The following is a 112,177-nucleotide window of genomic DNA, read 5'->3' on the forward strand; positions in this document are numbered from 1 at the left end:
ATTAGGGATTAATTAACTTCCTGAATTAACAGAGGCCAAGTCACGTGTAAAACATGAAGGCATGAGCTTCAAATTTAATAATTTTCCCCCAATCCATTTTTTCCCTAGTGTACGATTTCCTACCCAAAAAATTGCACAATAGGGGGAAAAAAGAATAAGAAAATACAGGATGGAATATCTGAACTGAACAAAATAGGCAATTTCATGTGTAACTCATAAATCCATGGGTAAATGATTGTGCAACAATCAGTAAATATCCAATTGTCTGTTATGCATATTTGGCAGGAATAAAAACAGGCATTTACTGGAATGAAAATGCCTGATTTATTTTAGTCCTTATTAAATGTTATGTATTTTATACATACGTATTTTATATTTAGGGCACCATGCTAAAAGAGTTTGGTTTGTCAAGTATGGCAGAAGAGCTCAGTCCTATAAAATGCTATGTGAGAAGGAATATGGGGGGTTTTACCTTGCATAGAGACAATTATACCAAGTCCTGTCATGAAACTCAAGAATTTGGGGAATATTAATATTGAAATGTGCTCCTGTGAGCAGCATAACTAAGAATTTTGTTTATCAGCTGGGAAGCAGGAGGCTGTTTCTGGAGGCAACACCACAGAATCTCACAACCAAAAAGGGTAATAAAGCTCAAAACAGCTTTTCTTTCTGACACAACTGAACTGAGGTGTGGCTTTTCCTCAAAATGTGCCTTAGCAGCTTGATCTTCATTCAGTGAAGAGTCTGGATTCTTCTGAGAGTCTGTTCACAGGCTCTCTGAGCCAACTGAATCGTGTTCAGATGCTGGGCATATCTCTATTTATAAATAATGATGTTTGGGGCTTTCATGAAATTCAGAACTTCATGCTTGTTCTTCTCTCTATGAAAGTTACTTTTAAAGACATTTTAAAAGCAATTTGGTATTGAAATGAGGAAGAGAGTGCATTTGGCTTCATTATCAAATTTATGAGTATAAGCCACAAAGCAGCATTTGTTCTTTTTTGCTTTCTGGTACAAAAAGAAGTTTCCACACTCTCTGAAGTCTGTGGAAGGGAAGTCCCTTTGTGCTTCAGTGGAGTTTGGAGAGCAGAAGGAAGCAGAGAAGGACAAATCTGGCATAACATTTAAAACCACAGGGCTTGATTTTACTTTTTTTTTTTTTTTTTTTTTTTAAGGAGAGGAATGTTTATTTGCAAAGAACTTTAAAGAGGTTTTCTCATCCTCTAGCAAGTTCTGAAAAGAACCAATCAATTTGACCAAATCAATTAAATCAAAAGAAATATTTTTTGAAAAAATCTTTCCTTGAAGAAACTATTATAAAAAACGTTACCACATCCAGTTGTGGCTGTCAGGATTGTGGCTTACTGAGCAGATGAAATAATACCCCTGGTTTGCCATCTCACCTGTGACCCTCAGTGGCAGTGAAGGGAGAGTAAAGGAGAAACAACCTGGGACACAGCACATGGTTACACGGCCATCATGGTTGTGCAGTTCTGGCAAAGATGAATGAAGAAAAACTAACTACAAAATGAGATTTGTTAGGGTGCATATGGTTTTTTTTAACAAGAAACTGGTGATACTACGTAAGAAAATACTGGGGAGGAATAAAACAAAGATGGTCAGTGATTTGCAGCTCATCATTCTGCAGAAAAGTTGTTGTCATGCAGTGTTGCAACCAGTTTCCAGGAAGTTTTCTGCCATTATGAATTAAAGAAATACCCACAGGAAGATAGGATACCTGCTTTGAAGTCCTTGCTCTCTATTTTATGGCATAACAGTGAATAGCACAAACACAGAAACTGAGGGAAAGGAACATGACAATACAAAGCAAATTCTTTTTAATAATTCTTTTTTAACACTAATAACTTATAAGCACCTCTTGAAATAAAATGTGTTGAAAAACTGACTGAAACTATTTGGGAAACCTGTGCCTGTCTTATGAAAGTTAGAAAATTGAAACGTTTTCACACTTTGCATGAAAATCTGTCCAGTGTTTATTTATTTGTTTTAGTGGAAGAAGAAAGGGAAGCTCACACCCAGCAGCTGCTGAGCTCAGGCAAAGTTTGGAAGTCCCAAGTTCAAGCCTCTGCTAAAACCAGTGTTTGTTTATGCAAAGTATAAACAGAGGAGACTTGGTGGTTACAGGAGCTTGGTGGTTTTTATCCGTGGTGAAAGATGGAAGATCAAAACTCACACTGAATCAGGAAAAACAGAGACTTGGCTGTGACTCACCCCCAGTCAGGCTCTGTGCTGCAGCCACTGGCAGGAACACTTCACTCCTCCAGTGTCACCCTCCCCTCCCAGGGAAACTGCATCTGTGCTGAAACCTTCCTGCAAGCGAGCAGATATTCCACAGTGAAGAGTGCTGGCTTCAAAACACTGACCTTTCCAATTGAAGACACATTTTGTTAAAACACTACTAAATAATTACAGGGCTGTATCACCACTTTGTAGGAAATTAGTTATTTGTAATGACTTAAAAGTTTTATTCTTTTCCTTTTCAGAAAGGAAATCCAGGAAAATATAAAAACAATTTAAGGTGGGAAAGTCACTCTAAATTGAGTAATATCTTTATACCCTGGAACTTTAAATTCCAAAAAGCAATTAAAATTCTGAAGCCCTTCTATTACAAAAAGACAAAAAACTTTCCCGCTGAAATTTTTCACTCTATTAAAACTGCCCATATAATACTGATTTATATCAGCTAGATCTGCCTTTGCATTTACTTAATGCAAAGTCACCCATACATCTTGGCAGCACATTTGCAGTGTTGTCTGCTGGCTCTGTTAAAAGTAAATAGGGTTGAATGAAATAAGATGCAATGGATTTATCATGATTCCTCCAGAAAGTGCTCACATTTGGACCACAGACAGAAAAAGAAAACAGAGATTATGTAATACTTGTCCTCTCTCGGGTTGCTTGCAGTGGATTTCTCTAGAATATGCTAATGAAATAATTACCCTGATTAAAAAACAGATTAAATAAAAATTACTGTCTTTAATTTCTTTCAAAAATGTTATTTTAGTGACATAATCCTGTTATGGATCTTGAAAACTTATTGCAGCAATGTGCTTACACACATGTATATAAATGGCTCCTTTCAGCAGAAATATCTCAGAGATTTATGATGAATCTGTAATTAGGATATATAATTTCACCATTGAAATGTGACTACTTATTGAGTGGAGAATGGCTTCCACTCACAACTGCATTTTGCAAATCACTTCAATTCATGTTTACATATGCAAGTACTTCCCTTAAATCTGTGGGAGTAATACTAAAACCAATCTATTTACAGGCCCTGGGAGTTAAAATCACCATGTGCAGCAGCTGAATTCAGCTCACCTCATACCACAAAACAAGGGTGAAGAAATCTCATCAACAACCTAGAATAAATCGTATTTCACATAGAAGCACAAGAAATACCATGTTTAAAACCATAGCAGACAGAATTTGTGTTTTGAGGGGTTTATCTAAGGTGAACCTCCCAACAGCCTGAAACTTGATCACACTGTATTGCCTGCCCAGACTAGAGCACTGAAAATCTCCACATACTAATCCTTTTATAGCTACATGTTAATATGCTCTCTTAATCTTTCTAGGAGCAATAAGTAAAATTATTTTAGAGGCCTTTCACATTAAACAACCCTTCCTCACACGGAAATGTGTGCATTGAGAGCTTTTTCACAATGAGAAGTGATGGGCAGTCTAAATAGAGGAGTCAGTACTGCTGGCTGTGTGTACAATTAAAAACAACTACAACAGCCATTGTGCTTTCTTCAGGTGTCTTTAGACATACAGTTTCCCAGGATGTAATTTGGAAATTAAATACATTCAGTATTGAGTTTTATTAGGAAAATAAACTAGCATGGTCTCTTTCTGAACAGTTTTTTGAAAAGTATAAATACCATGAAGGTCCTGCCAGAAAATGGGGTATATTTTAAGAGGATATTCCTGTGAGTCCTCCTGCCTGGTCTGAGGAAGCATGACCCAAGGCATTCACTCTGGACCCAGGAAAGTTCTGTCCTTCCTCTGGTCTCTGCCAAAATCTTTGTTCTGGAAGTGTGCTTAATCACCTCACCCTGCCTTGTTTTTCTCCACCATTTCTGTCATAACTACATTACAAACTCTGTGTTTGGTAAAACATCTGGCACGAAGGGTCACTCATCTCAATTGACCCACTAAGTGCTGCCAAAACGCAAATCACACCGATGCCTCCTGAAGTGACAGAATTTCACCTGAGTGTTACACAACAGACCAACACTGCATGGGGCACTTTAATTCAGCACTGAGAGGGTGCAAAATGGGAATCTGAGGGGGAACAGCAGGAAACAGCACTAAGCAGTGGGTTAAAAGTAAAGGAAAATAAGTTAAATTTCTGCTAAAAGCAAGTGGGGACTCCAGATCTGGAAGGTGGCAGCAGCTCTGCTTGGCCCCCATTTACACACCCTGCCATGGCATGTGCCCACACCCCACAACATCTGAGGGGGAGAAAAGGAACTTTTCAGCCCAAGGGATGCATGAGCTGTAATCTCACCTTTTGACTGCTGGCAAATATGCATGTTTTCCACAACTTCTGTTAATGATTCATCTTTGCAGACTTTCTCTAGAGTGGGATTTAAGGGAGGTGATGGTTACTAGACACAAAGATTCACTTACTGATTTTCTTATGTGCCAAGTTACTCTATTTAAATCCTAAGATTCCCGTTGCAGACTCTTCAGTTACAACTAGAAACGCACTCCTGATTTTCACTAAGAGTGACTGAATTCTGCCCTGTGAAAGAATGGTCACCTTTCACTTCCCAGTAGCAACAGTGTCTCCAATCACTCAACTGCTCGGCTCACAAGACCAAACATTCTGTGTTCTGTTTGTGTTTCTCACGAATGACAAATGTTTACTGTGTTTTCTTCTAAGTAGTGGGCAACATAAAAGCAGCCTGGTCCCCCTGCAAGAATCCTGCTCACTAAATGGAGTAAGCACTGGCTGTGGATGTAAAGTTGTTTCCTAAAAGGGCTGGTGTGAAAAAGACTCCAAATAAACAAAAACTGCTGAGACATCTGAAAATAGAGTGCAGTGCTGAACAGGTTCATGAAATAGCTCTGAGAGAACCAGTACTACCAAAGGCAGTATGGCCCTGTCAGGGCAGTTTTTCTCTGCAGGATGAATTATCCAGGGCTCTGAGCCTCACTAATGCAGTTGTATCGATTTTGAGACCTTGCTAGCCTGGGTATCCTTACACAGCACAATGCTGTGTGTTTATTCTTAGTGCTCATTCACAAGAGAAGCAATTAAGGTGTCACTGGGTCTTAATTGTCTCCATAGAGGATGTTTTCTTTAAAGCCCTGTTTGTTTGAAAAACAAAGCAAAACACATTGCTTAAGTTTTATTTTCAGACCTCCACGGGGAATTTTGCAGTACTGTGCATGTAATTTACAAATTATCACACCATGTATTTTTAGAAGCAACTACTTCAGTGATGTAGAGAAATTCACCTGGTTCAAAAGGAAACAGATGTGACCAACAGGTCTGCGAACTGCTGGGTGGTGAATATTTGTGGAGGGAGCAGAAGATTCGTGGTCAGGGGCTGTGGACTGAAGATATTGAAGTGTCTGTGCCAGCCTGGAGCAGATCTGTGGGCAGGGTGAGAAGCTGAGAGCCCAACACCAGCCCTGTACATGGGGGAACCGTCACTGAGGACTGGCTCTTCTCCAGCCCCATTACTGGGAGCAGACAGAGCTTGCGAGTGACAATTTCAGGTCAATTTCAGGTCAGTATCATCTGAAAAACAAAGCAAAACAAAAATAAGTAAATAAGGAGTCCTCAGAGGAGCCCTGCTGACCTTTTGGAGCAGAGGTCCAGAGGAGGGCAATGAGGATAAATTGAGGGACTGGAACATTTATGAGGAAAGGCTGAGGGAGCTGGGCCTGGCCTGTTAAGCCTTGAGAAGAGAGAGCTGGGAAGGAACCTCATTAATGTGTATAAATACCTAAAGGGGTGCCAAGAATATGATGCCAGGTGGTGCCAAGTAGGAGAACCATGGAATGGTTTGGGTTAGAAGGTGACCTGGATTATCATCTTGTTCCACCCCCTGTCATGGCAGGGACACCTTGGTGGCTGCAAGCCCTGTCCAGCCTGGCCTTGGACACCTGTAGGGATGGGGCAGCCACAGAAACATGTGCCAGGGCCTTACTACCTTCAATATTTATATTTTTTTCTCCTAGTATCTGATCTAAACCCACTCTTTCCATCTGAACCCATTCACCCCGTTCTGTCACTACGTGCTATGTAAATATCCTTGCCTCATCTTCCCAGTAAGTTCCCCTCAAGTCCTGCAAGGCCACAATTGGGTCACTCCAAACTTCTCTTTTCCAGGCTGAACAATCCCTTTGTCCCAGCCCCTCAGGAGAAGCGCCCCATCCTTCTGGACGGGCAAGAGAGGGAACACGAGGCCAGGGGAAGGCACAGGAAGCTCCACGGGAGCACGGCGAAGAGCAGAGCAGAGCTCCCTTCTGGAACAGACTGCGCAGAGAGGGTGAGGAGCAGAGATATTCCAGAACCACCGGGACGCGGTCCTGCGCCATGTGCTGTGCTCTGGGGTAGCTCTGCGAGCCCCGAGGAGCCGCTGAGGTCCCCGGCAGCGTTCACACTGAGCGTTTGGTTCGGTTCGGTTCGGTTTGGTTTGGTTTGGCTCGGTTCGGTTTGGCGGTTTGGTTTGGTTCGGTTTGCTTTGCTTTGCTTTGGTTCGGTTTGGTTTGGCTCGGCTCGGCCCGGCCCACTCGGCTCCCGCCCCGCCCCGCGCGCGTTCCCGGATGGAAGCGGCGCGTCCCGCGGCCGCGTGACCGCTCCCTCCCGGAAGTGCGGCGGGAGCGGGAGCGGGGCCGTGCGGGAGCCGGGAGGTGCCGAGCGCGGGGCGGGCACGGCCGGGAGCAGCGGGACTCGGCGCGGGGGCAGCGATGCGGCTCCGCCGCCGCCCGGGCTCGCCGCCTTCGCCTCCCGCCGGGCGCCGGTGACCGTCACAGCGTCCCCGCCCCGGCGGAATGAGCCCCGCCGCGCCGCCCCGCCAGCGCCGCGATCCGGTACGTGCCGGGCCGGGGGTAAGGGGTGAGGGGGGAAAGGCTTTGTTGTGGCCTCGGGCAGCGCCGGGAGGTGCTGCGGGAGGGCCGGGCCGTGCTCCGGGCCGGGCGGTGTCGGCTGTCCGCGGTCCGAGCGATCCCCGCATCCCGCAGGCCCCGGTGAGCGCTGCCCGCCGCGGAGAGCCCCCGGAGCAGCGCGGTGTTCCCCGCCCGTGCCCTCAATACCCCCGGTGCGGTTTGGCTTGGGAAGTTGACGCCGTGTGAGAAAGCAGAAAGAGGCGGCGGGGGAGGGGGTGGTGGCTGGGAGGTTGTTCTGGTTGTTGGCCGTCTTCGGGCTGCGGCAAAGTTTGTGGCGGGGTTCGGGGGATGGTGTGCGAGCTGTGCTCCCCTCGGCTGCGCGCTCCATCTTAGCCATGGTCAGGAAGTGGAGTTGAGTCAGGCTGGTTTCACCTGATGATGTCGTCTGCTGAAATTCCCGGGAGTCCGGGGAGGATTTGCATCACACTGAGGCTGTTCGAGGGCAGAAGTAGGTGAGAAAGACCGTAAAGAATGGAAAACGGCAAAACAAAGGGAATATCGGTATCGCTCAGGCTGAGGTCTCGGTGTTTTTTAAACTGTAGGATGCTGGAATCAGCAATCCGTTTTAAAACGTAGCTTTGCTTTGTGACTGTATTCTAAATTTCTTTTCTAAATAGGTGTCGAGAGTCATAAAAATAGTATTGGGACAAAAAGGATTGTCTCGAACCTCCTGCCAGGAAGAACAATCTGTGACAGAGTCGAGTAGAGTCCTTCCTTATTCTTATCAGTTCTGCAGAAAGCATTATTTTGATAGATATCCCATATGGTTACAGGAATTTTTACCACAGTGGTTCTGAGCTAAACCATTTGTATGACTGCCAAGGCATTTTGTTTTAACCATTAGAAAAAAAGGTTAACAGAAATGTCTCATTTTCTGTTCTTTACTTGTAGTTGTATTATTTCTGGAAATAAATATCCCTTTTTAGTTACTGTCACTTCTGGAAGTATTTTACCTGGCTTCTCTCTGGGCCTTCTGGGATGTGTGACCAGGATAACCATAAATGTTTGTGAAGGATTTCCAGTGTGTGTCTACTGCATGGTTATTTCCCCCTCACTCTGCAAGGGGATTTTTACTCAGGAAAGGGAAAATAATTTTTAAACAATATGCCTTTTGTGTATAAAGCTGCAAATTCGTCAGCCTTTGGTACATCAGCAGAAACTGTATTTAACTCTCTTCTGGAAATCTGAGATTTTAAATATCCAGAAATATCCTTGGTGTTATATTCCCTTGAAACAGCTTTCTGCCAAACTTTTAACTTTGGTACTTTGCAGCCTGCTTTTAAACTGTCAGTGAAAATAAAGAATTACATTCTGTACTTGCATAGGCGGCGCGAGCTACTTGTTGCTATTAAAAACTTGTATATGCTATAGACAAATATAAAATGAATTTGAAAAGCTACCAAGTTTTCTCTCTGGCCCTAATCACTGATTTCAGCCGTCATGCTGTTTACAGTTTTGCACGTTCAGTTGAAATCACATAAAACTACTTTTTTTTCCCTCTTTTTTTTTTTCTATAGGTTGTGTTTCTCTGTTGTTTTTTGTGCTTTTAAAAGCACCTGAACATAAACAGACAGTAGAGAGAATAAAACCAGTTGTCATTATCAGCATAAGTTGGAGTGGAGAAGAAATAGCTGAGGACAGCAACAGGAAACAGTTGACTTGCCCTTAAATCTCATTAACTTCTCGCTTCATTCATTCTTCCCAGGTTTTCAGCCTGCTTTGGCGGACAGTCTACATTGTTTTTCATATACAATCTCTTCACATCTGTTCACTTTTTTTTCTCTTTGCATCCCATGCAGTTGTAGTGGTGGTGGTAATTAGAAATTTGTCCTGTTGAATGTTTCCAGGTGCTTTGGGTATGCCCAGGCATAGGCTTCTGTGTGTCTTGCCTTACAAAACCACCTCAGCCTGCTTTTTTCTTTTTTTTTTGTTATATTTTCATGTTGATGACAAGTGGATATTTTTGGTGGGTTTTTTTCTCACAGTTTTTGTGACAGGTTCATATGCTCCTTATGGGCATTTCTGTCTCCTTGTCAACAGCAGTCTGCTTCCTGTGTATTTAGCAAAACCTGGTTGAGACTAAGGAAGTCTTAAGTGAGATTGTTACACTTGCCAGAAGCAGGAGCCTGGTACCTGTAGTCATAAAATCCTGGCATCTTCAAAATGCTGTGCTCCCAATCAAAGCATGAAGACTGTGCATTTTGTCCTGGATGTCCTGGCCCTGGATTTTGGGATGAAATAGAGAAGTTACTTGCCTGGGTGCTTGACTAATGGTCTTGCCTGTGGTCTCCAAGAGCCTCTTGTACCTTGGCACTGGCACGGGGTGCCCGGAGAAGCTGTGCCTGCCCCATGCCTGGCAGTGTCCAAGGCCAGGTTGGATTGTGCTTGGAGCAACCTGGGACAGTGGAAGGTGTCCCTGCCCATGGCAGGGGGCTGGAATAAATGATCTTCAAGTTTCCTTCCAGCTCAAACTATTCCACGATTCTCTTTCCCCTCTACAAAATACGTACATTTTCACAAGAGACCTTCCTTCCTTTGATTTCTTGAGAAAATTTCCAGTTCATGTTCCTGTGAGATTCTGTTGTTTCTTGTCCCACTCATATCAAAAGGCTTCCTATTGGAATTGTCCCTTCACATGGAAGTAGGAAATCTCTCATTCAGCTTGTCCTCGGTACCTTGTGGAGATTTGTTGCAGCTCTGTGAGAGGTGGTGGTAATTTTGATGTTGTACCTCTTAACTGAGAGAAGATGGTCGCTTGCCTTAGTTCAGTGGGTTTCTTAAGAAGTGTAACTGTGTTACAGAGTGAGTATTTTGCATAAATGTGGGGTTTTGGTAATGTTTAAGCTATTCAACTTGTGTGGTGGAATTTTGGCAGGAGTGTGTGTTCAGTATTGGAGAGAGCTTAACCTAAAAACCCTCAGCTAGAAACCTCAGCTGTGTTGGTTCCATTTTATCCAAATTTATTAGCTTTCCAATGTGTTTTTTGGTAGCCTGGCTTAAAATTATTCTTTATCAGCTACAAGGTTTTTTATGTTCTGTACAAGGAATCACTTTGCAACCATGCATGTATCTGTCAACGTTGTTGTGATGAGTGTTTGCATATAGCATTTGGGAAATGTAGTGGAAAGTCAGATACTCTTTCAGCTGATTCAGAAAGTCATTGGCATGGAATAATCCAGAGAGCTCACATATCCAAATTCCCTGAATTAGATTACTTATCCTTGACACTGCCTTGCATTTCCCATTTATCACTTCATTTTTGGGTGAAAAATATTACACGTGCTACTTTTAATTGTAACAGTCTGCATTAGTTCATCGTGGTTGATGTGGCATTTGCTCCTTGCACTATATTGTGCCTTAAGAATTCTTAACTAGTTCAAGGGTGAAGTATCATTTGATGTGCAATTTACCTGTGTGCTTTAAGAAGAAGCAATTGTGTGCCAGGGAGAACGCAACAGAGTAGCTCTTGGCATAGGCAGTGCTGCTGTTGGTGGAGTAAATGTCTCCAGCAGTTGGGAAACTTCCAAAGTTCATGGGGTGGGAACCTCTTATTGTTGTGCAGTGGAAAGGATCACTGGGTGAAACCTGGGAGCCAAGCTTTCTCTTGGCCTCCTTCCTGGTAGTTCCTTTCATGTTGGTCCCCTCCCAAGAGCTCACTTACCAGTTGGTCAAGTCTTTTGCAAAATCGATTTGTGAGTAGAGCTGCGAATGGAGATGAAGGAAATGGGGGGTGTGATGACTTGCACTTGATTTCTTCCTAATGCCTTGTTTTCTTGTGTGCTGGATGTTCAGCAAATTAATTAGAGAGCTTTTTTTTTGGGTGTCTCTAAAAGGGTTTGGGGTGGTTGCATCAGCAGTTGCTTCCTGAACAACTGGAATGGAGCTTCTCTGGCCTGAGGAATAGCTGGTATTACTTTCTCCTCTGGTGTTTTACTTTCTAGTTCTCTGTTCCATGCTGACTTTTTCTTTGGAAAAATTCACAAAAGCTTTCATTTTCCTGGCTTTCTTTATTCAGATTCGGTTTCTAATTGATGAATCTGCTTTCTCCATTAGCAAGGCCTGTAGCCTATGAAATACAGATGATTTCAGTACACAGAGTTTAAGTTAAAAACCACTGGGTTAAGTCGAAGAAAAATCTCAACACAAGTTATCTGTTGTTTCAAGCACTTAGTAAATTATTCTAGTGATTCAGATTAGCTAATAATTCCTCTAAATTCTTTAGAGGAGACACATATTTACTGTCTTCACAATAGGGCTCTGAATTACTTCATATGTAGACATTACCTCAGCAACAAAACCATGACTCTTTAGTGGCAGTTGTTCTTAAATTTTAAAGCAGATTCCTTGTTAACTGAGATTAGTTTCAGAATTACTTGTTTGTAATCAAAACTCTTGAAGATAAAACCAGAACTTGTTTGTAATGAATTTATATAATGAGTGGTTAATATAGTTTCTTCAGCTTCAGGGATGGAGCAATATACAATGAAGATATTAAATCTTAGCTCCTTTTTGTAAGTGTCAGATGTACCAGTGGGTACACTGATATTTACATATCGAGTTACTGTTCTTGTAACAGGACAAAATAGTAATTTTAATGTGTCTGTACTGTGTGCAGAGTTACTTGCAGCAATTATTTGTGTACATCTGGATTTATACCTCTTTTTATCTGTTTTTTTTTAATGCATTTGGAAAGTTCCACATAGAGTCTATGTGAACTTATTTAAAGTCATACTTCTCAGCTCTGAAAATGTTATTCTGCAGAAGAAGCTGTTTGAAATCTCTGATTGGTGTGATTGCAGGTCAATGCAATGCATTGCTGTGCTGACTGTCCAGGTGGGCGTGATCTCACTCTTGGATCTGGCACTGCACTTGGGGTATGGTGGTTTCAGAGGAATAAAATGTATGAAATCTATTTGCAGTGGGTTTCTCTGATCTCTGCAGAGTATATGTCAAGGTAGAATTTTTTTTGTTTATTTATGTGCATATACCGAGCAAATTTAAATTAAAATGGCAGCAGAATAATATTTGTGTTGCAATGGTGATATAGTTTCTAAGAAACTGAAACTACTTATACTGAAGAAGTTTGCATAAATACATTTTAGGCAAGTTTTGTAAAATCCACTGGGCAGGTGGTTGATCCAGGGTAAAGAATACAGTAAATAAATCTGAAATATTTGAATTAATACTGTTGCATCTCATGAGAGGCTTGTGACTAGGGGAGGTCCTGTCTTGCTTATGGCAGAAAAGGGCATTTTTAGTAACATTCTGCTGAAGTGGGGGTTTTCCCCTTTAAAAAAAAAGAGGAAGGGAAGAGAGAAGGAAAGCATGATATAACTAGAAGTGAAAGAAAAGCTTCCATAAACTGCTCAAATTTGTGTGTGGCAAACTTTATACCCAGAGCTAGTTTCTATGATTAGTTATATTAATAAGATCAAGAAGCAAAATCCACTTTTATTCTGTAGCCAGTGGTTTTGAATATTGTTTTACAGGCCAGGCATCATTTTTAATGATTAAATAGCAGTTGTGTTTGGAAAGGTGCCATCCCCTCCAACAAGTGTGAGACTCTGCTCACTGAGTGCTGAGGGGAAAGATATATGGCAGTAACATCATCAAGTGTTAGTCTGGGTCACTCATAAATTACAGTGTCTGAGCCTTCAGAGCTTTCCAGAGTCACTTGTAAAGAGGTGCTCAGCACTTGGTGCTGCCTGACTTCTTGATTTCCTGGTAGTAAATCTCTTTTTTTTTTTTTCCCCTGCTGTTTGTTTCTGTGCTCTGGGAGAGCGCTGTGCTGCGTGTGTGGGGTGGGATGATTCACTGTCTCCTGTGTGTGTGCACCAAGGCAGAAAGCAGCACACTCACATCTGCTTCTGGTCTGCCTTGTTTGACAGCACCCAGGATGAAACCAAATCTATTTACTGCACAGCCAGGCCACCCCGACAGGCCTGTGCCAGCCTCTCTGCCTTGCTGCTCACTTGGGAAATATTCTTCTGGCTTGAGCAACTAAGAGTGTGTCAGTGGGGAAACTTACAGGAAACTGCCAAGCTTTGGCTTGTTTTTGTAGTGGAAAAAGGGGTCTCAAACAGATTATATCAGAATGGTTCTTAAATTCTGAAGTATAAGCAAAACAGTACCTGGATGTTTTTTGAATGATAGAAGTTGTCTGCTTGTCTTTGAAATTCGGAAGCCAGTTTCGATGGACTAATTTGTGAGCTGGACTCAGTTGTCCTTCCAACTCAGGATATTCTATGAACTTTTAGGATTTTCTTTGTCTCTGTGAGTCTAAACCAGTTTAGCTGCAGTCCAGTCCTGAGATGTGAAGTTTTGCTGGCCTTGATGGCTTTTAGAGATCACTGCTTCTTATTCACCAAAGCAAGTGTGTGTGCAGCTCTTGGCCTGTCTTTCCTAGGATGTGTCTAATCAGCTGTTGTGGATTAGCTCAATTTCAAGACTGTTGGGACAAATTAACATCAAATGCAGTTTGGTCCTCTGGCATAATTGAATTTTAGACCCTTTTTTCTCAATTTCCTAGCTTTAAAGTATCACTTGTTTTTTGCACTAAGTCTGACACTCGGGCAGAGAGGGGGCATGAAATGAGCGGTGACTCTCAGAATCTCCGAGATGCAGCTGTGTGCTCAGTGTGACCACTGCTTTGCCATGAGAGGTAACAGGGCAACAAATGACTGATCAGCCCCCTCCTGAGAGCATCTGTGAGTGTGAGCTTTTGCCTGCTGACAGCACTTGTACCAATTCAGTGTGAGCTTTGCAGGTGATGCCAGTCTGCAGAAGTTAATGAGGAGAACATTCTGCTGCCCTGTACAGCTCCTTTGCAGCAAATGACAGAACAGCACCTCTCTCCAGAGAGTGCAGGCCAGTGCTTTCCTGATGGATTTTAAAGGAAAAGAAAACCAAAACAACCCATACCACACTAGACTGGCTGTGAATCTGCTAGAAAAAGATATTTCTTTGTTACGATTGCAATCAGCTTTCTGTTGGCTTAAACAAACTCCTGTTCCAAGTGCAAAGAAGAAAGTGAAGATTAGCATTTTTGATTTGGTGAACTCTTCATTGTGTGGAACTGAAGCATTTAGGGAAAAAATGTCTTCATTTAAAATACTTTTCACATGTCAGTGATTTGTTGGAGTAAGAGTAATGGAGTGAAACTAAGGAGGGGAAAAGATCACTTTGGCTCTATACCAGGAAACAAACCCCAACAGCAATAGATTATTTGAATAGAATATTTTCCCAAGAGGAATCGTGGTGGAAATACACCTCTTTTGGGTCCTGTAAAACTAGACTGGGCAATGAAAATGAAAAATGCTGTGAGAAATAATCTTGCATTTCTTCTCCAGGGAAATGCATAGATGACTGCTGTAGGGGATGGTCTGGGATAGCTAATACAGAGCACAGTGGGTTTTCTGTATTACAGAACAATAATGCAAGGCTAATGCTGAGGCATTTTTATCAGTGATGTAAACTAGACAGCTTTAGTTCCAGCTCTGCTGAGCACTTGGGCTTTCTCACAGCTGAGGTAAAATTCAACTTTATTTTTCAAAGCCTTTGGATAGGAAAGAAAATTGAGAGAAAAGCCTGAAAATAGCGTGTAAGCAGCTTTACAGTTTTTACAACTAATAGTATTCCCTTGCTAATTTTGAGCTGCTGACCTCAGAGTCACCAGACATAGGTACACCATCATCCTTCTGAAAAAGTTGGGCATTTCCCACGTGCTGGGTTGTGCCTTGCTGGGGCCTTTTTGCTGGAAGCACCGTGAGGATGTGCTTTTAAATTCTGGAGTCTTAGTTGCAGCTATTTTGAGATGCCTGTGACCCCAGCTGCCTGCCCTCTCTCTGCAGGAGTTTGCTGTCCCCAGGCAGGGGTGACAGGGTGTGTATGGAGTTTCTCAGCTGTCACAGCCCAGTCCATGGCAGGATTTGTTTTCCTCGCTGGAAGAGTGCGGAGAGAGTCATGAGTTGGCTGGTGTGGCTGCTGATTGTGTCTCCTGGCAGGGCACAGGCTTCCAGCAGGGCTGTGGCATGGCAAGGGTGACATGGTGAGCATGAGGCACACAGGAGCAGCCAGAGCTTCTGATTTAAGCCCCAAAGCTGGCTTTGTGTCAACTTAGTTGCTGTTGTGTGGTTCCAGAGCAAACATATACTTAAATAAGCATTTTTAATATCGTATTCCAAAAAAGCCTCAAACCTTTCTAAGTGTTATGGGCTGCCTCCTCAGTAAGAGTTATAGGGGTTTCCTGAGTGTAACCCAACTGCTGTTCCCTTCTTTTGCCACACAAAGGAGAAATTATTCATGTTAGAAGTACTGCAGATAACTCTAGTACCTCCCTGTGGGATCTCAGCACCTCAGGACTGATGTGCAGTCACCGAGACCACCCTTGGGGGGCTCGGAGCTCCTGGAATGTTGCCAGAAGTGTCTGGGGCTGGACTTTGATCCTGCACAGGAGACGACACCTGTATGAGGATGGGAGGATCTTCACTGGGGTGAATGGTGAAGGGATAAGTTAATTAGAGAGTGAAACACAGGGTTTAAGATTTCTGTACAGGGGGGTCTAGAGAAGTAAGATGGAGGAATTGGGGCGTGTCCTGTCCTTCTTCTTCTTCTTCTTGGCCTCCATCTTCTGTGGTGATGGTGGCACTTTGGGATTGGTTATTACTAAAGGTGCACGGGTCAATAAGGGTGAAAGGTATTGGGGAAAATAGGTAAATATTGTATACGTAGTTTTGAGTATAAAGATAGGTGACCGTCCCGGGGGCTCTCAGTGTGCCCATGGCTGGCTGCTGTGCAGACTCTGTCGGGCCGAGAGAAAATCTTGTAGATAAAAACTAACAAACACTGAAGACCGAGAAAAAACCTGAAGCCTCTTTTCATCCTTTGGAGCGCGGCCTGTCCAAAGCCATCCTGAGCCTTTCCAGGCCATAAAAAACAGCCGAGAAAGAGACACCTCCTTAACTTAGAATTTTTCTAGCTTAGGGGATGGATATATGTTATTGCAATTGTGTAAGTGTGAGCAATTCTGCTCACTCAAATGATGCAGTGATGGAAAAAATCCATAAATGCTGAACACAGTATTTAAATTTTCGTAGGTATATCATAAGTGTGTTTTCAGAGGAGATAATAACTGAACAAATTGGAAAATTGCCTGAGCTTAATAGACCTTTCAGGCATCTGTTATTGTGTTGTGGATCATCCAGCAGGAAACTTAGTTTAATAGTTAGCTGTTTAGGAAATACAAGAGCAATTCTTTCAAAAAGATCAATTGTGAAGGGATGCAAATCCTACTAATTAAGAAAACAATCCTATTTCCTGCAAAGTTCATTTTTTTTCTACTTACTAGTAAAAATTGTAGGCATTTATGTAAGCTTAATTAGCTTATAAGACAAAATCTTAAACAAACAAATTGCAAGCCATAGGCATTTCATGCCACCAAATAAGCGTGACCCAGGTGGTGGGTGGCTGTTACACAAATCCTTCTGTGATCAGTGAGAAAGGAACTTGGCTTTTTTCACTCTTCAATGGTTTGGCCTTCATAAGCTGGTGCTGCCTAGAACTGTGTGATCCAGCTGGGTCCAGGTGGGGCAGTGCAGAAATAATTTTATCTTTGGCCTTAGAATGTCTTTCACTTCAGACATAACTATTTTGATTTGGTTTGTTTGTTTCCTTCATTTTTATATTCATACATATATTCTTCCTCAGCCAAGAAGTGGGAAGATGGTGTTTTTCCCAAGAATGTCTTCTTCATAATTTGAAAAATTAAACACATTCCTTGAACAAATATTACTAGTTTTATATAAAACACTTACATATTAATTATATAATACCATGTAATACTTTATTCACTGATCATTTAATGAGAGGAAATTAAGTAAGTGCTCTGTAACTACACCATGTTTATTTTGAATGAGTTTTTGGGAGTTGATGTTACTGAATGAAGAAGAACTTATTTTGGATTTTTTTTTTAAAGCCAGACCCTCAAAACTTCATAAACTATATTTGGTTTCTAAATTATGTATTTACTAATACATAATTAGAAAGAAGTGCTTTCTTAAGCTAGTCACTTTTTCAGTGACAAAGTTGAGATAATTCCAGCACAAGATGTAAGAGACTGGGGATGTGCTCTTGTTTAGCTCTGAGAGGTTAAAAAGTAACCTTGTTTGGAATAATGTTGATAAATACTCAATTTCAGACAGGGGAGACAAGATGATATTTTTGAAATTCATGCTATTGATGTAGGAAGTAACTTTGAATCTTAAGATCTCTTCTTAAAAGTTGAGAAAATGGAGATCTGATACAGCTTTTGATGAAAATATGTGCAAATACATATTTTGGAAGGTAGCCTGTGCTTTCTTTATACTGTGTGTGCAGGTAATTAATTAACAATAATCAATTTCACATGGCTTTAAGTTCAGCATAAGTATTTGTTTGACTAGGAGGGCACTTCAGTTAATTCCTAAATAAAATGTGCTTTGAGAAATCTTCTTTTATGTTATTTCTGCCTACTTGCTCACTGTAGGAGGATCAGCTCCTGGGAGATGCAGATTTAACAGAATCTGGTCTATGTGCAGAGTGATTATCAGGTGAAGCCAATACCTTCCTTAACAGACCTGTAGAAGTGATAAGCCCATCATGTTTGGGGTCTGGAAGTACAAGCAAAGAGCCTTTGACTTTTTCTTTTTTTTTGAACACAAAGTGTTCAGTGAGGACAACGAACACAAACTCTGAATTAAATCAGCACTGGCTGCTGTACAACATTCAGTATATCAGTTCATTGGAAAAAAATCCAAAGAAAGGAACTTGACACCCTTTAAAAATACATCTCATTTTCCTTTTGAAAACCAGAAACTTCCTTTACCCATCCATTGAAGCTTGTTTTCCTGCTCCCAGTGCATGTTTGCCCTGATGGTCAGACATTTCTGCCTGGCCACGCAGACTGGTTTGTTGGGCCGTGTCCAGACAGGCACAGCATTGCCTGAAAATTCTTGGAGCTATTGTCTGATAATGTTCCCTCATTTCTGCTGCTTTGTTCATGATAGCCTGCAGAGTAACAAATGCAGGTTCTAGCATGAAAATTGTCCCTCTAAGTTGTTTCATCCTGCAGATAGCAGACCTGTCTTCCTGCACTTCACTGATTGAATTCCACCCAGTCGTTCCCTGACTGGTTTTGTGAACTGCAGCTCTCTGTTCCCAACCATTTGGCCTAATGGGCTGTGATGAGGGCTTGGTACTTGGAAAACCATTTTGTCAGAGCTGATGACAGTGGCTGATCAATGATTCATAAACAGTTTCTTCAGAGTAGTATTTAGTCTCCTCCCCACGTAGAGCACTGTAGAACAAAGGGTTGCATCTCTGTTCTCACCTTCAGGCTGCCTGTGCAGGGTCTGCTGTGCCCTGGTGGCCACTCAGTGTGGTCTGGCTGTCAGTCTAAAGACTGCAAAAATCCCTCTCCAAACACCTCCAAAATCCTCTTGATTTCAGGACAACATCGTAAAAGCTTGTGTTCTCTCTCTCCTTGTAGCTCTGGTAAATATCCACATCACCCCACCTAAATCCCAGTTAATTGATTTAATAAAGTGAAGGGCAGGTCTGCAGTACTGCTAGACCATTTCCACCCTTCTCCCTATCTTTTGGGACATGTTAACAGAGCATCAGAAGCTCTGTTTATTCATTCTCCCATTATTCAGTTTGCCTTGGTTGGTCCTTTGTTTTGCTTATGTTGTGTGCTCAGACTTACTAAAAAATACAGACAGCTCCTCAATGCAGGCTCCCAGTATCAAGGATTTCAAGTTACTGCATTCTGCCAGTTTTCTCAGTCTAAAAATTTGTTTGGCTTAGTAAATCCATGCAAAAAAAGTGAAGTGTTAATCTGTTCCTCAGAGGTGTATCAGGAGGTCGTGAAAATCACTTGTCTGGTGCTGGTGCCGTAAAGGGGAAACCTTACAAAAGGCTGAGGCTGTTCAGAAGGACCTGAGAAGTGTCCTTAGGTGAAATCAAGCCTTCCTTAAATAAAGGCCATGCAGCAGGTGGGAGCAGCCTCTGAAGCACAGCTGCCATGGGCAGAGCAGGTACAGAGACAAGGCAACAGATGGACCTGAAAATAATTGCAAATAACTACCTTTGCTGAGAGTTAAATTCTCAGTGATTCAAGCTGATTTAGCTGTGAGATGGGAGTGGGCAGATAACTACTGGTAGCTGGCCCAAGGTCACTGAACACTTTCTTAAAAGAGATTGTGTACAGCAGTTATTTTCAGGCTTTTCCAATTTAGAAACCCCTTCAGAGCAAATTTGGCTCAGATCTGCTGCTCCTTCATGGTTACTGGGAGCTGGCTGGTCTGTTGGGCTGGAGAATTGAGGTACAGATGAGAGACCAGACAGTCCTGTGCATCTCATGCAAATGACAGAATTAGGAATGGGCTGAGTTCTTCTTGCCTTTAGCTGTGGAGCATCAAGGAGCAGCAATCAGGGTCAGTCAGGCTGAGGTAAGCTGTTTAACCCTTTCAGGATATGGTTCTGTCTCAAAATCCATTGCATTGGGGGAGCAGCTTCAGTTGTCACCACTGAGGAGGATGTGCTTCCAGAAGCAATGGTAATATGAGTGCTAATATTGGCTTTATGAGAGCAGAAGTTCATATGTATCCTTCCCAGGAATTTTACTCTGGGTGGTTCTGTACAGAGAATCAAAACCAATTGTAAACATGTAAGCAAAAACTGTGTAAGCACAACATGCACAATAGATGTGTTTCCTGCTTAAAAAAACATGAAGCAAACAAGTTTGGTTATCTTAAATTCAGGGATGATGTTGGTTTTTCATTTATAGAAAATACTAATGAAGTACTGAATGTTGCCACAAATATTAGTTTATTTGTGGAGAACTCATTTGTTAAAGACAGCTGAATTGTGTTTATGATTAGTTTTCAGTGTCTCAGGGATCCATATCTTACAGGAGACCTATTCAGTATTTGGTTTTCACTCTGTCATAGCAGATCTGTTGGTAGAGATTCATTAATGCTTATTATTATAAAGCATCTGCTTCCTCATCTGGTGAAAACTGAGAATTAGCTTTCTTTTCAAGCTCTTATACTGCTGTGATTCAGAGCAATCACCTGTCAGCAGGCTTTGATGTGGAAGGGCTGCTTCATACCACGAGTGAGAAGCAGTTCCAGAAAGGCAGAGGGGAAAACATCCAGTGAGGATCACAGCATTTCACAGAGCAGAATTCTTCCTGTAGGAATAATGAACCTGTTACATCATGACTGAATTGTACATGCTCTTGCAGTGGCTTTTTACCAGTGTTTGCATAAAACCTTGTTTCTAAGTGTTGCTCCATCCCTGGAGAGTTCCATCATGATTAGTGATGTGCAGTCACATCTTTTGAGGAAGACAATTAATGCTGTTCTGTCACAGCTAAAAAGAGCTGTACAGTGAAGCAGTCAAATGTTGCAGAAAGATGGCTGCTTCTAAGTGATAGCAGGATATGTTTAAAGAAACTTTCAGCACTAAGAGAAAATGTTTTGTGGCAGAAATAATTGATTTTTTTTCTGGTTTGATCAGGGTTCATTTCACTTTTTTAGCAATTTAATGAGGCGGCTTAAGTGGGAGGCTGTGCCTGTGACAGGAATCTGCCCACAGCTGACAGCAAACCCTCCCTTAAAGGAGAGGCAGCCAGGAACCCAGAGCTGCCCCATCATTGCCCACCTTCTTTCATTGGCCAGGAAAATTGCTGCTGTGTGGCCAGGTGTGAGGATCTGGGCAAGTGCCTCAGTTCCTGGTGGGCAGGAGGAGCTGCAGTGCTCTGTTAGGTGGTGCTAATTCATAACAAAATCCCTTTATTTTTTGTTGGGAGTTCAGTCAAACTGTTTTCTGGCTTTGTGTTATTATAGTTCTTCAGCTCTGTTGGTGTTAAAGATTTGTGAAAGAAAATACTGCTTGAAATGCAGGTCTGATTTCTTACCCTCCATTCAGAAATCTCAGGGTTGTGTGAGCCTGTTCTCCTCCCAGGTGACTGAGTGTTCCTGTGAATTATGTCTGGGTGAAAACCTGAGGCACTGTGCTAATGATGCTCTGGGTGCTCTGCAAGGCAAAGGAGCAGAGCCTGAAGAAAGTTATAACACTTCTGGAGTGGCTGGAGTGGTAATTTGCAAGGGAATGTTGAAATATTGCCATTAGTGGTGGTGTGTGATGCGGAGGTGCTTATTTTTATAAATTATTGTGTGAGGGCTCAGCCTGCAGGTTTTGAGCACCAGTGGTTGTTAATGTGTGACACCCAGCAGAGCCATTGTCCTCTTTTCAGGTTTAATTTTCAGATGCATCATTTAGTAAACACAGTAATAAGAGTTTTTGTATTTCCCACGCCTAAAAAGGGTGAACAAAATGTATGAATTCCTTTTTTTAGGAGAATTACTGAAGCTTGGATTGCTCTCCTGATACTATAAACCTGCAATAAGTGGCAATGTCAAGGGTTCCCACCCCACCTCCTCCTGGGGAGATGTCCAGTGGACCTGTGGCTGAAAGCTGGTGTTACACCCAGGTAATTACATCAATCCCAATGCCTTCATTTTCTGTTGTTGTCATAATAATTGTTAAAAAAACTAAAGTTATTGGCATATTGAATAAATATAGCTGACAATCTAAGTAGTTCTCATAGCTAATGCTGGATATGTAAATTAAATTTTCTTAACATTTTCTGATCTTTTGTTCAGGTTAAAGTAGTAAAATTTTCATACATGTGGACCATTAATAACTTCAGCTTTTGCCGTGAAGAAATGGGTGAAGTTTTAAAGAGTTCTACATTTTCATCAGGGCCAAATGACAAAATGAAGTGGTAAGGTCTTTATTTGAGCAAGTGCTTTGGGTTTTGTTTTGGGGTTATTTTACTCAGAAAAATTGTAAAGTTAAATTAAAAAGCAATATTAAAACTTGGACACTTCTTGAAGGGTTACTGTTCTAATTTTAAATTGCAGCAATCACAAAGGAAACATTTATTTCAGTAACATTTATGATTGTGGCTTGTAAAAGTATTTCTGAATTTATTCTGGGTACCATTAAAAAATTACCATTTCTCCTTTTTTTCAGGTGCCTGAGAGTGAACCCAAAGGGATTAGATGATGAAAGCAAAGACTACTTGTCTTTGTATTTGCTTTTAGTCAGTTGTCCAAAAAGTGAAGTCAGAGCAAAATTCAAATTTTCCTTGCTGAATGCTAAAAGAGAAGAAACAAAAGCAATGGGTAAGGGAATATTAATGTGGTTTTGTAAGAACATCAGCAATGTTATTTTTTTCAGTTGAGAGCAGAATTTAATATTGAGATAAACTTTTATAAAATACCTTTTCTAATTTCCTCTTAGAAACATAATTATAAAATCTTGTTCATGTTTCACACGTTTCTGATCACTGAGCAATGTTAATTCTATCCTGAGCAGTATAAATTACAGCACATTTTTAACTGCTGTCACTCCAGGTCCTTGTCAATTAGTTTTTCCAGCAGATTATTCTTGTTTCCTGTTAGCAGAGGTGTATTTGCTTGTTTGTAGCTACATTGGAAGTGTTTGATTTCCATTGTTACATAGGATAAGCAGAGATGGCTGGATCTTTTAGACATCCTTTATAATATTTTGGTCTATTTCAGCTGATTTACACTGTAATCAGTTTAAAAACATGTGCCATGTATCCAAGGAATTAGAAGACTTTGAAATAACTGGTGATTTGATTTTATTGTTTTGTTGGTATGAAAAATGTATGGAAGGCTCTTAGTTTCAAACTTGTGAGCACAACCTTCATTGGAAATGCTGTTTGGGAAAGCTGGCATTCTTGTGGAAATGAATAATTTAATGCTGATCTGCACTGAATTTGTTCTGCTGCAAGTCCTGTATATGAAGAATATCTATTTTTCTTCCCTTCTACTCCAGGATTTAAGAGATGTTTCAAGTCCTGTTTTGTTGAAAATTCTGCATTTCTTGCAGAAAGTCTGTAGTTCTGCATGTTTATACCCAAAGTTCATGCTATTTCTCCTTAAATAACTAGGCCCACTTGAAATCAGCAAATTAAATCCACAGAACTGAGTTCAAATGTAAAAATTAAATTATTGGACTCTTTGGAAGGAAGGTAAATGCGTGTTTCACATGCATGTTTCACTCTACTAATCCTTTTACACTGATGGTGATGGTTTCTTCAGTCCCTGCAAACTTTCTCTTCTGGAGCTTAAGTGAGCACAGCTACACTTGTGTACATTTGGAGGATGTATGTCTGGACTTGACACAGTCCTGGAGTAGATTGCTATTTGTAGTAAAATGTGAAACTGCATCCAGGATCTCCAAACCTATTTGGAGATCATCATGGAAGCACAGAATTGTTGAGTTTGCACAGGAGCTCTGGAGGCTCAGGGTCATCCTGAGCTCTTGGCTTGGGACTTGTGATGCTTTGAGATCTCCAGGGATGGAGACTCCACAGCCTATTTGAGCAATCTCTTTTAGTCTCCAGCCAGGTGCTGCTGGCCCTTTGTTTGCCTTAGGGGTTCATTGTGGGTCGTTGTTGATTTGTTATCCCCCAGTACCCCAATCTCCAGTGACCTGTTTGTTCCTTTCTGTAGCAAACACCCCAACCTGACCCATCATCTCTTTGCTGGTTCATCATCCACTGCAGTGCTAAAAATCCTGAGAGTGGGTGTGTCTGCAGCTTCTGCCACAGTGGCTGTGCTGGGTTTGGCACTACAGGAGTTATAAATATCTTTTCACTTTGGGAAATTACCAACAGAGGTCTTATTTCTTGGACTCTCCAGCCATTTGCCATCTGCTTCTGTGGGTGCTGTGTATTTACTGAGACAGGAAAATGATGCCCCACTTCCAGTGTCCCTTGTAAATTGATAATTCATGCATAGGCTGCTGCTTGAAGGGATGAAGCTGTGGATGAAACAGATAGTGAACTAACATTTTGACTTTATTGGAAGAAAAATACATTTGTACATTTGTGTTGCTCTGTTTTGGCTCTTAATTTATGGGGTTAACACTGGTTGTTGCTGCTAAGAGTAAAATCTAAGTTTGCAGAGTAAAGAATTGGGCTGAATCTAGAGAAGAAATTTGTGAATGCTTTTGGGAATGTAAATTTCTGATTTTTTTTCTTAATTCAAGGTAATGAGGTTAAAAGTTGGTAAAAGTGTGAAAACACTAATCCAGATGCCAAAAAAAATTAGATAATATTATTTTACACATATGTTTCCTCCTTGGTATACAGATTTTTGAATGTGAGCAGTGTTGTGTGTTTGTGCTGTTGCCCACACTGCACTTGAGGGAGTGCATTTCCCTGTGCTGCTGTGCTCTGCTTGGGCTTGTTGGCACAGGAGTGTGAGGAGGTGACAGGGACAGAGATCTCCCAGCCCCTGCCGTGGCAGCTCCTGGGTGGCTCCTCAGTGTGCTCTGAAAATACAGTGAAAATAAACCTCTAGAGGATATTTTGCTTGATATAATCCTAGTGAAGAGCTGTTGTGAGTAGAATTTTTCCAGCTCTTGGAGGTGAGGGCAGTGTGTGACACGTGTGTGCTTTCTGTGCTCCAGCTCCAGTGCGTTCCACTGGTGCTGCCAAGGTCAATAGTGTGGGGAAGTCTGGCCTTGCTGATGGCTTTATTTTGGAGGGGTGTTTAACTGATTCTGTCATGAAAAACACTTTGCTTTTATTACAAACTTCTGACTTGAACTTCTGAAGTGCTCCCTTTAGCTGAAGCATCTCTGTGTACAGCAAATGAAGTGGTGATGTGTTTCTTGCCCAGCTTTTTTGGAATGAAAGAAACAATCTTTAAGAAAGAACTCTTCGTAAGACCCCTCCCCTCTTCCCCCTCTGCTCTTATTTCAGTATTCTTGCTGCCTTCATTTTGAACAATCTTTCTAAATTTAATTCAAAATGTGCTTTATTCTACTTATATTCTCAAAACCATTCCCAAATAACCTCTTTTGCACATTTTACTTTAAGTGTAGGGTGCTCTTTCCTGTGGTTTGATTTGGGCAACAAGTGGCCACTTTTCAGTCAACCAGCCGTGCAAAATGTGTGATCTTAATGGGTTTACATGTGTTTGCACTGACATGACTGTGGGAATTCTTTTTTGGCTATGAATTTTAGAAAAAAAAAGTTGTGCTGTCACAGCAAATCTGATGGATTAAAAAAAATAATTCTTATAACTGGGGCCAGAAGATAAATATAATTAATATCTTTTATGACCGAAAGATAGTTTAGTAGTTGAAAGCTTTCATTTCTATTTTGCTATTTTAATGCTTTTACTGTATTTCAAAATCATTTCAACCTGTGAAACAAGATTTTCCATTTCAGGAAGAAGTCAAACCAGATTGTTATGACAACTGCAGAGCGTTGTCAGGATGGGTTTGTGGTGACAAATTCATTGTAATGGTGCTTCCCTCTGAACAATTCCTGTTTTGACACATTAGCATTCTCACACACTCACTGAAAAACTCCTTGTGCTGGATGGTGCCTGAGAGATCTAATGAGAGGATATGGTTCAAATTACAAATTGTGCTCACCAAGTGTTTTATAAAATAACACTATCACAACATTAAAAAGGCTTTAATCAGTTCTGTTGGCACGTGATCCAAATGTGTGAAACTGATGAGTTTTTTATTACCACTTAGTCTTGGTGTGGAATTTGGTGCTGTTTGTTAATATTTTCCCTTAACTTGCTGTATTTGTGCACAATTTTTTTATCAGAAAGCCAAAGAGCATATCGGTTTGTGCAAGGCAAGGACTGGGGGTTTAAGAAATTTATCCGAAGAGATTTTTTATTAGATGAAGCTAATGGTCTTCTACCAGATGACAAGCTTACATTATTTTGTGAGGTGGGTATTAATTTTTAAATAATAAAGTTTTAAATAAAATGTTTCCTGCTCTAATAAATAGAGATTTTTGTTGATTTAAACAGTAACGTACTCTAAAATTGTCTTCTGAAAACTATGAGCGTGGTAAAATATACATTGCTTTGTCTGCATTGCATTTTATTTTATGTTTTGGTGCTTGTACACTGAGGTGTAGAATATTGAATTGATCACTTTTAACTGCTGGACTTCTTTATGAATTTGCCACATTTGTTACATCAGAATTGACTGTAGAATTATTTGTGCCAGAGGTGGCTGCTGTGTGCTGTCTAGGGAAATGCTGTTATACTGAGGTCACTTTTATTTAAAGATATTGTATTTGGAATTAGAGGATTGGTTTTCACTGGATGGAAATGTTCACATACTGGTTCACATTATAAAAGAAAACCCAACTGATTGTCAAAATCTATATTCCTTTAATATCCTAACTGTTGGCTTTAACCAATGATCAGGTCTTTCCAGGAAATTAAACACATTATTTTTTGACTAATTGTTACGTTTTGTTTTCTGAGAGAATGCAAGTATTTTGTAGGAGGTGTGCTTGATACTGAAAATTAACATTGAGAGTTGTGCTATAAATTCAACTTCATGGTGTATTGTGGATCCCTTCTTCTATAATATCATTTATATCCATAACCTAAATTTTCCTATTAAATTTCAGTAAAAAGCTTATTTGGTGTTAAAAATGGAAAGCAGAGAAAGTAGCAGTGTAAGTGGAGTGTATGTTGAATATACATTGGCTGGTTATCTGGGCTGCCATAAAGTGATTAGTGACTTAGGAGGATGATAGATGCTCTAACTGCTAATAAGTTTGCTTTGATCTGTGTATTTACAGGAAATGTGTAAAATTGTCTTGGCAAGATTACAATTTAATTATATGTCATTATGCTGGGTAGGAAGAATAATTGAAATGTGGCCCTTGAGACTAGATATTGCAAATGTAGTGCATCTTATTTTCACTTAGACAAGTTAAATTAGCTGCATGATAAATTTGTTATGAATACAATTATTTGGGTGATAAAAGCAGATATAACAAGTGTTTTATGCTTCTGTAAAGATACTTTTGAGTATTTTCTCTTCTTAAGTTGTCCTCCTAATGAGCACTTTGATGTAAATGAAAAGCTCTTAAAAGTAGCATTTAGTTTTGGAATAGATCACTCTAAATTTAGAGATTAGGCTTGTTTAAAAAATATAAGTAGAAGAAATACTGGATTTCCACAGAGAAATACTGTTATTTAAATTCTGATGCTAATCACTGAATTCAGCTGTGTTTCCCTATGAAAATATCTTGATGTTTTAATGTGAGTTGTTTTTGTGAAGTGTTGGACCTACCCTGATTATAAATGTGGAAGGAAGTAAAACATTTAGTTGTTCTCAGTGAACAACTCAGTGTTAAAATAACTTCTGGCTTGTTTCAGGGTGAAGGAAAAACTTGAAAATCCAAATATTTTAGGCATTTCTTTCTTTGGATGTGTGATACCAGCTCTTCAGCTGTCCTTAGAAATGACAGGTGTTGTTTGAAGGACCTGTTTCTATAGACAAGCCTGAAGTTTTTGTCCTTTTAGAACTTTACTGCAGAGCTCTGATTTCCACGTTTGCCTTCCTGCTTGTTTCCTGTTTGGAAAACTGATTTACCACTTCCTGACTATTCCACTTTGCTTGATAAAACTTGTCAGATGTAGCAGATATTGAGTGAAGCTCTCTGATTTCTGACTGTTGGTGGGCCCTTCTTCCTGTTGGCTTGCAGGAAAATTATTTGGTTGTCTTTGGCAGCAAAGATATTCATTCTGTGTTACCAAAGATTCTCAAGATCAGCTGGATCTGCCCTTGGATGGCACCTGAGGGGCTGTTAAGTCTAATATTTTGTGAAGTCTGGTGCTGCCAGCAGCAATTTGGGATTAAATACAGCCTCAGTTTTTTGGGCACACTGATCTCTGACTGAATTCTCCCTTTCCATATAATCTGAAAGTACTTCCAGATGTTCCATTTGCTAATAGAATAGAATGTTCCTGCTTTCACAGATCTCTTACCTGCCTTAGTCCAAGGAATCATTTATATCACCCTTACCATTAGATTACCACAGATTCAAAATCCAGAAAATCATGGACATTATCCTTGTTAAGTGCCATCACACAGAACTTGTTCAAGTTGACAAGTTTTCAGTAGTTATATGGGATTAACTTGATTTGATTTATTTAAATAGGTTATAATAATAAGAGGATGCACTTGATTTATGGCATGCCTGTTGGACTGAGATATGAAAGGTCAGACCCCTGTAATCCTTTGTATTTAGAATCTTCAAAGGACAATACACTCCAGGTCACCTGGGTGGGGGAGATTTGAATTAAAACTTTGCTTGGGTTATATGTTAAAAAGATGACCTGTAGCAAATTGTGTTGCCCAGCTCTCAGTATGTATTAGAAACCATTCTAAATCAGAATTTTGGAAGGTCAGAGCTCAGTTGAAGTGCACATTAAGAGTGTGTAGATGACTTTCCCTAGGCATTGTCTGTAGCTAACAGGAGGATGCTGTGTGGACAGCTGGGACCATGAACTTTGAGTCAAGGCTCTGGAAAAGCAGAACTCTCCTCTGGCAACAGAAGATGAGCTTGGCTAAGCTAAAACTTCCTTTGTGTGTATGTATATCTCCTGAAATCACTGTGTGTGTGAAAACTGGGAAATAGCTCTATAGATTTTTTCAATGTTATAAACTGTCTAACTGTGAAAGGGAAATTTTGCTGTGCTTTGGGTTTTTCTCTTTTTTTAAGGTGGAAGAATGAAAAAGAATTTCTTGTATTCACAAGGGGGTATGAGATGATACAGGGAATTAGGCAGTGATTCAAATCCCCAAGCTGCTGTCATAATTGGATCATCCTCTTCCTCTTCTGGTCTGGAATTTGGCTTGCAGTGCTCCCACTTTCTGTGAAGCTGAGCTGTGCTGGTTTTGCTTTATGCCAGATTTATTCCAGATGCCTTTGGAAATCAACCAAAGCCCTGATCCTAACAGTATCAGCATTTTCTCTTAAGATCTAATCCTAATTTTCTGTATTTGGGAGATGGAGTGATCAAGATCTTGTAGTATTGCTTGTTACAAAGGTTTTATTCTCAGGTCTGTGCTCTCAGACCAGAGAAGCAAAACCTGCTGAGTTCTCCTGTTTTCCCAACACACTGATTAAAGAACTTGGTATGTGAAGATAACTGAAAAAGCAGCAAGGAGTGCTGCTGTCCTGTTCAATTCCTAAATGAAAGACTTAAACATGGGGAATAATGGCAGAATATTCACTTCAAATGCACATATTTCAGTTTTCTTAACTAGTTCTGTACAAAGTTACATCTTGTGAGAATGCATTTCATTATTGAAGTTACTTACACCTTGTATTTTGAATTTAATGGCTTTTAATCTTGTTTGGAAAACAATTAGTTGTGGTTCCTGCCTCATCTGGACTAAGTTAAATAAAATAATGAAGGAGCTGTTACTTGCACTTAGTTTGCACTATCACACTGTGGGTTATGTATGAACTTAACTGTCAGTACAATAAGGGATATTGAAAAATTCTACAGATTGTTCTTCTAAACTTTTCTGTGACCATGTGATCCTGATAATCTCTATATAATTTTATATTGTGTATATTTTACTGAGATGGGTGAAGTGTTGAACTGTTAATTTAACTCTGAAATAGCATTAACTTGTTTTTGTTCCCACTGGTTTTCCAAGAACTGTATCTGTCCTTATTTATATTGGCATTTCTGTCAGGTGGCATGTGGTATTGTGCTCTCTTTTTGTTTTGGTTGGATAAGTACACAATATTAGAGTAAGCCCTATTTGTTTTTTGTTACTTTAAAGTAAACTGTAAAGAATTAATTTATGGTTCTGGCCTAATGCCAGAAGCTTCACTGTTTTTTGCTTTGCTTTGGAATTGTTGGAATTCTAGCAATAGGTACTACTGTGATTTAATTCTTGTTGGCATTCAGTTATGAAGGAGTTGTCTTGCTGTGATTTTCTGTTAGGTAAGCGTGGTCCAAGACTCAGTAAATATATCAGGACAGTCTAATACAAACACTTTGAAGGTACCTGAATGTCGACTAGCAGAAGATTTAGGGAATCTCTGGGAAACAACAAGATTTACAGATTGCAGTTTTTATGTAGGAGGACAAGAATTCAAAGCACATAAATCTGTCCTTGCAGGTACTTTCTACTTTTGTATTGCTATTATTTTGTAATTTAAATTGCCATAAATTTAAAATTTTATTATATTTAATATTTACTTTTCTTGATACAGCACGATCTCCAGTTTTTAATGCAATGTTTGAACATGAAATGGAAGAAAGCAAAAAGGTAAGCTTCACTGAAAATGTTACATGCAAATATTTGTACCTTGTGAAAGAGGAAAACATTGCAGAAAACTTGAGGCAGAGCAGATTGAGGAGGATGAGGGTTCTTATGTGCATGAGGGACAGTTCCTGAACCTGTCCTGGTGAGTTCTGAGGGAGTTGTGTAGAAAGAGTGGAGAGGTGCTGGAGGATTTGGATTTTTTCAGGTACTTGTATTTGCCCTAGACAGTGTTTTTAAACATTAGCCACTGGTGTAATTGACCTGGTAATCCTGCCCCCCCTTTTTGACTCAGTTTGTATCTTCCTATCAGCTGGTAGACTTGACTGAGGTTTTGCTGTAGAGTATTGAAGTGTTTTTTATGGTAACCAAGAAACAAGAGGTGGATTATGACTGGCATTAAGCCCTCAGGCAGTGGAACACCTTTTCATTCACAGCTTCTGCAGGCACTTGACCTGTGTGAGTGTTTTGGATAGAGGGTTTCTTAATCAGCAGAGCACTGCTGCTGCTTTTATGCACTTGATGTCTCTCATAGCAAGGAGCTGTTTGTGTCTTTCTTGAAGAATTACCAAAAGTGGGTTGGTTATGGGCAGAATCCATGAAAAGGTGAGGAACTGATCACCTCACAGAAGGGTTATGATGGATGGTCATCATTTGGTGTTGAAAACTGCAAGATGCCACTTGCACAAACACATCAGGTGAACATAGTGCTGTGGTACAGCTGAGGGTCACTTTCCTTCCCAACACCTCCAGTTTTCACAGGTGGGATTGGAATGCTGGGACCATTTTATTGAGAGGTTCCTGGTCTAAAAGAAACCCAGGCATGTCACAGCTTGAGTAATGTGCCATGCCAGGCCTTTGCCTTCATCAGATCCATCAGTGCATCTCCACTGACAGGAATCCAGACCATGCACATCTCCTGTGCCTGGGATTTTTATACTGCTTTCAAAAGTCTGGGGTTTGCTTCTACATCTTTGACATCATTTCCCACTTCATTAGTTGCTTGTAGGAGATATTGTTTTAGGATTGGTCAAACTTGCAGTGCCACTGTTGTATTATGGCAGTCTTCAGCTGTGTGATGTCAGTTCAGTGTGTTTGCTTTTTTGGATTCTCAGAACAAAACCTGGGCTGTGTTGACTCAGTTTAAGTTGAGCCAAGAATGGCTCAATTTGTTTTGTCTGCTTCTCTGATTTCTGATATTCCAAACACATTGTCTTTGTGTTGGAAGCTCAGAAGCATTTTTCAATATTCCTGAAACTCTTGATTTTTATGTACAGTCTGTGTGATAGACTCCAGAGTTATGCATTTCTAGGAAAAAAAAACCAATTACCTTTTATTACTGGAGCTTTTCCAGCTGATTTCTACCTAAGTTTTAAGAGCTTTTGTGATTGCTTTTGGTTTAACACTGTTGAATGTTACCTTAAATTTGTAAGGATTTTGTCTGCTGGATGGTGAATGAAAACTTGTAGCATGCATGTAGTTGATATTTAATATTCACTTTGAAATTGTAGCTAAATTCCAAAGACTTTCATTGTTTCTTCTTCTTTACCAGAATCGTGTAGAAATAAATGATGTAGACCCTGAAGTTTTTAAAGAAATGATGAGATTCATTTACACAGGAAAAGCACCAAACCTTGAAAAAATGGCTGACAATTTGTTGGCAGCTGCAGACAAAGTAAGTAGTTGACTCCAAACTTCCCAAATCTGGTGTTTGCTTGGGCAATGTTGATTTTAAAAAAAATTATTTTCAGATTGTTTAATATGTATTTTGCTATTTTAAAACATGAGGAGCAGTTCTTATCAGAAATGAAGAAAGATAGGAAAGAATAGATTTTTTTAGCAGTATAAGGCTGATAAATCTTTTTTTAAAGAGAAATCTTTCAGGTATTTATGAAATATTTTTAGAAATTGGAGACCATTAATATGATTTGGAAAACTGGGTTTTGAATAAAATGTATACTAGATCTTTGTATTCTTCAAGAAGATTTATTCAAGTTCTTGAATTAACTGTGCTTCCCTAAGTACTGCTACTTTAGAACTTTCATCTTTTTGACTTCCCTACGAACCCAACAGTTCTAATCTTTCATCTCATCTTTGTTGGGATCATGTCTACTCTTAAAATTGTTGTTCTTTGAAATACTTTTTCTACTGTGATTTTTGAGGTGAAGGGATTTATAGCAGCTCAGCAATTAAGGGTTTTTTTTAATGCTGGCCTTGATTTAGGGCATAATTGATAAATGTAGAGACCATTATAAGGTTAATTATATGGGGTTGACTATTATAAGATTTATATATATGATTTTCTGCAATACCAGAAAATAAAAATGAAACCTGTTCAGACTGTGACACCCTTCAAAAAAGCAGCACAGTTTATTCATGCAAAATATAATATGGGGATGCAGTTTTTTCCCATCAAATTTCTTGCGGGCTTTATCAAAGGAATGAGGGAAATTAGGAAATTCAGAGATGGGTTGGGGATTAAGTTAAATTTGTTTTCAGCAATGTAGTTGATGCAGCTCCATTGTATCATTTCCTGCCCCTCACTTAGAGATGTGAACCTGTTCAATGCTGATTTGGCTCTTCGTTTCTCCTCCTTTACCAAAAAAAAAGTTAAATGAAAACTACTGAATGAGTTATTTGTGTTGTTTGATAAAAACTCTGTCAGCAGGGTCTTTAATGAGTTTGTGCCAAGCCTACTGCCTGTGTTCCACCTGAGAACTGTCAGTGCAGCACACTGTGCTGTGCAGCAACCGTGGGGAAGCAGTTTGATGTTAAACCCGAGAAGCACCAAGCCTGGCTGGAAGTGTCTAAAGAACTGTAGAGATGGGGGACAGAGGGAATGAGTTTGAGGAATGATTAGTGCAGTTTTTCTCTCTCTCCAGTATGCACTGGAACGGCTGAAGGTGATGTGTGAGGAAGCACTCTGTAGTAACCTCTCGGTAGAAAATGTTGCTGACATTCTTATCCTCGCAGATTTGCACAGCGCTGAACAGCTAAAAGCACAAGCAATAGACTTTATTAACAGGCAAGTAACACTTGGATTACTTACTAAGTATGTTTGTGTTTATATTTGGTGTACTTTCTCAATATTAGCACGCTTCTCTCTTGCAGGTGCAGTGTTCTTAGACAACTTGGGTGTAAAGATGGGAAAAACTGGAATAGCAAGTAAGTTTCCCTGCCCCACGATGTTCTGTACAAACACTGCTAAGTAGACTGCAGATCTTAAGAACTGTTGCTTCATTTCCACACTACTGAGGCCTGTCACTGACTGTAAGTAAAGTAGGATTCAGCAGATGCTACCCCAGTTATGATTGTGACTCCCCCTTTAAATGCCAGGGAATGTTAGCTGCTCTCCAGTGTGAGATCCTAACAATAGCTGGTTTTCATTCCCTCTCCCAGGGGCACAGTGCTGTGAGATGATGGAAGCAGCCTTTATAGAGAAAACCATTCTCATGAGTATCCAGCTTTGTGCCTGGAGGAGTGATAACCCCAGTGTGGTTTTGAGACTTGCTTGGGTCAGTGTGAGCCTGCAGTATTTCCACAGAAAGGAGGGCAGTTGCTCTCCTTGCCTTTGGGGACGTGTTTGTGCACCTTCCCACATGCCAGCACAAGTGCTCTGGAGGCCACACAACTCGTCAGTCAGGTCCCTCTGACTCTGAGGGCTCCTGCCTACACTGGAAATAGGTTGAGACTGTGTGGCTCAGCCTCTGGATTGCAGCAGCTCCAGTGAATCACAGAGTGGAAGACAGCCAGCTGCAGAACAGCTGGCAGTAAGCTCAGTGTAAGGGCAGTGGAGCACTTATTTCTTACCATCAGAAGCTCCAGAGAACTTAAAGACTGTGTTGTACCACTTAGTTTAAATTGTTGTTTCTCCTTGAAAAAAAAAAGGTTTCATAGGCGTAGTGGTTGAGCATGATGTGGAAAAGCAGTGGGTGGTGAAAGTAAATAGTAAAATATCAGTAATAGAGATAGGTCAGAATTGTAACTATGTAACTACTTGATGTATTTCTTCTCAAGTGATTTGGAAGTTCCTGAGCTGATTTCTGTCTTGAATGTTTGCTAGCTAACATGCTGGCCATCTTTGCTTCAGCTAAAACATCTACAGGAATTCAAGGAAATAATAGGAGAGGGCTTGGCTTAATTTACTGACTCTGGGCACCAGGGAGTCTGAACTTTAGTATTGTTTCTCAAGGCCCTTACCCTCACTGACTTGCAGCAGCAGATTAAAGGCTTGCATTAGAAATCTACCAAAGATTAGAGGTCATGTGGTGTAGAGGTCAGCTGATAACTTCATGCTTGATAATGTTCCTGAAACAGTGTGAGGGTGCTCACAAAAGGCTTGTGAAAATGCAGAGCATTGGGAACTTGGGATTGATGCATATTAGTTTCAAATTTATCCTGTGTCAGTGTGACATGCAACCCAACCAATACAATATTCTTCATGTGCAAGTGAATTTTTTGCTTTTTTTCCTGTTATTTAACCAAAAAGTAAATACATACATTGAGTAAATACATAGTTTTTATCTCCTGGGTGTAAGTGTGATACTTGCTGAAATCTGTTGTTACTTTTGTGTTAGTTAAAAATCAACAGTGGCCGTTGAGAGCTGTTTTGAATGTGGCCCATCATCTACATTGAAAAAAAGAGTGAATGTTCTCAATATGAGACTGAGACTGCAGGCTCCCAGTGAAGGGGTCTGGAGCCAGCCAGCTAATCTGCCTTCATGGCTCTTTCTAGGAGATGAACTGCATCATTTTTGAGGCAGTTTCAGCTGATTCATCTTGTCATCCTTCTCTCTCCCCAAATTGAGCATGCCCTTTTATGTAATGAGATTATCGTGTCTTCCCTTGCTTTTTGTCTCTGCACAAGACCTCATTTTCTTCCTAGTTTTCCTCTTTATTGTTTCTCATGAGCAATTTCAAGGTGGTTATTCTGACACAGTTCTCTAGCTGAGGTCTGGCTGGTACCTTTTGTCCCACATCTGATTATGTTTCCATACCCAAATTGCAAATTGCTGCTTCTCTCTGTTGGCACCCTCCCCGGCATCCCCGGTCTGTCCCACAATATTTCACTGCAGCACTTCTGCCTTGCCTGCTCTTCTCCGCCGTGCATTTGGTCTGTGAAATGGTGTGACTGTTCTTAATGCTTCTGTTTTCAGCCAAGCAACAGACATAATGGAAACTGCAGGCTGGAAGTCCATGATCCACTCCCACCCTCACTTAGTAGCCGAGGCCTTTCGCGCTCTGGCGTCTGCACAGTGTCCACAGTTTGGCATTCCACGCAAACGGCTAAAACAGTCCTGAGATCTTCCATGAACTCTAGAGAAATGGGACTGACTCCACTCCTCCTTGTCCAGAGGTGTTTTCACAAACCATAACAAGAGTTTTTGTTATCCTTGTCCACAGAACAGAAGCTGAAAAAGCCTATTGTTTGCTTTTCAGATGGATAATTTATGGTTTAATCCTCAGCTTTAAATTAGACTGATTACTCTAATTCACTGAAAGGCCTTAAATTATCTTCAATGACTCTCTAGTCCATATAGTCTAATGTATCTTGATTTTTTTATTATTTTTTAACGTGCCTTGTCTTTTTGACTAGGCTCTGCAGGATTGCACTAGCTCCATAATGCAGTAAAGTTGATAACTGAAGATTAATTTTTGAAAGGGATCTTCCATTATTTTCAGAAGAAAAAAAGAAAAAGATTATAGTTCGGTCCTGTGCTAACTGGAAGGTTTTGGCTGGCCTCTCACTAAAAGCACTTGAACCAGAGGCACATCATGTACCCTAGGCAAGTGCTAAATATAGGGAGAGCCTGTTTACCTTCAGCAAATGCCCACAGGCTATTTATGGCAATATACTGCTTTGAACATAATTTATTTTTCATTGTGGGGGCAAATATGCAATGGTTTGGCCCAAAAATGTATTTTCATTACAGTTTGTAATGCTTATTGTGTGTGTGTCAAAGCTGTCCCAGCGGTGAAGAGAAACACAGAATAAATCTTTTGCTTGTGTTTCTTTACGGTCCATCATTAGTTTACATTTAATGCAGAACTGAACGAGAGGTGAAGGAGCTCAATGTGAAAAGGAATGGTGTTGTATATGGAATAAATATATCCCAGTGTATGGTTGCATAGAAAAGTCAAGGATGCATAGAATGACCAAATGTAAATTGAGGAAATGGGCCAAATGGATTTTGAATATGCACTTTTAATGTGTAACTTTTGTATGTTGTGTGGTACATATATATTTTGCTTTTGATGAATTAATGAGGTACAGGTAATTGTGGCTTAACTTTTTAGATACATTTTAAGATGCCCACAGCCACATGGGATTTAGTTTTGTTAGAAAAGAAAGGCATGTCTTTTTAAGACTCAATTGAAGGTGGCTATTGCGAGCTTTCGTATTTAAGTAACAAAATATTTTCGCTTATTTGAAAAAGGCATGTGAATGGTAAAAACTTTGAGGGGATTTTTCCCATCTTGACGTACATGCACGGCTCCCACAAACAGCTGGGGAGGCTGTGCACACATCCAGGAGTGTTTCCCTGAAATGTCAGATGGTATCTGCAAGCAGAGACTTGCTCAGTCTTGCATTTCAGTTATTGTACTAGCATTGTGGATGGTATTGAAATTCTGCATAATGTGGATGGTATTGAAATTCTGCATAATGTGAAAAAAGGATGAAACATTTGTAAACTGCTTGTCATGGGCCAGTTCTTTACTATATGAACCTTAGCTTTAATATCAACATCCTCAGTGTTTGATAGCTTTGTTTACAATTGGGAGGAAAAGTCTGCAGTAGTGCACACTCTAAATGTTCCCTGAGTTATTGCATTGAGTTTACTGTAATAGTGATAATATGCTGTATTTCTTTTTTTGGGGGGAAGATTGGGGTTTTACAGTGGGGAATGGGAGGAGATCTCACCTAATTTTTAAACAACTTTGTGTAAGGGTTTGAGTTTGCCTATTAAAAAAAGTCGTGCAGGGAAGAGAGGAAGAATTTCAGATTGTTTCTCCATCCTCATTTCATTGAGATTCATCTGACTTGCTCTGAATGAAATTTTTAGAGGAAAGAATATTTAATTTTATACTTTGGCATCTAGTGAACCACTTACAAAGATAAATTGGAAAAAAATGCCCAGTCCCATTTTGAAGACTAAAACCTCCAAACATGAATTTTTTCTTACCCTCTAGCTAAATCTTTATGATGGCTAAAGTGTAAAATCAGAAATTTTAATAATACACAAGGCATCAAATGATATATATACAGAGATTTATCAATTTTTAAATATTTATCTGAGATAAGGTCTCACAGGCATTCTCCAGAACAGGAGGTGAAGGTGTTTATTCCAGAATCATATTTTTGCTGCACTGTGTAACGTGTTGGGACTTCAGCTCCTCATCCTCATCACTGTAACGCTCACAGCGCTCACGTGCAAAGTGACTTGAATATTTAATGCTGTAATGATTGCCCAGGTCAGCCTGTTCTAAAGCAACAACTCACAGTAATCAGATGGAAAGCTTAAAGATTTCTAGGATGTTTTTTTTTCAAGCCTAATAGCACACTTAGTACCAAAAAAATGTCAGACACTGTGCTGTGATACTGTGTGCATCATAGAGTGTCCCCTCCTCGAGCCAGGCAGTGTGAACTGTGTGTGACACCAACAGGAAAGAGCCCTCTGCTGATCCATCTGTTCAGATTGGACTTTATTTATGTATGTTTTCAGGTTCTGACAGATCTTGAGAAAAAGGTAAAGCAGTTGCTGTATTCTTAAGTGAGTGCACTAATTATTCACCTCTTTAATTACTTACATGCAGTGTTCTCACTGGAACGGGACGTTGATAATTCCAACCTTCCCCTTTGGATTCAGTAACTCGGTTTCATTCCCCACACCTCAAGAAGTTGCCCTTAAAGCCTCAGTTGGAAGTGCAGCAGATCAGGAATAATCAGTGGTCAGGTTTTTCCAGGCTGAGACCCTGGGGGTTTTTCCTGGTTCCCTCCAGGTTAGGAATATGCCTATGTATGAAGGTGCCATGTTTTGGCTTGCCAACACTACTCTCATAGATGTGAACCACCACTTCTGTGCTTTTCTGGGGAGAACCCTGCATGTGTCCTGTGTGTGTGTGCGTGTGTGTGTGTGTGACTGTGTGGTGTTTTTTGTCAAGGGTGACTTTCTAAAAATAAGGACTCAATTTGCTGTTAAAATGCTATTATGTATTATATATATATTTTTTTTTTTTTTCTCCATTCAGACCTCTCCTAAGGAGATGCTTTGGGTGGAAGTTGCTTCAATAAATAATCCTTATTTCCTAGTCCATTTACTGCATGCAGAAGTATGAACACATTGTGCCTTTATAGGAAACTGTTGCAATGAAGGGATGATTTAACAGGGTGCAAGGTCTTTGTAAAATGTATTTGTAAAGGTGAAGAAGAATGCTCTTTGGTACACAATTGAGATGGAAAAGTTCAAATTGCATTTGACCTCTGTTGCATGTTGATTCTTGCTTCCTAAATTCAATTTCACCAAGGTACAAACTACACAAGCAAGTGGAATAAGTATTACAGATACAAGTTGAGTAATGGTATATTTTTGTGAAATTGTGATAATATTTGCTGTTACAAGATAAGTGTATGTCAAAACGTGATAATCATGGACACAAGGATACTCTAGTTCTGATGTTTTTGTACACATTGAGTATTTAGTATAAAATTCACCTTTGCACAGGAGATCAGTAGAGGACCTACACAGAGATTGTGTTCCTTTTAAATCCTCACAGCAAGGCTTCTCCTTTGGGAGAATAAAAGCCATGTGCAGTATTTGAAACTGTGTTTCATAGAAGGCAGTGAATTGCAAACGTGAGGTACTGCTACCTGAAATGTTGTCAAATTTCGTTCAATTTTACAGTTGATTAAAATTCCTAAGCTTGCTTTTTTTTTTTTTTTTTGTAATTGACAAATGGAATGTTACCTGTCCTCTGTCTGTTGTCAGTAGTGTTTAGTGCAGAGCTTAGCTCCTTAGCTAGCCAAGACACTTAGTCTCATATCTTGGCTTCTGCTTACAGTAAATGGACTATGTTTGTAAAGGGAATTCACTATTTCAAGTGTTTTGCAAGGAACTTCACTGTATTTGTAACCTGGTTTTTGAAGGCTTAAGATCAATGAGTCCTATTTTAGAAGTTAAACCAGTGAAATGACTTGGATCTGTTTTGGGGTGGAAATGATAAAGAGAAATTCAGATATGTAAACAGTCGTATCAAACCATCCAGCCTTTTTTTATCAGCTGATGTTAATGGTGAAATACTTTTTGTACCTTGTTGCTGAAAATATTTTTGCATTTCAGCACATCAAGTTACAATAAAGTTGTTACTTATACAGAGTGTGTCTGTCTTTATTTCTTGTCTGTACTTGCATTTGTTCCCAATGGCTGCCTTTGCTTTGAGAAAGATATTTTGTCTGCACTGTCAGTCTGATGTCAAATATGCTGCTGTTCTTTTGGAAACCTCCTTTGGGGAGGATCTTGCAGCCTTGGTTATTTTTAATTTTAACCCATTAACTTGGTTATTTTTCTGGTTTGACACTTCAAAGCTGGGGACAGCTTAACTTTCCCACCTGAGGTGTCTCCCTTAGCACAGACTCTGTCAGCGCTGGTGGGAAGGAGGGTTGATGCTGTGGTAGTGAAGATGGGATTGGTGGGTTTGAAATCTGCTTTCTTCTTCCACCCACCATCAAAAACCATCATCCTTTGTCCTGCCAAGGAGCACAGGCTGCTGCTGAGCCCATCCAGCAGGAATGCTGTTGGCATTTGTTACAGGAGAAGTGCTGTGGAAGAGGAGGAGTGGTACGTAAGGGGTTTCATGTAGTTATAAATATTTGCAGTGGCACTGTTGGCATGTGGCTTTGGACACTCTGAACTCCTGAAAATGGTGATGTCAAGGTAAGTTATTTTATAAAAAGTGTGTGCCTGGGTAGGTACATGCACAATTCTCCAGGTGTGCTTAAAACAAAATAAATCATCCCTTAACTGACTCCACAGTGATCCAGTCTGATGTTCTTCATGGGGTTTGTATCAGTAATGGCAAAACTCACATCCCCACAGAGAGTTCAGTAACCTCTGAGGGGAGCAGGACTGGTTACCCCTGAGTGGTATCAGAATTATTTATGCAATCCAAATGTCTGACCTGAGCTTGAAATTCCAGATAAAGAATGTTAAACTTCATTATTTCTTTGTTTAGAAGGCCATATTTTTATCCTTTCTGAAGATGGTTTTCCTCCCAGTTGTTAATAATAGAAAATGTTGTTATTCAGCAAAACTGATTCAATGAGGATTGATTTTAGAAACCACCTGTTTTTGTTTTTTTTTTCTGTAGTAAATTCCAGGGTTTTTTTTGTGTGGAAACTAAGCACTTGAAGAAATCCTTTTCTCCTTTAAGTTGAATATTGTAAGAAGTATTTTACAGTGTTGGTCCAGTCCTGTGTATGTCCTCTTTCTTTAAGAGGGAGAAGCTCAAATATTGATTCTGAATTGGTGTTAGAGGCTGATGGGTAGAAACCATCTCTTGCTGTACAGCATTGCCCGCCCTGCCCTGTGCTGAGGGGATGGTTTGGTGTTGAAGTGTTTGAGTGCAGCCTGAGCAGTCAGGTGAGAAATTAAATTTGATTAAAGTGAGTCTTTGTGCCACTGCTCCAAACTTCATAGCATTAATGGCTTTCTGTGTTTTAGATGGCTTCAGTTACAATTACTATTCAAGGTAGAATATTACCCATTCCACTGCAAATTTTACTTGCCAGATTTATTAAGTAAATTAGATTAAAGATGCAGCTACTTCCATTACACACAAATAACTTTGCACTTAACATTGTGATAGTGTGCTAACAGAGGAAACGCTATTAATTGCCTCTTAAAATTAGTCTTGAGCAGTTTATTTTTCTGCAAACATCTTGGCAATTTTCCACTAGAAGAACTTGTTTCTTGTTGTCAGTTTTGAAGATTCCTTCTTTGTACTCTCAGAGAAAGTTGAAAAAAATACAAGGAGTCGGGTGAAGGATTTCAGGATTTGCTTTTTCCATTACAAGCACTGCACCAAGGGAAAAAACCCATCCCAGGCTCAGCTGAGAGAGTTCTTGAGTGCTTCAGAATTGCATTCCAGGGGGTGTCAATAAGTTTTATTTTAACAGCATGTGAAGCTGGTGCTCAAAGTGTAAAATTGGGCTTCTTGTGAGTCAAGTATAAAGAACAGAAACAAGCTTGTGATTTTTGAGACTCAGGAAGAAAAACCAGCGTTGCAGAGTTTGCATGGCCTTGGCTTATGGAGAAAGTACCAGGAGTGTTTTGAGCTCTTGGTTCAAATGTTTGAAGGAGCAATACCAGGTGATCATCATCCTGTCAGGCAGGGAGCAGGGCCTTCTTTGAAAATGTTTCCTGACACCAACGTGTTTGCCTTTAGAGCTTGGAGCATAACAATATTTTGGTGCAGGTGCTGTGTTTCAATCAAGGGTAGGTGGGTAATGAGTGGAAATCTCTGCTTTGCCCAACTTATGCATGTTTCATGCGTTGGCAGTGATAGTCATGCAGAAAATAAATTACACCATGTCAGACTTGGTGCTGCTGATCAGAGTGGAGACAACTGCTGCTGCATTTTAAGCAGTCACAGTGTTTGACTTCCCACGTTTCTCCCTGCACAGTTGACTGAGCCATTTCTGTTAAAAAAGGTAAATTTTGAAGAGTATGCAAAAAACATTCTAATAGGATGAAATCTTAAAGCATAGAAGCTCTAGCTTGTCTGACCTATTTTAACCTTAATTGCTACATAAACTATTCATATTTTCAATTTTTAAGTTGGTGAGTTTTCAGTAAGCTTTGAAATTAATTTTATCTATTATCTGCACAATTTTCTAACCCAGCTGTTTTTATTGAGTCTTGAAACTTTAAAACAAACCACCTACTTGCTACTGAAGTGTACAACTGAAATGTTTCCCTCCAGCAAACATTTAATCTTGCCTCTGGTCCTTGTGCCATGCCCAGATTAGGAGCTGTGGTGGTCTTTGTAAAGCCCACACCATGTATTTTTAATGGAGAATAAAAATGTCAATGAAACGGTGCATCTTGTCCCTGTCACCTCTTGCAGGGGGGCTGCCCTTGTCGGGCACACACAGGAGGGAATTCTTGCACTGCCAAGCCCTCATTCCTCCCACACAGCAGCACTGGGGTGGTTGTGCTGGATCAAGGGTTTGTACCAGCTCTGATGGGGAGGATTATTGCAGAGCCACAAATAGAGGGATGTAAAATATTCGTGTATTTATTGGCTGTTCTGGTCAAGATGGATTTGAGGCGTGGGTATGGGGCAGGGTGGATGTTTTTTGAATGCAGCTTTTTCTTCAAATGCCTTGCTGTTCATCTCTTGTGGGTTTTTTGAATGTGTGCTGGCACCTCTCAAATAATGGAAATAAATACAAAATACCTAGTGAACCTGCAAACGCTTTATAGTGAAATCTGAGCAAGTTCAATTTTGCTGATTTAAAAAATGGAGATACAAATTTCCTTGTGATGGTGCCTTCTAGCAGAAAATGTCAGATGTGGTTAATCTCAGAACAAACTATAAAAGGGGTTAAATTGTGTACTAGATTAGGAAAATACTCAGTGTTTTACCAGTAGTGCTGGAATAGCAGGCATCTACTTCTGACAAGCTGACAGACCAGAGAATTGAAACTTAATGAATCTTAATGCTTTCTGTCATGTACTTCAATTTTCTCAAATTACTTCTCCAATTAGTTCTAGTCTTTGTGAAGGAATGATTAATGATAATTAATACATTCTAATAATTTGCATATTCAATCTCCAGTGTTTCTAAAAAAATACAAATTTGTGTATGTGAGCAAGGCTGGTTTGTCTGTTACTTCTTTGGGGTGCTGGGGTTTTTCAGATTTTCAGCTTTGGATTTCCAGTTGAACAGGGAGAATAAGATGGATGCATTAGGGAGTTTAATATGGTCTCTCCAAATAAATAATTTGGACATAACCCAAGGCTTCAATCTTTCCTGTAAAGAAGTTTTCTCTTCAGTGGATAGGTGGGGAGTGTAGGGGTACAAAGTTATTGTCAGCAGCTCAGCTCATCCTTTGAGCATCAGCTTTGGGAAATATTTACAGCTGCAATTTGGCAAAACTGGGTAAATCCTGGAGGGCATCTGCTCTTCAGAGGTTGGTTTTGGTTTGTTTATTTTATTTTTAGAGTCTCTATATGCCTCCTTTATATTGTCATTAATTTTGTTTTACCCTGGACATGCACACATGGAGGGATTTATCCAAATAAATAACCATGTGAATTTTGTGTTTAAAATCAGTACCATGGGGTTTTGAAAGTCACTGTTTTTTTGTCTGCACAGGAGCTCTGGCTTTCCATGCTGCTCTGCAGGTATCCAACATTTGACTCATTAAAACAAACCCAAAACTTGCCCCAGCTCTGGGATCCTGCAAGGGTCTGGATGTCTGAAATCAGCATCTCTTTGGGTAGCTCCAGAAATCCTTTTTCTTAAAATAAACTTCATCAAAGAAATGGAGTGTTGGCAGTTTCGGCTGCTTTTTAAATCAATAAATACTTCATTCCAGTTGTTTTGCCACCCAGTTAAATATGTAGTGTTTACTGGGGCAGTGTGCCCCAGTTAGATTCACCTCTGAATATTCTGTACCAGTCATTGCTGAAGTGCTTAAGCAGAGTATAAAACCTGTTTTTATGGAAGAATTATCCTGAAAAAGCAGTGTGGGTGTTCAGAATGTGTTGATTTGGTAACCAAGGTGCACCCTCAGCAGGAGGCTGCAGTTTTCCAGTAAGGTATTGGAATATTCTGGGCAGTTGGAAAAAGAAGCAGAGGTAAAAAGTGCAGGTGTTTTATCACTTTAAAGGAGAAAGGTTTGGGGTTTTTTTAAATAATCAGCTGTTTAGGGTGCTCCATGTGGTATAAAACTAAGCATTCTGAAGTTGGGCCAATTTTGTGTAATAAATACTCAAAGTGACACTATGAACAGTTGTATTTACTTTGTCAGTGCTGTCAAAAGAATCCATAATCTTGCTGCTTGTTTGCAGGGAGCAAACTGAACATTCCTGGTTCCTCTGTATAAAAATATGTAGGGGAAGGTGCTATTGCACTGAGATTGTCTTTAGCAATAAACCTGGTTTGTGTTTTTGCATGAATTACAGAGATGGAAAGAAGTTTTTCCTGGGGTATTTTTCTTCCTTTTTAGAAGCAAGAATGGAACCTGGGCCTGGCTTAGCAACATTCAGTGCCGCTGGGACAGCATCAGGAATAAAAATAAGCTTTATTTACCTGTATGTACAGATTCTCACCCCAGAACTATCAATAATTCTGTCATAGTTCTGTAATCTTTACTTGCTTCTTGTAGGGCTAAACTTGGTGAGAATTGGCTTCTATTCCTGCAGCTCCCCAGGGTTAAACAGCTGGGAGGGAAGTGCTGCAAAGGGAGGTTGGCCACTGTGTGGGGCAGTTAAAAGCTCTTTATTCAGCAAGTTTGGCTCAGAGAGTGAAGCTGGGGAAGTGAAGTGAGGGAGGGCACTTCAGTGGGGCACTTGCAGTTTGTTATGTTGTGATTGTTTTATTTTACATCATCAACAGAAGATTCACCAAATAATGGGTAAGCAGAGGGTGATGAGTGCTTTTATTTCCAGTAGATTTGAGCTGGAAGGACTTGGTGTCCCTCTCACACGGTAGGCCAAGTATTCTTTGCCATTTGCACCTTGCAGAATTTATTTTGTGTCCCTCTCCTGGCTGCTGGGAGTGGGTGAAGGGAAATGACAGAGGGAGGGATTCTGGCTGTGCTGGGAGTGCTGGGCTCACTCACCTGTTCCTGAGTCAGAGTAGCAGGGCTACTCTCACTGCTCTTGGGAGGAGCTGCAGAAACGATTTGGAAGGGAAGACAATCTTTCTTTGGTCCCCAGAGCTGTGTGCTGGCACCATGTGTGTCCTTCTGCAGCCTGGAGAAGGGATTTGGACACAGACACATGGAAGAGCCTGGTGTGATGGTGGTACGGTTTGTTTTCTGAAGGTGTTGGTTTAGCAGAACATCACCTTTACTACCCAAATACCTGAGCCGAGTGCTCATTGTGAGCTTTAATGTGCTTTTGTATCCTGCAGCAGATTAAAATGTCAGTCATATTCTCCTCATTTCACAGCCCCCCTGATCCCTGGGGAAGGTGCACATGTCTTGTGTTCCTTGTGTCCCCCCAATAAAACAACCCTCCAGGAGGAGATCTGTGCAGGCCATACAGCAAGATGTCAAATTAATTGCACCGAAATAATGAGTTAGCACCAAATGCTAATTAAATATTGATGGAAGTCATACTTTCAATTATCTTCATTACAGCACAATGTTTTATGTAGACATGAAGTGCTGGGAATGTGGGCATATATTATCATTAATCTTGTCATACAAAAATATTAGCAATTTCTCAAAATCCACTGTAAATGTGCTGGAGGTCCGTGTTTAGTGTGTTTTTGACAGAGCAAAGTTTTTTGTGGTGTTTTTTTTTCCTTTTTCTTTTGAAGGAGCAGGGCTGGAAGGGCCAGGAGATGGGGCTGAGACAGAGGGGGCTGGTGAGTGAGGTGTGACCCAGGGTGTTCTGCTCTGGGACAATGGGATGGGCAAGAGCCTCTCCCCTCCCTGTGTGCACCAGGGAAAAACCTTTAATCCCAAGAAATTTAGTAAAGAGAAGGATTTTGTTAGTCAAAAACAAAAGGGCTATCTAGACTAGAGGCTAATTAAATGTTGAGTCCCAGGAAGAATCCATTCCAAAACCAGTTTCATATGCAGTTGCCTTTGTGGAGGATGGACAGAATTTGCCACGTAATTCACAGATTAAACTGGTACTGTAGTGTGCAGTCTTGCTGCTCTCAAGTGCCTTTGAGCTCTTCTAGAAAAAGAAAAAAAAATTACTTTCAAGACCTCCAAAGTCATCCTGGAAAATACTGTCCTAGGAATTCTTTTTATTTTAAATGGAACTTCTTTTTCATCAATCGATAGAAGGCATAAACTGAGGTGAAAATTAATCCTTCCTGCAGACTTTGAGGAAGGGAAAAGTTTGTACAGGACTGCCTTGGTGGGCCTTCTTTTCCAAGGTGGAAAAGAGATCATCCTGCCATCTCTGCATGAAGAAATAGTAAAAAAAAAAAAAAAATTAAAATGCTGCTTTTGTGCCTCTTGGCCATAATTGGTAACTTCTGCAGCAGGTGAGTGTGAAGGATGCTCACAGCAGTGGCTGCATGATGTGCCAGTGTGTCTGTGTTCCTGTCCCAGGAGTGAGAACGTTCTTTGTCACTTCTGAGAGGCTGGGAGTGGAGACAGGTGGGTGACCATAATTAGGGAGGAGGATGTGAAGCTTTTTATTGCCCTGGGTGCAGCCTTAGTGCCATTGTCTAAGTGTAAATTGTCCCGAAAAGATGACTCTGAGATTATTCACCCCAGAATCTCGCCGGGTCCAGGGAGAGGCATTTTCAAATTACCAGTGGTGAAGTGTGGCAGAGCAAAAGGAGCTCTTGAGCTGAAGCACAGCTAATGCCCAGCAGAGCAGAACTGCAGCAGCAGCTGCTCAGGAGGTAATTCTGTGCTCATAATGATTCCAGCTCCTCTCAAAAACCATCACTCTGCAAGTGTCCCTCATCTGAAGCACAGAGCTTCCCCAGACCATCAGAATGGAATCTCTCCACATCCCGAGCTTGTGAAATTAATGACTGAATATTATGCTGAGAGCCATTTAATTAAAAACACTTTCATTAATAATGCAGTTGGAGAGTGTATGTGTGTTATGTAATTAAAGATAGTACATCAGTAAATGATACTATGCAAAACCAATTCAAAAAATTCAAATGAGTTGGTGTAGCATAAGGAACTTAATTCAAGTGGGAATAAAGTCAGTGTGAAATAAGCTCAGAGTTTTTTGGTTTTTTTTTTTTTTTTTTTTTTTTTTCCTGGAAGCTGCAATTAATCTGCTTCTGGCAACACAATTCAATACTCATATTTTAAATAAAGGGCTGTGCTTGTTTTAAAGATAACTGGGGTGGTGGATCAAACTGGATTTCTCTTCCCTCTTTTTTCCAGATAGAAGGATCTCAGAAGTATCTCTAAATGTCTGGACGCTGCTGATCCTGGCTGACCTGGGGGTGAGGGCAGCCTTGCACACCATTCCTCTGTGCTGCTCTTTCTGCTTGCAGCATTCAGGTTGTGCCTGGCTGTGGCAAAACACTGTGGGCCTGGTGTTTGTGGTATTTTCACTTTAAAACCCAGTGCTGGAAGGGGAAGAGAGGGGTTATTCCCTCGGGGCAGATCAATCTCCCTGTGTGGCACTGCCTTCAAGCTGCTGGGTGCTTTGGTTTGTGTTGTTTCCCCCCCCCCCCCGGTGCTTTGGCTAATCCAAATCTTCCCCGATTGAAGTCAGAAACGCCTCAGTTAAATATATCTGACAGGAGAAGTGGATTGGAATTAAGCAGCTCTAAGTACCATTTAATAAATAGGCTTGCTTATCATCTTCAATATGGCAACTTGAAATGGTTTTTAATCCTTTAGTTTACCTGCTCAGAAATCTGTGTTAAATGTTCTGTGCTCCCAGGTTGGCAGTGCTCAGCATCACCTGCTTCAGACACACTCTGCCACCTCCTCTTCTTTGAGGGAGCACTGCTGGCTTAGGAGGGACTGACAGCTCCTCTCAGAGCACTTTCCTGCTAAGTCTTCTCCTGTCCAAGTTAAATGAACTTGATGTGTTTTGAAAGCCTGGACTGATTTTTCTTTTTCTTTGTCATTCTCTAGAACAGCTCGGTGTGAGTTGCATTTCATCAGGGGCTTTTGAGATGTGGGCAGGAGTGTGAGTGCTCTCCACCCATCTAAAACCTCATAACTGGGATGTTTATCTGGTGCCTGTTTAGGTGTTTATCAGTTTAATAATGAAATAATTTGATTTGAAAGGAACCTTCAAGACTCTCTTGTTCCACACCTTCCCTGGACCAGGTTGCTCCAGGCAGGATCTCCAGCCCAAAAGATGCCAAATCTTGTTTTCTGGGAAGCAACAGTGACTAGAAGTCCAAACAAACACCTTGATAGCTTTAGGTGGGTGTGAGGTTTTGGTCATTTTAAGCTTCAGGGCTAATTCAAATAACCTCCGAGTCTCATGTTTCACTATTCTCTTTCCTGCCAATTTGGAACCAATTATAATGTATCACCTTTCAGGAAGATCACCAGCTTATTTGGAGCTGTTAAGATAAGGTAGCAGAGGTTTAATTGGCTTGTAATGATGAAAGAGCCACGAACTGTCTGGGAATGAGGAAGAGAACAAGGAAATGGGATTTGAGTCTGAGGGGGCAAATGAAGGGCTGCCAAGGGCAAGGGAGCAGGGTGAGGGCTGGATGCTGGTGTGGGACCAGGCTGCCAAAAAAGCTGCCTTGGTTTCCAAGGATGGTTTGCATGAGAGGCAGGGCAGCCCTGGGTGCTGGAAGGGGTTCCTGGGGCAGCTCTCCCAGGGGCTCCTTTGATGTGGCTGAGCTCGACTCCTGCTGATGCCTTGTGATGGCTGAGCTCAAACAGAGACTGGACAGAGCTAAAGAATAAAGTAGGGTTTATTAGGAGATTTCAATAGATCCACCTGGGCTGCACAAGAGCTCAGCCAGGGCTGCACCCAAGATGAACCAAAATGGTCACAAAATGCACGACTGGGCACAGGGTCTCACACTTTGATCAGTTCTGTTCCATTTGCATATTGGAGTTAATTGTCCAATTCCAGCTTTAGCCCATGCAGTCCCATCCTGATTGTTTTTCTCTCTCCAGCCCACAGTGTTTGTGCTCTTGGTGCTGAGATTTGGATCATTTGTCCTTGGTGCCCAGCTAGAGAAGGAATTGTTTTGTCTCCCTGCTCTGTGAAGAGAGCTCACCATCCCCTAATATGAAGCTCAGCAGTACACACTAAAGCAGCACAGAATCTGAAAAATACAAAAGCTAAACCCTGAGGCATCAGTGCCATCAGGCCACGTCCTGTGGTGCTCCTGCCCTGCTCCCATGGCCCAGCTCTGGGTGGGAGTTCCCCTCTGCCCTCCTGACAAGCCAGAAGGGCCCCCATGTGCCAGCTCAGCTTCCCACATCACTCCTTTGCTGGCAGCTGGGAGAGCTGTTTGAGCTCTTGGCTTGCACAGGGGGATGCTCATCACGCTGAGCCCTCAGTGCAGCTCAGCTCCCCCTGTCTGGGTGAGGAGTCCCAGCACATTCCCAGTGGGAAGCGAGCCAGGAGGATCTCCGGGTCCAGCTTTAAGTGTTCCATGTGGGCTCCAACCCATGCCCTTGGTGTGACCAGCACCTGCTCTGGCAGCTGAGCTGATCTCAGTGCATTTGCCATGAGATGAAGAAAACACATTAAAAAGTCCTGCATTTGCCATAAAATGAAGAAAATACATTAAAAACTCCCTGAAGCACTGGAGTTTTTTTCCCCTTCTGTTCAGGCTTGAGGACAAAAGCAGAGAGCAGTGCAAGAGACTGACCTGGTTGCTGTTCAATTCCCATTGAATAGGAAGGTGCTGATATTTCTTTTGGAGTCTATTTTAGAGTCTCACCACTGTTTATGCAGGTAGGATTTTTTTCTTCTCCAGCTAAACTGTTTTCCCATGACTGTGATTGCTTTTTAATTGGGCTGCAGCTGGTGCTGGATTTGTGCTGAGTTGGAGACTGAATTACATCTTTGGAAATAGCAATTTTTTGTGATTTTTTTTTTCTTTTTTCCTTTCAAAATTCAGTCAGGATGGCTGGAGTCCTTGCTTGAGGGTACCAAGAGCTCTGCCCTTGCTTCTGGCTGACAACCCCCAGTATTTGGGGCTGCAGAGCTGTGCCATGGAGTTGGTGGCAGCAGCCTTGGCCGTGCCCTGTGGACTCTGTTCAGTTCCCATCACTCCTGGCTGCACATCTGAGCAGGTTTTTCAGCTCAACAACCCCCAAGGGAGGCATGGTTTGACACCAAGCAGGATATTTCATAATTCAGCTCCTCTTCTGTAAACCCACTTGATTTGTAAGCTCCAAAACAAAGGATGCTGCTCCTGATGGACACGTGCAGGAGGTGCTCACGAGGGAGAGGTGGGAATGGCAAAGTCTGGTTTTTCAAACTAGACACCCTCCAGCTAAAAATCCACTTGATTGATGTGTGTTTCATTGAGCTACTTAGTGTAGAGCAGCTTGTTATTGTCTTTTCAACTGTGCAAATTTGAATAGAGACGGTGCTAATGACGAATCATTATTATACTATAAATAAAACATTATCCAGATTATGCTGGTCAACAGAGCATAAAACAAATAGCAAATTCTAATGTCCTTGAATTACAATTTAAAAAGAAAAGCAGCACAGGATGCTGATCTGCATGGAAGCTTGGTTGCTGTGAGAGTTTTTCCAGTTGCATCAGGATCATCCAGGGGTTTGCTCATTTGCAGATTCACCCTAAAAAGCCAATGTGTAACCTCAGAAACCTGAAGGTCCAGAGGACAAAATTCTTCAGGGTGAAGAGAAGAAAAAACCCTCAAGTTGTTACTTCCTTCCTTAAGTTGGAATGATTATAAAAACATGGATGTGCATGGTTCCTGCAGCTCTGCACAGAGTGCTGGCCAAAGAAAAAGCTGAGGCTTTTTATGTTTGTATGAATGAGCTTTTTTTGGAAATTTTTAATGTTCTCTCCATTGGGTGGGGAGAACAATAGGAAAGGCATTTAGCAAGAAGTTTATATATTTAATATGAACTCCCCAGGAATGTGGTCACAGCCCCAAACCTGCCGGAGTCCAGGAAGTGCTTCAGGCACAAGGGGGGATTTTTGGGGTGTCCTGTGCATGGCCAGGAGCTGGACTCAATGATCCCTGTGGGACCCTTCCACCTCAGGATATTCCACGATTCTGTGACATTTTCACTGATATAAATGTGTGCAAAACTGTCCTGTGGAAACTGGGATTAAATAAAGGCTGTATATTAAAAACTTCTAGATTAAGTTGCTGCAGTCATAAATTGTCATTGCCCACTCAGGACACTTTTAAAATCTGGTATTTCATCATTCAAGTTTCAAAATCCTTTGAATAAGATCCATAATAGCAACATTTTGAAACTTGTCTGAAACACTCACCTGCCACACAGGAAAATGTTTTTAAAAACTCTTGCCTGTTCTGTGTGAAATGAAATCACATTTATTTCTGTTTACATGGGCAGCATGACATCTGACCTAATCAAGCCTGTCATCATTGCATTGTGTTTTGCTTACCCTGCTGGGTGTAAATCATTTCTTCTTAAGCAGATTTTGACTGCAGTAAGAATGAAACTGCCTTTTTTTTTTTTGTTTGTTTTTGCTGTGATGTTTTCAAAATTAACCTGAAAGGAAAACCACCCACTGCTTTTAGGCTGATTAATAGATTATTGTGGTTGGAGAAGAGTGGTGGGGGCTTGTTGGGCGTGATGGGTTTGGTACCACAGCTCCCTCCCTCTTCTCCAGGCTGCTTCCCTGTGCCAGGAGGAGACTGGGGTGAGTTTTTCTCCCATGGTTTCTCTTCCTGAGCCTGGAAACCTCAGCTGGGAAGTGCCCCAGCCAGGGAGGAGGAGAATCCAGCTCCCCTTTTGATGAGGAACTGAGCAAGGGCTGAATCAGCAGTGAGCTGCCTTCTCTCCCAGCACGTTCCTGCTTGGGAATGTTGTCCAATTCAAACTTTCCTCTTCATTTTAATGTACCTGGTGCAATTATTGAACAGTTAAGGGTTGTCTTAGTCAAAACATGTGCTTCATTTCTCAAATCTCATGGAATGCTGCTGAACTACTCTGCCTGGGCTTGTGCACAGCTCACTATAGCACACATTTAAATATCTCCTAGAAAAACAAAATCTATCTGGGCAGAAATGTGCAGTGAGATATTGCTGTTCCTTAGTTTTACTTTGTCTCTTCATACATGCAACATTTAAAACCAAACATCAAACGGGCCACAAGCAAGTGCCAGATTTAATAAACTCTCTTTATTTACATACAAATACATGTACACATATGTTCTGTATATGTACACATATTTAAGTGTATATACATACATGGTTTCCACATACTCTACAATAAATAGCATGTAGGGTTTTCTTTTAATTGCCTACAGTGCTGAGTAAAAATACATGGCAATAAAATCATGGCTTACAGCTAAGTTACAAAAGCACCAAGCACTGAACTCGTAGCAATAAATCCAAGCTCATGTACAGCTGGGGTGAGGACACGCTATACAGAATACAAAGAGACCAACTTGTGGGAATTGACAGGATTAGGCAAACTAAAAAACATCATTATAGACCAGGAGAGACTCTGTATGAAATAAGATGAAGGAAAACATTTAGATTATTGATCAAACTAAACCACACATTTAAATTTGTTACCTAAAGAGAAAAACAAATCACCCAGTTACTCGTATATTTTTAACAGAGTAATTTTTTTGTGTGAGTCTTTACCAAGGAAATCAGAATTAATCTCATGAGTGAGTCCTTCTGAGCTGCCACAGTCACTTGTGTGTGTGCACATCACCAAACAGTATTTCAATAGTGCTTTATTTAAGCTGTGTGTAACTCCTTGAACCCTGTGTGCGAGCCTGACTGAGGCAATCAGCACTGCCCCAGCCAGCTCCTTCCACAGGACCTGTGACATGGAGCTGTCACCAAGGGGCAGCAGAGCAAACTGGCAGCAGATCAACACCCAGAGCAAGCACAGGGGTGATGCTGGAGCTGCATGGCCAGAGCCAGCCACGGACCACAGCTGGTGGAGCACAGCCACAGCTGGACCCTCCCTTGCTGCAGCTGCAGTGCAGGGAGCTGCTGCTGCTCTAGGGGAAGGCCTGGCTGGGTATTTATATTAAAATTTCAAACCTGCTTTATGAGGTGAAGGTGCATAGATTTTTGTTCTCTCTCTTTGTCATGGCTGATACTTTGACTTAGTAAGTGCAGTGCAGTGCTAAGAGAACAACTGGTGCCAAGAAGGAGAAAGCTGCTGGTTCAGGTATCATCCTTGTGCTGTGATGTGTTTTCCTTGCTGCACTTCAATGCTCAAGGGCTGGATAGCAAAATAATTGTTTCCTTTTCCTGGAAGCCAGCCCCTGCTACAGTTCAGCGAATCACAGAACGGTTTGGGTTGGAATGAATCTTTAAAGATCATCCAGTTCCAACCCCCTGCCATGGGAAGAGGCACCTTCCACTAGACCAGGTTGACTTAAACAGAGATTATCTTTCCTCTAGGTATTTATAGATTCTCTGTTGCTGCAAAATTAATACTGGGGGGTGTGTGCTTGTGTGAATGTGTGAGAGGAATCAAACCCAGTAGTGGGCATGGGAGGAAGGGATGTATACCACATGTGCACACCTGTGGGGTCTAATAAACTGAAGCTCATTGAGGTCTAATTACATCATTGCATATCCATGGGTAGGGAGTCTGAAGGAAGAACTACTCACTCTTCACTTCAATGAACACCTACAGCTACTACAACTCATAAAAATGCAGATTTCTCTCCTTTTTTATCAAAGAATTAGCACTTCCTCTTAGTATTTGGACTGGACTACTTGAGCCCTCTGTGTAACATTCTTTATGAAAGCAGTGGGAGAGCTGTTTATTTGAAGTTTGGGTACGAGCAGCTTTGAGGCTGCTCCATCACTTGTTCATTCTATTGTCACCTAAAGTTCCCAATGAGAAACAGGACCTGCTAAGCGCTGTCCAATTCAAGTAAAACACAACCTCTCTGCTGTGGAGTTGCTCAAAAAAAAGTGATTTTTAAGCTCAATGTTCATTCCAGACATAGTTTAGTTTGATTCTTGCCACGTGCCTGCCTGGCAGTTCCCTTGCGGACGATGAGAGAGCTGAAACGCGACGGCCTCAAAGGAAAACGACTGTTACATAAACAGCTGGATTAGTTACGATACAGCACGAACACAGCTATGGTTTTTAGAGACTTTTGAACCTGATAGGAAACCACATTCCTCCCCAGAAGGTGGATGGGAATGCTCGTTTCTGTGGGATTGGGATTCCCCAGGCCGGCTCAGCCGGAGGACAGGTAGGGCGTCTCGCTGTGGTAGTTGTAGTCGGGACAGACCTTCTGCACCAGTTTGTAATCTACGCTGTAGAACGCGATGTAAATGCAGATGACTTTGAAGGGTTTGGAACACAACCAGGAGACATGGCTTTGGGTCTGCTCTTGGTAGCAGATCTTGGAAGGGTCAAAGTTGCACAGCGCAGTCTTTTTGGCGCGGTCTGTTTTCTCGTACTCGATGCGGCAGTTGAAGGACTTGGACTCCTTGGTCTCCAGCGTGGACTGTGGGGATGGCTCAAACTCCACCACCTTGGAGGGCGGCACCAGGCTGACAGAAACATTCCCCAGGCCCGTGGAGTTGTGTCGGAAATAAACGCTGAAGGTTCCGTTGCCGTGATCGACGATTTTCCCCGTGATCAGCAGGTTCAGCTTTACAGTTTTGATGTTGGAGTGGAAGTCACCCCACCCAAACATTTTCTTGAATTTCCCAGTTTTCACTATAGGCCTGCGCTTAGTTCGTGCCAGAGATTCCTGAACCTCCGTGATGTTGGACAACCAATCCCAAAAGTTTTCTATGCTGTCCGAGTAGGACACCTGGCCGTGTTTCAGCACTGGGGATGGTTTGACAAAGAGCCGGAGGGGGTTGATGATCCTGGAGTGGACCACGTTGTCAACCAATGTCTCTGCAGCATCCTTGTCCTCCCAGTCCAGCACCTCCGCGGCCTGCACCACCCGGCCGGTGTCACAGAACACCTGCTCCAAACAGAAACAGAGAGCAGGGTCAAGGGGGGGATGAAACAGCCAAGACACAGAAGGAGACATTGATATTTAGTTTTATACCCATAGGGTCTGAATCGGTCACCTGGACCACTGTAATGAGGAATTTCTACTGCTCTATGAGAGTTCAAGGATTTAACTTAGAACAGCTTATGGAAGATGCAAAAATCTCAATAGGAAACATCCATGGGGACTCTTGTCCAACCTTTGGACAGGATGATGGCTGTGGTGTGCAAGAGCAGGTGCCCCATGCTCACAGATTTGTTAGATGAACACCTGACTGGGGAAAGTGGAAATCCTGAAGACCCCTCTGCTAAAAGATGGAGTGAAATAGAACAGCACAAATTTCCACTCCCTTCCTTTTTCTCCCCACAACCTTCCAGCAGGTTTAGGCTAAAAATCCTGTTCTGTTGGTGCAAGTGTCTCCTAAACCATTTATTGTACATTTATCTTTTCTGGTGCTGCTTTTTCCATTTGATCCAAACCCAGTTTGCACGTTTGTGGCCCTAATTTGACACAGTGACCACGGCCCTGTTTTGGTGTGCTGGTTTCAGCTGCACAGCTGCCTGTGCTTACCAAGGCCCAGCCTTCCAGCAGTGCTGAGCACTCCAGCCACACAGCACAGCTCAGTTTTAAGATCCATGACAAGGCCAAGCTGAGTTCGCAATTAGAAAGCAAAACTTCCTTCTGGTAGTGACAGAATGGCCTTAAGGTTTCAGAGTCAAACACACAGGTCTCAGTAAAATTTCCAACTCAGTGCAGACACACATATCCCAGGTGTTTCCCTGCTCTCTCTGGCAGACAAGTCCTGTTGGAAATGCAGAACTCCAGTGTATGATCCAAAGGTCAGAAGGAAGATCTGTGTTTCAACAGGATAGAAATGATCATCTGACTTTTTAGGTCCTTTAAATCTTGAGTAAATCTTTGGAGAGCTTTTTGTAGACTGCCTTTGGAGAAGGTGTTTTTAGGGTCTGTTCTGTTTAGAACTGCCTTCCACAGTCCTCCTAATGTACAAAAGAAAAACTTTTTCAGCTGCATCTATTTCTACAAAATGTGTGAACAGAACAAAGAGATGTTTAAAATGGGAAGAAGAAAGGACACTGTTGTCCTGCCTGTGTCCCCAGTGACAAACTGCTGCTGGCCAAATGCTGCTCTTGCTCCATCACTGATCCCACAGTGCCAGGATCCAGGTGGATCCCAGTATAACTAATGCAGGGATGGGGTTTTCACTCTCCAGCAGCGACATTACAGGGTGGAAGTTTGCCTAAAGCAGCCAAAATACAGAATGCAGATGTGGAATGTGTGGGATGGAATTTTGTGCTTTGTGTCTCACGAGGGAAACCTCAGTGTTGGGCTTGCTTTTCCCTCTGCTCCTGATCCCAAAGGGTCTCCTGCACCTCTGGTTCCTCACAGGGCTCTGTTTTTACAATATCCAGCTGTTATTTCTATAAATTGCAATTTTTCATTTCAACATCTGCCAAAGATTAGAAACTCCAAAGCCCTTAATCTTCAGTGGGGCCTGTTCTGCAGCAATAGGCTCCAAACCAGAGCCCAAACCCACCACCACATGTCCTTCCTGATCACCCCTAATGCAGGGATTATGAAATGTGGAACAGCAGCAACATTCACAGCTTGAATGTTGAAAGGTGACCATCATTATTGCTAAATCATAAAATCACAGAATGGTCTGGGCTGGAAGGGATCTTAAAGATCATTCATTTCCAAACCCCACCTTCCAGCCTGCCTTGAACAATTTCAGGAACCTGTTGCAGTGCCTCATCGCCCTCACAGTAAAAAATTTCTTCCTAATAACTAATCTAAAGCTCCTTCAGCTTAAGGCCATTCCGCTTGTCCTATCACTTATTTTTCACTAGAAATAAATCCATGGCTGGGTGGAAATGCAGTGGGCCAGGTGTGTCTCTGCAAAAATACCTTATTTCCTTCTTCAGATTAAAAGTGGGGGAAGAAAAGACAACAGTGATCACTCTCAGCCCTAGACCTTGTATGTCAACTTTCTGCCTCTATCTTATATTTTTTTTATGGCTGAGCTAGGAACCCGAGGAAATAGGAGATTCTAATGGAAACAGTGACAGATGCTGCTCTGTACCAGCCCAAATAGCACTGTCATAATGATGCTGGGGGAAACATCACTTGTGCTGTGATGGAAAGTTCCTGGTGAAGCTCTGTCATGTTTATGAGAGGCTCTTCAGCCACTGCTAAGCCTGTCAGCAGCCCAGGATCAGCTGTGAGATGCTGAGATCGCTGGCCATCCCCTCTGGCAGGGAAATCACTCCCCTGCTGCAGAGAATGACTCTGCTCACACCAAGCAAGAAGTGCTGCACACATTCACCCATCCCCAACTTGACCTGGGGCCTTGAGAAGCACAAAAAAGAGACTTTGCTGCTGCTTTTTTAGATTACAGCTGGGCCCAGGGCCCTGGCAGTGCTGGAACACCAGAAACTTTCCTCATTTGCACAGCTAAATGAAATGCAATTTAAAATGCTAATGACCACTCAAACCATGGGCACCTACAGCTGGTATTGCTGTTAGCAACTGAGTCAGAGGGAAAAGGGCTTGGATATTTTAAGGTGAAATTTATGGAAAGGAAGCTGTTTGGTTCACAGGGGATTCTGGCTTTGCTGGTGCCTGCACCCAGCTCTGAGTGTCCTCTGGCAAGGGCACAGGAACACCCTCAAACATCCTTCAGGGCTCCTTGTCTTCTGCAGTGCTTATTGAAACCCTGCAATGGCTCTTTGGCTTCTCTCCCCTGGCCTTTTATGAGGAGATGCAGAGGACACTGAGCCGTGAGCTCGCTGTATGTCTCTTCTGGGGGCTCTCACACCAGATGAGATGGCAGAGTGCTGCTTTCCCAGGGGTGCCTTTGCTGAAGGCTCTGATAGGAAAGGAAGAAATATGTGGGTATAGGGCTGGGGATGGCTGAAGGGTGGGAAACATTAACACATGCTGAAGCCAGGCAGGTTTGCCACATCAATAACGTATCAGGACACAAGTATTTCAAGACCATGATGGTGAAATCACAGAATTGCACCTTGCTAGACTACTGCTACTTTTATTTATGTAGTTGTTACACCAAATGAGGTTTACTCATGGGGTAAGGAAACACACCCCTGAAGCTGCAGTGACCTGGGCTATTTCATGTGGTAACAGAACAGCTTTCACAACACAGGAGTGTGAAATCAGTGATAAATTGAAATACAAGGATGTAATACCCCTGTTTAAGGCCCAGACACAATCCCTAGTGTCTGCAGAAAGCTGTACCTTACATACAGCTGGAGCTTACTCAAACTTACTTTGATTGAGTATTTTTTTCCTCCTCTTTTTTGAAGTATTTTGCAAGGCTGTGGGATTCTCCAGTCTTGCACAGCCTTAATTCTTGACTCTGCTCCATCCTAGTGCTGTCTTGTTCCACTGATTTCATTACAGGGGTGAGATTCAGGAGCTGACAGAATTCCTGTTTGCTCAGAGGGCTGCAGGGAAGCCCTCATGGCTCAGGGGGGTAAATTGGTTGTGTTTTGCAAATATTCAGTTAAAAAAGGAGCTTAACAAAGAACTGCCTGGTTGTGCTCAGTGCCTGCCTCAGCAGCAGGAACGAGCGGACACTGCTCAGAGACGTGAATGGTGTTTGTGATTTTGTAATGTAAAACCTTTGTGGAGTGCAGATTTTTTTCCTGTTTTGAATAAAGCTTTTGCAGAATAAGAGAACCCAACTCTAACACTTGTTTTTTCCCAAGGCCCTTCCCTCACTGGCTGCATTTTGCTGTTAGTGAGGAAGGGCCCATGGCTTTGTTCAGCTGTTTATTCACATTGGTTAGCAATTTCCGGGCAATAAAAAAATCTGTATTAAAAGAATGCAGCACATGCTGGAAAAAACTACTTCCTCAGCATCTTTCCATTTCACTATAATGCATCACTATAGTGAAAAATATTGCTGGTAGGGTATTTGAAAAATACCAGCTTAGGGAAGTTAGTGTATCCATTTAAACAGATGGCTATTGCTGGAGTTCTCCTCTGCTGCATCAGTGTTTTCCCATTCCCTCCAAACCATCCATTTCCAAACAGAAATCACCTAATCTTTTTCCTGATTACAGAGGCTGTAAAATGGCACCCAGTTACCCTAAAATTCCCATTTGCCTGTAGATATTTTCCAGTAAGAAACACAACCTTGGCCCCATGCACAGCGCATCTCGCTGTTTTCCTTCACTGCATAAACGACAAGAACAGCTCAAATCAGTGCAGTGTGGTTTATATTTATGGAGTTTTAACTTCAAACCTTTGGTTCTTCCTCTAAAAGACGGTGACTGCTCTTCACACTCTCCCCCTTCCATGCATGATCCTGATCAGAGCAGCACAGGGTTAAATGACATTCCCTGTGAGCTGTTTTTGAGAAATGAGCTGACACTGATGAAACACTGGTATCAGTAAATGCTCTGTTTTCTCCATTTGCCCAAATTTGGGTTCATCTGGAACTCACTCCAGTGCCTTTCTCTGTGGGCAAGGCACTAAATAAAAGCAGGTGTCCCCATGCAAGAGTTAATAGTTGTGGTGCTTTGGGAATTTTATCCAGGTTATTCATCAATCACCAGCAATCATTCCTTTAGCTTCACCCCTGCCAGGAATCATTTAAAAACTCTCAGCAATTAGCTGGAATGAATTGGTTCTGTTGGAATAAACAGCTCTGAAGCACCATTCTGCTGCTCACTGGGAGCTTTTTATCCCACTGCTGGAGAGGAGGGGGTACCACCACTGCTCTAGGTCCCAGTTTCACCAGTGAAAAGCTCATTCCATTGTCTCCCCACTCTCTGCTGCTTCCATGCCCAAGTGGAACATGGGTCTGCACTTGTGCCCCCTCTGCAGCAGCACAGGACACCTCTCTGGGTTCCCTCTGCTGATTTTGGATCCTCATAGGCCATGAGGTAACGTGGCCCCATCGAGTGGCTGCACAAAAGCCCCAGTTTGAAGGGGGGTGTGTGGCAGGGAAGAGAAATAACTCTGCTTTATCGGTTTGAAAATTCAGTGATTTCAACACATTTATCAAATTTTAAATAATTTATGTCTTGACAGGGCTTATCAATTTTGCAAAGCACACACATTAACCAGATACAATGATCTCATATTAGCTTTTTCAGCATCTTACACTGGAGCCCAGAAATATTAATAAAAACTCAGCCCGTCATCAATTAAATGGAAAAAACCATAAAATTGTGTTCCATTATAGTCTTTTAGTCCTTTTTTCCCCCCAAGAAAATGATGATGGGCTCCAATAATTCATCACAACAAGCTGAGCTTGAACTTTACTGATTATTAAATTTTTTTTTTCAAAGACAGAGGCTGTGGAGGGTTTTATGGCTGCAGATGTGATTGCTGTCAGGAATGCTGTGAGGGATTTGGGAGCTAGGCAACATCTTTCAGCAGGACTGTGTGAGAGTGCCATGCTTGTTGCATCCAGCATTTTTCAGGATGCAGGGGAGCTGCTCTGCAATGAAGCAAAAAGGCAGAGTTGGAACAATCTGGTCTGGTGGGAGGTGCCCCTGCCCACCATGGCATGGGGCTGGATTAAGATGAGCTTTAAGATCCCTTCCAACCCAAACCCTTCTGTGGTTCTCTAATCCACCAAGCTGATGATGGGGTGGTGGGATGTGAATATCCAGAAGAGAGGTTGAACCTTGTAGATGAGTGTGCCCTCACTCCTCAGGTACCCAAAATGCCTTTCCAGGTTCTACAGCCTCGTCCTTGCTTAACTGTAAGTAAAAAAACACTAGCAGGTTCTTGTGCTTGGTTTTCTCTCTTCTGGGGCAATGATCTGCTCTTCAAAACACTCTGGTGCAAAGATGAAATTAAGTCACAAATTCAGAGTTCACTTGCTTGATTTCTGTTTCATTTTGAATCTGCTGACACAGAGGGTCTGTGGGGTTCAGTGTGCCAAATCCAGCAAGGATATCCATCATGGGGGGAAACTGCAGAGCTGGGAGTCAGGGGGACTGATCCCCAGTTGGACAGTGGCAGAGAACTCAGGCTTCTCAAAACCCCCCACACAAGTCAGGGAGGTTACAATTTAGAAATCTTTAAATGCTATTGCAACCTTCTTTCACTCAGGGAAGGTAGCCAGAAATCCCCTGTTCAATAACTAACAGAACTGGATTATTTTAGCAATTTTACCCAGCTTTGTGTAGTTAAAAACACAATGAGAAGATGCTTCAGCAGAAAAGAAAGCCTTCACGATTGAACCTTGCAGCCCATTAGATTTTTCTGCTTGTAAACAGAATCATTGAATCACTGAGGCTGGAAAAGCCCTCTGAGAGCACAGAGTACAACCAGTGACCAAGCACCATTTCAGTCAGCCCACTCCAGTGTCTAATCACCATTTCTGTGAAGAAAATCCTCCTAATGTCCAACCTAATCTCCCCCTGGCACAGCTCAGACCACGACCTCTCAGCCACTCTTGGGGCTCCAGATTTTTCTCTGAACGTGCTTCAGCCCCTCACTGTCCTTCCCTGAACTGAGGGGCCAGAACTGGACACAGCACTCAAGGTGTGCCCAGTCCCACGTCCTGCTGACCACGCCGCTCCTGACACAATTTCATTACATACTTTTTAAACAAAATTGAAACTTCAAACTCGGTATCATATTTTACAGGGAAAAAAAAAAAAAACAACCACTTGAAAATTCTCCAATTTGTGCAAGCAAGCAAAATAGTATTTTACTAAAACAGCACTTCAGTAAAGAAACAAAACTGGGAGGAAGAAGCAGCAGAAGAAAAGAGTGAAAATTAAAAATAAAGCCTGCAAAGATTTCCTATTTCAAAAATGTGCCTCTTTCACAACCCTGACAAGTAGTTTTAGGTTATCTGAAGTGTTCCCTCCAGCTGCAATCGGATAAATTGCTTAGAGCATAGATTGCTTTTAAATTATATCCATGCATTGAATTGATCTACCTTTTTGCTGAGAGAACAGAAAATTTGTTCTGAGAAATGTTTCTTGCCAAAAAATCTGCACCAATTCCCTTCTTGAAGATTTGACTCTTTGGGTTCCCCTCCCCCTGCCTTAAATCTAAATTAGAGATCTCTGAGATAAAAATTAAATCTTATTTGTATGTGTGTTGGGGAAAACTTTTTTTCTTAGATATCACTAAGTAGTTTTAGTTCTTCACTATATATGAGGCATTTTGGAAGGGTGGGGAAGTAACAGAAATGTAAACCTTTCTGTGGAGGATCTGAAAAAGTCTTGTATAAAAATATCAAATTGAGATACAGTAGGTACAGAAAACTTAGATTATTATCATTATATTAGCACCAAATAACCCCCACTGATTCTTAAGTGGCTTTTTCATCACTCTGTGCATATTTTCAATATTCAGGCTGCATTCTCACCATCTATTTTGCACTGAGCTTTGCCGCTACTGTAGACACATGTACACTCCTATGAGACTGAGATGTGCTTTTATGGTGGAGATCTGGCATTAAGTCACTTTTAGGGCCATTTAGAAGACAATCCTATCCACCTGGAAATCCTGTGAGATGTGCCAGGTGTTTTCAATCTACACTGAAGTTGTGCTGCTGGCAGGTGCAGCTTGTGGAGTCATTTAGGTTGGAAAGGGCTGTAAAAAACACCAAGTCCAAGCATTGATCTGGCACTGCCAATATCACTAAACCCTGTCCCACAAACCCTGTCCCCAAAACCCACGGCAGCTCGCAGGACCAAAGCCCAGCAAAGGGAACAGGGACACTCAGCCCCTCTGCCAAGCCAGCACCTGCCCACCAGCCCTCTGCTGAACTGCACAGTTAATGATTTCCCCTCCTGCTCATTTCCTTAATGCCTGGGAGATTTCACTCCACGTTTCAGGACCAGTTCATTAAAATCCTAATTTCAAGCAGTAATTATCTGTGTGTGAGCGCTGCTGCCCGTGGAAGCGGCGCTAGCGCTGACACACTCCCAGCTGTGGGAGACTTCCCAAATGCTCCAGCAATGGAAACTCAGGGCAGGAGACTTCCCAGATGCTCCAGCCCTGGAAATCAGGGTAGGAGATTTCCCAAATGCTCCAGCAATGGAAACTCAGGGCAGGAGACTTCCCAGCTGCTCCAGCAATGGAAACTCAGGGCAGGAGCCACCCTGGTGCTCAGCTGGAGCCTGGCTGGCCAAGATCTCAGGGGGGAAATGTTTTCAGAATCACAGTTCACCACAAAGGCTGCTTCGTGTGGCAGGGAAAGCAGGTGAATGAAAAACTGCTGTATCTGTTAGAAACAAACCTGATTTTACTGAAGTTGTCATGAGGGGTTTTTATGCCTTGTAAAGTTTAAATTAAAAATCAATTATGGAAGAGGCCTTAATCTCCTCTCTGGAGTTGTTTTGTGTTTGGATGTTAACTCTGAGACCCCGATGACCTCTCTCAGTGTGAAATGCAACACAGCAAAGGCCGGTTTTTCTCTCTTCCCACTCATGTGCAATTATTCAATTTTTTACTGCATTATGCAGAGGCGAGTTTTAATAATCAAACCAGATTAAAAGAATGAAAGGATGCTTCTGACGAATTAGAAACAAAGAGAAGCTGTGCATTCCTAGCAGATTTCAAGCTCTGTATTATTACAAGACGTAAGAGATGATTAACAAAGAAAAATATTACAGTTATCTACTCCCTTTGAGAGCTTAACTAATGAACCTCTACCAGCTGCTCTTGAAAAATCAGTAACACTATCACTATCAATTTCAAGACAAAGCACAGCTGACAGATGTTTGAAGTGATAAATCAGGCTGCACAAGGATTAAAATAACAAGCCCCAAATGGCCTTTAAAAGACAAAGGTGCTGCAGTGAACTATTTTCAGCCACTTTGGATCCTGTCAAAAGTTAGATCACTGATACAATTATCTTGCAAAACAGTAATGACCAAAGTAATACGTTATGAAAAATCTAACAATGGTGATACTCGAGCCAGGCTTTTGAAAAGAACAGGTTTGATAGTCATTTGTGCTTTTAATGGCAGAACTGAGAATGCCTTGCTTCCCTGAATACTACTTCTGGGAATGAGTGATGAAAAGTGAGCACTGGGCTGAAGCATTAAATGTAACTGAATTGCATTCTTGTACATTTTAATTAATCTTTTTTTAAAGCAAGAAGTTACATTTTAATAGGCAATGAACACCATTATTTAAATCAAGCATAAGATTTTTTGTGTTGCTTCACTGCAGGCTGCATTTCCTAACAACCTGCCGGTGACGTGATGGAGATAAAGATCCCATTCCTGGAGAACAGCCTGTGTGCTTCCAAACTCCACTGCCTCTAATGAGAGACAACTGCAGCCAGGGGAGAGTGAGCAGAAACAAATACCAAGTTTCTGGACTTTGCCCCAGCTTTCACAGTTTAGTGCATCTTGTCAGAGCGTGCACTTCCTTGCTAACTCTCAGCTGGGTTAGGAAGGAAAGGCTCTGTTTAAAGCATTACAAGGTGTTTTTCTGGCACCACTCTTGGCTCAGGCAGGATCACCACAGAGCTCAGTGTGGAAAGCTCCCAGTGGAAAAGAGCTGCACTAAGTGCTTTTGGCACTGATACCTCAGGAAAACCCCAAGTACCTGGCAGGCTCCTGCTACAGAACCAGTTAACTGGGGTTATCCAGTGACTCTTGAATTCCTCCTGTGTAGCCATGATATTTTCTGAAAAATCCTTCCCTAAGGATTTTTTCTTCTGAGAAGCTGAGAGGCCTCAGGAACAAAATGTAAACAATGATTATCTGCTGCTGTGGAATGCAACAGGTGATTCTGTGATTGGTCGATGCGGTTGTTTCTAATTAATGGCCAATCACAGTCTGGCTGTCTGGACTGTCTCAGTCAGGCACAAGCCTTTGTTATCATTCTTTTCCTTTTCTATTCTTAGCCAGCCTTCTGATGAAATCCTTTCTTCTATTCTTTCAGTATAGTTTTAATATAATATATATATAATAAAATAACAAATCAGCCTCCTGAAACATGGAGTCAGATCCTCATCTCTTCCCTCGTGCTAAGACCCCTGTGAACACGGTCACACTCCTGAATCCTCCTGCTGTTTGAAGGAAGTGTGTGGATGTATCCAAGAGTCCATCAGCCGTGCAGGGACAGGGGAGATTGACTTTGACTAATAATTCTGTCAGGTTAAAAGCTCTTTTCCAGAGAACACTTTTGTTGTTTTCTTCAGGGAAGGTGTTTCTTCCTGGAAACCCAGCTGCCCATGAGTGCTGTCATTAATGCACCCTGAGCAGCACAGTCAGACCAAGCTCTGGGAGCTGCTCTCTGCATTCGTGGCATCTCCCTAAGAAAAATATTTCTGCTTCAGAGCTTTGTGACAGAAGCACGTGGGAAGTGCAGGAGCAGCTGGATTGAGGCACAGAGGCACAAGCAGTGAGATCAGGGAGCGCAGCAGGGCAAACCACGGGCACAGGCTGCTTTGGAAATGCAGCCTGGGGATGTCAGGGTCACAGACTGGGGAGAAACTCCTCTGCTGACATCCTTTCAGCAAGGTGGAGGCCCAGGAAAAGCCTGGTGCTGAGCACCACCCCAGGACTGCACCAAAACCTGTCCCTGGCTGGGCAAGCCCCTGTCACTGCCTTTCCCCACGTGCTCACACAGCACAGGTTTGGGATGAAGGCCAGGCTGAGGGTTTGGGATGAAGGCCAGGCTGAGGGTTGTCCTCCTCCCCACCATGCAGCCAGTGTGGAAGCTGGGGCTGTGCTGGAGCTGCCTGTCCCCATGCCTGCTCACAGCTTGTGCCCTCCCTGCTCAATGCGTGGAAGGGCACAGAAATTTTCTAAATTAAATTAAAATTCTTTTCCCTTTTCAAAGCACTTAGCTTGAGGTAGCATGCTGGGGCACTTGGAGGTATTTCATTGCTGCCTACACACATGCATGCATGCTGCTTTCCTAAATGAATTACTCTCTTAAAGAAGAGAAAATCATTGACTGAGGCTGCCTGATTATTAAGTTTTAAGGTGAAACAATATTAGCTTTTGCCTGGCATGAGCCAGCCACGCCTGCAGTCATTGTGCTCTTCATAATGGTGTACTAACAGTGACTTCATGCTGTGAGGTCCTATTGAAACCCAATTTTAATCTCTTTTAATTTATTCAGGCATTTTTTATGTCCCCAAGAATAGGAAAATCAGAATTCCTTTTCGGAAAAACCAAAATGACAGGTTTAAGATGATTTGAAAACAACAAAGTTCAAATTTGAAATCCAGTCACCATATAAGTTTTAACAGGGCTTAATTAGAAGTTGCTCAGTCATCTGCCCTGATATAATAAATCCATGACTTGTGTTTAACAAAGGGAGATGAGTTTGACACCTAGATTGCCTGGAAGAATGTCACAACATGTGCCTGGTTTGTTCCCTGGCAGGAATTTACCAAGATAATTAATATCTAAGATTGTTGTAAATGCACTGTAAGAACAGAAAGAGGATCTGAAGACAGAAAGGCTCAGATCAGATGAAAATGTTACATTCTAGCACAATAGGAGTTAATACAAATTTCTGTCATTTGCATGCAAAAATATAATTTCAAACCTATTTGCTCCATCTGTATCAAACAAGAAGGGAGCACATTCAACACATCTTTACATCTTCTAGTCTTTCTTTTACTGTGAATTACAGTGCACATAACCCCAAGTGTTCATTTGGTCCCATTTCACTATGCATTTGATGTATTCCAATTGGCATATAAAGAATAACATTTCCAGGTTGTGCAAAAGAACTGTACTAGCAGGGTGCTTGCAGTTGGTGAAACAGCAGATAAATCATCCAGGGGAGCTGGGGGCGAGGGGAATGGTGCTCTAGCATGTGGCTTTTAAGGCACACATGTCTGAAACACACACCCCAGAAAATGTACAATCCTAGCAACAGGGCAGGGGGAAGTGTTCTCTTCAGAGGCTCACCAGTGGTGTTTTACAGGAAAGGCTGTATAAAAGCATAACCTGAAAAAATCTTTCCTGTGTTAGCACAAATAATGCAAATATCAGTGGATTAGTGGATCCAGCCAGCTGGATCCCAAACCTTGCAAAGCCCTCAAAGGCCTGAAGTCAGTTTAGATAAACCCTCAGTGAGAAATCTCAGCTCTGTTGGCTTGTCTCTCTTCACTTACAGCAGGCTTTTTTCCCCTCCTCAAAGTTCAGATAATCATAGAATCATAGAATCACAGAATGGTTTGGATCGGAAAAGATTTTAAAGATCTTTTTCCAACCCCCAGCCATGGGCAGGGACACCTTCAGCCAGGAAGGTTCCATGGATACTCCTATCCCCATTCCCCCAACAATCCCTTTGACTTTTCCCTGCTCCAGAACTTGGCCATGCAGGGTAACAAAACCAAAGTGTTCCTTAAACACCTCAGTTTACAGATTTCTTTGGTGGTTATTCTTTTTTTCAGCTGACCACAGTCTTGACCTCCCTGGCAAATAATGAATCAACTTACAAAGCAGACTTTGCTAATTTAAGACTTGTCACAGACATCTTTTATGAAAAATCCTTTCCTTAGGACTTTTCCTCCTGAGAAGCTGAGAGGCCTCAGGAACAAAATGCAAACAATGGTTATCTGCTGCTGTGGAATGCAACAGGTGCATCTGTGATTGGCCCAAGTTGGATGTTTTTAATTAATGGCCAATCACAGTCAGCTGGCTCAGACTCTCTGTCAGAGACAAAAGCTTTTGTTATCATTCCTTCTTTTTCTGTTCTTAGCTGGCCTTCTGATGAATCCTTTCTTCTATTCTTTTAGTATAGTTTTAATGTAATATATGTCATAAAATAATAAATCAAGCCCTCTGAAACATGGAGTCAGATCCTCATCTCTTCCCTCACCCTAAGACCCCTGTGGACACTGTCACAAAGACTTACTCTGAAAAATACCAATTTGCAGTAATCAGTTCTCACTACTATTTAAGAAGTTGAATAAACCAGTTCATAAAGACCCAAAATTGCTAATAAGACTTATAGTCACTGCTTAATTCACACACTGATTAAACTGGACAAAGTGAGGTGTTTTTCATTAAATTCTGAGTCTGTATAAGAAACCTAAGCCCTGGTCATGAGTTGGTTTGGGGATGAGTGTTAACAAGTGCCCTGAGTAATTTCGAACCCCAAACATTCAGGGCTTAGGAAGAGCAGGTTTTTAGAACAAGAGATGTGAGATGTGAGCTGATAAAGAGAAGCTACAAGAGCTGGTGATGTGTAAGTGATGCCAGGCTTCAAAAGTCACGCAGTCCTTCTTGTTCCTAATGCATGTTTTCCCACAGATTGTGAAGATCAAAGAAGGAAACAAATCTAAATGTAACTGCCTAGACCAAAGCTGGTAATAAGTGTATGACAGACATAAAAGCAACTCCGCTGTAAATGTTTTAAACTGTCTCCTGTGGATACAAAAGGTGGTTCTACAGGGAGGGGAAGTAATTCCCTGTATTAAAATTTAATGTGTTGCCCTATGTGATCAATTACAAAGCTATAAATATGTATGTGCGTGACTGAATCGGTAATAAAAATGTGATTTTATAAGTCTCTGAGTCTCCATGATCAGGCCAATAAACTTGTTACATCAAATTACATTGCAGCTTCTGGTACCTCCAGGAGTGCCAGTTCTTGTGATGAACCATTTCAGGAAGGGCTTGTGTGCCTGTCCTGCCTGCCTGTGATGCTGCAGGGATGAGGATAAATGGAGCACAGCCCTGTGTGCCTGGATCACCCACTGGTACAAACCTAATCCAGACCAGTCACCAGAGTACATGCAAGGTAGTCTGCTACAGATTATGGCTCAGAAATTGGTAAATAAATCTGGTTTCCCCATTCTTCTTAGCTGGCTTGGAGGCTGGGAATCTTCCAGCACCTGTTTGAGGCACAGCAGCTTCTTCTGTGCACAAGCCATGCATGGAGGAGGGCAGGATGGCTGCACTCAGTGAGAAACAGGGATTGCTATCACCCACCTTCAGGGAACAAGGAGCTTGATTGTGTTACTTCACTGAACAGAGTTAGTATTTCCATCTCATGCTCCAGAAAAGAAGGATCTCAGCAGATCTCTGTCCAGCCAGCAAAGTGCAACACCTCATTAGTGCTTATTAGTTTTATTTCTTGTAAGATAAGCTCTAGTTCAACTTGCTCAAAATTCTGCAAAAATCCAGAGAGCTGAATACGGGTCAAAATGTCCAAAAACTTCTGATGTTCATTGCTGCTGAATACTTGGGAGGAGATATCTTCTCTGGAGTGCCAACAACAGGCTTCAATTGGCTGCTTTTCTCCTTCTCCACAGTCAGCACATGGGATAAACAGGCTGGAGGGAGAGGAAGGGTCCCAATGCCCCCAGTTTGCTCCTCTCTCTGGTTTGGGATGCTGCTTCCCTGCCTCACAGCCAGGTTGTGATGCTCTTACCAGTGTGTGGAAATACTAAAAGGTCAGATCAGGTGTGATGTTCTACATTTAGAGATGTACTTGATTTTCCGTACAGTAATCCAAAGTTAATGCACTACACCTGGGTCATATTTTTGTAAAACAGTCTTACATTTTGCATGACTGTACAAGGAAAATATCCTTTAAAGTCAGCCACGAGTTTCAGCAGGAGGTAACAGGGAAGCACTTGGCTGCAGGTTTAACTTCTGTCTGACAGCTACAGGCTGGGAACATGCAGATAACTGAGAGGTGTGATTGTGGCAAAAGTGAATTGTAGCACCAGCCAGCCCTGAGAGAATATCCTCTGCTGCAGAGAATGGCAAACCCCCTGTGCCTTTGGCTTTAATGATTTATATTATGTGGTAAGTGAATGAACAAGATACACATGCTATTTTTCTTGCTCCACCCATGTCCTCAACTAAGCATTTCTTATTTTTTTTTTATCCTGTGGCTAATATCACAACTAAACTTCGGTATATAGTCTGAGTACTGATAAAAAATCTTCGCAGCTGTTCTGCACAAAATACTTCTTACAGAATGATCCTTTTCTGATTTCCTTCACGCATATATTATTTACAGAGCAAAAAACCAGAGGGAATCAAATCACACAACCTACAAAAAGAGTGAAAAGCAGGGCCTTACTTGCTCCCAGCAGTGAAGAAATGTAGTGTTAAGACTTGAAACTCATTTCCAATTTTCTGTGTTCTACCATGGTCTCTAAACAGCGCATTATCTCGCACACCAGATGTGCAGCTGTATCTAGGAACTACAGGGTGCAATAAGTAAGGAATTTCAGCCTAATTTCTTCTTTTATGTTTTAAGTAAAATCCTTATTCTGATTTTAATTTAGGTTTTTTTCTTGGTTTTTTTTGTGTGCTTTGTGGGGTGGGAGAGAAGGGGGGAGTTTGCTGTTCATTTATAGAAATGGAAAAAGGAAATCATGTGGGACACAGAGTATTTTAACATAACAACACAAGAGAAATCAACATCCACACCTCTAATTTTATTTCAATTGGTGTAAAATTAGAGTATAGAAACAACTTAATAAACACTTAAGTGGAATTTTCCCACAAGTCAGCAATCTCTTGGCTGCCTCTGGAACTGAAATAAAATGGAGAGATCCTGAAAGTTATCTGAACCACTGTCAAGTGCTATTCTGAAAATACTACTTGGATATTTAGTAATTTGAACACATTACAATAGATGTTACCCTTATGTTACTAGGAGGTTTATTTTTATTCTTTTAACAAAAATAACCATGATGATAATGATGATAATAATAATAGTACTTTTCTGTCTCAGGTGGGAGGTGGTGACCTCATGAAGGAGTCCAATGGTGTTGCAAATGCCTGTTATTCATGTATGAGTAGCCATCCTGGAAAAAGAGGACATAAAACTTTGCACCAGGATGAATCTAAAACCTGGATCCACACGCTAATTTTCTGGGATGTCAGTAATATTTGGGAGATGGAAGGTGGAATATCAGCTCAAGAAAAAAGAGAGGCCACAGAGGGAGAAAACGAGTTTTAATCTTCAAGGCACATTTTTGCCTTGCTGTTTTTCCAGGAAGGTTTCCAAGCCTGCCAGGAGTCACAGAGCTCTCCTTGGATTCCAAGGAAGGTTCCTGTGGGTTTTCCCAACACCTGAACACCAGAGTGGTGCTGCTGTTCCCTGGCTGTGAACATGACAAGGGTTGGTTCCTCACAGGATCAAATGGCTGCTCACCTCTAAAGGAGCCCAGCCTGATGAGCAGTGCTTGCAGTCATCCACAAACAAATGAGCTAATTAAATTATTTTTGTGTGTGTGCTTTGGTATACTGCATAGTCCAATTAAGTTGCTAAGCCAATCATCTTGAAATAAATCAACCACATTGTTACATAATTCTTTTTAACAAACAGAGACATCATTATATGAACTAGGTTCTAAGGGTGCCAGATGCTCCTAAACAGGGAGTCTAATTTATTTTGTTGATTTTAAGAAGCAACCCATTCATGTGTGATAGCTTTTGTCATCCAAAATGCTAATTCTCCTCTGAGTTTAAAGTAGGTTTCTGTCTTTCTCATCCACAAATGAGAGCACAGAAGAGCTAAATCTGGACCCTCTTTAATTCCCCATCACACAATCACATAAAAATCTTGTCCCAAAACACTGAATAAATGTCCTTCTAAACACAGCTAATAGGATTGCAATGGAAAAGAGGCCAAAACCACTTCTCAAAATTATTGTAGTCAATATAAAGAAAAAACATCTGATCTCTGAAAACAAAAGGTTTGCTGAAGAAAGAGCACTTGCTGAAAGGTTAGCATCGTGCAATGGGAAAAATGGGATGGACTGGGGTCCTGGGCAGCCCATGGTGCTGCCCAGTTCAACCTTAGAGCAGAGCAGAGCAGCCTGGCAGAGGGCTCAGAGGCTCTGGCACACTGGGAAGTCTCATTCCCTCTGTAAAAAAAAGAGAAAAGATTATGTGCTTTGGATTTGATTAACGTTTCAAGGATACTATTAAGGGAGATGGGCAGCAGAGATGTTCCCTTCCAACACTGCCAGTGACGCAGGCTCCTCCAGAGGAGAGCAGAACGCACACATCTAACCCTGCAATCAAGCAAGCCTCTTTTTATCTTTTTGCCCTTGGTTAATGCTTCTTTTTCTCCCAGAGAGAAGATTACAGGAAACAAAAAACCTGTGTTGGCTGTTTTTTTCTGATGCATTCATTGGAGGGTTGAGTGACTCCCGCAGAAGCCAAGGTGTGCAGAGCAGCTTTGGTTGGCAGCCCTCTCCTTACCCACCTCTGAGGGTTTCCTGAAGAAATCACTCTGGACCATTAATAACCTGCACCCTCAGAGAGGCACAACAGCATTGAGGAGAAAGAAATGGGCATTACTGAATATTTTCTGTGCACCTGTGCTTACCATTCTGACTTGTTCCCGTTTATTTTGGACGACAACAAAACAGCCTTGCTTTGTATTTTCACTTGGCCAGTGATGATTGAAAGTGATTTCTCTGGATAAAAGCTGAAGAAAAAAACCCCGTGGTTTCCATTTGGACATTAGAAGGTTGATGTGTTTTGCTGTCACATTCTATTTTTAAATGCATGACACTGCACAGGTGTTCAGACTCCAAATCCTTAGCGAAATCTGTCATCTCTCTGCAGCTTGTCACTACATCAGCTCACAGACTGAGGGGAGAATGAAGTTCCTGTATGGCAGAAAACTGCAAGTGCTCAACTGTGGTTAATGATAATTTCTTTCCATAGCTGAAAAATATCCCTACATTTGATAAATTTTTCAGGTGTTATAACTGCTTTGAGGTTCATTTGCCTATCTAGAATTTCTCATATTATTTTTCTACAAGCCCTCAATGTATAGGACACAAACTAACATTAAAAACGTGAATCATTTTTGCAGGAGCAAAAGTTGTTAGTCTGAGTCAAAGACCAGGCTGGAGCTTTACCTCTGTGCTTGCTCTCATAAAACTCTGACTGAATTCAGAAGGATGAGAGTTCCAAGGAATTACACATCTTCTTTCATGTATTATTTCTGCATCCATAGGCATTGCTAAAATGTAATACAGCCAAGAATTTAATAATCAGCATTTTAAGAAAACCATTCTTGTTTTTTCAATCAGAAAAAAAAAAATGGGGCTAACCCACCCTAATGGTGTTCTCCAAAAGTTTGTTGAATCTCACGCAATGTTAACGTAGAATAGTGTCCCAAGTTAATACTGTAGAGAAAGGTGGGGAATGAAGCAGCTCTTACAGGACTGCTCCAGTCACCAAGCAGGTGCCCATTTCTGCCCCACCTTCCACTCAAGGAACACTTTCTGCCTCTGTGGGACAATTCTCTGTTGATATTGGAAGACCAAACTCAAGACCTTCTCCCTAAGTAAAGCTTAGATCTCCTGAAGAGATCTGAAATGAACCATCCACATTCCTTCTAGCTAATTTAGAGACAAAACTGTGAATTAAAGCTATTCCTTTGCAGATGATTATTTAAATTTTGGCTTGGTGATCATTTAGCATCCATCACTAGACAAAACCAATGGTGCTTGTCTCAGTGATATACTGAACTCCAAGGAATCCACCTGGCTCTCGCACAACTAGTTCAAGTCCTCTGAAGTTTTTCTTCTATCCCCTACACAATCCCTAGTATCAGTCAGAGAGAGCAGGGAATTGGGGTTCCCTGAGCAATCTGAACCCAAGCATGGCCCAGAGGGTGGATGTCATTCAAGTGTGCTGAAAGAGCCAGCTGATGTTATTGTCAGGCTTTTCACTACCATGTTTGAAAGGTTTTGAAGACTGGGAGAGGGCTCTGACCACCAGGAAAGACCCCAAATACAGCAACTGTTTTTAAAAAGGATAAAAACAGTCTGGGAGGTGACCAGCTGCTCAGAGTCTCTTCAGCCCCCTGGGAAATCATGGATCACATCCTTTCGAAAGTCTGACGTGCTAAGGAAGGGCAAGATGATGGCTGGGAATAGGCAGAGTAGATTTACCATGGATTTACTAAATTTACCATGATTGACTAAACTGGTTACCAAATATTTATCAAAAAACCAGATAAGGACGAGGAGAGAGCAGAGCGATGTCACCTACTTTAGCCAGGTTTTTGACACAGCCTCCCAAGCACTTCTGCCCCCAAGGTGGGATGTTGCTGCCCTGATGAGGGGACCACTGAGTGAAAAGCACTGGATGAGGCTCAGAAGGCAGTGGTTAACGAGGCACACTCTGAGCAGACAGCAGGAGCAAGGGGGTTCTGGTTCTCCTGCAAGACTGCAGCCTGAATTCACAGATGGACTTGGAATCACTCTGTCCATAATCACCATCACCACTGAGGAGATTTGACGTAGTTACTGAAATCACAGCATAACAGAATAACCCACCCTGGAAACTAATCTTCCCAAAGATGATTTAAACAATCTTGTTTGCTTCAGATTTCATTAAAAAGTTATTTTCAAAGTATACTGTTGACAGTTGTTGATGTTGGACCAAAGGTGATTATATAAGCTCCAGGCTTTGACTGCCAACATTTAATTGAATTCAGCCATTTTTTCCATTTGTTTCTAATGTACATATTCCTTGAAACAAGTCATATTTGTGTTGTAAAACTTAAAGGACAGAATTTACCTGCTAACTTCCCAGGATGTTGTCTTGCATATACATACAGAGTATGTCACAGGATGAGCAGTTCTTCCTTGCTAGGCAATACATCCAGGACTGTTTCCTATTTGAGCTGTCAGGAAGACAGTGCATTTCTTGAATGCTCAAAAGCATTTTGAATAAAACAGATTTTTTTTTTTTTTTTTTTGCCTGGTGGTTCTCAAAATATCACGGAGCAGACAAAGACTTAGCACGTAAAAGATTAAATTCTTCCATGTAAAAGAAAAATTTAATATCAAATGTTAATTTATGAGTTTTGTATGTATATTTAAGGAGTTTATAAAAGTGATTTTTAACCCTGTGATCTCCTGGTTTAATCTTTCACCCTTCACTTGGATATAACACCTGCATACCCCACTGCTTTCAGGATTCTGACACACCACAGAGAGGGCTCAACCAGTTGAACCCAGAATTGAGACCACATCATGAAATTAGCAACCAGAGCAGAAAGAAAGAGACAATTATGGGCTTTTATGAGTTACATCAATCACTTGGATTTATTCATTTTATCTTACAGAAGATTAATAGATATATAGAACATTAATATACTTTTACAGCAGTGTAATTTATAATGGGCAAAAAACTTTTAGGAAAAGCCGTGATGCAATCTACTATTAATATTTTGCTGAGGGGGGGTGAGACTGTTAAACTATTCACCTTGCAAACACTATTTAAAATTGACAAAGCACAGCTTAGGAAGGTTATTCTGTGTCTTATCCTCCAGGGTCAATAATTCCACACTTGGAGCCTTCTCTGAACTGATTTGTCTATATTTCAGATAGGAACACGCTTTGATGTTCCTAACCAAATTGATGCATTTCCCCCACACATTTATTGTTCTTATTTCTAACTGCTGAAAGAAAAACTAGCACCTTCTCTAGCTCTTAATGGAAAGCTTATCTATTAAAGATGATGACTTGTATGAGAAAAGGTGGTGGTTCCAGGCAAAAGGACTATTTTACAGACTGCTCTAAATGCATTTCTTTCAGTAATAGGAAATCTGAAGCAATATCAGGTTTATATCAACAGAACATGTGATCCTTTAACAGCCTCTTTCAACAGAAGCTTTTCTTACACACTGCCAGCTACAAGGGTTGTCACTGCTTGCAAAGAAATGTGTCCCTTGGGAATGGCTGGGATATTTCTTTAATAGGAAATTAAGGTCTGAGCAAAACACTTAGGAGCACAATCTGTTTATCTGTATTTCCTGCTGGTATTTTTCTTTTCAGACACTATCAATTTTACCCAGACACTGACACTCCTGAAGAGCTTGCAATGGAAAAACTTCATTGGAAATGAGACTGGTGATGTTTCTGGTAGATACAAGGATGTTCTCCCTGAGCTCTGAGCTGACCAAACCCTCCCAGCTGTACTCATTCTCCTTTTTGTGGCTGTGCCTGTGAGCTCGTGCATGGTGCTAACACAGTCACGTAGTTCACATCTTCAGAGTATCCACAGAGCACACACAGTGTCCCATCCTCATGGGCTGGCTGCAGATGGCCAGGAAAAACCCAACCTGTCTACATCACATGCCCATTAAAAAAAATAAAAATGTATAGGCAGTAAAAGCATCAATTTGAAGTAGCAAAAATATTCCAAAATAATTATTCAGAATATAATGTCTTCCTCCTCAATCTAGCCCATTTTCTAAATCTGAGAAATTGCCATATTCTCCAAGACTCCTCGGTGTCAGGGTTAAAAGATACTGTCTAAGCAAATTGGGTCAGCACATATCTTTCCAGTTAGATGTTCTGTGAAAGGCAACAGGAAAGAGGTAAGAAAAAAAAAAAAAAGGTAAATTACTCCAAACACCCAGAATCAGAAGATCAATAAAGAGGTAAAGCTTGCTGTGACTCACAGTGCTAATGTTGCAGATCTCTGAGGAAAAGGTGCCCAGGAACAGGCAAATAATGCAGTGTGAACAAAGTGTCTCAAGAGTGATAGAAAAGAAGATAGCTAAGCATAAAGGGAAGGAAATAAGAAAACTTTGTGCATAGTACTAGGAAAAACTAAACAATATGATACCATCAGCTAGGGATCATCATGGGACCCTCTAAAAAAACACTAAGGAAGAATTCTAGGAAGTGTTTTGCATCAGCAATGCTACATCACAGGAAGGCATTGGGTACTTTTCCAGGTATCCGTCTGACAAGGAGAATGACAAAAGTAGGGAGAGTTTGACAGAGAGCAAATGCAGTTCCTCCCCAGTTTCATAACTGGTGCCTAAACCTATAATCTCTAAAATCCCACAGTAAGACACATGACCCAAGTGGTCCTTACATTTTAAGGCTGCAAATTCCCCTTAGTTTAAGAGCACACCTCACCAAGCATCCAAGCTGCTAATCCCTGGATGGGCTCTGCCAAGATACAATCCAGACATTCCTTCCTTGATTTCTGTCAAAGGATCCAATCCAGAATGTGGTTTTCACACACCTTTGACTTAGGTTGCAAAAACAGGAAAAAATGCTTGCAGGGATGCTCCTACTGTGTTTTATTTTCTAGTGTCTCTTTGCAGGAGCAAGAACATTCTCAGGTAGGTGCAGGAAAAGTCACTTTCCTGCTCCCACTGAATTTGTACATATTCCACCTCCCACCAAAATAAATGAACATATTTGTACCTATTGTACCTCTTCAAGGCAGATCCAAGCAGGTTTCATTCGTGGTGAGGGCAGGGACTGAGCACCCTGCTGTAGAATGCTGTCTCCTCTGATAAGTTTGATACTGTCTTGAGAGATCCAGGCTCATTTTCCCTTCTGCCATCCTAACCAGGGGATAAGCACTGGCTTATTTGTACAGAGAGAATGGAGATGCCACCTGTTTGTCCATCAGTCATTAAAAGCTGTTCCACCTTAAGCCAACATTTAAAAAGTCTGCCAGTGCAAGGGGAAGCAGCACCCCTGCAATCCCTGTTCTGGACCTTCCTTCTGGCTGAATCTCCTTCTCAGGCACCACACACAATCTGCAGGTGTTTAATTCAAAGTGATTATATTGATAACCTCTGCATTATCTTTTAATGACTGAATTTGCCAGAAGTGCGTGTAGAAAACTCCTGACCACATTTAGTCAAGATGTTATTCTCAAACTGAGGAAACAAGGAAGATAAACCAAACAAACCAACTGAATTTATGCAGGTTTTCTTGCCCCACTGAAATGGATCACTAGTCCTTTTCCAGGTGAGTATTTTGAGGAGTCAGAACCAAACAGATTATGCAACAGCACGTGTTTCTATTAAAGGCAAAATTAAAAGCTCTTTTGCAGCCTCTGCATGTCTGTCCAAAACACCAAAATGTGGCTACCCAGGAAATCCTGGTGAACTTCTGATTGCCATGCAGGTGTGTTTTGGCTTTCAAACTTGTTTCTGTTTCAAATACTATTTTAGCCCATTTCCTAAGAAAATCAAGCTTCCTGTGATGCTGTTGCCCATCACTGAAAGAACTGTCCAATCATTCTGTGCACTTCAGTTGGATCAGAGCTGGTGATCTCAAGGATAATTAAATTTCTGTTAGATAATTGTAGTGGATGAGACAGAAATGGGGACACAGGGCACATGCTCAGCAGGCTTTATTAATAACTGATCACAGACTGAGTTTATCTCAATACTCCCTGAAAACATGAAAGAATTTCACTGGTGTAGGACAAGTCAGTCAGTGACGACTGAGTTGTATTTTCAGGACTACAGTTTCAACACTTAAACAGAAAAAAGTTCCATCTCCCTCACAGTAACAGGTGTTATTGAAAAAAAATTAAAGATAAATCTAATAGTTACTCTGGATGGACAAGATAATCCAATCCATTAAAACACAAGAAAGATACAACAGCCATTATACTTATTTGTCCCCATATTAATCTTATTATTCCACCAAAAATACAACTGTGCTGTTCATTGAAAGAATATTGCAAACTCACCAGAAGGCAAATTTCTGCAGAATGGTGTCCTTAGCCAGCATAAATACAAATTTTGCTATTTTCAATTCATTCTTTTCTCCATTGTTCAACATCAAGTATTAAAAACAGCAACACGGAACCCTCAGTCTAAGCAAGCAAGAGATCTCATCCAACACTCACAAAAAGGTTTTGTTGAATAAAATATGGAGTTTAAATTCCCTGGTTACTGCAGTGTTGGGCTGCCCATTGCTGATAACACATAGGTCACACATGTCTGAATAAAAGGATTATGGGGTGAACACCATAAAATGGATCTGAGTATGAGGTATGTCACGTTTCTTCATCCTTACATTTAGAGGCATTTTATTTAATTTAAATCAAATAGGTCCTAACTCAACAATGCATTTATTCCCCTGTCAGACACTCAAGACATTGGTATTATTTTAAGCTAGCTTAGCTTGGTGCCAGCTGGATACTGAATTCTAGTCAGAAGAAAAATGAGAAAAGACTTGAAGAGTGAGATGGATGAGAATGGCTTTCCCACTCTTTAAGAACTTTAAGGAAAGGCATTAACTGTGATTTCACCAAAACTGATGTAAAAAAAATCTGGGATTATGGGTTCTAGGGAGAAGGAGAGAAAGAGTAGAGAAATTAAAAACCTCTGTGCCCCAGGAAAGTAATGTGGTAGAAATGCAATTTGTTGCATCTCTTGGTCTGGATATAAGTTTTATACAACACAGCTCACTGCCACAATAAGACCTTGACAGGCAGAGGGTGTCCCTACACAGAGGGGAAAAATGTTTTTTAGAAACAGATGCTTTTTAGAGCAGAATCTACAACATCTACAGTTCTATAAAACTTGCTCCTTAAAAACCAATCCTCACATCATATTCCAATCAGGTGCTTTAAAAGGGGATATCCACTCAGACTTGGAATTGTGACAAATGAGTTTAAGAATAGACAATTTGACATGGAAACACTCTGGAAATACATCATACAATGAAAGACCCAAATCTGATAAACCTTTGGATTGATTTGCTACCAGACAGCTTGGACAGAAGGCATCAGCAAGGAGTGAACAGATGACCATTAACAGATTCTGGAAAGGTAGCTATAAAAATTTGTTTCCTGCAAAAAATGATAAAATAAAATGTTTCTAAAAATATGTTTTAAATACTGAAATGAAATATTTGAAGCTGAGTAGTAGAAAGGAAGGCAGGCTTTCTACCTGCTCTTGGGCTGCTGTACTTTGGATGGAGGGGCATCTCCAGGAGGAAGAGTAAAGCAAGGAAGCTGCAGGTTCTCCCAGAGGAGCTGAGCATCCTCTGCCTGGAAAAAAACTTCAGGAAGATGGAGCACAGAGGGAGAGAGAAACAGAGGGAGCAAGCAGGCAGCTCCCAGCAGAATGCAGCTTAGAAAAGCTCCCTGGAGAACCAGAAACTTCTTCACAGCAGTGAGCAGACCCAAGCCAGGGGAAGGCGAGGAAGACTGATGGATTTGTCATTCAGCAATAGAAGACAGTGCAGCTTGACTCAGAATGAACGAAAAAATGGATGTTTCCAGCACTGGAAGATTAATTCAATGCCTGGAAATCGACACAGCAGCTCAGCAGCAGGCAGCAGTGAGGCTGGCACACAGCAGCAGCTGCAGCACAGGATTTGTCCCAGCCCCACAAGGAATTCAGCATCGGTGTTTTCCTTGCCTAGAATGGTGACAGACAGAACTGAAAGCAGTCACTGGGCAAAATTGAATCAGTTTCAAAAAACACCGAGGTGTTTCAATCACCCCATTTAGAGCAGCCCAGGCTAACACACCGGATCAGACAGCGGTGCCACAGCAACATTATCTACTGCCAATCTTTCCACAAAGCTGATTAGCATTTTGTTAGTTTAATGAGTGGAAAACAAGACAGGCTTTAGCCCTCTCCCTGGCACTCTGTTTGCTCGAGAAATTGAAGGACTGGGCTTCACTCCTGCCTTGATCCAAATGACATCACTCCAAAAATGCCCCTGTTGTCAGCCAGTTCACATCAGATTGAGCAGCTCTTTGCCTTTGGATGGAGATGGGCCAGGGAAGAACAAAGTCAGTTATGCAAAATATTCTCCTGGTCTACTGGGCTGGAGATAAGAAATTTGCCTCTATTTTATTTCTTTAGTTTCTCCAAATAATAATGACACACATGTAACACACCTTGACTCTAAGGTGCCATGAACTCCAGTCACAGTGCACTATAAATTACTGTTATGTGCATACAATTTCAGAAGTTTTCTTCCAGCAATCACCCAACTGCCTGGAGTAAGGAGAAAATTCAACTTGAGAACACCTTGCCTGTGTTTAGGCTCCCAATGGCAAAGAAACACACTCACTAGTAACAGGTAAGGATTGGAAACAAACCCCTTTGAATGTTCTCAAAGGATTGAGAACAAACCATTGCCAATGAGACCCTTAAACTCCCACTGGGAACGGGAATTCCAACTTTCCAAACATGTTAGGAACAACAGAATCAACGAGCAGGTGCTTGCAAGGAAAAGAGAGACAGGCAGCATTAAATGACAAAAAACTTCAATGTCTGATATTTCACCCACCTGGGTTTGATGCACAAATAGAACTCTGTTACTGTGGGAATATTCCTCATTACTGTCAGTCTGTCTGTCCTTCTCTGCCTGCAGTAACTTCTCAGGATCACTCCACTCCTGCCCACAGGGCTGTTTTACATCCATCATCTTTCTCTCTCTCTCATATTCACCTCTTATTCCCTCAGCAAAGTTCCAGGGCTTTTTTTTTTCCTCCAGGTCAGCCTCAAGCACAGTCAGCTCCTTCTCCACTAAAACCCCTTAAATCTATTTAATAGCAGAACAAATATAGGGGCACTTCTATGCACAGTGTTTTATTTTCCTAGATAATGGGTAAAGGAAGATGAAATTAAGGTAGTGTTTATATTGGTGACTGATGATATTAGAAACACCTAGTCATCCCCTAAAACAAGTGCTATAATGTCACGAAATTCACAACTGATTGTAAACATAAACCAAACATGCTGGATCTGGAGAAGCAGAGTGAGAGCTTTTGGAGTAGCCTCAGATCTGTACTGTAATGATACAATAACCATAATTGGCCCCAATGCACATAAAGCCCGATTTTAGAGACATTAGATTCTTCACTCTATTTTTTTATTTCTCCCTATTCTTTCATTTCCACTTCCCAGCTAATAATAGCTTCTATTACTACCAGTCATTTGGAACAAAGAGAAAACCTATCTCAAGAACTACAGCTCTTACAGCTCTTTAAATCTACCTTAAATTATAGTCAATCGTTCCAATTCTATATTTACAGTAAGCTCTGCCTTTTCAGGGAGAGCAGAGCATCACACCAGCACCGAAATCCCTGCTGCAAAGACAAAACCACTCAGTCTTAACTGCTGACCCAACTTCACAGCCCTTCATTTCCTCCCCGCTCCTAATTTGTTTCCTTGAATCTCTTTGTTAAGTGTGACTGAGCTTAGAACCGACAGGGAATACCAAAGAATTAGCAATGTTTTCCAAGTCCTGACCTGCAACTGGACTTACTTCACAGCAGTGATGCTCTGCTGGAAGCAAAAACTGCCAGCAGGTCACCCCTTATTTTCACTCTGATTGATCCTTTAAGCACCTAAACACACTACACAAACTACAGCTACACACCCAGCGGGAAATTGAAGGGATGGAAACACAATAGGAAGGAGGAATGGGGTTGGGGAAATAAATACAAACATATTTAAGATTCGAAGTGAAAGGCTGAAGCTGCCTCAGAATAGGATGTTTTTGGAAGTCAGGCTCAGGATGAATTTGTAACAGCCACGTGAATGGGAACTTCCACCTTCCTGCTTTCCAGTTCTGCTAGATGTGCTCTAGCAAAGATTTTACAGCTGGTGTTTGTGTTTTGTAATGGGTATAGTGAAGCGGTGTGTTAGTGTGGGCAAAAATCAGAACACGAAAACAGATTAGCAGAGCCAATGGACTGTCCTGCATTGCATAAACCCGGAAAAAACCCTTCCTTTTTCATCGCTGTCTCCGGCTTTGACACATTGACAAGTAGGTGTGAAAGATCCAAAGCCACAGGCTTCCCTGACCACCACAACAGCTCACTGTTGAGGCAATCCCCACCCATGGAATCCCAGCTTTTGTATTAAAACCACTCAGCGCAGAGCAGCGCTGACCTTTGCGTACCGCAGCTCTTTACCAGAGCGAGTGCCCCACAATTACCACATCTTACCCAACACCTGGAGCGAATAAAGGTCAGCACCTCACCCACGGACCACAAGCAGCTTGCTGGCACCTCAGTGCAAACTTCCCAAGCAGCTCTTGCTTCTCCTTGTACCGTTTTGTTTGTAAAGTGTTGATTGAAGGTAAAAAATTTTAATAGTGTAGAGGAATTTGGTGTACCTAGGGTAGAATTGCAGCTCTCTGATGCTCTCAATGTCCAGGTCAGTGAGTGGTTTCTGCTGCTCCCTTTCAGCTCCCATTCCCGAGTTCCCCTCTCGCAGGAGGAAAACCACAAAGGTGGGAGTGGTGAGAGCATCCTATTTTAGCACTGGGGCTCCACCAATCTTTCCATTTCACTTCCCTGTCTGTTACACTTACAGCACGGCTCTGACATCTCTCCAGGTGCTTTACAATGGCAGAAAAATCCCTTGCGTGTTACAGATGGAAAGTTTGAGACATGGATTTTGCCTAGGCAAGCCTGGGGTATCTTGTGGCCTACTGGACATCAAAGAAGTCCTGCAGTACAGATTTTAAACAGGATCTGTGATCTTCCTGTGCCCCAGTCAACCTGCAAATAAACTGAGAAGGATCATGGAAGCAGCTTCATGGAGCTGGGATAAAAGATGTGATGTGAGCACAGGTTGAGTTGGGAACCTCCCGTGCAAACTAAACCTGGCCCCATGCACCTTAAGACACAACTCCTTATTCAGGGCAGTAAATTCTCAATCTGCTGAAACCAGCGTTTGTTGATCTGTCTCCAGCTCCAAATTACCTGCAATTCTGGAGTTACCTACATTACTTTATTACACAAGGCTTATAAAGCCTACAGCATCAAAAAAAAAAAAAAAAAAAAAACCAGAGGAAGCCAAATGAAAGGTTGGGTCCAATACATTTTATGACAAAGTTCTCACTGAAATTAAGGGGGGATGGAATTTCATCTGTGCACTTCCAGATGACCAGAGGGAAGCATTTACCTTTGTGAAATGGTGCTGAGAGTCTTGCATGGTGCCTATTTCTGATTCTCACTGCAAGGGCATGCTACCTGGACCACATTTGCAAGGCTATGGAGACAAAATTAAAGTAGCCAGAAGGAACAGATCTCTGTGTTTCTACACCTCACAGGATATGCATATTTTAAATGGAAAGGCAGCTTTAGCTCAGCTTTTAATATATTTCTTCTTATGAAGCAGTACCTTGTGCTATAGCAAATATTCTTTCAGCTCAAGTTGCTAAGAGCCTTAAATTCTGTTAAAAAAAAAAAAGAAAAAAAAAACCTCTCTAAAAATTTTGTTTCATTGTCAAAATCTACTTTGGTTATAGTCATTTTCAGCCTTTGAAATTCCAAGACAAACAATCTGTCATTGAATTTCACTCATGTCAAATGCTATACTGCTAAACTTGGTGGAGAAAAATTTTAAATTAACAACCTTTGGTTTTTTTTCTTAATTACTTCTCAACTATATAAACAGTGCTGGAGGAAAAAACATCAGCTGCTTTTAAGGGTTTGTAAAACGATTGATTCCTAAATTTCTAATGCAGTACCAACTCTGCCCAATGCTAATGTTAAAGAGAGTTTATTGATAGAATACTGAAGCAACTTTGACTATAAGCACAGGAAAACGCTGCTGTGAGCCGTTCCCAATTTCAGACCACAGAGATGAGAGAATAAACCAAGAGTTCCAGTGCCTGGCTACCCCAGAACCACAGGTCCTGCCTGGGACTGTGTGTGCCTGAAACTCCACCTTGCCTAGACAAAGGGACAGTGACAGCTTTTGAATTCTTTAAAATAACAACTCATATTTGCAGGGAAGTAGAAGAAGCTCCCCCTCCTCCTTAGAGGTATTTAAAGCTGACTTAACAAAACACCAACAGGGATTCTGTAAACTGCATTATCCTAATGCTTCACACACTTTAATTCCCAACGTGTAGAACTCCATTACTTCCAAAGAGATAACTAACGGGGCATTCAGCAATTATGTGACAATTGGAAAAGCTTACTGAAAATTAATAGTAAAGCAAGAGCACCTATTAATGATAACACAACACAGCAATTTTTCATCTTCTTATCAATAACAGCCCAGACATGCACTGACTGTGCATTGCAAATTGTTGTTTTGCTCCATATTGTCAACAGAAGGTAAACCTGGCTTTAAAAATTAATGAATTTATACAGGAGCAAGTTAGCACCTTAACCTGATTCAACAGCAGCCTTCCTTACTGCTTAACATATCCAAATATGCAGAATATTTTAGGAAATTTATATGTGCAATTGCTGCATGCATACTGGTACCCCATATAATAATCAAATAATAATCTAGAAACATGCTAAAAAATATATCTATGCTGTCTTTAAAGTATAAAACATGAACTTTTGACTGAGCAATGTGGATGCAGCATACAAAGAATCACCTAACACTGCTTTCAGAAATTCAGTGAGACACTGCCATAATCTCCTCAGATTTGTGAAGTTTCACATGGATTTCATCCTAATTTATGCATCTTTAACAAGTAGGTAAGTAGACAGCACACTTTGATATCTGAAAGGACAGACAGCATTTGAAGCTCAATCTATTAAAATAAAAAGCACTTCTCCCTTCACTGAAAGGCAGTGCCAAAGTATTTCCCATTCTAAGAACTCTGATTTTATAAAAAATTAAGGCTGCCCCAGCAGGAAGGGTTTGATGGTAGCATTTCTGGCTTACTGAAATGCTGCTCTATTGCATCACTGAAACCCAGGATTTTTTTTTTCTTGGCTGAAATGCTGAGCCTTCACTGTAGTATTAATATTATCCACACTGATTTTTGGTTAAAAAAGGAAAGAAAAAGTCAAGAATCAGTAATACCAATGCCCCTCTTCTAAACCTGCTCATCAGATTCCAGGAAGTCACCAGTCCCTCCAAATTCTGCCCAGAGCACAAAGAATAGCACAGACTTGCATTCGATGCATTACCACCAACATAAAATATTTCATAATTTATAATAAGTTGTAACTTAAATCAGGTGTTCTGGTAAAAGCATGCCAAAATACATTTACACAACTTTTTAGTAGTATGTTAGTGTTAAAAGGTACCTAAAATGCCTTGAAAATCTCACACATTCTCATTTTGCTTTACTTTATTATTTAAACTAACTTACAAAAGGTGTAAAACTAACTGACTCCAAAACCTTGCTGTTTGTAGCTAAAAAATGCAGAAAAAAATGAATCCTCCTGGGTGAGCTGAGTGCCACATCCACCTGAGACCCTACAGTGGCTATTTATGATTTTTGTTTGATTCAAAGCAGCAACTTTGCTTCATTTAGTCAGCCTTCACTCACACACTCACAGCAAGCAACTTCCCAACATCACCTATAAAACACAGCACAACAAACCCCATCCCTGACGCTGCAAGTTCCAATTGATCCCTTTGGTAGCTCTAAAAAAAATAAAAGTAAAGGAAGAAAAAAAGGATGGTGCAAGTGAGAGAGAGAGGTTGTAGGTTTGAGTTTTTATTTAGTTCCCTCCTGCTCAGCAACTTTGTAATCCATTTGCTGCTCTCCTTTCCCCATCTCTCACCCCTGCGCGTTGTTTAGTTGGAAACTGGGCTGCAAGAATGTGAAGAATGTAAACAGCCTTTTATTGTCCAAAAGGATGGGAGTGTGAAAGAAATGTGCGCCTTATCGCAGGGCTGCAGCTCGCTACTTCATTGCTATGATAAAGTGCTGGAGCAAAAAACATTACACGACAAGCACAATCCAAAACCGGATTAGAATTTGACATAAGCTTCCTCAAAAACTAATCAATCACCTCACACTGTAACACTAGACTCCAGTTCTTACGGAGGGTGTTTAATCCCTTCAGGGTTTATTACACACTCCCTATTGACTACTTCGTGACAAACTTTCGCGTCCAAGGCAAGCCGGGGAAGACAGGCATAACTTTTGCAGCGGAGGTATTTGTGAGAGTAACACCAGAACTCCCTCCAAAACAGCAAGCGCGGTTAAAATCTTTCCGAAATAAAAGTGAAGATGGCCAAGCTCTTTTACAAACACGTTTTTTTTTTTTTTTCTCACGAACAGGAGCATCAGTCCGTTTGTACCATCAGCGCCCCACGGATGAGGCACTAGGTTGGAGAAGTCGCGCTCCTCGCCCGTCTCACCGCGCACCTGGCATCGCCTCCCTCCCTTCATTCAGCGCCCCGAAATCTCGCACCCTGCACCTCACCCTGCCGCCACGTCAGTCCCCGCATTCCCCCACCGCATGCACAGCAACATTCACCGCAGCACCGGCGTGTCCCACAGTTTCTGATAAAAAATTAAGGAAACACCCGGGGCGCGCTGCAGCAAGCCCGAACTAACGGGGGAGCTTCCCGAGCGCTACCTGCGCGCCCTGCTACACCTTGCACGCGAAAAAAAAGGCGCTTGTGGCCAGCAGAAAACTTTCCGGGAGCGGGCAGTCTCGGCGGTGCTCGGCACACACAAACACGTTTCCCCATCCCTCCCATCCCTGCTCGCGGTGTTTTCCAGCTCCGCGGCGGCTCCCGGAGCATCCCGGCCCTGGGGCCGCGCTGGGCTCGGGCTGCGAGCGTCCCGCACTCCCAAACGGGGCGAACAGAGGCAAGCCCGCTTAATTAAAATCAAGTAATAAAAAATTAAAGAAAAAAAATTGGAAAAAAGAAAGAGAAAACAAAGAATATGTTAGGGGCTGCGGGAGGCAGGTTAGGGGAACGGGGCTCCAGAGGAGACCGCGCCCGCCGCACTCCCGGAGGAAGGCACCGGTGTCCGCCAAGCCCCCCGTGAGAGTCCGGGGGCCGCGGGGATGGAGACTTACGAGCTGGAGGACGCCCTGGACCACGACGAGGGGCAGGGGCTGCAGGGGCACCATCCTGGCTGCCGGTCTAGGCGGCGACTCCCCCGGCGCGGGTCTCGCTCATCGCCGCTCCGGGAGGAGGACGGGGGGCAGGACCGAGCGCAGGGACACGCCGCCCGCCGTCCCCGCTCACGGGGCGCTGCCAGGCAGCGGCCAGACCCCGGCACTGCCGCGGCGCTCGGCTCGGCGCCGCTCGGCTCCGCGGGCGGCCATGGCGGGCGGGAGGCGGGCTGAGGCGGGCGGGAGGCGGCGGCGCTGCCCGGCCCCCCCGCGGGGCACGGCGGGGCCCCCTCACAGCCCGCGGCCGGGCCCCGCCGTCCTCCGGGCCGGAGGGACCCGCCCGGGCCGCGGCTGAGGGGAGCGGTGCCGGGGGCGGCGCGTCCCCGCCGGGCGCTGAGCGGACCCCGCTGCCCCGGGCGGGGCGGCCCGGCCCTCACGGCAAGTTTAAAGAGGCGGCGGCCCCTCCTCCGCCCGCGGCCGCGCTGCCGAGCCTGGGTGCGCTTCTGGGAGCCGCCCTGGGCTGCCGGCCCCGCCGCTGTAGGCAAGGTGAACAGACTCGACGGCCATGCCCTGTCCCGGCTTTATAGGGCACTCCTGTCACCGCTCCTTCCTTCGGGGGTGGCTGCCCCCGGCACACACAAGCGGCTGGGCCGCTACGGGGCTTGTGGGGAAACCCGACGTGTTTGTGCTGTGAGCAGGCACGGTGGGGCGGCCCGGCGACACTCAGGGTGTCCTGGGGACACCGAACCTGCCCTGGGGACACCGAACCTGCCCCAGGGACATCGAACCTGCCCCGGGGTCACTCAGAGTGTCTTGGGGACACCGAATGTGGCCTAGGGACACCGAACCTGCCCCAGGGGCACTCAGAGTGTCCTGGGGACACGAAACCTACCCCAGGGGCACTCAACCTGTCCCGGGGACACTGGGCCCGCCCTGGGGACACCGAACCTGCCCCGGGATCACTCAGACTGCCCCGGGGACACTGAACTTGCCCCGGGGACTCTCAGAGTGTCCCAAGGACACCAAAGCTGCCCCGGGGACACCGAACCTGTCCCGGGGCCCGCTCTGGGGACACCACACCCCTGTCACCTGGGGCTGGTGCACACTCGAGCGGGCACAGGGTCATGTTTGATTTAGCTCTTTGTGCAAGGCTTCAGGGTTTGGGTAATGGTGTGCGAGCCTGTGGGGCGCCCTGAAGACCACAGGACCCATTTCCAAAGAATTCACTGGGGTCAGATCCGTTTAATAACAGAATTTAATGAATATTCACCAGATCCATTGTTGAGATAGCCGTGAGCAGGCTGAAGTTGTCCCTCTGTTTTTGTGACGCCTGTGAAAGGTGGCAACCTCGAAAGGGGAAATAAAGCTTTGGGTGCAGAAGCCTAGGTGGAACCCCAGCCAGGTTTGGCACATGTACCACACACAGCCTGGGCTGAAGCAGTGCCACCACAGCAGGTACACCTGTGCCAGGCCTGGCAGCGCCCGTGTTTGCTCATCAATAATTCCATGATGTGATATGTGAGCTCTCTGCCACTGGGCTGAAGTGCAAGTCGTGGTTTCAGTTTGCAAACCCTGCCTGCCATTTGTAGATTACTTTCCTCTTTAATTCTCAGCCTCATCTTCTTACTAGGTCTGTATTCAGGTTACGTTTTGACAACCCTTGTACATTCAACTGCTAAAATCCTTGTCAGTGGAAACAGCTTTGCAATCCCTCTTGTGGCACTTGAGAGCGGCCATGATTTTACCAGGTGGTGATTGTTGTTTTTTGGTTACATCCCACTTGTTCCCTTCCTAGCTCTGCTGCAAGGTGGCTTGAAAAGGTTTCATGTGGATGTGATTGAGCCAAAAGTCACAATCACTCATTTGAGTTTGGACAAAATGCTTTATCTATAGCAAAAGGAGCTACTTATTAAGGGAACAACTTAAAATTAGTTCATTTGCAGTAGATTCAAAGACTCGGAGAAGACTGAAATAGTGATGGTCACTGAGTCAATGTACTATAATGAATTTAATAGAGTTACTTTTTGTGGAAAAAGTTCGAGAGTTTTTTTTTCATAGAATCATAGACTCTCAGAAGAGAGTGTTGGAAGGGACCTTAAAGTTCATACTGTTCCAGCTTGCACAGGGACACTTCCCTCTATCCCAGGTTGCTCCGAACCAACCTGGCCTTGAGCACTTCCAGGGATGGGGCAGCCACAGCTTTTCTAAGCAACCTGTGCCAGGGCCTCTCCACTCTCACAGAGAAGAATTTCTTCCTAATCTCTACTCTTAGCTCTGCTCTCTCTCAGTTTGAAGCCATTTCCTCTTGTCCCAAGTCCCTCTCCAGCTCTCTGAAGCCCCTTTAGGCCCCGGAAAGGGCTCTGAGGTGTCCCCAGAGCCTCTCTTCTCCAGACCACAACCCTCAGCTCTGCCAGCCTGGCTCCAGCACAGAGCTGCTCCAGTCCTCAGAGCATCTTTGTGACCTTCTCTGGGCTTGCTCCAACACCGCCATGTCCTTTGTTCCTTAGGGCCATAGGGCCTGCAGGTGAGGTGACACCAAAGTGAAAGGAGGAGGATCCCCTTGCTCGAACTGCTGCCCACGCTGCTTTTGAGACAGCCCAGGTCGCAGGAGAATTTCTGTGCTGCCAGAGCTCATGTTGAGCTTTTCATCAGCTCCTTGGGGGGTGCCTTCGATCCTTCCTCCACCCAGCCTGCGCTTATGCTTGGCATTGCCCCGACTTTATTATAGCGCCGCCATTTGCCATCCTGTTAAATACACAACGGCCCGAACAGAATACGCTCGGATTTACCAGCACTAGAGTTTAAATCCCCAAAGTGGCGCGGATGGAGAGCAGTCAGGCGCCGCTCCTCGTGTGTTTAGCAGTGACAAATGGCACTTTGTGCGGGGCCCAAATCGCGGATTCTGCGCCCAGCCGCGGGGCCCGGTGGCCGATGGACACATCTCGGGCGCCCTCTGCCGCCCGCAGGCGGTACCGCGGCCCCGCTCGGGGCGATCGCGAATGTCGGAGATGGAAAGGCTGAACTCGGATCGAGTGTTTCGATAGATCTCGTCTGTATTTAAAAAAATAAATTAAAAAAAAAAATATCCGTGCTCTATAAGTTCAGGGAAAGCTGAATTTCTGTAATTGGCTTTTAATGGAGTAATAGCGTTGGAGCTGAAGTACTGCAGTTCTATCCTATTAAATACAAACAGAGTTGATTCAAATGACATTAACTTTGTCACACAAGCTGCCAGAAGACGGCCTGAAATCATGCTTTTTTCCAGATTAAGTGGCAGTAAATAATTGTAACGTGCTTTGAAGATGAGAAGCATCATGCACAGTAAGTGCTAAGTATTATTGTTGTCTGCATTATTTGCCAGAAAAGTCACAGTAGTGCTGGCTAAGAAGAGAATGGAAGGCCTGTACTTTGCATTTCATGTCTTTGCCGTGTTAGCATGATCTTTAAACCTCATTTAAATGGGGATGGGCAAATTTTCTGGTCTAATTTTAAGGCACAATGGCTGATAGTTGGTTCATCTCAGGAAATAATGGTTGTATACTGCAGGAAGTAATCCTGATCTCTCTAGAAATGGATTAATGAGCCAGCTGTGGAAAAAAATAAACTAAAAACTCAGGATCCTGCTAAACCATCTTGGCTGCTTCAAAAGAGTGAAAAATACCTGATTAATACATGATCGCTAATGCTTGTGCACAAAGTCAGTAATAACTTTTATTCCTTTATCAAGTAATTTGTCCACACAAACCAGCTGTCTGTGTCATTCAGTCCATCTCCCTTCACTGCAGACTGTGAAGTGTGGGGTTTTTGGAAAGTCTTCAAGATCCTCCTTTAAATTAGCTAGTTAGGAGTAGGGGAATTTCATGCTCCAAAAATTCACTCCTCTGGCATTTGAAAACCTCTTCCTAACCTCTAATTTTCAAATTTGCTGTATTTGATAGCTGGATCCTTTTACAGTCAACTGCTTTATGTTAATGAGCTCTTCTTCCTAATTATAATGTGTAGCCCAAAAAATTTAAAAGGCACAGATTTCCTCTTAAATTTTATTAATCATGTGAGCCAGGCAGTCTCTCTCAGGCAATAGCACTCCATTTCCTGTATTAGTCTAGTAAAACTTTTCTTTTATCTGTTCCCATTGGAATAAATATATTTTTTAAAAAACGTGGCATTAATGCCTAATTTATCTCTGTTGAAAAGAGAATATTTGATACACCATGTGGCAGTATTTTCCTTGTCTAGAGTGCATCCCCATTATAATTTCTCAGGATTGCTCCAGTTGTTCTAATGTGTTATCCAGATCCTTCACACGCTGCTTCTATGTGAGCAGCATATTTCAATGGCAATTCCTACCTAGCTGGAATTGCTAATTAATTTATTGACTAGCTAATTAATTTATTGAATACCAGTGGCCCTAAAGATCAATCTTTAAAGAACCTTATTAGTTATTTCCTCCCAGGCCTTGAACACAGTCTGTTAAACCATACCTTATCCTCTTCACAACTTTTTTGCTAATCATCCTCTCCAGCCTATTTGTTTTTCCCTCCATGACATCCAATCATATTTTGGTTGAAGTGCTGATAAATGACTCTATTTCTTTTGTCTATAAAATTAGTAACCTAATCAAAGGCAGGTGGTAATGCAATATTTGTCATCCTAGAACAATCTGAAAAAAAAAAAACCAAACCAAAAACTTAAAACAAACCAAAACCCAGATTAATTTATTCCATATTCTATTTCTCTGTGTTTCCAAGCCTTTTTTCTCCTCCTTCAGGTGGCTTCCAACAGCTTTGCATATTTCTAAAACTCATATTTGCTGATACTGTGTTTCTCTTCATATTCTTAGGAATTAGATTTGCATTTGCTGTTCCCCATTTATACCACTGCTGATTTCACAGCTTTATTACTGATCTCCTCTCTCTGACTTGCACTTTCCCACGTTGGTTATTTCAGATTCAGGAGTGAGAGTTGTCCACTTCCACATCTCTGCTTGTCTGAGCACATCAGCCTTTGGAATTCTGTTTTACCCAGGGTGTTGCAAACGTTTTCTCCTGCCCTTTGATTAGTAATATTTGCCCTAGGATTCAGGATATTCATTCACATTGAAAGCTAAAGTAGAAGGTTAATTTGAGGGAGATTGATTTCCTTCCAAAGAGAGAATGCCTTGGGTTTTTTCCTTTCCATGTACTTTTGGGTGAGGCTGAAGAGTCCTGGCTACTTTTTCATGTAATCTTTTATGGCTTTCAGTTTATTACATTTTCTGACCTCTAATAAATCCATTAACATTGTTGTCAATATTTTGCCTTATTTTGGTGTTCTGTGCTTATCTTTAAATGCTAAGCTATTTTTTATCTAGATAGTCCCAACACAGTTGGCACTGAGACATCAAGAAGCCAAGTTAAACTTCTAGAGTTTACAAACTATTTAAAAAATGTCAAAACAGGCAAATGGGGAAGATTTTGCGAGGTACATTAAAGAGAAAAAGTAATGATGAAAATCTGCTTGCAAGGAAAATGGCTTGTCTGTAACTGGTTAAAGAGAGCTATTAAATAAAATTGTTTTTAAAAGTCATAGTAGCTAGAGTTATTGCAGAACTGAATATTCAAAGAAAGCAATCACAGCATTTGAGGTCAGAGTGACTGCATTAACACCCTTGGGGGTTTTTCCCTACCTTCAAAATTTTTAATATGTTTTGCTCATCAGAAATTGATACATTATTTAATCAGTTAATTTCTTGCAAAGGAACATTTTCTCATTTATAATGAACCCTCATGTGAGATTCATTTATGCTGTGGCTGCCCTGTTTAATTTATCTCTAAGATTCTAGTTCTAAAATTGCTTTAGTTTTAAGTTTTGTTTTTGTTTTCAGAGTTTTTTTGAGAATCTGATTTTTAACTATTTATTTTCCCATAGAATATGTATAAACCCTAAATGTGTGCTGTGTGCTTTGTATTTAACCCAACAGAAAAAAGATGCAAATCTGCATTACGACAAAAATATTTGCTGTGTACTTCTATAAAAAAAATCCAACTTTATAATATGGGGAAAAAAGTCCCAGAGCTGTGCTAAAATTTTGTCTGTGACTCAGGAGATTAAATTTGCTGTTGCATTAATTTAGTACTGAAAAAAAGTACTGTTCAGCAGATGCTTCCAAATCCACTTCCCTTTCATTTTATTACATTTCTAATTCATAACCTTTATATAAAAATATGCATTGTTTTTACTGTCATCTTTCATCTGAGGAGTGATAAGGAAATATCCATATAAAACATGTACAATTACTAATATCAAGGTGAACTCTGGCTATTTCTAAAAGACAACTCCAATATAATATTTTTAAAAGAGTTTCAGCAAGGTAGGGATATAAATAGTTTAAAGGGATGATAACATGCCCAAGTGAACTTTGCCAGAGATAGAGAGAAATGTATCACATTATGCCTTAAAGAGGCCCCTTGTGGTTTTTAAACCCATCATTTTTCTGGCCAAATTGGCCAAAATAAGGATGTCTTTATTTACATAATTTCCAGCATAAGTGACTTGAATCACTGATGGGGACGTTGTGCCCTGCGTTTCTTTTCACACTGTTTATCAGCAGATGTCAGATTGTGTCACTCTTTTTTTATTATTCTAAATCTACCCAGGGTAGAGCACAGCACGTGTCCCAGTGGCCTTTGGTGCCTTGAGAGATAAAATTGTTCATAAAACATCCAGAACGTGCCTTCTGTTATCAGAACAATTAGAGCAGGTTGAAAAATGCATGAGCTCTTAGGTTAGATACATAATTGGTTACTTTTGAAAATTGACACAAGTTCTTGATTTTCCTTATCATCTTCCACAAAGCCAAAGCAATTATTCACAAGATGTTTTGTACCCCAGAGAAACAGGGAATTTTTTGAGCTTTCCTCATGTCAGGCCACTTTGAAGGAATTTGTGTTTCCCTGATGCTGCCTGTAATCTTGTCTCCAGGAGGCTGAGGTGGAGAGTAAGCACAATTCCTTCCGCCTTCCCTTTCATTGCTACCCAGGTGGGGTCAGAGCTCTTGAGGGAGGAAGGAATTACCTTTAGAAGGTTTGTTCAGTAGTGGGGAAATCAGCACAAGCCTCTTTTTCTTTAGAATCCAGACCCGAACCACTGAGGAACTTGGAACTTGGAAGCAGTGCTTTGACCCTCTGGAGAAACAGCTTCCCTCTAAGGATGAAGAGAGTGAGAAAAGCAAACTTTAGTTTCTGGCACAAAAGCAAACTTTAGAACTGGCAAAGCTGCTGCAAAGGTGCTCTCTTTGTTCAGCACTGGAATAAATCAGAGGGCCTCAGGAGTCTTCCCTGAAACAAGGTGGTTTGTGTTGTTTTTTGGTTTTCATTTGCTGGGATATTTTTTTAAAAGTCTGCATCTCTAGAGACCTGGTGCTTGAAATGAAATAATAAATGTGGGTTTGAGGAAGCCTGCCTTGGAGGAATTGTTTTGGTTTTTTATTTGACCAGAAACTCAGGACAGGAGCATGAATTTGCAATTAAGTTTGCCATGTATTCCAGTCAATGCTGCTTAGCTTTGCCTTTTGCTCTGAAACCCATCTCAATAAGGGCAAGATGTCTAAAAGTGGTGCAGTGATAAGGAGAGCAGCAGTGATTTTTGAGGGACCTATTGAATTCCTGTGTAAGGTCACACCAGTTTGTTCTGTGTTGACCTCAGACTTCACCATCCAGCTCAGGGCATAGATACCTGCATGAAAATTATAACCCAGCAGGGAAAATTACATAACCTTTGAGAGAACTGGAACAGAACAAGCTTCCTCAGCCCTGGAAAGGGTGGCAGAAATCAGCCTAGGTTGGTCTTGAGAGTACAGGAGTCCAAAATTGCACCTTGGGGTATCACCAATATCACCAGGCCTGGTGCTGCTGGACTGAGCAGGAGACATCCCCCCTCTGCTCATGGGGACACAAAGCTGTAAACTTGGTGTGACCGGGGGATGAGGAACAGAGTGTTCCTGCTGCTGCTGACTCTGAAGAGCTTTCCTTTCACTTACAGCAGAAAGAGACATATATGTGTCTTGTTGCATTCATTTTTATCCACTCAGTCTTTGACAAATCTATCATGCTCTCATTTTTCTTGCAGACATCTGTCAATTTTTTACGGTTGTAAAACTAAGTTGAAAAGACCCATGAAAGCCTCTGCCAATTTTAAAAGTTTCAGAGTTACAGAAAGAAAGATTTGACAGATCAATTTTTCTTTTCTTTTGAGAGTAGAATCAGGAGAGAAGACAAGAAAATATCTAGGTGGATGAGAAAAGTTAGGTTTCTTAAATCAAAAGACATTCTTCAGAAATGTTCCCAAAATTAAAACTTCAACAGATTTCTTTGATCTGATGATTACTGGAAGCAAGTGCTACTATAACTTTTCAGCCAGCCAGTCAATAAAGTAATGAATTAAGGAAAACATGATTTGTGGGATTAAGTAATTTATAAAAAGATTGGGATTTTGTGCCATCATATAATTCCCTCATTCTCACATCACATAAGGCACATTGTAGCCAGATTGCAAATATATAAGTGTAGCAAGTAGAAATTTTCAATAGTGTTTTCAAAATTCATCATAGGCATCAAACCCATTGGTATAAACAGGTAGTTTATACTCTGTTCTTTCTCATCAGTACTGATGCTGCAGTCATTTCAGGGCAATAGTGGATATAAATATAGACAGGTGAAATCTGACATACACAGACTTCTTCAAAGTTATGTCCAAAAGTTTTGAAGTTACCAGGGATCCTTGTTTAGTAATTGCAATTTCCACAAGCTGACAGCATTTGTAACAGTTTTCTAGAAACAATTACCATGGTTAATTTTCTATGACAACCAATTTTCAGAATAAAATCAATTGATACAAGTGCTTAACAGAATAAGTTTTGCAAGACAAGTTTTGCAAGACTCCTTACTATAAGGAGTAGATGGGTGCTGGGGCATTAAAAAGAGATAAAAATAGTTTTAGTGAGGAGACTTATGTCTGGTCTGTTTGTCTGACCTGTTGTCCAGAGGTTTATGGATTCTTTTCAGGGGTCAAGAAGAATAGCCTGGATAATATACTTTTTATAAGTTGGTTAACATTGACAGTATTGGAATGTTGTGACATTTTAGGAGCCTTCCATATGAGAAAAGATGGAAAACACTTATTTAGCTCTTCAACTGAACAAAGCAGTGGGGTCATGCAGTTAGATGTGATTGCCTGCTAGGATATGGAAATTTCTTCATCTCACAAGAGAGACAGAGTGCCAGAGATGAGGTTGTTACATCTGTGATGACTTTTTTATTTCCTGTGCTTCTCCTGCAGTGTCACATCTGGCACATGTTGCCTGGGCTGTTTGCACACACCAAACTTTTCTCGCTGCTGCATCCCCAGAGCGTGCAGGCTCTGATCTGTGAGGGCTGGCAGTGCTTTATCCTGCTATTGCTCATCAGGGCAGAGAGAGTTAGCTAGTGCCTCTTCCCTCCCATTTGTGACTGCCTAAGGAGACTCAAAATATGATCAGTCACTCTGTAGATGGTGTTCGGTATTAAAAGCAAATCACTGACTGTAGGCAGGAGGTCATTCAGCATTGCCACTAACAGCTTTTGATATTTCTGCATTAAAACCCAAGCCAAGCATTAGAGGCACTGAACCATCTGCAGGCCTAAGTAGGCTTATTGTTGCTTAACTTCTTAGTGCAAATGAAGAGCTCTGTGATGTACTTCTGTCTGCTTTTGTGTGAATCCTCCGCTGCTCTCGCTGCTGTGTCAGGGTTGAATGAGATGCAAAGAGGTTCTTTTATTTTATTAAGTGTGTGTTGCTGCTCTCTGCTTCCTCACAGAAATGTGATGTGACAATGAAAACAATGGCTCTTCCTAAGGGAATGTCAATAGTTTCCCAGAATAGCTTCTTGTCCCTGTAACCTCCTCCCAGTGGTTCAGGTGTCTGTGATCCAGGATCCAGCAATGTTTGTGCAGCCCCAGCTCAGACTTCTGAGAAACCTGCTGACCTGATGGCAGGAGCTGGAAAAGCCTACACAGAACAGAGCTGTGCAAAGAAACAAAGTGAAACTGAAGAAATAAGGTTGGTGAGAAGGACATAATTGGCAGCTCAAGGATTCAAATGGAAAAAAAAACAAACATGGAAAAACCATGGAAAAGTCCTAAGAAGAAAACAAGAACTAAGATGGCAGCTCTGCAGCACCAAGGTGTGGTGTGTGTGAGGTCCCCAGGACGAGGTCAGAGATGAGAATCTGACTCCATGTTTTCAGAAGGCTGATTTATTATGATATGATATGATATGATATGATATGATATGATGCTATACTAAAACTATACCAAAGAAAGAAAAAGGATACATCAAAAGGCTTAACAAGAATGAATAATAAAAACCCCTGACTGACCAGAGTCCGGACACAGCTTGCTGATTGGCCATTAAGAAAAAACAATTCACATGTTTGGACAAAGAATCTCCAGGCCACATTCCAGAGCGGCAAAACATGGAGAAGCTGAGGCTTCTCATCTTTCCAGGAGAAGAAATCCTGGCAAAGGGATTTTTCAGAAAATATCAGGGTGACATCAGGTTCAACCTGTCCCAAGGACAAACAGAGAAAAGCCTCCTCACATGATCTTCATGGCTGGCAAATATTGTTTGGAGCAGTCATCTGGAGTCATCTCTGGGGCAGTGAACTTCTCAAGGGTTGGATTGGTAGCTCATTATTCCTAGCAATTGTTTTTGTGTATTGGACAGTAATGAACTGGTTTGTACTTTTCCATGGAGTGTCCCCTGCTTCTCTTTGTGCCTGTTAGGAGTTGTCTAAAGTGACCCAGGGTGTGAGTGTTATGTACCAAATAATTTCACTGCAGAGCAAAACTGATCAAATCATGCCTTTGCTTTATCTAAGCTGATTATCTCATGCCTCATCTTTTTTTCTCCTTTTTAATTCCTATTTCTCCTTCAGGTTGAGGCCAGGTTATTAAAAATAATCTCAGACTTTTTGTGCTTTTGAAGCTCAGTGCAGCCCTGCTGGCTTCTGCAGCTGCACTACCTCTGTGTAATCCAGGCCTGATTTTTGAGATGTGCCTTCATTTCCAAAGCATTGGTGGATGCAGGGAAAGTACGAGAGGGACAGGTGCTGTATTTGAAACTTTTCTGGCGGTGTCAGAGCTGAGAAATTGTTTTATAAACAGTTAAATGAAATATTTTTGTAGGTACAGGAACTTGCATAAGGACAAGGGCTGCCTAATGCAGGCAGTGTCAGAAAATACTCTATGAAAGATTGGGTGAAACCTGAGACATTTTATTTGACAGTAAAATTATGAAGGCTTAAACAGAAGAGTGAAGTATTTTGTTCCTGATGTAGAGCAACTCCAACATTCTAGCTGTGGTAGTGTTGGCTATATAGTGTATGGAGTATAAAGTGCATTTCCACCTCCAGCACTGCCACACAAACCAAGTTTCCAACAATTTTCCAAAGTCAAATCTTGCCTGAGGTTTCTGTGTCTGTGACAGAGACTTCATCAGGACAGCACAGCACTCACTACTGTATCTGGATTGCTGAACTGAGGGTGCTTAATTGCCCAAATCTTCCACTGCTGCATCTGGCATGGCTGTGGAAGCTCACTGAAGGTGTGATACATGATATGTGATATTAACCTAGACAAATTATAAGGCCTCTGAAGCTGAAGGGTGCTTATAAGTGAGCAGTCATATAATTTCTCATGGGTAGAAAAAGCCCTAACTAAATACCAGCTTGTCTGAATTTAGAATTTAAGAGAATTTTTTTTTTACAAACTTTTTTTTTGCTGGAGGTCTGAAGGAAAACTGGGAGATACAGGCACAGCAGCCTGCTAGAGAGCATTTTATCCCAGAAAGTTATCCAAGACAAGACTAAATCCTTTCCAGACACAGACTCAATCAAGAAAAAATTACATGTTGTAGCCTGAAAAAGTTGATAGCAAACACTAAAAGTGGCACATCCATATGAACATTGCCAAAATTAAATATATTCTTCCTATTCACGCACTTCTCTGGATATTCATTCTCTTTCTCATTTATAGGTCTTATATTTAGTTCTTATTGGTGAGGTCAGAGAGTGAGAATATGGCTCCTCATAGATTTTGGTCTGTTGTTTTCTAGCTGCATTTAGGTGCCAATTAACCTAAACATTTGAAACTGTCTAGATCAGATATCATTACCTGCAACTCAAAGGTTGTTCTTATAGCTGGACACAGCCCAATTATATTGTTGCCTTTGCTAAATTGTCCCTCAATTTCTTGCATGTTTTTATGTCCAGAACTTTTTCCCATGTATGAATTCCCATTCAAATTCTGCTTATTTTGATGGTATCATAGTTTGTCCATGCAGAAAATATTATTTATATATCAGTTTTATTTTATATATATGTATGTATATATATATAAATATATAAAATATTTAGATTATATATACAAATATAGAGATATATCTTCCACATACATATAGATATCTATGAAGAAACTTCTGTTATGCTACTTTATCCACTCTGCTTTAACTCTACTATTAAACTTCTGCTGTGTTAATTTTCCTTGAGTGTAATATTTGAATTTCCAACTCTACAGAAAACTCTGAACATTCCTGAAGGCAGATAAATTAGACTGGTTGTAGGGAAGGAGGTTTTGCAATCTATTTGTGCTATTTTCCAGCAGAGGTTAAACTGGGCTGTCATGTGAGGAGGCAGAAAGCTGGCTTGTACCTTTAGGGACAGCTGGTGAATTCTGGCATGCCTGCTCGTGCACTATTAGCACTATTTAAATATATAATGACATTAGATCCTGTTGCCCCTCCTTTAACCTTATCTTTGTTAAATGCTGCTTCAGAGAAGATCCTTCCCTTCCCCCCAGTGTTATGCATCAAATTTGTTAAGATCTGAAGAAATACAGGAGAAAACACCTGGAGAGAGAAGTCAGGGAGGAAATAGAGATTAATGGTAAGGGTAATAAGGAAAAAGAGGTCATAAAAAAGAAATAGAAGTGTGGGAAGGCTATCAAAGACAGAAAGAATTGTGTTGTCAGTTGCCATGTTGCCTATAAGGTGTGCTCAGAAACTGCCAAGCAATAGTTACAAGTAGGATGTAATGTGGAAGCATTAGAACCTGGAGAAGTGGAAAATGTCCTGTGTTTCCCTGTATTTATGGAGTTACGTTGATGCAGAACTTTTACTGCCATTCTTTGCTATAATTGATGCCATTTTAATTGTCATTACCCTGGGATATTTAAATCCCATCATCATTTTACTCCATTAATACTGCTTAGAAATACAAAGGATTTTTGCAGCCTTCTTTGTAGCTCATCTGCTGCAACTCAAAGCGCCCCAAATTTCAAAGGCATATTGAAATTTGGACTTTCTGAGATAGTCTGTGGCAATAACTGCCTAATCCAAAGTGATGCTCTCCATGGATGAGCAGCTGGTTTCAAATTCTGTTCCTTGCCAGATGGACTTTTGGAGATTAAATAACTGGGGGAAGCTTGGGGGAGCACACGCTCCTCCTGACAGAGCCTGGGAGTCCTGGGGCAGCAGGGCTGGCTGGGGAGAGGCCCTGATCTGAGTGCCCAGAGCTCAGAGGCTTGAAGGAACCTGTGGTCAAGCACATGAGCCCCTCCAGGAGCCCAGGATTCACAGGCAGTGCTTCCATCAGTGCTGTGCCCTCCAGTTATTCTGCCTCTGGCATGGGAGCCATGGCCACTGTCCTCACAGGCTCAAAACAAATGGACTTGCTGCTTTAAAAACATCTACGAGCTCTCACATGCTGCAGTGCCCTTCTGAGGCCTTGTTTTATTAAGATCAATTGTGTGATATGTTGCAATTTAAAAGCACTATGTTGTTTGACAAAAGGGTTTTCTTTCCCCACAGTGCTGAGGCAGCTCCTACTTGCAACGAGGAAAAAGTGGAATTTTAGCTGTTTCTGAGGGACAGAATGAGGCTAATGAAATCATGTCAGGTAAGAAAAACACACCAGCAACATAAAATAGGTTCTTGTTTCTTTAGCATTTATTTTGGAATGCCCAAGTAATTCTGGCTGTAGAACCAACACGACAAAAGAGATGCATGAGCTGTTTGTGGACTTGCAGCACTTGTATAAAATTTTCAGAAAAATACTCTGTTAAGCTTCTATGCTGTCAGAAAGTGAAAGAGATATATCCAGCCAGAAGAGAGGAAGTTTCTATCCACTGTGAAAACTCTGTTATAAATACACCCTAAACTTGCTAACCTGAAAGAACCACATCACATAAATGGAAATAAACCTTGCATACAGAAATACACTTTTTTATGTTGCCTGCAGCATTTAATATAATTACTTACTCAGAGAAGCAAACTGTAGATTGCAAGTGCAAATAGCTGTTTACATTTTCTCAAGCCCATTTTGGTTTTGGGAATGTAAAGAATTATGAATTTAGAATGAATAAGACATGTTCATGATACTAACTTGGGAATTGTTTCCATTTAAATTATCATATGAAAACCACCTGAGAGAGGAGTATATTTTGGGATTCATTATTTTAAATTTTGTTAGGTGTATCCTCCTGGATACACTGCTGCATCCTTTTATATAGATAGGAAAGAGAGAAAATATTATATAGGTGTGTGTATTGTTTGATAACAGGAAAGTACCCTGTGTAGTCAAGAACTGTGAAGAGGCAGGAAGAGGCAGGGACACAAAAATCGGTTTTGTTGCCAGAACTGATGTCTTGAACTTCAGATACAGGGCTGGAATTCCAAACGTTTACAAACCTTTCTGAGTATCTGTACCAAGAGACCTTGTCTAGATTATCTCTGCTTTACAGAAATATTTTAATTTCTGCTGTGCTTTTGTTTGAAAAAAAAAAAAATAAAATCTCAACCAAACACCAAAGCCAGAATCAGAGAAAGCTTCACAGTTGACTCAGGCCCTGAAGGATTTTGTGTAGACGTGACTGCAGTATTTTGCTGGGAAAGATATGTAGGGATAGGGGTTTACAAAGACCCAGCTGTTTCTGCCTGGGAATTTGTTTCCTCTGTAAGAATTTTGGCAGTCTGTGTGCTAAGCAGCCACATGCTGCCATCTACTGACAACAGACCTCTTCAACAGCGTCTCAGAACTCCACAACTTCTTTAAATTCATACACTGTAGGAGATAAACCCAGTAAATACAAAGACGGACAAAACAAAACAAACCAAAAAAAAAAAAAGGAGTAAAAAACACTGCAGTGAAAATGGGTGAAACAAGTGCTATAAATCACAATTCTACACAACTCCTATATATGCGGGATGTAAAAGTTGTAGTTCACGTGCGAATAAAAATATGGGTGAGAAGAAACAAATTCTTTATGAATGAGTTTCGTGTCTTTCCCAACACACTGAAAACAAGAGAAATGTTCTGCATTTCCCTAAAGGAAGATACTTGAGCTTGAGATGGATCTACAATTGTTCAAAGGGAATGGTTGTGAGAATGTGTGCAGTCAACAGGACTTAGAGTGGAAGAGATTCGGTGGGAAAAATGACATTTGTAATCCCCTCTGAATGATTTTAACTTCTCATACTTGGATGAGTAATGTGTCTTCCCACTTTTAACTCTCTCTTGGGAGCAGGTCTGCAAGGAATGAGGGCTTGCAAACATGATATGCAGTCAACACATCATCTGGGGAGAACATGAAAGCAACAAGCACTCTTCAGTGCTTTTAATGAATTGTTCTGAAAACTGGTTTTTAATGCATGACCTGCTTTGGTTTCCCAGGCTGCTGTACAAGATTCTAAGGCAGGGAGTGGGAGGGAAGATTCTGTGTTTCTATGAGACTTTCCTGCTAATTTTTCCTAAATATTTTGTATGTGAATGAAGAAATAGATGCAGCTCTTCCTTCATTTCAATGAAAAACGAACCTATATAAAAATCCTGACAAGTGGATGTTGACCAGAAAGTAAAATCATCCTGTTTATGATCACTCCTGCCATCTGCTACTGGAGAGCTGATGTAGTTGCATTTGCAGAAGAGGAATCCCTCTCCAAATTGGTGAATGTGGAACAAGCATTTTCCTAAAACAGCTTAAAATCTCTGTGTTTAGTTGAATATTTGTTGCCAGGAAGGTCACATTCTGTCCTTTGTCTTGTTTAGGACATTTACATTTTTTGGAGCTTCCTTTGCTCATGTGAATGTATGTTTTTGAATGAGTACATGCAATCCTGGCACAGATTCTCCTATAATTGAAACAGTGAATTTATTTGCTAAAACTTATAATTCTGAGCAATGAGGAACACTGGCAAGCACTTTCATGAGTAACCTTCAGTGTTTTTTTCCTTATCTCAGTCATAATACCATTACAAATACTGACTGTATTTTAGACAGCCATAGATAATATCTGTGGTTGGATAGAGGAGTAAATTCGTTGATGCAGATTAAAGATTAGGAATAAGACTTGTAGGCTCACCTTCCTTTGATGCATGTTTGCTCCCCTATTAAATTTTGGTGTTATTTTACCATGCTAATACCTGGATTTCGTGACACTACTTTACAACTGGGTGTTGATAGTGTCCAGTAGTAGTCTGAGACCTGGGTGAAAGTTGGAGAATTGGAAATTGGACCTGCAAGTGCTCAAAGTTTGGTTGAAAAAAGGCTGAGCAGGAAGAGGAATGGGATCTGCCTCCTTCTGTGTTTTTAAATGCTGCCAGCAAGGTTTGTGACCTTTGTGTAACCAGAATTGTTTAAATTCCTGACACTTCTGGCTGCCTGTAGACTGCCAACTCACAGCAGTGAGCTGGGAAAGGTGCTGGCTATGGAAGGTTCCTCCCTTTTTGATGGCTTTCTCTTCCACCCTTGTTTGGCTGAAGGAGCACAACAATTCCTGGATGATATCAAACTTTCCCATAGAAACTCAGGACTACTGGGATGGACCAGTTATCCGAGGCTGTGTCCTGATTCAGTTTCAGAATAGAATTGCACAGGACATGTGGACTGCTCAGAAGGCAAACCCGGCTTCCATCTCAGTGGATTTCTATGTATTTGTTTGTATCTGTTTGAGGGTTAAAGAATTTGGCTCAGAGGTGTCTTAATGAGGGCAGCCTGCTGCCCTCAGCAGAGATGCCTCCACTGCTGTGATATAAAAAGACCCTTTTGCTTACCCACCCCTTTGGCCCCTTGCTTTTCTTCCCGCTAGGATCTGACTGTTGGAGTTCCCTATATATAAAGTTTATCACTTTATTCAGACTTTCAGGGTGAGGGTGAGGACATATGAGTATCTTCCCTACTCTTTTTGGGTGAAGTCCAAAAGTGGATGGCACCTGTTTTCTAGATCTGGATGGGCTGCAATCCAAGTTGATAGTTGATGGAAATGTCAGGAACAGCTGATCTGGAAGCAAGGACTGTCAAAACAGTCATGGCTTACAACCTTAAGCCCATTTTTAGCACCAAACAAATAATGTTATACTGAGCAACAGCAAGCCTCATGTTTTCTTTCTGTGATTTTGTCTTGAAATTTCGTTGTGAAATGTATCAAATACTGCTGCTTTCAAATGTCAAATGCATGTACTGGTACAGTCATAAAATTAAGCCTTGATCTGAATCTGCCTTACACCTAAACTCAGATCTGATTCAGGCTATTTCTGATGAACAAAAATAGTAGGAGTTGGATTATGAAAAAGATAAAAGCTTGGTCTGCACTGACCTCTTACTGAAGAACATTCTGAAAGATGTTCTATGCCATGATTCTTGTAAGTCTGGCTCTAGAGGTACAGATCAGCCAGGCACAGAAACTTTACTGCTGTGCCCGGCCTTAAGTAATTTCAAGATGACTTTGCTCTGTATTAGAGCCTGTGCTTTCTCATGCTAAATATTTAATCAGCTTTTGCATGTGGCATCATGGGGGAAAAAAAAGTATGAGAGATGCCATGGTGGTGAAAATTTTGTAGAAGTGTTGCTTGTCGGGTTTCTGTCAGATTGGATGCTGGGCTGGTAACTCTGGTAACAAGGCAAGCTCTTTGTAGTGCTAATCAGGTTTTAAGCTGAGAGTTTGGCTAAATTTATGGGGCAGGGTATTTTATTGATAGAAGAGCTTGCCAGACCTCTTTGGCAATGCTCTCTTTTCACTTAAAGACCTTGGTGTAAATCTTTTTAATGCGTCAGCTACAAAAAAAAATCTGAAAGGAACTTTCCCCACTTCTTACCATTGCACTATCTTCTGTGTAAATCATCTTGCTTACTCATTCTCTTAGCTACTTTAGATTGTTAGTCTTAATGACAGGACTGCAGTAAAAGTGGGGGAGAAAAAGTATTTTAAACTGTCATTAGTCCATAAAACTTTGATCATTTATAGTAAGTGGGAATTCATCTTGGACTTTTAAGAGAACGGAGAGGTCAGTCAGAGCATCCCTACTCAGTTGTGCACCTGTGTAATGAAGCACTCCTCAAGGGAAAAATAGAAGATGGAAATGTAATTATTAAATGTTCTAAGACTTGGATATAGCTAATTTTTAATTTATAATATATGATGCAAGAATAAGAACTAAGGGTTTTTCTCCTTGAACTTTTCCTGTACTTGATAATTGCATATTTAGAATTATTTCAGTGGCCCACATTTCACAGTAAATAATTTCAGAGTTATGATTGTTATCATTCAGCAGTTCCTGAAATATAAATGCTGTGCTTATTGTAGTAGTGCAAAAGGACTTTTTGTTTTATATTCATTACTTACATTTATGCTTAATATCTGTGACCATGTGTAGGAAGCTCTTGCAGGGTGAATGTGGGTGCAGTGCAGAGAAATCTTACAATAGCATTAACATTTTTCTAGTTAAATCTTTAGAAAAGCTTTTAGTGAGACAGCAAGTCTTTCCTGGACCTTGTGCTATATTGACATGAACTTCAACCACAGCCTCTGTATTTGCCAAGCTTTACTGCTATTGATAAACTGCAATGCATGACCAGACCAAAGTTCTAAAAAGAGATTTTTGCTGCAGTTTTTAAGATATATCATTTGACAGGTTAAGAGTTGGTCATTTGAAATGCCAATACTCTATAAATTAATCTCTTTGAACTTTCAGATGAATTTTGGATTACCTGAAGACATTTAAGTACTGCTGAAGTGTGCAGGTCTCTTTCAATTAAAAGACTTTCAGAGTTCAAAGCACTGCATAAGGATTTAGGAACTTGTCTCTTAAAACTGAGAGGAGTGTATTGTGATCATTAATGAATATAAGTTGTTTTATGTGCTGAAGTATTGGGCTAGAAGTATGTGTGTATTCAGGTTGATTTGTTGGTTTCTTTTCTTTTTAATACATATACTTTACAGCAAACCTGTAGATTCCTTCCTGGCATTCTCTCAAGCATTGCTCCAGTTCACTCAGTGACTTTATCCCACTCTTTCCAAAATCCATTTAGACTATTTTCATTGTGCTTAGTTTCAGCACAAAGAGATGATTGTTATAATCTGATGGAAATCTGATTATCCCTTTTAAATGAGGAGAATCTATAAAATACACTGTTGTACCTGCTACAAAAGGTTGGTTTTGGGATGCTGCTGGACTTTGTGTACCCAGTATATTTAGAAACAGCGCAGCATGGGACTCTGGTATTCTGCACTTTCATTTTGCTGTTCTTACATAAAAATCAGCAAGGTTTAACAGGAGTAACCATCCATGCAGAACAAACCAGCACGTGGATGATCTTCCTTAAACACTCACACAACTTCTGGGCAAATGCAGGCATTGTTTTGAGCAGAACAGTACATGGTGTGCACTGTGCTGAAGAGCTTTGCCATGTTCCCCTTTTCCTGATCATTTATAGGAAGCCAGGTTGCACAAAAGAAGAGGTAAGCACTGGGTAAATATCCTTATTGAATCTCAACCTGGATTAGGAATAATTATTTTGAAGTATTAGAACTCAGTTTACAATAAATGCATTTAGGAGGTCTTGTTCCTAGTTTGCTTTATTTAGCATCCTCACAAATAGGTTTTTATTATTGATTTTGTTGTTATGTTTTCCTACAAGGTTTACCAGATGCACTGGAGGTGTCCTTTGTACAATTTCATTTTCTTTTATTGTCTCCCCTAGGACATCATTATCCTTTGAATAAGCACAGAAAACTGTGTTCTCCTTCTCCTCTTTGGATTTATTCCATACTCTTTATTTCTATTTGAATGACAAGATTGGTCAGGGAATTCAGGATCAAGACTTTGTTTCACATTCTCTTCTTTGCCCAACTGTATTGCAACAAATCTTATCCTCAAGATATAATAAAATGAGACAGGAATGCATCCTGACAAAACACTAAGGCCACATGTGAGTGGCTGGAATGCATCAGATCACAAAATGATGGGAAAATGTTCCTCAACTTGAAAGACATGGTTTGAAAATGTCAGAATTGCTTTGTAGGAGGAAGGATATCAAAATTAGGATAAGATATCCAGAAAGCAGGAGAAAACTCTTTTGAGGTTTCTTCTTCTTTTGGATCCCTTATCCTTTTCTGTCCAGTCTATCTTTCTGTCTAGTCTGAATCCTACTTTGCATTTATTAAGAAAACTCTTTTAAAATGAAGTTATATCCAGTGGTGCAAGCAATTTCACTTCAGTCATGGGAAAGAGAACAAAAGAAAGTCTCCTTTCAGCCTGTTTATCCCAAAGGGATGGATGGTTTCTGCCATGGTTTCAGGAAAAACAGGTACTTGAATGGCACATTTACTACTGATCCTAAGATTTCAATGAGGAAAGAAAGAAAGAAAGAAAGAAAGAAAGAAAGAAAGAAAGAAAGAAAGAAAGAAAGAAAGAAAGAAAGAAAGAAAGAAAGAAAGAAAGAAAGAAAGAAAGAAAGAAAGAAAGAAAGAAAGAAAGAAAGAAAGAAAGAAAGAAAGAAAGAAAGAAAGAAAGAAAGAAAGAAAGAAAGAAAGAAAGAAAGAAAGAAGAAAGAAAGAAAGAAAGAAAGAAAGAAAGAAAGAAAGAAAGAAAGAAAGAAAGAAAGAAAGAAAGAAAGAGAAAGAAAGACTTTTAATTTAAAAAAGTTGACCAAGAAGAACTTTTCATCCTCGTTTTATTTGTTCACTAAACTTTGACTGCTAGAAAGAGAAAAAAATTTCCATATTTCATCTGGAGTAGGAATGAAAGAGAAAATTGTCAGACCTTTCAAAAAAACCCCAAAAAAACACAAACAAAAAAACCCCAAAAAACAAAAACCAAAAAACCAGACAAACCAAAATGAAGCTGAAAGGCATCCTCTTAGTGCAGGATGTCATGGATGAGCCTTAATTGCAAAGATGCAAACAACAAATTGCAGAGGTGCTTGAAATTGGTGCATCACATAAAAGCAGAGTCAGACTGTGCCATTGCAAAAGGTCTTTTCTTTAGTTTTAAATATTTTTAATATAAACAATATAAATCTATTTACTCAGATTTTATTGTATGCTGCTAGTCCTGGTTTAAGCCATGAACTCTCACTCTACTGGAAGCATCAGAGAAAGGTTTGAGTGAGAAGCACTTTTAGCAAAACTCTTGCTGTTCCTCTGCTCTGGTATTGTGTCAAACCCCAATGTTTACTGCCTGATTATGCATTTGTGTTTGAATGAGCAGCTTAGTGAGGCTCCATCTGCTCCCTGCTGGTGGAGCCCAGGAGGATGTTTAGGATTGGGTTGCAGTGTTTGAAGAGTAGTAGATGGCTCCAGTGCTGTGGCCAACTCTGCCTTCCCCCAGCCCATGGCTCTGCAGATCAACTGGCATGAGTGCAAGCATTCACAGCTGCACATGGAATATTACAGAAAGCACCAGGGCTCAGCCTTCCACTTGCATATGCTCATTTGCCTGTAAATATGGCTGGAGCTTGTTCTGGTTTCCTTTTTTCTTCTTTCTCTTTGTCTTTTTTTTTTTTTTTTTTTTTTTTTTTTTTTTTTTTTTCTCCCTTTGTATTTTCTCTCTTGAGAAAAGGTACAAGTAAAAACTCCTCTGGTCACTATACAGGGTCATCCTTTTTATCTCTATTTACCTGCATTAAATCAAACCTTTCAGGCTGTGTTCTAAAGATTCACAAACTACTGAGGTCATACTCATGAATTTGTAGCTCCCAAGTGACTCCTTTCAACCTTTTAAAACACACACAGTGTATTTTCTCTTTTCAAGCCTAAATTAGGTTTGTTAGAGAAATCATGCTATCAGATTTTATTAATGGTGACTTTGGACACGTTGGAATTGAGAACATCAAGCTTTACTTTCTCTTTGGGTTCAGTAGTATCCATTCCTCAGTCTCATTGCAGTTCAATGTCTTCACTCATACCTTGAGTATGGTCATCTTGGTGAGTATTCAGAGATTAACTTGGGTGTCAATCTAGAACTATAAATTGATGCTTATTTCCTTGTTCTCTTACATATTACTGTAGAATATTTCTATATTTTGCTGCAGACTCTCATTCTGTGAAATTTTTTATAGTTTTCACCATTTTCTCTTGGATCATATTTGATCCTGAGAAGGAAGCAGATTTCTTTGCTGAAATAAAGGTCTTCTTTTGTTTTTATTCCCTGTAGCCTCTGCATATTTATAACACCATTCTGGGGTGGGTTTAGCTCAGTGTGAGACTCTTTTCCACCAGCTTTTAATCTTTACTTGAAACAGAAGTGCCAAGTATATTTTGAATTTAAAACCCCTTCTAAAGCTAAAAGATGGTTTTGGCCCACTAATAGGTAGTAGTTTCAAAAGGTTAAGCTGCCTGGAAAATGTGACACGATGTACTTATAAAATTAGGGATGAATCCAGCCTGTATAAATTCAGGTTTTTGATGTACATTTCAAATGTACCACATCATGCAATTTTAAATCAGTCTTCTATGCTGGCATCCAGAGCTGGCATAGATGACAGGCAGCTGCTGAGTCCAGCTCTTGTTTGTACTCCTGCAGCCTTTACAGAAATGTCATGGCTGGGCTCAGTGTTTGGTGAATTTGAAAGAACTCTTCTTCCTCTGAAAGGAGCCATGAAGAACATCTCAAAATTAAGTGGATTTCCCCACTTTGAGCCTAATCTTGACATAACTGGTGCTGTGATACCAACCTGAGTCCTCAGGCAGTGTGAAACATCAGCTGGGTGTTGTGACCTGCATTGCACAAGCCCTGCGATGTTGGGGTGTCCTGGTTGCTACCAAACCACTGATCCTGCAGGTGCTGCTTTCCTTCTGGCAGGTAATTCAGTTCTCCCTCACCGAGGAGGGACACAGACCCTCCTCCCTCTGATCCTGCAGGTGCTGCTTTCCTTCTGGCAGGTAATTCAGTTCTCCCTCACTGAGGAGGGACACAGAGGCATAACTGGTGCTGTGATACCAACCTGAGTCCTCAGGCAGTGTGAAACATCAGCTGGGTGTTGTGACCTGCATTGCACAAGCCCTGTGATGTTGGGGTGTCCTGGTTGCTACCAAACCTCTGCTTTCCTTCTGGCAGGTAATTCAGTTCTCCCTCACCGAGGAGGGACACAGACCCTCCTCCCTCTGATCCTGCTGGTGCTGCTTTCCTTCTGGCAGGTAATTCAGTTCTCCCTCACTGAGGAGGGACACAGAGGCATAACTGGTGCTGTGATACCAACCTGAGTCCTCAGGCAGTCTGAAACATCAGCTGGGTGTTGTGACCTGCATTGCACAAGCCCTGTGATGTTGGGGTGTCCTGGTTGCTACCAAACCTCTGCTTTCCTTCTGGCAGGTAATTCAGTTCTCCCTCACTGAGGAGGGACACAGACCCTCCTCCCTGTGTGCCCCTGAAGGGAATTGGGCTTGCTCCTAAGGCACTGTGAGTATGTGAGTGCTGCCTTTGAGGGAGAAACAGGAATTCCACCAACAGCTGCCCCATTTCATCCTTTGGCTGGCTTGGCTTTGTCTGATAGCACAAGGAGAGGCAGCAAAGTGTAGTTTTGCAGCACGCTGGGACACAATCCAATTCTGGATGGATTCTGTGTACTGCTGCAGGGAGCTGTCAAATTGTTGTGCCATTGCTGGTTGCACTGTTTTGCTTGAGGATGTGTTCAGATTCTGTCTAAACAATAATTAAATTTCATTTGCAGGCGGTGGCTGAATGTGTGGAGAGAGAGAGATAAAATAATCAAGGACACGATTATTCCCAAAATCAATAGGAATTCTAATAGTCTTCTAAAGTACCACTTCATTTCTTTCATAAAGCTGCTGGATTGTTCACATTTCATATTTTTCTCCTGTACAGGTCAATTAAATTTTAGGTAATTAAATACACTTTTTCACTCTTACTCGCCTTCAAAGGCTACTGTGCATCACCAATTTATATAAACTACACTTGCACAGGCTATTTTTAACTTTCCACACTTGAACAAAGTGCCTGGCTGTTGACCTTTGCAGGGTCACACCTGTGCATATTACTGAGTAATAGCCAATTTGTTACTCTGATCTGTGTTCTACATGTTTGATTAAACCTACAAGCTAATCTGAGTTAATTTTATTTGAAGATACGGAATTGTTTTTGTTGGAAGATCAGGGAGGTTTGTGTTAACAAAT

General features: G+C 41.5%; 2 protein-coding genes across 3 annotated transcripts; one reads left to right on the plus strand and one right to left on the minus strand.

Moving 5' to 3' along the window:
• Positions 1-6,995: 6,995 nt before the first annotated feature.
• SPOPL (speckle type BTB/POZ protein like) lies at positions 6,996-39,724 on the plus strand. 2 transcript variants are annotated; one of them, XR_009114663.1, is made up of 11 exons: positions 6,996-7,077; positions 21,551-21,685; positions 21,858-21,979; positions 22,231-22,382; positions 25,862-25,989; positions 30,033-30,210; positions 30,305-30,360; positions 31,907-32,029; positions 33,237-33,379; positions 33,466-33,624; positions 35,511-35,600. XR_009114663.1 is itself a non-coding variant. In XM_058027942.1 (11 exons), exons 2-11 carry the CDS (start codon positions 21,608-21,610, stop codon positions 35,653-35,655), a joined length of 1,179 nt encoding a protein of 392 aa, XP_057883925.1. In that variant the 5' UTR covers positions 6,996-7,077; positions 21,551-21,607; the 3' UTR covers positions 35,656-39,724. The 2 variants fall into 2 exon arrangements, 1 of the variants encoding a protein (XP_057883925.1); XM_058027942.1 differs by having other exon boundaries at positions 33,466-33,519; positions 35,511-39,724.
• A 12,625-nt stretch (positions 39,725-52,349) lies between these two features.
• On the minus strand, positions 52,350-87,800 carry NXPH2 (neurexophilin 2). The gene is made up of 2 exons (XM_058028082.1): positions 87,660-87,800; positions 52,350-55,149 (listed from the first exon to the last, which is right to left on the minus strand). Exons 1-2 carry the CDS (start codon positions 87,711-87,713, stop codon positions 54,406-54,408), a joined length of 798 nt encoding a protein of 265 aa, XP_057884065.1. The 5' UTR covers positions 87,714-87,800; the 3' UTR covers positions 52,350-54,405.
• Between the last annotated feature and the right edge of the window lie 24,377 nt (positions 87,801-112,177).

The sequence above is a fragment of the Melospiza georgiana genome, chromosome 7 (assembly GCF_028018845.1).
Source record: "Melospiza georgiana isolate bMelGeo1 chromosome 7, bMelGeo1.pri, whole genome shotgun sequence".
NCBI lineage: Eukaryota > Metazoa > Chordata > Aves > Passeriformes > Passerellidae > Melospiza > Melospiza georgiana.

Bases quoted from the DNA above. Each gene is read 5' to 3' on its own strand.
- SPOPL (XM_058027942.1), top strand. From the start codon at position 21,608: ATGTCAAGGGTTCCCACCCCACCTCCTCCTGGGGAGATGTCCAGTGGA. The intron at 25,990-30,032 runs GTGGGTATTAAT...ATTTTCTGTTAG, and splicing joins AGCTTACATTATTTTGTGAG to GTAAGCGTGGTCCAAGACTC. The intron at 33,520-35,510 runs GTAAGTTTCCCT...TTCTGTTTTCAG, and splicing joins GGGAAAAACTGGAATAGCAA to CCAAGCAACAGACATAATGG.
- NXPH2 (XM_058028082.1), bottom strand. From the start codon at position 87,713: ATGGTGCCCCTGCAGCCCCTGCCCCTCGTCGTGGTCCAGGGCGTCCTC. The intron at 55,150-87,659 runs GTAAGTCTCCAT...TGTTTGGAGCAG, and splicing joins TCCAGGGCGTCCTCCAGCTC to GTGTTCTGTGACACCGGCCG.